Source organism: Oncorhynchus gorbuscha, linkage group LG15, assembly GCF_021184085.1.
Source record: "Oncorhynchus gorbuscha isolate QuinsamMale2020 ecotype Even-year linkage group LG15, OgorEven_v1.0, whole genome shotgun sequence".
Lineage (NCBI taxonomy): Eukaryota > Metazoa > Chordata > Actinopteri > Salmoniformes > Salmonidae > Oncorhynchus > Oncorhynchus gorbuscha.
Window position 1 is genome coordinate 35,887,942 of NC_060187.1, and position 124,620 is coordinate 36,012,561.

General features: G+C 44.7%; 4 protein-coding genes across 9 annotated transcripts in view; 3 read left to right on the top strand and 1 right to left on the bottom strand.

Moving 5' to 3' along the window:
• zgc:92140 (uncharacterized protein LOC447854 homolog) overlaps nucleotides 1-10,697 on the top strand; it is a 65,259-nt gene extending 54,562 nt beyond the window's left edge. For all 4 annotated transcript variants that reach the window (XM_046299671.1, XM_046299672.1, XM_046299673.1 and 1 more), the window contains 4 exons: nucleotides 6,280-6,365; nucleotides 8,140-8,210; nucleotides 9,610-9,670; nucleotides 9,946-10,697. In XM_046299671.1, the coding sequence (XP_046155627.1) occupies nucleotides 6,280-6,365; nucleotides 8,140-8,210; nucleotides 9,610-9,670; nucleotides 9,946-9,993 (266 nt within the window). In that variant the 3' untranslated portion in view covers nucleotides 9,994-10,697. The remainder of the gene's footprint in view (nucleotides 1-6,279; nucleotides 6,366-8,139; nucleotides 8,211-9,609; nucleotides 9,671-9,945) is intronic.
• A 16,085-nt stretch (nucleotides 10,698-26,782) lies between these two features.
• LOC123997549 (procollagen galactosyltransferase 2-like) lies at nucleotides 26,783-70,361 on the top strand. Of its 2 annotated transcripts, none has more exons than XM_046301908.1 (12): nucleotides 26,783-27,135; nucleotides 51,794-51,904; nucleotides 52,076-52,193; nucleotides 52,399-52,533; nucleotides 52,723-52,927; nucleotides 54,268-54,387; nucleotides 58,296-58,369; nucleotides 62,880-62,986; nucleotides 63,228-63,360; nucleotides 63,479-63,606; nucleotides 63,706-63,912; nucleotides 69,958-70,361. In XM_046301908.1, the coding sequence occupies exons 1-12, from the start codon at nucleotides 26,897-26,899 to the stop codon at nucleotides 70,235-70,237; spliced, it is 1,857 nt and encodes a 618-aa protein (XP_046157864.1). In that variant the 5' UTR covers nucleotides 26,783-26,896; the 3' UTR covers nucleotides 70,238-70,361. The 2 variants fall into 2 exon arrangements, with proteins under 2 accessions (XP_046157864.1, XP_046157865.1); XM_046301909.1 differs by lacking the exon at nucleotides 26,783-27,135 and adding an exon at nucleotides 34,298-34,444.
• Nucleotides 70,362-73,442: 3,081 nt separating this feature from the next.
• On the bottom strand, nucleotides 73,443-81,148 carry LOC123997240 (putative C->U-editing enzyme APOBEC-4). The gene is made up of 3 exons (XM_046301399.1): nucleotides 81,137-81,148; nucleotides 76,089-76,333; nucleotides 73,443-76,003 (listed from the first exon to the last, which is right to left on the bottom strand). The coding sequence occupies exons 1-3, from the start codon at nucleotides 81,146-81,148 to the stop codon at nucleotides 75,898-75,900; spliced, it is 363 nt and encodes a 120-aa protein (XP_046157355.1). The 3' UTR covers nucleotides 73,443-75,897.
• On the top strand, nucleotides 80,995-118,048 carry rgl1 (ral guanine nucleotide dissociation stimulator-like 1). Of its 2 annotated transcripts, none has more exons than XM_046300966.1 (17): nucleotides 80,995-81,616; nucleotides 101,430-101,540; nucleotides 104,083-104,291; nucleotides 104,601-104,675; nucleotides 104,868-105,061; nucleotides 111,454-111,587; nucleotides 112,027-112,346; nucleotides 112,460-112,544; nucleotides 112,655-112,744; nucleotides 112,884-112,970; nucleotides 113,184-113,216; nucleotides 113,331-113,452; nucleotides 113,588-113,677; nucleotides 113,906-114,092; nucleotides 114,305-114,553; nucleotides 114,673-114,787; nucleotides 114,873-118,048. In XM_046300966.1, the coding sequence occupies exons 1-17, from the start codon at nucleotides 81,461-81,463 to the stop codon at nucleotides 115,058-115,060; spliced, it is 2,445 nt and encodes an 814-aa protein (XP_046156922.1). In that variant the 5' UTR covers nucleotides 80,995-81,460; the 3' UTR covers nucleotides 115,061-118,048. The 2 variants fall into 2 exon arrangements, with proteins under 2 accessions (XP_046156922.1, XP_046156923.1); XM_046300967.1 differs by lacking the exon at nucleotides 80,995-81,616 and adding an exon at nucleotides 98,963-99,268.
• The last annotated feature ends 6,572 nt before the right edge of the window (nucleotides 118,049-124,620 follow it).

The window sequence follows — 124,620 nt, forward strand, 5'->3', positions numbered from 1 at the left end:
AGAAAAACCTTATTTAAATAAGTATTCAGACCCTTTTCTAGGAGACTAGAAATTGAGATCAGGTTTATCCTCTTTCCATTGATCATCATTGAGTTGTTTCTACACCTTGATTGACCACCTCCTGTGGTAAATTCCATTGATTGGACATGATTTGGAAAGGCACACCCAGTTGACAGTGCATTTCAGAACACAAACCAAGCCATGAGGTCGAAGGAATTGTCTGTAGAGCTCTGAGATAGGATTGTGTTGAGGCACAGATCTGGGGAAGGGTACCAAAACATTTCTGCAACATTGAAGGTCCCCAAGAACACATTTGCCTCTCATTCTTAAATGGAAGAAGTTTGGAACCACCAAAACTCTTCCTAGAGCTGGCTGCCCGGTCAAACTGAGCAATTGGGGGAGAAGGGCCTTGGTCAAGGAGTTGACCAAGAACCCGATGGTCACTTTGACAGAGCTAAGGAGTTCCTCTGTGGGTCTGTGGGTTCCTTCTGGAAGGACAACCATCTCTGCAGCACACCACAAATCAGGCCTTTATGGTAGAGTGGCCAGACAGAAGCCACTCCTCAGTAAAAGGCACATGACAGCCCACTTGGAATTTTCCAAAAGGCACCTAAAGTACTCTGACCATGAGAAACAAGATTCTCTGTTCTGATGAAACCAAGGTCTAATTCTTTGGCCTGAATTCCCAGTGTCAAGTCTGGAGGAAACCTGGCACCATCCCTATGGTGAAGCATGGTGGTGGCAGCATCATGCTGTGGGGATGTTTTTCAGCAGCGGGGACTGGAAGACTAGTCAGGTTTGAGGATAAGATGAACATAGCAAAGTAAAGAGATTCTTGATGATAACCTGCTCAGGACCTCAGACTGGGGTGAAGGTTCACCTTCTAATAGGACAACGACCCTAAGCACACAGCCAAAACGACACAGGAGTGGCTTTGGGACAAGTCTCTGAATGTCCTTCAGTGGCCCAGTCAGAACCCAGACTTGAACCCGATCGAACATCTCTTGAGACCTGAAAATAGCTGTGCTGCAACACTCCCCATCCAACCTGACAGAGCTTGAGAAGATCTGCAGAGAAGGTGTGACAAGCTTGTAGCGTCATAACCAAGCAGACTCGAGGCTGTAATCGATGCCAAAGGTGCTTCAACGCAGTACTTTTTTATTTTTATTATACATTTGCAAAAATGTCTTAACCCGTTTTTGCTTTGTCATTATGGGGTATTGTGTGTAGATTGATGAAGGGGGGGGGGCGATTTATTCCATTTTAGAATAAGGCTGTAACGTAACAAAATGTGGAAAAAGTTCAAGGGTCTGAATACTGTCCGACTGCACGCTACCTTAAAAGGTGTGTGCCTAAAAAAAGTCATTATCTGGTGACCACCATTTGCCCCATGCAGCACAACACATCTCCTTTGCATAGAGTTGATCAGGCTGTTGATTGTTGCCTGTGGAATTTTGTTCCACTCCTCTTCAATGGCTAGGCGAAGTTGCTGGATATTGGCGGGAACTGGAACACGCTGTTGTACTCGTCGCTTCAGAGCTATCTGGCCGGTACAGTTGAAATCGGGATTCATCCGTGAAGAACACACTTCTCCAGCGTGCCAGTGGCCATTGAAGGTGAGCATTTGCCCACTGAAGTCGGTTTCAACGCCGAACTGCAGTCAGGTCAATACCCTGGTGAGGACTACGGGCGTGCAGATGACTTTCTGACCATTTGTGCAGAAATTCTTCAGTTTTGCAAACTCACAGTTTCATCAGATGTCTGGGTCGCTGATCTCGGATGATCCAGCAGGTGAAGAAGCCAGATGCGGAGGTCCTTGGTTGGCGTGGTTACATGTGGTCTGCGGTTGAGGCCAGTTGATTGTACTGTGAAATTCTCTAAAACAATGTTATGGTAGAGAAATGTACATTTTAATTGTCTGGTGGACATTCCTACAGTCGGCATGCCAATTGCACGCTCCCTCAACTTGAGACATCGGTGGCATTGTGTTGTGTGACACAACGGCACATTTTATAGTCAACTTTTATTGTCGTCACACACAAGGTGCACCTGTGTCGTGATCATGCTGTTTAATCAGCTTCTTGATATGCCACACCTATCAGGTGGATGGATTATCTTGGCAAAGAAGAAATGCTCACTAACAGGGACGTAAACAAATGTGTGCAAATTTTGAGCGAAATAATAAGCTTTTGTGGGTATGGAAAATCTCTGGCATCGTTTATTTCAGCCCATGAAACATGGGACCAACAATTTACATGTTGCGTTTACATTTTTTTTCAGTATAGATTACGTGTGCGTAAGAAACATCCTCTTTAGACTTGAGCTGTAAGTAATATGAGAGTAATAGTCTCTCCTAGTATGAGATCACATAAGCCCCTTTCATTTCGAAATGGCTAGGAAAATAGTGGAATATAGTGTTGTTACCTGGCCAGGCGGGCTTGCAGGGCCCGGCGGGCTTGCAGGGCAGTAATAATGACTCCTGGTCTGACATAGTATATTGTTAGGGAACCAACCCAGGCAGTAGAGAACGACCAATAGTTTTTTTTTTTGAGTCGAGGAGGCCGATGGTCGATATTCAATATCATTAAATTGGAAAATGTTGGTGACAATTTTTGGTATAAACAATCTAACTACATAATGGTAATAATTGTATTTATTTGAATGATAAATCTCTTGATAAACTGGGTGAATTTAAGATTGCATTAGACTACTCTCACAATACAGGTGATTGCATATTCAATAGGAGTGTGTGCATTGAGCTTGTTCTGACTGATCAGTGGGGTCCAATGGTGCTACAGATGACAAACAATATGTTTGTCTTCCATGTGGGACTTACACTGAGTGGACACAACTTTAGGGACACCTTTCCATGATGGACTGACTAGGTGAAAGCTATGAACCCTTATTGATGTCACCTGTTCCATCCACTTCAGTCAGTGTAGATGAAGGGGAGGTGACTGGTTGAAGGAGGATTTTTAAGCCTTGAGACATGGCTTGTGTCTGTGCCAGGCAGATTGTTAATGGGCAAGACAAAATATTTAAGTGCCTTTGAACAGGGTATGGTAGTAGGAGCCAGACTCACTGGTTTGAGTGTCAAGAACTGCAACGCTGCTGGGTTGTTCACGCTCAACAGTTTTCTGTGTGTATCTAGAATGGTCCACCACCCAAAGGACATCCAGCCATCTAGACACAACAGTGGTAAGCATTGGAGTCAACATGGTTCATCATCCCTGTGGAGCGTTTTCGACACCTTGAAGTCCGTGCTCCGACGAATATAGGCTGTTCTGAGGGCAAAAGGGGGTGCAACTCAATCTTAGCAAGGTGCTCCTACTGTTTTGTACACTCTTGTGTATATTAGTTTACTGATCAACAACATTTGCATAGAAGCATCACTCCATGTCACAACTGTATGGAAGGACATTGTATAGGCACAGTTAATTTTGACAATCTAAATGAACATCTATTCAGTGCAAGTGGGTCCAATGTCATGATTTGTGATCACAGATGCTTATTTTCAGTCATCTGTGATCTGGAAAAAGTAGCAGCCAGGATGGATTTCAAAACGACTCATCTAGCCAGCTTGCTAGCACAGTAGCGAACACATCAGATGAAAGGGTTAGTTATCTGTAATCTTTGCGAACAGGTCACATAGCTTTCTGCTTAGCTAGCTTGCTTATTGCATGCATGTCCAGGCACGTCAGCGTGAGCCTTATTATTAGTGGATTAAACTAAACTGATACTTGCAACCGGAGTTCGATTTTAGTCTGTTAATCCGTTTATCAGTATTGCACCCTTCTATTGGAGAATGAGCTAGCTTGCTGCTGCTGGTTTTTCCCTCATCAAATCAAAGTTTATTTGTTGCCTGCGCTGAATACAACACCTTACAGTGAAATGCTTACCGGTACTTACAGGCCATAAACCAACAGGCCATAAACCAACAGTGCAATTTTTAAGTTAAAAATAGGTATTAGGTGAACAATGGGTAAGTAAAGAAATAAAGGCAGTGAAAAATAGCAGTAGCGAGGCTATAATACAGGAGAGGGGCTATAATACAGGAGAGGGGCTATAATACAGGAGAGGGGCTATAATACAGGAGAGGGGCTATAATACAGGAGAGGGGCTATAATACAGGAGAGGGGCTATAATACAGGAGAGGGGCTATAATACAGGAGAGGGGCTATAATACAGGAGAGGGGCTATAATACAGGAGAGGGGCTATAATACAGGAGAGGGGCTATAATACGTGTAGCTCAGTTGGTAGAGCATGGCGCTTGTAACGCCAGGGTAGTGGGTTCGATCCCCGGGACCACCCATACGTAGAATGTATGCACACATGACTGTAAGTCAGATAAAAGCTCTGCTAAATGGATAAAATTATTAATACAGGAGAGGGGCTATAATACAGCTAAATGGCATATATTATATATTATTATTATTAATACAGGAGAGGGGCTATAATACAGGAGAGGGGCTATAATACAGGCACCGGTTAGTCAGGCTGATTGAGGTAGTATGTACATGTAGATATGGTTAAAGTGACTATGCGTATATGATAAACAGAGCGCAGCAGTAGTGCAAAAGAGGGGTGGGTGGGACAAAATGTGAATAGTCCGGGTAGCCATTTGATTACCTGTTCAGGGGTCTTATGGCTTGGGGGTAAAAGCTGTTGAGTTGCCTTTTGGTCCTAGACCCAGAGACATTCCACGGCATTGTGCAGTGCTTGTGGCTCAGGCGGTGAGTGGTGACTGGCATAGCAGCAGTTTTGCTATGTAGATGGACGATCGAGAAGGGCTGATAGACAAGAAAAGGCCAATAGCGTCCCGATATATCGTCTCGGACGATAATCGGTGGTTCTCTATCAGACAGGGCAGGGTTAGTGTAAATGTCATGTCTGCTTCAGTCCTATGGAGACAGTTTGAGCTGGCATGACCAGGCAGGGGGCTCTGACTGACAGACTGCAGAAAGGAGAGAGTGACAGCCTGCCCTGACCACTCAGCCTGACTGGGAATGGACACACACTCATGCTCAAACTGACACACACATTAGTTCCAACTGACACAAAGCCACTCAGTCAGCTCTTAAAGGTCGACACAGAGCTCCAGCTCCTAATGAGAAAGATGTCCACATTAGAGAATCAGTTTTTCTCAAAATAGAATCGCTTTCTCTGTCATTGTCCCTAAAATGGCCCTATCATCATCATCAAGATGAAGCAAGCAGCTCTGTCGCCTCTGTTTCACCCCGTCGTCTGTCACAGTCAGTGCCAGTGGAGACGCACACTCACTGATACACATCCACTCCAATATGGACAAATGTAGGCAACCTGGTCCCAGATCTTTGTGCTTTAGCCAACTGCCTGTTGTTGTTATTGTCATGCCATACAAGGACATACCTGGACAGATCTGGGACCAGGCTAAAAGAAGACGGGTGGGAATAGATAAAAACATTATCCATGCAATATAGTCATTTTCCTCCGTCCTTATAGGTTCATTCTTCGTGTATTCATGTGCCTTTAATGTCTGCTCAGTGTTAGCTGTTTTTTCTCCTGTTACCTGTCTCTGTTACTAAGCCACAGTGACTGATGGCTGATTCACTGTGTGTTGTTTGAGGTAGTGTGTGTAGGCGTGTTCAGGCGGGCTGCTTTGCTCTGGCATGTTTACATTCCCCAGGCTGCAGCAGAAGAGAAAACGACGTGTTCTTTATCCTCTCTCTCTCTCTCTCTCTCCATCCCCCGTCTCTCCTCATAGTTAGTCCCGTCTGCCCTCTAGGGTGTCTGATCTGATGTTGATGTCTTTCACACACCGATGACGCACAATGTGACACACACACACACACACAGGTGACACAGGTGTCAGGGAGGATGCTGCGTCTTGAGGCACTGAAGCACAGAGACAGACGACGAGAGGATAGAGTGAGCGAGACCGTGTGAGGAGAGCGTGATGAATAGAGTGTGTGGGACGGTGAGAGGATAAGAAGTAGAACAGCATACAGGCTGCAGAGACTATTCAAATAGACTGACTGCACATCCCACCCCCCCACTCCTTCCTATCAGTCATATGAGTCTATTTCAGAGAAAGGGCCAAATGCACAGAATCCAGCTGATAATACAGGGCTTGTGTTGCTTTCTCAGAAAACTGTGGATATCTCCTCAGGAATACAGTTACCTGTTTTTCTGTCCACTGTTGGGTGGGGTTTCTCTGTGTGTATGTGCAGTGCCACTCGTATGCAGGAGTAGTTTTATTTATCTAACTGTTCTCTCTGGTTTTTTCTCTCTCCATACAGACGAGTACAAGATGAAAGGGGTGGAGGAGGTGAAGTACATGCGTGGAGAGGAGGACCGGGTGAACGCACGCAACCAGGAGAACCTGGTGAGAGAGGAGAGACACACACACGCAGTCTGACTGTTCACCAACACACAGAAACACACAGAAAACAGTCCTCTGACATTCTATCAACACATGCAAACAGACAGTGTTTGTGCTAAATGCACATGTCCACAGAAGCCCACCCAACACACATAGCCATGGTGCCTCCCGAGCAGGTAGAGACAACGTGTTGGAATGTGGCAGTTTCATTAAAGGCTGTTTCAACCCCTTCCTTCATGGCCTATAATATGTGAGCAATTAGCTCCGATTTATTCTTTCCTACAAACACTGTAAAATAACCAGGAAAAAGTGCACACCCTTTTGGATGAGGTAACGATTGAAGGAAAGGAATCAAAACTCGAGAGGAATGAAACTCCTACCCTACTGTTGATTTGTCATTTCAGTGTCTCTTTATTCCACCAGTGTTGTGAGTGTGCTGCCGTCGTCATAGTCGCATTAGTTTTGACATATGCGACAGCTGGCTTAAAACATGCAGCAGAACAAATGTCATTTTCAGAAGTGACTTTTACTATTTTTAGAAAGCTTAATGAGAACTACTCACAGGGGACTGTTTCTCACAGACGCACATTTTAATCCTGCAGAGTCCAAGTGCGCACACACCAACAAATAGATTTATTTGTGACGCTGCATATCCATGAAATGCCTGTAGTGAGCATACGCAGTAGCAGAGTGATCTGAAGGCTGTGGAGAGGGCAGCTCCTAGTTTAAAACGTGTGAAACCCTTGGCATGCCATGCTCCTCCAAAGCACAGCCAGCACCTCCTAAAGATCCAGGCCGGTGAGCTTTTTCCCCTGGTCAGTCCCTTTAAGCATCCCAGCCAGCGTCTGGGTCCAGGCAAGAGATATATACATGGCAGCCTGTCTCTTCCCAGCACCAAGGCTCCAGCACCAGGGGTAGGCCAGCCTGTCTCTTCCCAGCACCAAGGCTCCAGCACCAGGGGTAGGCCAGCCTGTCTCTTCCCAGCACCAAGGCTCCAGCACCAGGGGTAGGCCAGCCTGTCTCTTCCCAGCAGCAGGGGTAGGACAGCCTGTCTCTTGCCAGCACCAGGGGTAGGGCAGCCTGTCTCTTGCCAGCACCAGGGGTAGGGCAGCCTGTCTCTTGCCAGCACCAGTTGTAGGGCAGCCTGTCTCTTGCCAGCACCAGGGGTAGGGCAGCCTGTCTCTTGCCAGCACCAGGGGTAGGGCAGCCTGTCTCTTGCCAGCACCAGGGGTAGGGCAGCCTGTCTCTTGCCAGCACCAGGGGTAGGGCAGCCTGTCTCTTGCCAGCACCAGGGGTAGGGCAGCCTGTCTCTTGCCAGCACCAGGGGTAGGGCAGCCTGTCTCTTGCCAGCACCAGGGGTATGGCAGCCTGTCTCTTGCCAGCACCAGGGGTAGGGCAGCCTGTCTCTTGCCAGCACCAGGGGTAGGGCAGCCTGTCTCTTGCCAGCAGCAGGGGTAGGGCAGCCTGTCTCTTGCCAGCACCAGGGGTAGGGCAGCATGTCTCTTGCCAGCACCAGGGGTAGGGCAGCCTGTCTCTTGCCAGCACCAGGGCCACAGCTGGGCCTGGTAACTCTTAACCTCCAGCCACAGACCTGTCAGTCCCCTAACCATAAGGACACACAACACAGCAGGGTACGGATGTTTCTAACCTTAGGGCCCTGGCTGGTGGGTCAGGTAGATTCTATCCCCCTAGGCCTACTACATGGGCAGATTGGGGTTCGGGGGGCTCTGTGTGCAGTGTCGTGGGTCAGAACTATGAGCTGATCTGTGTGTTTCAGGAGAAGACCTCTTTACAGTACAGGGGGAAACCGCACAAAGAAGGCTCTGGAGCCAACGCCAACAGGACAAAGTGAGTAATAACAACCTGTTTGTTTGACAAAGTGAGTGTAATAATAAAATGTGCACACATACTCAGTGGTATTACACACATGTTATCAGCTAGTCATTGGTGTTACTGCGCTTTTTATATGTTTTCATAAATGGTTTCAGGCGGTGTGATTAAATCAGTGTTATCACTAGTGGAGCTGAGTGGCTAGTGTCTTTCGTTTCCAGACATGTATTGTGGCTCTGTTTATGTTTGGTGACATTGTGATTGGATTAGCATGGGTGCTGGAGCTGTATTTAGTTTGCGTTTGGATTATAGACCTTTGTTGGGAGTACTCCATAAAATGATTATTCAAATTCCTCCACAACCACGAAGGCTCTTGCCGAAGCGGGGGTTTAGAACTGTGTGTGTGTGTGTGGGGAGTGTAATGGAAAATTCTAGTGGTGTGTTTGTTGCCTTGTTGCCTCATGTTTCCTCCCCCTCTAACTTCCTCCTTCATTTTCTTTCTCTGTCCCTCACTCTCTTTCTCTCCGTCCCTCGCTCTCTCTTTCTCTCCGTCCCTCGCTCTCTCTTTCTCTCCGTCCCTCGCTCTCTCTTTCTCTCCGTCCCTCGCTCTCTCTTTCTCTCCGTCCCTCGCTCTCTCTTTCTCTCCGTCCCTCGCTCTCTCTTTCTCTCCGTCCCTCGCTCTCTCTTTCTCTCCGTCCCTCGCTCTCTCTTTCTCTCCGTCCCTCGCTCTCTCTTTCTCTCCGTCCCTCGCTCTCTCTTTCTCTCCGTCCCTCGCTCTCTCTTTCTCTCCGTCCCTCGCTCTCTCTTTTCTCCGTCCCTCGCTCTCTCTTTCTCTCCGTCCCTCGCTCTCTCTTTCTCTCCGTCCCTCGCTCTCTCTTTCTCTCCGTCCCTCGCTCTCTCTTTCTCTCCGTCCCTCGCTCTCTCTTTCTCTCCGTCCCTCGCTCTCTCTTTCTCTCCGTCCCTCGCTCTCTCTTTCTCTCCGTCCTCGCTCTCTCTTTCTCTCCGTCCCTCGCTCTCTCTTTCTCTCCGTCCGTCCCTCTCCGTCCCTCGCTCTCTCTTTCTCTCCGTCCCTCGCTCTCTCTTTCTCTCCGTCCCTCGCTCTCTCTTTCTCTCCGTCCCTCGCTCTCTCTTTCTCTCCGTCCCTCGCTCTCTCTTTCTCTCCGTCCCTCGCTCTCTCTTTCTCTCCGTCCCTCGCTCTCTCTTTCTCTCCGTCCCTCGCTCTCTCTTTCTCTCCGTCCCTCGCTCTCTCTTTCTCTCCGTCCCTCGCTCTCTCTTTCTCTCCGTCCCTCGCTCTCTCTTTCTCTCGCTCTCTCTTTCTCTCGCTCTCTCTTTCTCTCGCTCTCTCTTTCTCTCGCTCTCTCTTTCTCTCGCTCTCTCTTTCTCTCGCTCTCTCGCTCTCACTTTCTCTCGCTCTCAGTATCCACACATCAGAGAGCCAGCAGGAGTTCTTCAGGATGTTGGATGAGAAGATTGAGAAGGTGAGGGGGGCAGCCAGCCAGCCAGCCAGCAGGACCTGGACATTTTAAAGAGACCGTCTCCTGTGAGATTGGGGACTGCTAAAAGCCAACTCTTGACAGGCAGGAAATACTTCAAATTGAGATGCATTCAGATTAGGACTTTAAAAGACTACTTTAGTCCTATCAACTCACCCCTGTCTTATCTAACTTCTCCATTTATCCTACGGAGATGCTATCTGTCCTGCCTCTCATCACTCTCTTCTGTCTCATCTCTCTCATCTGTGGTGTGCCCACAGGGACAGGACTACTGTTCAGAGGAAGAAGAGGCAGAGGATGGGACATAGCAAACTAGGCCTGACTCAACCCCCAACAGAGAGCCTCCCAGAGTGTGTGCGAGTGCATGTTCGTCTGAATCAGTGTGTGTATGTATGTTCCACTGCCTTTGTATGTGATTCTGTATGTGTCTGTGTGAGCATGTAGGTTTTTTGTGTGTGAAAGCGAGATGGATAGCTATTCTCAAAGACTTTTGCCCCCCTCTTGGCTGTCGTCCCATTGGGCCCCTGAGTGGATTACTGGAGGGAGAGACGACGAGGAGACATACAGACAGACATGTGGACTCACTGCCCTGCAGGACTATGGAGAGACAGTCATGCAAACGGACATGTGGACTCACTGCCCTGCAGGACTATGGAGGGACCCTCCCCCCCCAACTACCACCCCAGTGAACTGTACTGTGGTCCCTGGTCCAGCTTTGTATATCCCACCCCATGACTACAACATGGAGAAGGAGGACGAACAGAGGAAGAATGAGCATTATGGGAGTCTGGGAGACACCCTCCTGGTTTCCACCCTCCATGGCCCTGACTATTGTGCTTTGCTTGTGAAGAGCAGAGATGTGGATAGAGAAAGAGAGGTGCTGGGGAGGGGGAAGCACTTCCATAACCCCCATCAGACAACGGAGGCTCGCTGCTGCAGTGGGCCAGAGGACCTGCGAGAGGGTAGGGGGATGGGAGGGGTGTTAAATAAAAACCTAGATATTTTAATAAGAGAAGGAAGAGTCAGTGAGTGGCTTATTTTGAAACTCTGAACTCCTGCCTTTTTGAAGGACTTTTTTATTATGTTGATCCAGTTCATTATTTTTAGTTTTTAAAAATGTTTTTTGTTTGTTTTTGTTTTTGGCTTCTATCCTAGTGCATCACCTCCTGCAGGCTACAGCTCTATAGGTCAGAGTTCCTGTGTCACTACACAACCTGTCCTCTTAAATATACCCTCAATGCGAATATACCAGACCATGGCTATGTGAAACACACTCAACTTCATATGCATAGATGCAGACACAAAGTGCACACTCATACATACAGACACACGCTCATACAGACAGACCAATGCAGATAGACTCGTGTGTATGTGTGTATATATATATACACACAGTGCCTTGCGAAAGTATTCGGCCCCCTTGAACTTTGCGACCTTTTGCCACATTTCAGGCTTCAAACATAAATAATATAAAACTGTATTTTTTTGTGAAGAATCAACAACAAGTCAGACACAATCATGAAGTGGAATGACATTTATTGGATATTTCAAACTTTTTTAACAAATCAAAAACTGAAATATTAGGCGTGCAAAATTATTCAGCCCCTTTACTTTCAGTGCAGCAAACTCTCTCCAGAAGTTCAGTGAGGATCTCTGAATGATCCAATGTTGACCTAAATGACCTAAATACAATCCACCTGTGTGTAATCAAGTTTCCGTATAAATGCACCTGCACTGTGATAGTCTCAGAGGTCCGTTAAAAGCACAGAGAGCATCATGAAGAACAAGGAACACACCAGGCAGGTCCGAGATACTGTTGTGAAGAAGTTTAAAGCCAGATTTGGATACAAAAAGATTTCCCAAGCTTTAAACATCCCAAGGAGCACTGTGCAAGCGATAATATTGAAATGGAAGGAGTATCAGACCACTGCAAATCTACCAAGACCTGGCCGTCCCTCTAAACTTTCAGCTCATACAAGGAGAAGACTGATCAGAGATGCAGCCAAGAGGCCCATGATCACTCTGGATGAACTGCAGAGATCTACAGCTGAGGTGGGAGACTCTGTCCATAGGACAACAATCAGTCGTATATTGCACAAATCTGGCCTTTATGGAAGAGTGGCAAGAAGAAAGCCATTTCTTAAAGATATCCATAAAAAGTGTTGTTTAAAGTTTGCCACAAGCTGCCTGGGAGACACACCAACCATGTGGAAGAAGGTGCTCTGGTCAGATGAAACCAAAATTGAACTTTTTGGCAACAATGCAAAACGTTATGTTTGGCGTAAAAGCAACACAGCTCATCACCCTGAACACACCATCCCCACTGTCAAACATGGTGGTGGCAGCATCATGGTTTGGGCCTGCTTTTCTTCAGCAGGGACAGGGAAGATGGTTAAAATTGATGGGAAGATGGATGGAGCCAAATACAGGACCATTCTGGAAAACCTGATGGAGTCTGCAAAAGACCTGAGACTGGGACGGAGATTTGTCTTCCAACAAGACAATGATCCAAAACATAAAGCAAAATCTACAATGGAATGGTTCAAAAATAAACATATCCAGGTGTTAGAATGGCCAAGTCAAAGTCCAGACCTGAATCCAATCGAGAATCTGTGGAAAGAACTGAAAACTGCTGTTCACAAATGCTCTCCATCCAACCTCACTAAGCTCGAGCTGTTTTGCAAGGAGGAATGGGAAAATATATCAGTCTCTCAATGTGCAAAACTGATAGAGACATACCCCAAGCGACTTACAGCTGTAATTGCAGCAAAAGTTGGCGCTACAAAGTATTAACTTCAGGGGGCTGAATAATTTTGCATGCCCAATTTCTCCGTTTTTGATTTGTTCAAGTTTGAAATATCCAATAAATATCGTTCCACTTCATGATTGTGTCCCACTTGTTGTTGATTCTTCAGAAAAAAATAGTTTTATATCTTTGTTTGAAGCCTGAAATGTGGCAAAAGGTCGCAAAGTTCAAGGGGGCCGATGTTTTGGGTGAATGTTGGAAGCAGCAACTATGGGTTTCTGCTGCTGGACTTATTCATGTGCACTTCTAGTGTTTATTACTCTCGCCACTGCATTGGTAGCCCAGCCTCCACTTCTCTTCAACTCAGCAGTATTGATGCTTACTGGCAGCGTGGAGTCACCCTCTGTTGACACACACACACACACACACCGCCTTTTCATGGAGTGAAAAGTGAGATTTAAAGGGAAAGAGGTGTGGTTGCCTGGGAGACACAGCCCTCAACGTTATTCTGTCATCATTACTCGATCGTTCCTTTTTCATTTGATTCAGTACTTTTTGTTTTTCTATTAAAAATAAAAACACAGGAGCTGTTCATCTGCTGTGTGTATCTATCAGTGGTGGAAAAAGTACCCAATTGTCATACTTGAGTAAAAGTAAAGATAACTTAATAGTAAATTACTACTTGAGTAAAAGTATTTGGTTTTAAACATACTTGGGTATCACAAGTTAAAGTATGGATAATTAACTTATATTAAGCAACCCAGACTGCAGTTTTCATTATTTACAGATAGCCAGGGGCACACTCCCAACAGTCAGACATAATTTGCAAACGATGCATTTGTGTTTAGTGAGTCCGCCAGATCAGAGGCAGTAGGGATGACCAGGGAGGTTCTGTTGATAAGTGTGAATTTGACCATTTTCTGTCCTGCTAAGCATCCCAAATGTAAGAAATACCTTGGTGTCAGGCGAAAATTGTGAGGAGTAAAAAGTACATTATTTCCTTCAGGAATGTAGAGAAGTAAATGTTGTCAAAAATATAAATAGGAAAGTACGGATACCAAAAACCTATGTAAGTAGTACTTTAAAGTATTTCTACTTAAGTACTTTTAACCACTGGTGTCTGTGTGACTTGAAGGTGGTATGTGGTTAACAGGTTAACAGAGTAAGGAAAGTCGTTTCATGCTGACATCACTGTTGGATTGAAGAGTCAGTAGATTTTCCTCGGGTACTGTTCCCAAAGCCATGGTGCATGTAGAATGTAGACACCTTCTGGTCCAGACTGATGCTTTGTGCCATCTGGTGGTTGAATATCAGAATTGCACCTGAGGCGTCATGAATTACAAAGCCTATTCAATAGGGCTGGGGGAACTCACGATAAGATATTATCACAGATACTTATGTATTGTGAATCTATATGTATTGTGATTTTTATTGCGATTTGATGTCCCAAACATATGGCTCATGTCTGCTGCAGAGAGGCGAGAGACCCATGCGCAAACCAGTTTTGATCAGTCATTGTTTTTCAGCACTTTTATTTCATTTGGAGAACAAGCTATGAAGGAAAACTACTGGAATTTTCGTGCAGGTACAGCCAACCAGCGCAAAATGAATGTGATATTGTCAAGACAATACAATATACAGTGGCAAGAAAAAGTATGTGAACCCTTTGGAATTATCTGGATTTCTGCATAAATTGCTCATCAAATTTGATCTGATCTTTATCTAGGTCACAACAATAGACAAAGTGCTTAAGAAAAACAACAATGTGTGTTATTAGTTTGTCTATATTGAATACATAATTTAAACATTTACACTGTAGGTTAGGAAAAGTATGTGAACCCCTAGGCGAATGACTTCTCCAAAAGCTAATTGTCAGGAGTCAGCTAACCTGGAGTCCAATCAATGAGATGAGATTGGAGATGTTGCTTAGAGCTGCCTTGCCCTATAAAAAACACTAACAAAATTAAAGTTTGCTATTCACAAGAAGAATTGCCTGATGTGAACCTTGCCCTGAACAAAAGAAATGGAATTGTTGACTTACATAAAGCTGGAAAGGGTTACAAAAGTATCTCTAAAAGCCTTGATGTTCATTGGTCCACGGTAAGACAAATAGTCTATAAATGGAGAAAGTTCGGCACTGTTGCTACTCTCCCTAGGAGTGTCTGTCCTGAAAAGATGACTGCGAGAACAAAGCGCAGAATGCGCAATGAGTTTAAGAAGAATCCTAGTGTGTCAGCTAATGACTTACAGAAATCTCTGGAACATGTTAATGTCTCTGTTGACAAGTCTATGATACATAAAATACTAAACAAGAATGGTGTTCATGAAGAAGCACAGAAGAAGCCACTGCTGTCAAAAAAAAACATTGCTGCACGTCTGAAGTTTGCCAAAGTGCACCTGGATGTTCCACAGCACTACTGGCAAAATATTCTGTGGACAGATGAAACTAGTTGAGCTGTTTGGAAGGAACACAAAACACTGGAGAAGGAAAGTCACAGCACATCAAAATCTCATCCCAACGGTAAAGTTTGGTGGAGGGAGCATCATGGTTTGGGGCTACTTTGCTGCCTCAGGGCCTGGACTGCTTGCTATCATTAATGGAAAAGTGTATCAAGACATTTTTCAGGAGACTGTTAGGCTGTCTGCCAATTGAAGCTCAACAGAATTTGGGTGATGCAACATGACAACGACCCAAAACGCAAATCAACAACCGAATGGCTTCAACAGAAGAAAATACGCCTTCTGGAGTCCTGACCTCAACCCAATTGAGATGCTGTGGCATGACCTCGAGCAATTCACACCAGACATCCCAAGAATATTGCTGAACTGAAACAGTTTTATAAGGCGGAATGGTCCAGAATTCCTCCTGACCCGTTGTGCAGGTCTGATCCGCAGCTACAGAAAACGTTTGGTTGAGGTTATTGCTGCCAAAGCAGGGTCAACCAGTTATTAAATCCAAGGGTTCACATACTTTTCCCACCCTGCAATCTGAATGTTTACACGTTGTGTTCAATAAATACATGAAAACGTATAATTGTTTTGTTGTTAGTTTAAGCAGACTGTGTTTGTCTATTGTTGTGACCTCGATTATTACATTTTATGACCAATTGATGCAGATATCCAGGTATTGCCAAAGGGTTCACATACTTTTTCTTGCCACTGTATATTGTCAATAATTACCCCCCCCCCCCCATCACCACTGTATCCTCACAACTATCGATAGAGATCTTTCAATTTACCTTGTACCTTGGGTCATTAGTGGGTCACGAATGGATTTGTTTAATTTGGAAACCAGCACAGGTTTTGAGTGTTAGTTTATAGTGCTACTGTTCTTCACAAGGGGCTAGAGCGGATCACTCGCTCTCACACACTCACATTCTCGCTCACAGGGGCACATATAATAATAATAATAATAATAATAATAATAATAATAATAATAATAATAATAATGCAGCCACTGTACAGCAGCACAGGGAGTGTCCCAGTGGGCCTAGTTCCTACAGCCAGCCAAGGAGAGAGAGGGAGCGACAGAGACTGATGTTGCCTGTTAACCTCAGACAGGAATATGGGCAAGACAACGTTATTTCCACAATGAGGTAAGGACCCAATAAACCCCTCCCTTCCTGTGTGAGTGTGCTCTCATTAGGGTACAGCATTTTCTAGCAGTCTGGCTGAGAGGTTTGAGCCCCAGTTTGCAGTGTGTCACACACACGCACACACAGTTACTGGAGGTTTATCTTCTCGAACTGTGTGGTCAAGGGGCTACTGGTACTGTGAGCCACTGTGAGATCCTAGTGGAAGTAAGTGATGGAATGATGCCTGGCTAGGGGAGGGGCTTTATGATGATTGGCAGGCTCTAGCTCTATCCCCATTGGCTAGTCTCTCCCAGTGAGACTGCTGGCTCCGTCTAGTCAACGCTCTGCCAGCCTGACTTCACTCAGCTATTACTCTTAACTCAATCCAGCAGCTTCTAACTCTCTCCATTTCTCTCCTTCAACCCAACTTACACACCCGCAGGCAGCTCTTGGTTCCTGGCTCCATCTCCATTGCAGTAGCTGTCTCTGCCTCTCCAACTGTCTCCCTATTTGTTTGTGAAACTTTGATGCTGATCCATATGATTACCAAGGCCAACACCCTTTCAATCAGAGGAGCCACAGTTACAGATGCACTATAATGGATTGAAATGCATTGTCATTCAAACGGCCTCTCCTAGTATTCAATGCTCTTCACATGGGATGTCGGAGAACTTGCGTCATACACTTCCAGTATGTATCAGTAGCATTCACCTGGGAATAGTCCCTGTCATACAAGTACTGTATCTACTTTACATGATTAGGGAGGGAGCCGTAACATCCACTTTAATATAGTGCACATAGGCCCTACTGTATGTACAGCTGTGAGAGGAGAGGAGGCTGTACGTGACAGGCTACTTGTGTCTGAGTCTCTCCTCTACCCTCTGACCACATGGAGTGTTTTCTTCCACCATCTGTGGCTGAGAGCCCTGGAAGAATGAAAGAATGGGACTTCAGATCCCCCCCCCCATCTCCCTCCCCCCTCCCCCTCTCTCTGTGTGCACCGGCCACACCGAGAGCTCCTTCTGCTGGGCAGCCTGCTCCAGTGATCTTTCATAAAACACACTTGGAAGCCGCAAACAGAGAACAGACATTTTGTCCTGTTTCTGTGGGCATATTTTTCTGTCCAGCTTGTGACCAATGGTTGGGTGTGCATAATTCCTCTCCTCTCCCCCCTGCTCTAGTGGCTCCATCACTCTGATGGACAGGCAGGAAGACGGTTCTCCTCTCAACCACACAGAGAGATTTATATAACCCAGCTCATTGGTACATGCCTGTCTACTGAAATCACTTGGTTTGCACTCAATTGTGTGAGTCATGTTGACTGAATGCTAATTTTTGTAGACTTACAATATTCAGTGCTCTTGTAGAATTGTGCTGTTTTCTTCCAAAGGAAACATGAGATTTATTTTAGGGAAATAAGGCACATTACTCCCATGCCAACATCTAACCATCCATTCATTACATTTACAAAGCTATGAGAACCTACCCTGCTATTTTGAGTGGCTCTGAAATTCTGGTTTTGACCACAGTTTAGAACATCATAAGCTTGGCAGTAGTCAGGATGGAGCATGCAAGTTAGAATTAGTCTCCCTTCCAGACAAAATGGAACTATGCATTTATCCCAAACAGAAGTGAAATGACAGCTGTTAATGCAGCTCTGCATTTACAAAGGTTGAAAAGGACAATGGATTGCATGTAAAGTACTGTGCCTTCGGAAAGTGTTCAGACCCCTTGACTTTTTTCAAATGTTGTTATGTTACAGCCTTATTCTAAAATGGATTCATTTAAAAAATCCCAGCAATCTACATACAATACCCCATAATGACAAAGTAATCTATTTTAGCAAATGTATTAAAAATAATAAATATAAATACTTTATTTACGTAAGTATTCGGACCCTTTGCTATGAGACTGGAAATTGAGCTCAGGTGCATCCTGTTTCCATTGATCATCCTTGATTGGAGTGCACCTGTGGTAAATTCAATTGATTGGACATGATTCGGAAAGGCACACACCTGTCTATAGAAGGTCCCACAGTTGACAGTGCATGTCAGAGCAAAAACCAAGCCATGAAGTCAAAGGAATTCTCCGTAGAGCTCCGAGACCGGATTTTGTTGAGACACATCTACCAAAGAGACACAGGCTACCAAAAAATGTCTGCAGCATTGAAGGTCTCCAAGAACACAGTGGCCTCCATCATTCTTAAATGGAAGAAGTTTGAAACCACAAAGGCTCTTCCTAGAGCTGGCCGCCCGGCCAAACTGAGCAATTGGGGGAGAAGGGCCTTGGTCAGAGAGGTGACCAAGAACCTGATGGTCACTCTGAAAAACTTCCAGAAGGACAACAGAGGTCTATCCCATCTCCACAGAGGAACTCTAATCTCTGTAGCTCTCCACCAATCAGGTCTTCATGGTAGTGGCCAGACGGGAGCCACTATTCAGTAAAGGCACATGACAGCCCGCTTGAAGTTTTCCAAAAGGCACCTAAGACTCTGACCATGAGAAACAAGATTCTCTGGTCTGATGAAACCAAGATTGAACTCTTTGGCCTGAATGCCAAGCATCACGTCTGGAGGAAACCTTCCTATGGGGAAACATGGTGGTGGCAGCATTATGCTATGGGAATGTTTTTCAGCGGCTGGGACTGGGTGACTATTCAGGATCGATGCAAAGATGAACCTAGCAAAGTACAGAGAGATCCTTGATGAAAACCTGCTCAAGACCTCAGACTGGGGCGAAGGTTATCCTTCCAACAGGACAATGACCCGAAGCACACAGTCAAGACAACACAGGAGTGTCTTCGGGACAAGTCTCTGAACATCCTTGAGTGGCCCAGCCAGAGTCCGGACTTGAACCTGATCGAACATCTCTGGAGAGACTTGAAAATAGCTGTGCAGCAATGCTACCCATCCAACCGGACAGAGTTTGAGAGGGTCTGCAGAGAAGAATGGTAGAAACTCCCCAAATATAGCTGCTCCAAGCTTGTAGCGTCATACCCAAGAAGACTCAGCTGTAAGAAGACTCTAGTCTGTAATTGCTGCCAAAGGTGCTTCAACATTGTACTGAGTAAAGGGTCTGAATACTTGAATACTTGTGTAAATGTTATTTCAGCTTTTTATTTGAAATAAATGTGCAACATTTTGTAAACCTGTTTTTGCTTTGACATTATGGGGTAGTGTGTGTAGATTGAAGGTGAAAAAACAATTTAATTAATTTTCGAATAAGGCTGTAATGTAACAAAATGTGGAAAAAGTCAAGGGGTCTGAATTCTTTCCGAAGGCACTGTATGTAAGTAACCACAATTACAAAGGAAATGCTTTGGGGTGAAATTGAGACCATATGGGAACATTTCAGAGTAGGCTGGGAGGTATCCCACTGGGCACAAACTGGTTGTGTCAGTGTTGTTTCAACATCATTTGTCAAAGTATTGTGATGTGGAAAATACATTGGATTTGATATCAACTGTTTTCAGGTTGAAATTTCAACCACAGGATTATGTCCTCATGGTAATCCATTTTCAACATAGATAATAAACCTTGTATAACATACTGTATGTTGAATTTGTACCTTTTGAAACAATGTCAGATCTACAACGCTATATATCCACTATCAGACAAAAAGGGTACGCTGGGCAGCACCTACTTGGGGGGTTCAGTTATCCATTTTGGTCTCCCATCCGTAGCTTTGATATTTGTCACTGACACCTACCCATGTTCTATCGTGAAAGTTATTGAGGAATCTCATAACTAAATAGATTCACCGTTACTATCAAAGTAATTCCAACGGTAGGTTTTAACAGAGCAAATTAAATGTAACCATACTTTATACGTCATATCATCAATGATACTATTTAAGTCTATATAGCAAAGTCATCAACAGCATTTGTTTTAAATTCAACCCAGGGTTCAATGAAAATAGACTACATGTAGGCTTAGGGTTTCAAGCTTAGGTTGATTTCTAATTTAATATTCAGGTTAATAATTAACATGTTGGATTCACCTCTCCATCGCAACCAAAAATCAAAGTGCCATATAAAGTTCCGAAGAAGAAGCCTGAAGGAGGAGAGATTACTAGAAACAAACTTTTACCCTTTTATCTGTGGATTAATTGTTGGAGTAGAGGACCTTGTGCATTTTAGGTAAAATAACAACCCAATGTTTATATCCTAGGACAAATTAGCTAGCAACAGCAAGTAATCTCTTCTTCTTTGGAATTTATATGGCGGTTGGCAACCACCTTTTAAGGTGTATTACCTCTACCAACTGGGAATTGCAGAAGTGTCATTGGAGACAAATAGAACCAAGTTCTATTTTAGTGCCTGGCTACGCAGACGCTCGTTGGGTGCAATGATTGAATAACATATGTAAATTTATTTTGCAACGCTCGCTCACGTGACGTGAGGGGTGTGGTCAGCATGTTAGGCTACTGTGTGAAGGAACATGGATGGATTCAACCTCTGCTACTATCTCTATAGGCACACTAGAGGGAGCTAGGAGATTGACCTTGCTCAGCACAATGGACAGACAGACATTTCTACTTAGTACTCCTGTCTAGACATCTTTCATCAGAAACATCCATCCAACTACAGGGTTAATGGTATTGTACACTCATTAGAACATTTCAATCAGGAATGAAAACATCAACAGGTGGCTTCACACTTATGCAAATAAGTGGAGGGCTGAGTTTAGTCAGAGGGTGAGATTGGCTGGGTGTCTCTGTCTGTCTGCAGCTGGGACTGGAACTGATGTCACTGATGACTTCATGGTACTTAGAGAACCCTGCTGCTGCTGCAGCTGCACCATCCAAGAAGCAGTCAGTCAGAGAGGAGGAATGGGAAAAGAATGGAAATACAGAGGGATGGGGAGAATGAGGAAGTGGGGAATGGAGGCATGAAGACAGGGGCTTGTGCAGAGGAATGATGTACCATACACGAGAGCAGGAGAGGAGGAGTTGAAGAAACAGCAGATGGAGGAAGGATAATGTAGAACACAGCCATGCTGTGGTAAAATTGGTTTGCGTTTCGATATTCGGACATTCAAACTTCAATAGCTCAAAAAAGATTTGAGCTACATACAGTACCAGTCAGAAGTTTGGAAACATCTACTCATTCCAGGGTTTTTCTTTATTTTTACTATTTTCTACATTGTAGAATAATAGTGAAGACATCACAACTATGAAATAACACTTATGGAATCATGTAGTAATCAAGAAATTGTTTAACAAATCAAAATATATTTTAGATTCTTCAAAGTAGCCACCCTTTGCCTTGGCATTCTCTCAACCAACTTCACCTGGGATGGTTTTCCAACAGTCTTGAAGGAGTTCCCACATATACTGAGCACTTGTTGGCTGCTTTTCCTTCACTCTGCGGTCCAACTCAACCATCTCAATTGGGTTGAGGTCGGGTGATTGTGGAGGCCAGGTCTTCTGATGCAGCACTCCATCACTCTACTTCTTGGTAAAATAGCCTTTACACAGCCTGGAGGTGTGTTGCGTCATTGTCCTGGTGAAAAACAAATGATAGTCCCACTAAGTGCAAATCAAATGGGATGATGTATCGCTGCAGAATGCTGTGGTTGCCATGCTGGTTAAGTGTGCCTTGAATTCTAAATAAATCACTGACAGTGTCAACAGCAAAGCACTACCACAACATCACACCTCCTCCTCCATGCTTCAAGGTGGGAACCACACATGCGGATATCATTTGTTCAACTACCCTGCGTCTCACAAAGACACGGCTGTTGGAACCAAAAATCTCAAATTCAGATTCATCAGACCAAAGGACAGATTTCCACCGGTCTAATGTCCATTGCTTGTGTTTCTTGGCCCAAGCAAGTCTCTTCTTCTCATTGGTGTGAACAGTTGTGCCCAATAATGTTTTACCATGTTTTGTGCTGCTACCATGCTGTGTTGTCATGTGTTGCTGCCATGCTATGTTGTCTTAGGTCTCTTTTTATGTAGTGTTGTGTTGTCTTGTTGTGATGTGTGTTTTGTCCTATATTTCTATGTAATTTATTTATATTTTTAATCCCAGACCCTTTTGCCTTTAGGTAGGCCGTCATTGTAAATAAGAATTTGTTCTTAACTGACTTAGAGTTAAATAAAGGTTATATAAAAAAATGAAAAATACATATGTGTTTTTTCATAGTTTTGATGTCTTCACTATTATTCTACAATGTAGAAAAAAGTCTAAATAAATAAAAACCCTTGAATGAGTAGGTGTGTCCAAACTTTTGACTGGTACTGTATATTTTTTAATGAATGTTGGAATGATTTTATGGAAAAAAACAAAGGCTGTGCAAAATAACTCTCCATATAAGGAATAAATTAAAGTTGCAATGAGGTTTCTAAGTCATGTGGGTAAAGAGCTATTGAAATTATATACTTTCAAATATTTATATAAAATGGTGTAAATTGTGTAAAACCAAAGGCTGTGCAATGTGTGTCCCTCCCCTTTTGAAATATACAAAGTTGGTTTGAGGTGCCTAGGTCATGTGATCAAGAAGCTATTGATATTTGAAGTAAAGAAAATTGAACTAATAAACGAAGTTCAAGTAAATATATATATTTTTTCATGTACAAAGTCCATGTGATGTATGTCCCTACCCAGTGAACATTCCAACGTTGGTTTGAGGTGTCTAGGACACATGGTCAGAGCTATTGAATTTTTTATAAATAAATAAATATAGATTTTTAAATGTTGGAATACTTTTATGAGGAAACCAAAGGGTGTGCAATATGCCGCTCTATGTAAGAAATAACGATTGAAATGAGGTGGCTAAGTCACATGGTTGAAGAGCAATTGATGTTTGAATACTGTGTGATCAAGCACTTTGAAGGTCCCTAAAATGTTGCATTGACGGTGCGCGAGGCTTACTACACCGTTGCTGTGTGATTATGAAACTCGGATTGTAATCGGGAAAATAAGACTTGTTCAATGTTTTACACTTTTTTTCCTTCATAGAGAACCTGAGGTATGTAGCTCCACACCGCGTGGCCGCGGCCACCCTAATCTGGTGGTCCCAGCGCGCACGACCCACGTGGAGTTCCAGGTCTCTGGTAGCCTCTGGAACTGCCGATCTGCGGCCAACAAGGCAGAGTTCATCTCAGCCTATGCCTCCCTCCAGGCCCTCGACTTCTTGGCACTGACGGAAACATGGATCACCACAGACAACACTGCTACTCCTACTGCTCTCTCTTCGTCCGCCCACGTGTTCTCGCACACCCCGAGAGCTTCTGGTCAGCGGGGTGGTGGCACCGGGATCCTCATCTCTCCCAAGTGGTCATTCTCTCTTTCTCCCCTTACCCATCTGTCTATCGCCTCCTTTGAATTGCATGCTGTCACAGTTACCAGCCCTTTCAAGCTTAACATCCTTATCATTTATCGCCCTCCAGGTTCCCTCGGAGAGTTCATCAATGAGCTTGATGCCTTGATAAGCTCCTTTCCTGAGGACTGCTCACCTCTCACAGTTCTGGGCGACTTTAACCTCCCCACGTCTACCTTTGACTCATTCCTCTCTGCCTCCTTCTTTCCACTCCTCTCCTCTTTTGACCTCACCCTCTCACCTTCCCCCCTTACTCACAAGGCAGGCAATACGCTCGACCTCATCTTTACTAGATGCTGTTCTTCCACTAACCTCATTGCAACTCCCCTCCAAGTCTCCGACCACTACCTTGTATCCTTTTCCCTCTCGCTCTCATCCAACACCTCCCACACTGCCCCTACTCGGATGGTATCGCGCCGTCCCACCCTTCGCTCTCTCTCCCCCGCTACTCTCTCCTCTTCCATCCTATCATCTCTTCCCTCTGCTCAAACCTTCTCCAACCTATCTTCTGATTCTGCCTCCTCAACCCTCCTCTCCTCCCTTTCTGCATCCTTTGACTCTCTATGTCCCCTATCCTCCAGGCCGGCTCGGTCCTCCCCTCCCGCTCCGTGGCTCGACGACTCATTGCGAGCTCACAGAACAGGGCTCCGGGCAGCCGAGCGGAAATGGAGGAAAACTCACCTCCCTGCGGACCTGGCATCCTTTCACTCCCTCCTCTCTACATTTTCCTCCTCTGTCTCTGCTGCTAAAGCCACTTTCTACCACTCTAAATTCCAAGCATCTGCCTCTAACCCTAGGAAGCTCTTTGCCACCTTCTCCTCCCTCCTGAATCCCCCCTCCCTCTCTGCAGATGACTTCGTCAACCATTTTGAAAAGAAGGTCGACGACATCCGATCCTCGTTTGCTAAATCAAACGACACCGCTGGTTCTGCTCACACTGCCCTACCCTGTGCTCTGACCTCTTTCTCCCCTCTCTCTCCAGATGAAATCTTGCGTCTTGTGACGGCCGGCCGCCCAACAACCTGCCCGCTTGACCCTATCCCCTCCTCTCTTCTCCAGACCATTTCCGGAGACCTTCTCCCTTACCTCACCTCGCTCATCAACTCATCCCTGACTGCTGGCTACGTCCCTTCCGTCTTCAAGAGAGCGAGAGTTGCACCCCTTCTGAAAAAACCTACACTCGATCCCTCCGATGTCAACAACTACAGACCAGTATCCCTTCTTTCTTTTCTCTCCAAAACTCTTGAACGTGCCGTCCTTGGCCAGCTCTCCCGCTATCTCTCTCTGAATGACCTTCTTGATCCAAATCAGTCAGGTTTCAAGACTAGTCATTCAACTGAGACTGCTCTTCTCTGTATCACGGAGGCGCTCCGCACTGCTAAAGCTAACTCTCTCTCCTCTGCTCTCATCCTTCTAGACCTATCGGCTGCCTTCGATACTGTGAACCATCAGATCCTCCTCTCCACCCTCTCCGAGTTGGGCATCTCCGGCGCGGCCCACGCTTGGATTGCATCCTACCTGACAGGTCGCTCCTACCAGGTGGCGTGGCGAGAATCTGTCTCCTCACCACGCGCTCTCACCACTGGTGTCCCCCAGGGCTCTGTTCTAGGCCCTCTCCTATTCTCGCTATACACCAAGTCACTTGGCTCTGTCATAACCTCACATGGTCTCTCCTATCATTGCTATGCAGACGACACACAATTAATCTTCTCCTTTCCCCCTTCTGATGACCAGGTGGCGAATCGCATCTCTGCATGTCTGGCAGACATATCAGTGTGGATGACGGATCACCACCTCAAGCTGAACCTCGGCAAGACGGAGCTGCTCTTCCTCCCGGGGAAGGACTGCCCGTTCCATGATCTCGCCATCACGGTTGACAACTCCATTGTGTCCTCCTCCCAGAGCGCTAAGAACCTTGGCGTGATCCTGGACAACACCCTGTCGTTCTCAACTAACATCAAGGCGGTGGCCCGTTCCTGTAGGTTCATGCTCTACAACATCCGCAGAGTACGACCCTGCCTCACACAGGAAGCGGCGCAGGTCCTAATCCAGGCACTTGTCATCTCCCGTCTGGATTACCAACTCGCTGTTGGCTGGGCTCCCTGCCTGTGCCATTAAACCCCTACAACTCATCCAGAACGCCGCAGCCCATCTGGTGTTCAACCTTCCCAAGTTCTTTCACGTCACCCCGCTCCTCCACTCTCTCCACTGGCTCCCAGTTGAAGCTCGCATCCGCTACAAGACCATGGTGCTTGCCTACGGAGCTGTGAGGGGAACGGCACCTCAGTACCTCCAGGCTCTGATCAGGCCCTACACCCAAACAAGGACACTGCGTTCATCCACCTCTGGCCTGCTCGCCTCCCTACCACTGAGGAAGTACAGTTCCCGCTCAGCCCAGTCAAAACTTTTCGCTGCTCTGGCCCCCCAATGGTGGAACAAACTCCCTCACGATGCCAGGGCAGCGGAGTCAATCACCACCTTCCGGAGACACCTGAAACCCCACCTCTTTAAGGAATACCTAGGATAGGATAAGTAATCCTTCTCACCCCCCCCCTTTAAGATTTAGATGCACTATTGTAAAGTGACTGTTCCACTGGATGTCATAAGGTGAATGCACCAATTTGTAAGTCGCTCTGGATAAGAGCGTCTGCTATAAATGACTTAAATGTAATGTAAATGTAGCTAAAATCGTTCGCTGCAACCACACAATAAGAGTATTTACACATTTATACACATTTCCATCAGAACAGCATACAGTTTATGCATTTTGCATACATAGACTTGAACTGACAAACACAATATTGCGAAATGTACAACCATCTTTTGCACTTCAGGTACAATTTCCGTTCTTCTTTCACCCAACATTATTGAATGATAATTGCCTATTGTGTCTAGGCTATCAGTTTTATAGAACAGGAAGCTTCAAGCTGCTGGATTTGAGTAAGAAAATGTATTATTTACCTACTAAAATAATGTTATTGGCCATGTTTGGAGCCACCTCTTCTATCTGTGCTGTTAGACACCTGTTAGATTCCCCATGATGTTTTATCAGCCCCTGTCCTGCCTCTGTAGCCTAGTCTCCAAGAGAGAGAGGGGGAAAGCTGTAGGAGAGGTATATGAACGTTTTGGGGAGCAGCCAGCGGGGAGGAGGTAGACAAGAGATGTTACCCCTCTCTCCAGTGGAGGCTGCTGATGGGAGGACAGCTCATAATAATGGCTGTAATGGCGCAAATGGAATGGCATTAAACACTTGGAAACCTTGTGTTTGACATACGTAGAATGTATGCACACATGACTGTAAGTCGCTTTGGATAAAAGCGTCTGCTAAATGGCATATATTATTATTATTATTATTATTATGTATTTGAAACCATTCCACTGATTCCGCTCCAGCCATTACCACGAGCCTGTCCTCCCTAATTAAGGTGCCACCAAACTCCTGTGCTCTCCCTCGTCCACACACTCCATCCCATTCCCTTCCTACCTTCTTCGCTCCCTCCCACAATCGCTCACTCTTATATTCAGTCGCGGCAGAGTTCAGGTTGGGATAACGGTGTTATCTGGGAATGATGCCGGCGGTTGGAGCCGTGGGAGTCGGACTGCTCTGCGCGCTGCTTGTCGCCCTCATGCCGGGTGGCATGTCGGACTTGGTGACTCTGGTGCAGGACTCGGTCCGACCCGAATCGTCACTGCTGATGCCAAAAGTCATGATCGCCATTCTGGCTCGCAACGCAGCGCACAGCCTGCCGCACTACCTGGGCTGCATCGACAGGCTAGACTATCCGAAGGAGCGGATAGCTATCTGGTGAGAAACGCAACTAACTTTTTAACAACTTTATTCCGGTCAAATCTTCTCCAATAGCCAACAGCGGGGATCATCAACTAAATTCATCCGCGGGACCATTTTTCTGGAGCGGATGGTCGGGGGTCGGAACATAATTACAAATAATTTCTAGACTGCAACTATTTCACAAAAACATAATTTCAAACCTTGCTTACATTTGTATACGATCACGCCTCTCTATTATGCGTGGGAATAGGCCTTCCAATACGAAAATCAATTGGAGATGATTTCCTGGTAGGGTTTTTTTAAACAGTATTTCATGTCCAGTAATATATATATATATATATATATATATATATATATATATATATATATATACTTGACATGTAATAGTGTGTGTGTTTTAAACAAGATTTGCTCAGAAAACTTGGAGGCAAATAAAATCACCCACGGGCGGAGGGCCGCCTGTTGTGGCACGCCCGCGACAATTCTTGCTTTGCACTTTACTATGGGAAAAAAAGTACACACATATAAGTAACATAGAGCTTATTGTTATCGGTATGGTGTCGGTATTATAATGAGAACCTCCTGTCCTGCCCACGTACAGAACAGAGACGCTGCTGTCAGCGTGAACGAGACTTGTTGCTGCGTTTTACAATGCCCTCTCCACGCGTGTCTGCTGGGTTCCTAATTGCATGTTAGGAGTAGATGAATGGGCAGAGCATGTTGTTGACGGTGTTTTTATTATTATTATGCACACATTGCAGAAATCAGGGGGCTTAAAACAGCAGCCAGGTGTGGGGGGGTGGGGGCCCATATCGCCAAAAGTCTCCATCAATTCTCCATAGGCAGTTACACAGGGGGTGGACTTGGATAACAATTCGGCTCTGGCATTTTATCCACACCCATTGTGCTGGTTGGTTGATTTGTTTCGGCATTTTCTCTGCTGTCACTGTGCATCTTCTTGTTGTCTGTCTGCCTCTCTGCTTAAGCCTTAAACATTATAAAAGCCAAGCTGTCTTAAGGTGTCATCATGCTTCAGTTCTGCTGGCGGCTAGCCAAAGTCGGCTAAGTGAACCAAACGAATATGTTCGTATACTCCGTTAAAAGACATTCGCTTGAAAAACGAGGAACAAAAGCGGCAATAGTACAGTTTGTCCATTTTGAGACGCTGTAGCCAGTATACACTTCCTCTAAGTAATCATAATTAATCTAAGACAACTCAATAATCTGTCATTAATTTAGATGTTTTTTTTGCAGAGGAGATCTTAGTTGCGCTATTTTACATCTAAGGAAGATGTTTGGGGCACTGTTTCGAAATAAAGAAATGTCTCTCATTGAAGGACAACATAGACTTTACTGAAGAATCTATATTGTTGACCAATCACCGACGAATGGGTGTAGACTAAAGCTACCGACTTCGGCTTGCCTCAAGAAAAAATTGAATGTGCCCCAACAACCAAAAACAACCTTACCGAAGTCCAAAACGAACAAAAATGTAACAAAATGTCGTCATAATATATGCACAAACTCTTCCCAACTGTTTCGGCTGGGAAGCATGCAGACGCCTTTGGACTACAGTGCCCTCAGAAAGTATTCAAGCCCCTTAACTTTTTCCACATTTTGTTGTGCTACAGCCTGAATTTAAAATGGTTTAAATCTAGCTTTTTTTGTCACTGGCCTACACACAGAACCCCATAAGGTCAAAATGGAATAATGTTTTTTGATATGTTGGTAAATTAATTAAAAATGAAAAGCTGAAATGTCTGGAGTCAATAAGTATTCAACCCCTTTGTTATGGCAATCCTAAATAAGTTCAGGAGTAAAAATGTGCTTCACAAGTCACATAATAAGTTGCATCACTCTGTGTGCAATAATAGTGTTCAACATGATTTTTCAATGACTCATCTCTCTACCACACACATACAATTATCTATAAGGTCCCTCAGTGAATTTCAAGCACAGATTCAACCACAAAGACCAGTTAGGTTTTATAATGCCTCACAAAGAAGGGCACCTATTGGTAGATGGGTAAAAATACAATTTTAAAAAATACATTCAATATATCCCTTTGAGCATGCTGAAGTTATTAATTACACTTTGGATGCTGTATCAATACACCCAGTCACTACAAAGATACAGGCATCCTTCCTAACTCAGCTGCAGGAGAGGATGAAACCGCTCAGGGATTTTACAATGAGGCCAATGGTGTCATTAAAACAGTTACAGAGTTTAATGGCTGTGATAGGAGAAAACTGAGGATGGATCAACAATACTGTAGTTACTCCACAATACTTACCTAATTGAAAAAGTGAAAATAAGGATGCCTGTACAGAATACAAATATTCCAAAACACTTGACAAAACACTGTTTTGCAATAAGGCACTAAAGTAATACTGCAAAAAAATGTGGCAAAGCAATTCACTTTTTGTTCTGAATACAAAGTGTTATGTTTGGGGCAAATCCAATACAACACATTACTGAGTACCACTCTCCATATTTTTAAACATAGTAGTGGCTGCATCGTGTTAGGGTATTCTTGTAATTGTTAAGGACTGGGGAGTTTTTCAAGATAAAAAATAAACGGAATGGAGCTAAGCATAGGCAAAATCCATGAGGAAAAACTGGTTCAGTCTGCTTTCCACCAGACACTGGGAAATTATTTTACCTTTCAGCAGGACAATAACCTAAAACACAAGGCCAAATCTACGCTGAAGTTGCTTGAGTGGCCGAGTTACAGTTTTGACTTAACTCAACACAACGCCACAGATGTTTCAAGTTTTGAGGGAGCGTACAACTGGCATGCTGACTGCAGGAATGTCCACCAAAGCTTTTGCCAGAGAATTGAATGTTCATTTCTCTACCATAAACCACCTCCAACTTTGCTTTAGAGAATTTGTCAGTACGTCCAACCGGCCTCACAATCACAGATCATCTGTAAACACACCAGCCCAGGAGCTCCACATCTGGCTTTTTCACCTGTTGAATCGTCTGAGACCACCACCCAGAAAGCTGATGAAACTGGGTTCGCACATCCAAAGAATTTCATCACAAACTGTCAGAAACCATCTCAGGGAAGCTCATCTGCGTGCTCGTCGTCCTCACCAGGATCTTGACCTGTCTGCAGTTTGGCGTCTTAACTGACTTCAGTGTACAAATGCTTACCTTCAATGGCCACTGGCATGCTAGAGAAGTCTGTTCTTCACGGATGAATCCCGGTTTCAACTGTACTGGGCAGATGGCAGACAGTGTGTATGGCGTCGAGTATGGTGTCATGTGGTCGAGTGATTTGCTGATGTCAATGTTGTGAACAGAGTGCCCCATGATGGCGTTGGGGTTATGGTATGGGCAGGCATAAGCTAAGGACAATGAACACAATTGCATTTTAGAGATGGCAATTTGAATGTACAGAGATCACATGATGAGATCCTGAGGCCCATTGTTGTGCCATTCATCCGCTGCCATCACCTTCTGTTTCAGCATGATAGTGCATGGTCCCCATGTCCCAAGGATATGTATAGAATTCCTGGAAGCTGAAAATGTCCCAGTTCTTCCATGGCCTGCATACTGACCAGACATGTCACCCATTGAGCATGTTTGTGATTCTCTGGATTGACGAGTACGACAACGTGTTCCAGTTCCCGCCAATATCAAGCAAGTTCGCACAGCCATTTAAGAGGAGTGGGACAACATTCCACAGGCCACAATCACCAGCTTGATCAACTCTATGCCAAGGAGATGTGTCACGCTGCATGATGCACGTGCTGATCACAGCAGATACTGACTGGTTTACTGATCCACACCCTTACCTTTTTTAAGGTACAGTATCTGTGACCAACAGTCATGTGAAATCCATAGATTAGGGCCTAATGATTTTATTTCATTGACAGATTTCCTTATGTGAACTGTAACTCAGGAACATCTTTGAAACTGTTGCATGTTGCGTTTTATATATTTTTGTTCAGTGTAAGATACCTCAAGAAATCTGTCAATAATTTAGACATTTTTGCAGAGGAGATCTTAATTGCGCAAAACAACCTCACAAAATGACATCATAATATATGCACAAACTGTTCCGGACTGTTTCAGATGAGAAGCATGTGGACGCCTTAAGTGTTAACTACTATTACAGGGCTCCAGACTAACATTTTTCCTTAGTGTCACAGGTGCCACTAACCTTAACAGTTGATGGCACCAGCCCATGAGTAATCCTCTTATAAAGTCATTAATTGTGCCTTATTAAGAAGTATAATAAATAGACTGATGTATTCAATAAATAAATTGTTTTATCTAGCACGTTCCAAGCAAGAATGAAAGATATTTTGATGTACAACTTAATCCAGTGATTGGAGATGGGGAGAGAGTAGACACTGAGTGGCTCGGACAGCGGCACAAAAGGTGGGTGCTCAACGCACTGAGGAAGTGATGCATAAAGTGCTGTGGAGAGAATCACGGGAGAGACGAAAGGTCTGGATGACTAGTCTACAGGGACAAAGAAAGTCAGTGCACAAGCATGTGGAGAATGCCCATCACATACCTATTTTGTTGCACATGGAAACTTTTAAAGGGACTTGATAGTTTAATGCGTTTTCTCTGTTTCTCCCAGAATTGAAGTCATCACCAGTTGGATGCTTTTGTCTTTTGTTTTCCACTCATCCTTTCAAGGCTTGCTTTTGTTTGCAGCTTTATGTCTGTCTGTTTCTCATTGAGAACACTTCCCAACGCACACACACACACACGCACAAATATATCTGCCCTGGTGTTTTAATATTTAGGAACAGATTTCCTAAATTCAACTTATTTTTAGCTGAAATACGTTTTTGGCCCGCGGGCCGTCTGTTACCGACCCCTGCCCGGCCCCTGACCTATAGGATGTGCCTGTTGCTGCTGCATTCTACTGTCTGTCTGTATTGTTCTCCTGAATCTGAACCAATGACTGTAAAGGTCTCAGTATATCTCTGCATGCTCTCAATACTAACTGCCAATGAGAAGTTTTTGGCAAAGAGACATTTATTGGGTCGTTGAGCAGCCTAGATGTTCAGTGTTGATAATCACTGTACCATGAAGAAGAGTTTTTTTAAGTATGAGAATCCACGATCAGCTCCTTCGTTTTGAAGAGGTTATTTTCCCGGCACCACTCCGCCAGGGCCCTCACCTCCTCCCTGTAGGCTGTCTCTTCATTGTTGGTAATCAGGCCTACTACTGTTGTGTCACCTGCAAACTTGATGATTGAGTTGGAGGCGTGCGTTTCCACAGTCATGGGTGAACAGGGAGTACAGGAGCGGGCTGAGCATGCACCCTTGTGGGGCCCCTGTGTTGAGGATCAGCGAAGTGGAGGTGTTGTTTCCTACCTTCACCACCTGGGGAAGGCCCGTCAGGAAGTTTAGGACCCAATTGCACAGGGTGGGGTTCAGACCCAGGGCGCCGAGCTTAATTATGAGCTTGGAGGGTACTATGGTGTTGAAGGCTGAGCTATAGTCAATGAACAGCATTCTTACATAGGTATTCCTCTTGTCCAGATGGGATATGGCATTGTGCATTGCAATAGCGATTGCATTGTCTGTGGATCTATTGGGGCGGTAAGCAAATTGAAATGGGTCTAGAGTGTCAGGTAAGGTAGAGGTGATATGATCCTTAACTAGCCTTTCAAAGCACTTCATGATGACAGACATGAGTGCTACGGGGCGATGATCATTTAGTTCCAGACAGCTGGTCTGCGCATGCTCTGAGGATGAGGCTAGGGATGCCGTTTGGGATGGCAGCCTTGCGAGGGTTAACACACTTAAATGTCTTACTCACGTCGGCCACAGAGAATGAGAGCCCACAGTCCTTGGGAGCGGGCCGCGTCGTTGGCAATGTGTTATCCTCAAAGCGGGCGAAGAAGGTGTTTAACTTATCCGTGAGCAAGATGTCGGTGTCCACGTCATGGCTGGTTTTCCCTTTGTAATCCGCAATTATCTGTAGACCGTGGCCACATATGTCTCGTGTCTGTGCTGTTGATTTCTGACTCCACTTTGTCTCTGTACTGACGTTTTGCCTGTTGATTGCCTAATGGAGGGAATAACTACACTTTTTGTATTCAACCATATTTCCAGTCACCTTGCCATAGTTAAATGCGATGGTTCGCACTTTCATTTTGCACGAATGCTGCCATCTATACATGGTTTCTGGTTTGGATAGGTTTTAATAGTCACCATGGGAGCAACATCCTCTATACACTTCCTAATGAACTCAGTCACCGTGTCCGTGTATACGTCAATGTTGTTCTCAGAGGCTACCCAGAACATATCCCAGTCTGCATGATCAAAACAATCTTGATGCATTGATTCCGATTGGTCAGACCAGCGCTGAATAGACCTTACTGGTCTTACTTCCTGTTAACACATGGACTGTAGTACTCGCCCTGGAAAAACACTTGACCACTGCTACTCCCCCTTCCGGGATAACTACAAGGCCCTCCCCTGCCCTCCCTTCAGCAAATCAGATCACAAATTCAATTTTGCTCCTCCCTTTCTATATGCACAGATTTGTGATCTGATTTGCCGAAGCGAGTGCGGGGGATGGCCTTGTAGTTATCCCGGAAGGGGGAGTAGCAGTGGTCGAGTATTTTTACAGATCGAGTACTACAGTGAATGTGTTGTTAGAACTTTGGTAGCATTTTCCTCAAATTTGCTTTGTTAAAACCCCCAGCTACAATAAATGCCGCCTCAGGATATGTGGTTTTTCAATTTGCATAAAGTTCAGTGTAGTTCCTTGAGGGCCGTTGTGGTATCGGCTTGAGAGGGAATATACACGACTGTGACTATGACCGAAGAGATTTCACTTGGGAGCTAATACGGTCGGCATTTGATTTTAAGGTATTCTACGTCGGGTGAACAAAAGGACTTGAGTTTTTGTACATTAACACAATCACACCGTGAGTAGTTAATCATGAAACATACACCACCACCCTTCTTCTTCCCGTAGACTTCTTTATTCCTGTCTGCGCGATGTACTGAGAACCCAGCTGGCTGTATGGACGGGACAGTATATCCGGAGAGAGCCATGATTCTGTGAAACAGAGTATGTTACAGTCCCTGATGTCTTTCTGGAAGGAGATCCTCACCCTGAGCTCATCTACTTTATTGTCCATAGACTGAACATTAGCGAGTAATATACTCGGAAGAGCTGGATGGTGTGCACGCCTCCTGAGTCGGACTAGAAGTCCATTCTGAATACCTCTTCTCCGCCGTCGGCGTCTTGGAGCAGCCAATGGGATAAGTTCAATTGCACTGGGAGGTACGAACAAAGGATCCAATTTGGGAATGATGTTTTCCTGGTCATAATGCTGGTGAGTTACCGCCGCTCTGATATCCGAAAGTTATTTCCGGCTGTATGTAATAACACAAAAAAACGTTCTGGGCTAATAATGTAAGAAATATCACACAAAAAAAACGAAATACTGCAAAGTTGCTTAAGAGCTAGAAGCAGAGCTGTCATGTCTGTCGGCACCCTCTACAATACATATACAGTATATGTATTGTATAAACAAAAACAGTGGTTATACAACCTAAATAAAGCGAGGCAGTGAAAGCAACAGAATGGTAGAATTATGATTTGTGAAATAAAAGCTGATTGTGTGATTAAATGTGTGCTGGCCACAGACCCAGTGCTAGTGGCTAATTACTGTGTTGGGGCTGACGGGTAGAGCTTGTACCCTGCTCACCTTTCAGTTCTCCCTGCCCTTCCTCTGCGACAAGGAGACTGTCGCTGTTCATGTGTGTATGTAGAGTCACATGAGAGTTTCAACTGGGTCATGGCTGGAGGAAGGGCAGTCTGTGTGTATGATAGAGACGCAGAACAGATGGGATAACACACTCTCCACAGAAAGCTTCAGTAGTCTGAAAAGCAAATGGATGTGTCTGTCTGACAGAGAGGACTGAGAGAGAGGTGAGAAAGACTCACACTGTGCTGTGAAAGAATGCAGGGAATGGTTTTTAGGAAAGAGGTAGACAGGGGGCGGAGGCAGGGTGGTTGGCAGGCTTGTGTTGAGAATTACACAGGGGCACTGAGCAGGTTAGTAAAGTGAACTCACATTCCATCCATGCTCAAACAGTGTACCCTCCCCTCCCTCCTCTGCCCCCAGGACAACATTGAGCTGGCTGCAGGCCAACAACTGGACCTGGGCCTGGACCCAGGCCAGTGATTAGTTGATAGAATGTAACTCAGCCCCGTGATTGGTCACCAGGTCATGACTACGTGTTGTGACTGGAGGGAAAGGCTGAGCTCATCTTTGGGGCAGCGTTCAGGAGTAACTCAGTAGTCTGGAGCTAGGTCTGTGGGCCGTTTATTGTAAGTGCTTAACCAGGTGGTGAACTGGAGGGAGAGATGGTTTGTCGATGTGTTTCGACATAGATCATGTCAGGACTATGAAAAGACAACGGTTCCCAGAATGATCTGTATTGATGTGAAATAGCCTAATAACAGAGAATTCCTTGTGGTTTCTATACTCGTATCCCCATGTTAGAGTATCATATGACATAACCCACTGCACAATGCACACACCAAGAAATCTGAACCACAAAGAAAAAATCTGAACCACAAATCATGCAGATGAAAGAGAGTACCATCCAAACCATGTGTGCCCTTAGGCATTATAGTGTTGTTAGCACAGATGTCAGAGAGAGAGAGACACAGCTACATGTGAGCTCTCACATTTTTCAACATTTATACAAAAGGATAGATTTGGAGTTAGATAAACTTGGATTTTTCAGTAGGTACATATGCAGGATGCTACCCTCCACAGCATGGCCTTCGCTTCAGATCAAAACTCCAAACCTACAACCTCATTTTGAACCAAAATTAACCAGAGAGATTACTGCTTCCAAGATTTCCCTGTTCCAAGCTATATGGAGGGTGCTCTAGCAAACAAACAGCAGAGACCTGAGGACACCATCCAACCTGGAACTGAGTGAGTAGTGTTTGGTCTGATGCTATTTTGCCAGCCAAGAAGAAAAAGAAAAATGGAAAAAAAATGAAAAAAGTACATTGCAATGATATATTTTACTTTATAGAGACTGAATGCTGAGGTAATGCTCAATTAGCACTTAGGTGGGAATAAAGGGTGTCGAGGCCTTTGGGCCCAACAAGTGGCCGGAGTCTTTGAAGCGTCCTCCCTTTGAAGCCCCCTCCCGCTGTTCAAAGACCATTCACTGGCATTTTCTACAAGAAATCTTCCTACAGAAATAAAAGCATCTCCCAAGTGGGTGTGACACCTACTCATGTTGCCTGCTGCACTGCTGCTTGGATTCCATCTGGCAATCTGTTCACCATCTGCCCTTGCCTGTCTCCCCCTCTGGTACAGGTACCCCCACCACACTCCCGAGCTTTCGCTCACCTCCAGCACACACACACTGTTGAGGCAAGTTATTCTGAACAAACGATGGCTAGCCCAAAGACATTATATATATTTTTTTTTATTGTGCATTTTTCTATTTTACTTTTTGCCTCATAACTCCTGCACACTTTGTTGACTCCAAACTTTCTTTACCCAACTGCGGGACAGACTATGTTCATTCCCACACTCGGGACACTGGCTCTCTAGTGGTTACACAGACTTTTGGTCTCCCATCTTATTCTAACCACCTCTCGCTTTGTATTCATGTTACCTGATGAAATCGCTGTACAATATGATCTTGTTGCCATCTGATGCACATTCAGATGTCATAAATCAGCACTGTAAGAGCTCTTCCTGTCCTATGCCGTGCCTTGATTGTATTACTGTTGATGATATCAGGAAATGTGCATTTACACCCTGGCTCACCTACTGTTGCAAGCCCCAATTCAGACATGTGCTCTGATATCTGCTTCATTGATTTCTGCTCTCATAAAAGCCTGGGCTTTCTGCACAATAACACTAGAAACCTGTTGTGGTTGTTACTGACAAGAAACACATGACTGAGCTCTTTAATCACCACTTCATTAAGTCAGGATTCCTATTTGACTAAGCCATGCCTCCTTGCCCGTCCAACATTTCCTCATCTCCCACCCCTTCTAATGTGACTATCCCCTTTCTTCCTTAAGGTTGCTGCCCATATCATCGCCAAGCCTATATCCAATCTTTTTAACCTGTCTCTCCTTTCTGGGGAGGTTCCCATTGCTTGGAAGGCAGCCACGGTTCATCCTTTATTTAAAGGGTAGATCAAGCTGATCCTAACTGTTATAGGCCTATTTTTATTTTGCCCTGTTTATCAAAAGTGTTGGAAAAACCTGTCAATAATCAACTGACTGGCTTTCTTGATCTCTATAGTATACTCTCTGGTATGCAATCTGGTTTCCGCTCAGGTTATGGATGTGTCACTGCAACCTTAAAGGCCCTCAATGATGTCACTATTGACTTGGCCGAAGCTTTTGATACGGTAGACCATTCTTGTGGGCCGGCTAAGGAGTATTGGTGTCTCTGATGGGTCTTTGGCCTGATTTGCTAACTACCTCTCTCAAAGAGTGCAGTGTATAAAGTCAGAAAATCTGCTGTCTCAGCCACTGCCTGTCACCAAGGGAGTACCCCAAGGCCCGATCCTAGGCCCCACGCTCTTCTCAATAAACATCAACAACATCTGCTCAGGCAGTAGGAAGCTCTCTCATCCATTTATATGCAGATGATACAGTCTTAGACTCAGCTGGCCCCTCCCCAGATGTTGTGTTACATGCTCTACAACAAAGCTTTCTTCGTATCCAACAATTTCTCTACCCTTAACCTTGTTCTGAATACCTCCAAAACAAAGGCTTATGTGGCTTGGTAAGAAGAATGCCCCTCTTCCCACAGGTGTTATTACTACCTCTGAGGGTTTAGAGCTTGAGGTAGTCACCTCATACAAGTACTTGGGAGTATGGCTAGACGGTGCACCATCCTTCTCTCAGCACATATCAAAGCTACAGGCTAAAGTTAAATCTAGACTTGGTTTCCTCTATCGTAATCACTTCTCTTTCACCCCAGCTGCCAAACTTATCCTGATTCAGATGACCATCCTATCCATGCTAGATTACGGAGACATAATTCATGGTTCATCAGGTAAGGGTGCTCTCGAGCAGCTAGATGTGCTTCACCATTCGGCCATCAGATTTCCCACCAATGCTCCTTATAGGACACATCAATGCACTCTATACTCCTCTGTAAACTGGCCATCTCTGTATACCTGTCGCAAGACCCACTGGTTTATGTTTATTTATAAAACCCTCTTTGGCCTCACTCCCCCTATCTGAGATATCTACTGCAGCCCTCATCCTCCATATACAACACCCATTCAGCCAGTCACATTCTGTTAAACGTCCCCAAAGCACACACATCCCTGGGTCGCTCCTCTTTTCAGTTCGCTGCAACTTGTGACTGGAACGAGCTGCAACAAACATTCAAACTGGAAAGTTTTACCCTTGCTTCCAAAGAGCTCCCTTTCTACTGGATTACAACATTGAAAGCTAAGTAGCAGTCCAATAACCAACTATTTCCTCTGATCTACACTATATTCCGTCTCCTAGAATTCCATCGTGCTGCGTAGAATCTTTCTGGGAGTTTAGAACCTTGATCCACCTCCGAGTGCAACTGTGTCACCTCAGGTCTGATAGCAGTGTGGGTTCTGGAGGGGTATCTCACGGTTCTATTACTTCTGTCAGGCCTGATAGCAGTGTGGTTTCTGGAGGGGTATATCATGGTTTTAATTCTTCTGTCAGGCCTGATAGCAGTGTGGGTTCTGGAGGGGTATCTCATGGTTTAATTCTTCTGTCAGGCCTGATAGTAGTGTGGGTTCTGGAGGGGTATATCATGGTTTTAATTCTTCTGTCAGGCCTGGGGATGAGGGCCTTGGTTTGTGTCTTTCTGACCATGTCAGGAGACCCTTTGACATTTTTGGGAGTGTTTTTTTTCACAGAAGGGAAAGGGGGAAGAAGACAGGATAAGATTTTGTTGAATTTGTTGAAGCAGACAATTTGGGCTTTTGTGAATGTAAATTATTACATCAGATTTTCTCTCTCTCTCTCTCTCTCTCTCTCTCTCTCTCTCTCTGCATTAGATCATATCACTGGCACATGGCTGGTATGTGAGTGTGTGTTTAATTATCCTCAGTGCTCTGGCCCAGTGTCAGTCCGTTGGGGTCTGCATGTGGTGGTGTGTGTCTGTTTCTACTCAGCTGGCCAGTACCCTGCCTCTCCTTCTGATTCCCATTACCAATCCCATACCAAATTTCCCATCGCCTTGGGCTAGACTAATGCTTAGGGAGTAGCTCCGTGTCACAGGAACTACATGATTCACACAACATAATCCATACCACCTTCTAACTCACTCAACATAATATGAACACACACACTCCTGATGTGATTTACACACACCATTCTTACCCGAGGAGTGTTAATACCAGTTGCTCCCTCATAAAACCTGAGAGGATATGGGACTGTTCCCAGACCTATGTCTGACATCAGAGAAAACAGCTCCATGTCCCCTGCCAGGAGTTGTGGCTGTACTCAGAACATCCCGGGCCATGTGGTAGTGTCAGTGGATCCCCAAAGGGGAGCTGAAACAGAGCAGAGTGCTCAGTTAGAAGGGCCTGTTAGCATTGAAGTGATTGTCTCTTACCCAATAGTTCTGGAGGCAGCCCAGCAACAATGGATCTGGCAAATGCTGAAATAATCTGCTATCCAGACAAAGTATTCGATTTCTCTTCAGAAAGACAGGAAAATACCCGAGAGAGAGAGAGAGGTGTTTTGAGGGACGTAATGATGACAGGACAGTTGTGTATTCAACAGTGGCCAGAGGAGCATACCATTTTAGCCCAGTCAGTCAGTCTGCTTGTCTGTGTGTCATCATCCTGTCTTAAACACCGAGACACACTTTACTACCGCTGTTCATGCTCTCTCATTCTCTATCCATCCCTCTTCTATCCTACCCGTCTCTCTCCCCTACCTCTTCGCTCTCTCTCTCTCTCTCTCTCTCTCTCTCTCTCTCTCTCTCTCTCTCTCTCTCTCTCTCTCTCTCTCTCTCTCTCTCTCTCTCTCTCTCTCTCTCTCTCTCTCTCTCTCTCTCTCTCTCTCTCTCTCTCTCTCTCTCTCTCTCTCTCTCTCTCTCTCTCATTCTCTATCCATCCCTCTCTCTCTCTCTCTCTCATTCTCTATCCATCTCTCTCTCTCTCTCTCTCTTCTCTATCCATCTCTCTCTCTCTCTCTCTCTCTCATTCTCTATCCATCCCTCTTCTATCCCGTCTCTCTCCCCTACCTCTTCGCTCTCTCTCTCTCTCTCCCTCTCTCTCATTCTCTATCCATCCCTCTTCTATCCTACCCGTCTCTCTCCCCTACCTCTTCGCTCTCTCTCTCGCTCTCTCTCTCTCTCTCTCTCTCTCTCTCTCTCTCTCTCTCTCTCTCTCTCTCTCTCATTCTCTATCCATCCCTCTTCTATCCCTCCCCTACCTCTGCTCTCTCTCTCTCTCTCTCTTTTTCTCTATCCATCCCTCTTCTATCCTCCCGTCTCTCTCCCCCTACCTCTTCGCTCTCTCTTTTTCTCTATCCATCCCTCTTCTATCCTACCAGTCTCTCTCCCCCTACCTCTTCGCTCTCTCTCTCTCATTCTCTATCCATCCCTCTTCTATCCCTCCCCCTACCTCTGCTCTCTCTCTCTCTTTTTCTCTATCCATCCCTCTTCTATCCCTCCCGTCTCTCTCTCCCTACCTCTTCGCTCTCTCTCTTTTTCTCTATCCATCCCTCTTCTATCCTACCCGTCTCTCTCCCCCTACCTCTTCGCTCTCTCTCTCTCTCTCTTTTTCTCTATCCATCCCTCTTCTATCCTACCAGTCTCTCTCCCCCTACCTCTCCTCTCTCTCTCTCTCTCTCTCTCTCTCTCTCTCTCTCTCTCTCTCTCTCTCTCTCTCTCTCTCTCTCTCTCTCTCTCATTCTCTATCTATCCCTCCCGGTCTCTCTCCCCCTACCTCTTCGCTCTCTCTTTTTCTCTATCCATCCCTCTTCTATCTCTCCCGTCTCTCTCCCCCTACCTCTTCGCTCTCTCTCTCTCATTCTCTATCCATCCCTCTTCTATCCTACCCGTCTCTCTCCCCCTACCTCTTCGCTCTCATTCTCTATCCATCCCTCTTCTATCCCTCCCGTCTCTCCCCCTACCTCTTCGCTCTCTCTCGCTCTCATTCTCCATCCCTCTTCTATCCCTCCCGTCTCTCTCCCCCTACCTCTTCGCTCTCTCTCTCTCTTTTCTCTATCCCTCCCGTCTCTCTCCCCCTACCTCTTCGCTCTTTCTCTCTCTTTTTCTCTCAGTCGATCGGTCTTTCTTATTGTCCCTTATAAACAAAGTGATAGTAAATTATACAATCAGTTTGAAATGATCTACACATGACTGAGTAGGTTATTCATCTAGATGTGCAGTAAGACAGCGGTTAGGGTTTTCAGAGAGCATATTAAGATCAATGAGAGAACACCTGCTCTTTCCATGACATAGACTGACCAAGTGAATCCAGGTGAAAGCTATATGGTCCCTTATTGATGTCACGTATTAAATCCACTTCAATCGGTGCATATGAAGGGGAGGAGACAGGTTAAAGAAGGATGTTTAAGCCTTGAGAGAATTGAGACATGGATTCAGAGGGTGAATGGACAAGACAAAAGAGTGCCTTTGAACAGGGTATGGTAGTAGGTGCCAGGTGCACCGGTTTGTGTCAATAACTGCAACGCTGCTGGGTTTTTCACACTCAACAGTTCCCATTGTGTATCAAGAATGGTCCACCACCCAAAGAACATCCAGCCAACTTAACACAACTGTGGGAGGCATTGGAGTCAACATGGGCCAGCATCCCTGTGGAACGCTTTTGAATCTTTGTTTAGTCCATACCCTGATGAATGGAGGCTGTTCTGAGGGTAAAAGGGGAGGGTGCAACTCAATATCAGGAAGGTGCTCCTAATGTTTTGTACACTCAGTGTATATTTCAAAGCTGTCTGTGTATTTCATGTGGGTGACTAAATGTGAGAAATTGCATGTTAGGGAGCAAGGTATTCAATGTGTGTAGAAATCGACAGTGTGAATTTATGGATGAAAGTGTGTAAAAAGTATGCGTGGGTTGCCCAGAGGGCAAGAACACAGAGATTCTTCTGACAGATTATATTGGCAAGTTACCTTGTTTGGCCTGACTGAGAGTGTGTATGGATAAGTCATGTGTGTGAGGATGAGGTGCTGTATAGGCTCTAAGGGGGAGGAGCATGGGCCATTCTGCCGTGTGTTGACTGTGAATGTTCTGAGTAATTCGGCTAGTAGGTCTCACCCACTTCCCTGCCAGGCCAGCATGCATTGCCTCAGCCACGTCAGCCTGGGGAGGGGGGGGGCTACTTCAGACTTAACACACACACACACACATACACAATTTAGACAGAGTGATGCATATCTGTTAACACTAGTTACAGTACGAGGTCATGTCCAATCCAGATACATTAGAAGGATTTTAGGCCTCGTTACTTTCACTGAAGTGTTTGTTGAGTGTTTTTGGACCAGGTGTGACCCTTCTGACCCCTCCCATTGATCACTCTCAGCTAAACACACCTTCCTCACTGATGATGGCATAGCCAGTCCAAGTAGCCAGTCCCATAGATAAAGGAGAGAGGGATGGAGAGAGAGAAAGAGAGGGGAAGGATGTGTAGGTGAAACCTAGGAGCATGTGTTGTCCAGATGCATACCATAAAGAAAGAAAGCAGAGATGCAGTGCTCCAGGCCTGAAGATAATGAGCTGGAGAGTTACTGGAAACTTCCAAGAGGGCAGCGTGAATGAATAAAGTGAGAGATGAGTGAAAAGAAGGAGGGGGGGACCAGTGTTCAGCCCAAACCCTCAAAGCCTGAATTGTTAACACTTTACACTCATACGGGTTGAAAATGGCAGATTTGGGCACTGAGAAGCTTCACAGTAAAATGCTATAAATGGCTCTGCGCTTCACAGCTCTGTATGGGTTTTGACTGACGGATGTTTTGAACTTGATCACTCCATGCGACAAGAAGTTAATTGGGCAACTTTTGCAAATGTTTTGTTGTCTGGGTGAGAAAAATGCTCCAAGTTAAGAGGACTTCACATTTCCATATCATACAACTCATGTCATATACAGTGTCAATGTTTATGATCAATATGTGTGATGACATGGCGTCATACCCTGGGTTGTTCTGAACAGAATGAGTCTATGCTTGATGTTCAGCTACAAGGCGACATGGCGTCATACCCTGGGTTGTTCTGAACAGAATGAGTCTATGCTTGATGTTCAGCTACAAGGCGACATGGCGTCATACCCTGGGTTGTTCTGAACAGAATGAGTCTATGCTTGATGTTCAGCTACAAGGCGACATGGCGTCATACCCTGGGTTGTTCTGAACAGAATGAGTCTATGCTCGATGTTCAGCTACAAGGCGACATGGCGTCATACCCTGGGTTGTTCTGAACAGAATGAGTCTATGCTCGATGTTCAGCTACAAGGCGACATGGCGTCATACCCTGGGTTGTTCTGAACAGAATGAGTCTATGCTCGATGTTCAGCTACAAGGCGACATGGCGTCATACCCTGGGTTGTTCTGAACAGAATGAGTCTATGCTTGATGTTCAGCTACAAGGCGACATGGCGTCATACCCTGGGTTGTTCTGGACAGAATGAGTCTATGCTTGATGTTCAGCTACAAGGCGACATGGCGTCATACCCTGGGTTGTTCTGTACAGAATTAGCCTATGTTTATCTATTGTGAAGAACATTTTCCGTGGAATGATCTCGTGACTCCATTTCATGCGCACCAAAATTACCATCTGCTTCTTTGAATTGCCCTGTGAAAGCCTAAAACTGTAAGATCGTATTTAAAACGTAACTGGTCATGTTGGCAATATAACAAGCTTTGAAATTATGCCCACCTGACCCAGACTGAGATTTAAAATGGCCGGTTTTGGATTGCATAAACAGCAACCATAATTGTGTGATGGCGGGGATGGGGTTGTGTTCAACACAACTACAAGTGTTCTTGCTCTAGTTCCTCAAAGTCACAGCTAGGAGAGCTCATAAAAGCACCTTATAGTTGAAGACTCTTCTTTGAGTCATAAAAGTGCAGTGAAATGACGTAGGAACTGTGCACACTATGGAGAGGTTTGTGACCACTTGGAGACACCCGTTAGACCTCTCACTCAAACCCTTGTCATTTCCTCCCCCTTACTTTTCACCTACCTCACATTTTCCAGGAATATTCTTATCGTGTTACTGAATGTATCCAGACTATTTTCAGATTTCGTTATCAACAAATACGGTGAAATATACAGTAAATGTAAAATGCACATATAAATCAACAGTGTAATGTTTGTATTCAGTCTTGTGTCAGGTGAACTATCCTCAACTTTGGTCTAATAATTTTCCTATAATCTCCAAACTGTTCTCTTGTCATTTCTACCATGCTTCTGCATATGCTTTTCATATTTCTTCTGTCAGAAACATGTATATTTAGCCCTATCCATATACAGTAGGCCAATTGCCACTAGCGTAAAGGGTTAAACACAGTACACACACATTCACAGGAGCGCTAAGACACGGGCACTATGTGCACTTATGAATACACTTTAAGATATACACAGTATCCCACAAGCACATTCATTTTTTCCTTTCACACATCGTTGCTATTGACTTCCAGGCTTGGCTGCAGTGCATGTGAGTGTGGTTAGGGGGATGTGGGGATGAAGAACAGTCAGAAACCTTCAACTGCTACATGGTTGAATAGGCTCCACCTAGAATTGTGTTAACATTTTAGTGGGGAATGTGGAAACCAAACCTTAGTGTGGTGATCTGTTTGTTTGTGTTTTGTTTTAATAAGCGTGGTACTTTTTCCTAAGGTATGAGATACAATCCTTCTGACATATTTGTCAGTGTGACCTCACAGACTCGTATAAGGAAGGGAACAACGTAATGAAATTCAAACACATGCTCCAGAATGCTCACTCGCAAAACACACACACACCTGCACATACACGCATCCTCATATACAGAACATATCGAAGCTCCTCTGTTTTGGACTTTTTCACAAATCCACGCCTATTCAAATCCCAGGGCAGCAATTTTGTGGTTGAAAAAACATGTGCACATGCATTACCTCCAAGTCAGGTGTTTTTACCTTAACCTCTCTGGTACAAGTGGGACGCTAGTGTCCCACCTCGACAACAGCCAGTGAAATTGCAGGGCACCAAATTCAAAACAACAGAAATCACATTATTAAAATTCCTCACACATACAAGTATTTTACACCATTTTAAAGATGCACCTGTTGTAAATCCAGCCACAGTGTCCGATTTAAAATAGGCTTTACGGCGAAAGCACACCAAATGATTATGTTAGGTCAGCAACTAGTCGCAGAAAACCATACAGCCATTTTCCAGCCAAGAAAAGGGCTCATCAAAGTCAAAAATAGTGATTAAATTAATCACATCAGATCTTCATCAGATGGCACTCACTGGACTTAATGTTACACAATAAATGCGTTTTTTGTTCGATGAAGTTAATCTTTATGTCCAAAAACCTCATTTGAAATTGGTGTGTTGTGTTCAGAAATGCATTGTTTCAAACATCCAGTGAAAGTGCAGAGAGCCACATCAAATTACAGAAATACTCATTATAAACATTGATAAATGATACAAGTAATAAACATACGAATATAGATATACTTCTCCTTAGTGCAACCGCTGTGTCAGATTTCAAAAAGGCTTTACAGCGAAAGCACACTTTGCGATTATGTTAGGTCAGCTCCTAGCCACAGAAACCCATACAGCCATTTTCCAACCACAAAAGTCAGAAATAGCATTAAAATTAATCACTTACCTTTGATCTTCATCTGGTGGCACTCCCAGGTCTCCATGTTAGACAAATGTTCATTTTGTTCGATAAAGTTCATCTTTATGTCAAAATACCTCCGTTTTGTTCAGAAATCCAAAGGCACAATGCGCGCTCTCAAAACCAAGACAAAGTCAAAAAAGTACAATAAGAGAGAAACATGTCAAACCATGTTTAAAATCAATTCTTAGGTTGTTTTTGTCATAAATAATATTTCAACCGGACAAAAGCTTTGTCAATGGAAAAGGTAAACAAGAAATGCACACTCCCAATCACGTGCTTGGTTCATGGATGGAAATTTCCACTGTCCTCTCATTGAAAGCGCTGGATCTATATTTTTCAGAGTAAAAGCCTGAAACAATGCCTAAAGACTGGTCACATTTTGAGGAAGCCATAGAGATCATGAACTGGGTCCTAAGTCTTTGTATGGTGGATAGGCTATCAATGGACAAACAGCCTTTCAAAATAATAGTACTTCCTGGTTGGATTTTCCTCGGGTTTTCGCCTGCCGTATCAGTTCTGTTATACAGACATTATTTGAACAGTTTGAAACTTGAGTGTTTTCCTATCCAAATCTACTAATTATATGCATATCCTAGCTTATGGACCTGAGGAGCAGGCAGTTTAATTTGGGCACGCTTTTCATCAAATTCCAAATGCTGCTCCTACCCTAATGAAGTTCTTAACAGCTTACACCCACATACCCATTCATGTGCAAACACACACACTCGGTAATTTCTTTAGACCTCTCTTTCCATGTGTTACGCACGCCTCTATGAAGAGGGAACGGGACACCCTGCTACAACTAAACTCTCCGTGAAGTGAAAAAGGTATGGACTGTAGGTGCGAGTAAGGATGACAACAGACAGAATGTGGTACAGTTTACAAGGACTTTATTCCTTTACACGGTAATATGGGGAAAAGGGGCTGGACGGAACCAAAGCAAGTAAATCTCAAAGCCCCCTCTATCTTACCTGCCTACCCACTACTTACCTAATTTAGCACCACCTGGTGCCCTAACCAAAATACAGGGGGTGGTCCGCCCAGGTCTTACCTAGTGTGCCTAGACAGTGAATATGCTACGGGTATATGTATGCCCGCGGGCCTCTTGCCTAAGCACTCCCTAGGTGCCTTCCCCTTCCCCCCTGGGAACAAATGAAACAGAATATTAAACAATTTCACAAACAAACTAAGAAACAAAGGACATCAAATAAGCTCTATCTGAGCAACAAACTCACAAAACATACCAACTCTCAGCAATGAACTCCCAGCAAAATCTCTTTCCTACAAAATTCTACCTCCAGCAAAATTTTCTAGCAAATCTACTTCCAGCAACAACAAAAAAAGTATCCTTCCTGAACAGAACACTGGCATTTATATATCTTCAGATGGAATGGGTAATTGGAGACAGCAGTCTTGACGAGGGGGCGGGATCAGCTTTCCAATTTGCCATGGAGTCAACCAATCAGCTGCTTGAGGGATTTCAGGAAGCCATTTTCCTGAAATAAACACATGCAAATACACAAACTACAACACAAACTGGGGAACGTAACACCATGTTTCTGCAACAACACACACACACACACACACACACACACACACGTAAACCACTGCTGACATTACCATAAAGCATTTCTGAAAGTATTCAGACCCATTGACGTTTGACACTTTTACATTACATCCTTATTCTAAAATGTATTTAAATCATGTTTTTCCCCTCATCAATCTACATACCCCATAATGACAAAGCAAAAACACACACAATCCTGTCTCAGAGCTCTACGGACAATTCCTTCAACCTCTTGGCTTGGTTTTTGCTCTGACATGCACTGTCAACTGTGGGACCTTATATAGACAGGTGTGTACCTTTCAAAAATCATGTCCAATCTTTTGAATTTATCACAGGTGGACTCCAATCAAGTTGTAGAAACAATAGACCAATGGAAACAAGATGCACCTGAGCTCAATTTTGAGTTTCAGAGCAAAGGGTCTGAATGCCTTCAGAAAGTATTCATGCACCTTGACTTTTTCCACATTGTGTTATGTTGTACAGCCTGGATTCATTTGTCCCAGGCCTTCACACAATAATGTCAAAGTGGAATTATTATTTTTATTAAATTTTTACAAATTAATAAAAATTAAAAGCTGAATGAAGAGTCAATAAGTATACAACCCCTTTGTTATGGCAAGCCTAAATAAGTACAGGAGTATAAATGTGCTTAACAAGTCACATAAGTTGCATGGACTCACTCTGTGTGCAATAATAGTGTTTAACATGATTTTTGAATGACTACCTCATCTCTGTACCCCACACATACAAGTATCTGTAAGGTCCTTCAGTTGAGCAGTGAATTTCAAACACAGATTCAACCACACAGACCAGGGAGGCTTCGAAAAGAAGGGCACCTATTGGTAGATCAGTAAAAATAAAAAAGCAAACATTGAATATCCCTTTGAGCATGGTGAAGATATTTTTATCACACTTTGGATGGTATATCAATACACCCAGTCACTACAAAGATACAGGCGTCCTTCCTAACTCAGTTGCCGGAGAGGAAGGAAAACGCTCAGGGATTTCAATATGAGGCCAATTGTAACACTCTGGGCGTAGTGGGTGCGAAGTCAGGCGCAGGAAGCAGAGAGTACAGGGTAGTGCTTTTAATTGCACACAAGGCGAATATAAGCCTCCCCACGAAACACGGGGTGCACAACAAAACAAATGCCCCAAACACGGGGACTCAAACAGTCTGGAGAAAAGCCCAAGAACGACAAACACGTCAACCTCAAATGTGCACAGTAGCAACACAAAACAATCCCTCACAAAGAGCAGGCTGGCCTACTGGCTAACATAGCCCGACTAATCAGCCTACACACAAAACAATCCCTCACAAAGAGCAGGCGAGCCTACTGGCTAACATAGCCCGACTAATCAGCCTACACACAAAACAATCCCTCACAAAGAGCAGGCGAGCCTACTGGCTAACATAGCCCGACTAATCAGCCTACACACAAAACAATCCCTCACAAAGAGCAGGCGAGCCTACTGGCTAACATAGCCCGACTAATCAGCCTACACACAAAACAATCCCTCACAAAGAGCAGGCGAGCCTACTGGCTAACATAGCCCGACTAATCAGCCTACACACAAAACAATCCCTCACAAAGAGCAGGCGAGCCTACTGGCTAACATAGCCCGACTAATCAGCCTACACACAAAACAATCCCTCACAAAGAGCAGGCGAGCCTACTGGCTAACATAGCCCGACTAATCAGCCTACACACAAAACAATCCCTCACAAAGAGCAGGCGGGCCTACTGGCTAACATAGCCCGACTAATCAGCCTACACACAAAACAATCCCTCACAAAGAGCAGGCGGGCCTACTGGCTAACATAGCCCGACTAATCAGCCTACACACAAAACAGGTGAAACCAATAAACAGAAAGAGGAAAAGGGATCAGTGGCAGCTAGTAGGCCCGGTGACGACGACCGCCGAGCGCCACCTTCGGTAGGAGTCGTGACACAAATGGAGACATTAAAACAGTTACAGAGTTTAATGGCTGTGATTGGAGAAAACTGAGGATGGATCAACAACATGTAGTTACTCCACAATACTAACAATACTAACAATACTAACCTAATAGACAGAGTGAAAAGAAGGAAGCCTGTACAGAATAAAAATATTCCAATACATGCATCCTGTTTGCAATAAGGCACTAAAGTAAAACTGCAACAAATGTGGAAAAGCAATTCACTATATTTCCTGAATACAAAGCATTATGTTTGGGGCACATTTCAACACAACACATCACTGAATACCACTTTTCATATTTTCAATCGTGGTGGCTGCATCATGTTATGCGTATGTTTCTCATCGGCAAGGACTAGGGAGTTTATAGGATGAAAAATACATGGATTAGAGCTAAGCACAGGCAAAATCCTAGAAGAAAACATGTTCCACTTTGCTTTCCAACAGACACTGGGAGATAAATTCACATTTCAGCAGGACAATAACCTAAAACACAAGGTCAAGTATACACTGGAGTTGTTTACCAAGACGGCATTGAATGTTTCTGAGTGGCCTAGTTACAGTTAAATCTTCTTAAAAATCTATGACAAGACTTGAAAATGACTGTATAGCAATGGTTAACAACCAAATTTTTTTTTAAAGTATAATATGCAAATATTGTACAATCCAGGTGTGCAATGCTCTTAGAGACTTACCCAGAAAGACTCACAGCAATAATCACTGCCAAAGGAGATTCTAACATGTATTGAGTACTTTTCTAATCAAGATATAGTAGTGTTTTATTTGTAATAATTTTTGTACAAATATTTACATTTTTCTAGCGATTTTAATCCCACTTTGTAACAATGTGGAAATGAATACTTTCTGAAGGCACTGTATACCTCCTTACACAGGCTCAAACATGAATGAACACACACACTGGGACACACATTGTGAAAGGGCTGTTATTAACCCCATGATTGCCCCTGTGGTCCTTAAGGCCTACGTTCTCTCTCCAGTTGGACTAGCGCTGTCTGCCTGGAAATCTGTTAGTGTCTAGCTGTTAATATGAAGTCACAACAAATCTCTCTGCTGAGAGATCTCTCTCTCTCTCTCTCTCTCTCTCTCTCTGGAGCTGTGTGTGTGTGTGTGTCACAGATGTCAATATTGTTATCTCTGAACTGGGTGTGTATAATGAATTCTGTCTACAGTGTTATCTCACGGTGGACAGTGTTAGCAGCGGTTTTGTAAAATGTGTGTTTATACACTGCTATCTCTGGTCTGTCTGCACTCCAACATAGTAGGCAATGAGTTTGTCTGGAGAGGTTATGGTCGGGAATATTTACAGCAAGCAGTGGAAAACTCCAGTGTGTGTGTGTGAGTGTGTGTGCCAGCAGTGGCACTGCGACCTCTACAGATACACTGGCCCCGCTCTCTCTCTCTATTGACCTTTCCTCCATTAAGCACATACTCTATTAGGTGCAGAGAGAGAGGGAAGCAGGTTAGATTTACTTGATTATGTTGAAGTTGTACTATAGATATCCTCTCAAGGTCATAGGCTATTACTGTGAGGCCACAACTCTGTAGAAGTGATAGTGTGATAGCATGGGTGAGAAAGACAGGGTGAATGTGTGACTGGATGAGTCTAAGGACAGAGTTGGGGTAGGTGTGTGTAAGGACAGGCAAACGGTGTGCAGACAGTGGCAGCAGTGTCAGTGAGGAGGGTTGAGGTGTTCCAGCTACTGTACTGTACACTCTCTGGCCTGTTTGTTTGTTGGTCTTTTTACTCTCTGTGGTTTGTACTTACAGCCTTTCCACCTTATAGCTTTCCAAACTGTCTGCCAGACCTGATTTACACAGGACACTGTGTGCGTGTGCGTGTGCGTGCGCGTGTTCTGATCCTACACACAGTGGATCAGCTATGTTGCTGTATCATGTCGACACATTACCTTGATGTGTTATGTTGACACTCTCATCGTGTTTTTTTTTAAAATACTGCAGTGGGCTAAATCGAGGTCAAAGTGTTTCTTGGTCTTAAATAAATCTACTTTCAAACAAACGTATATGCCTCATGGTTATGAGCTTAAAAAAAGAAGACGCCTGTATCATGTCAGATATAGAGTTGAAATGTATTCAATTTCTAGTTTGCATCACAATATTACACTTTATATCACACAAGCCTGAAATATAACAAAACTGTTTGACATAGAAACACCACATTTTCTGCAGTTTTTTTAAATAATGAAATATATTAGGGCTACAGTGAGTTGGTACTGCATTACGTTGTGTTAATATAGTGTCCCATAATATGTTGTGTGTCAGGGCAGCGACAGACCACAGTGTGGACAACAGCACAGCCATGCTGAGGGAGTGGCTGAAGCAGGCTCAGGACCAGTACCACTATGTGGAGTGGAGACCTATGGAGGAGCCCAAGTAAGTCTACGTTACCCCCTCCCAGCCAACCTCCCCTCAGACTCAGGGCATCTCACCACTCCATCTAGTCTGGTTCACATTCTTACATTTTACACATCTTTGAAGTTCACTGCTCATCAGTGCATGGTGAATATGAGACACTGAAAGTAAAGCTCTTTGTCATGTCCTCAGGTCCTATACTGATGAGTGGGGGCCCAAGCACTGGCCTCCGTCCCGCTTCAACCATGTGATGAAACTGAGGCAGGCTGCTCTTAAGGCAGCACGGGAACGCTGGGCAGATTACATACTGGTGAGACTGAGTTCATAACATACCTATGAGATTACATGTGTTACATTTCAGTGTAACATTAGTTATCTGCATTATTGTATGTGAATGATGATACCTGCTTTCTGTCTCTGGTTTCATGAGACTGTATACCTGCAATACTAGATGTTTGTTAGATTACATTCTGTGTGTTTATGCGGTATCCTGCTCTGTCTCTCTCCGTATCTAGTTTGCAGACGGTGATAACCTGCTGACCAACCCAAAGATTCTCAACCTGCTCATGGCTGAGAACCTGACTCTGGTAGCTCCCATGCTAGAGTCACGCTCTCTCTACTCTAACTTCTGGTGTGGCATCACCCCACAGGTAAACAGCCTAATAGAGACCACATCATTACTCTCCTTGTCACCTCTTCCCCGTGGCAATTAAAGTCATTCCAATTGCCTACCATTTGGGACCTCATAGCACTCGGTACCCCTTAGCCCTTCACATTTTAAATTCTCTCTCTGTCTCCTTCTATCTTCATCTTTCTCCCTCTCCATTTCTCTCCCCCAGGGTTACTACAAACGTACCCCTGACTACCAGCCAATCAGGGAGTGGAAGCGTCTGGGTTGCTTCGCTGTACCCATGGTGCACTCTACCTTCCTGCTGGACCTGAGGCGTGGCGCCAGTAGGGAGCTGGCCTTCTACCCCCCTCACCCTGACTACAGCTGGGCCTTCGATGACATCATGGTATTCTCCTTCTCTGCCCGGCAGGCAGGTCAGAGTTCAACACACACCCCCAACCCCAATCGCCCCACATCCCTTCAACCCCGCCACGTGTGGTCACCATGAGCCTTTCCAGAAACAAAATCCTCGTCCATGTTATTGGATGTTGTAAAACACAGCCCTCACACTATAGCTACCCCTCCCACGTACCAGATGTGTAAGCTTACAGTCATATAGCCTGGTTCAGAAACAACCGCTAGTACTATGTCTTGTGCTAAAGGCATGTTTTACAAAATAACCGATCAGGTGTTTAAATGAGGGAAACAAGGCAGGCTGGGTAATTGATGTTGACCAGATGTGTGACTTAATTACTTGACTGAATGTGTGTAATTATACAATAATTTCGCTACACCCGCATACACGTGTATGTGACCAATAACATTTGATTTGATTTAATTGTTGTGGCTAATGATCGGTAGAGTACCAGCAGAAATATTACACACATAACAGGAATGCACAAACGCGTGCTAAAAACACAGTAATGTCACACACTTACTCACATCTCACTGTCTCTCTCTCTCTCTCTCATACACACGCACATAACTCTCACACACATTGACACGCACGGCCATGTTCTTTAAGTGTTTCTTCCATTGGTTAGGGCATTAAACAATTCAATACAACCATTGACGTGCTCTAAGCATAGATAATAACCGAGACAATACTAACTAAATCCATCTGAAATGCTACAGGAATATGATGATGACCAGTGACCACAGAATGATACTGATCATGAGTGATTGAACCCGTCAGACATCGAGTTCTTAGTTACCTTTCAGAAGAGGCCCTAATACCCACAAATGGTACATGTTATTGAATGAATATGTAGACATGGTATGTATAGACATGGTATGTATGTACACTAAAGTGCCTAAGTTACTTATACACAAAACCATAGGTGTCCAATAGGCCTGCGGAAGCCAAAGTAAACCCAATTGAACTCGCCAAAACCATACAACTACTCCTGTCTACACAAAAACAAATACCATCCTTCAAAACATTACAACAGAGCGCGTGATTCGGCCACAGAGGATCACCAGCCTCTCTCAAAAAATTGCTCCGGATTGCTTCAAGTCACAAGGCCAAGACATTGTTATATATTCCGTCAGTTGTATACCCTTGTGCTTATTGTATCTTCCTTTTAAATACTGTGGTTATATGAGACATTGTGTATGCTTAGCTGTGCGAGTCTGTAGGCTGTCTACCAGCATGTACTTCGCTGATACAATCATGGTAGTGTTTGTGTATAGCAGTGTTTGTTTCCAGATGTCCAGCTGTATGTGTGTATCAGTGTGTTATTGATGAACTCTGTGTGACTGTGTTTGTTTCCAGATGTGCAGATGTACGTGTGTAACAGAGAGCACTATGGCTTCCTACCGGTTCCTCTGAAGGCCTCGCAGAATGTTGATGACGAGAAGGAGAGCTTCACACACACCATCGCTGAGGCCATGAGTAAGCACACACACCTATGACAAACACACACATACCTCTCTAAATAACACAGTCCCCTACAGATGGTCCCCTAACACTGACCCAAGCCTTAACCCTGAACTTAACCCTAACCCTTAAGCAAAAACCTAACCTTAACCATGATGCTTATCACCGGAATAGCAGTTAATAGTTTAAGCATCTATAGCCCATCACTACTTCTTTCTGTCTCAGGCCTGCTGCAGTGCTTTACTAACTCCAAAGATTATATATTATTATATTGACAAGATAGTCAAGTGACTACTCTAACAATGGAAATACATGTCCTCAAAGATGACAGGAAGAGGCGAGACCATTCTAGTCTATTAGAGAGCAGATACACTTGTAAACAGCCACAACTCCAATATGAAGTTGTTTTTTCAAGTTGACAAAATGCCACTTGCGTCCATTTATATCAGTGCAATCGTTATAACGACACAGGGCGAGACCCAGATACAGACACAGGAGGCAGATTGTTTGAGTCTCTGATATTTATTGAGCAAGAAGGGGCAGGCAAGAGGTAGGTCGAGGACAGACAAGAGTTCATAACCAGGTCAGAGTGCAAACGGTAAAGGGTGGCAGGCAGGCTTGAGGTCAGAGGCAGGCAGAATGGTCAAGCAGGCGAGCTCAGTGTCAGGGCTGGCAAGAGGTCAAAACCAGGAGGACTAGAAAAAAACAGACTAGGAAAAACAGGTACTCGGAAAACACGCTGGTTGACTTGACAAGGCAAGACGAACTGGCAACAGACAAACAGAGAACACAGGTATAAAATACACTGAGGGTAATAGGGAAGATGGTGACACATGGAGGGGGATGGAGACAATCACAAGGACAGGTGAACCCGATCAGGGTGTGACAGTACCCCCACCCCCCCCCCCCCAGGGGCACCACCACATCTGGTTGACCAGGGTGACCTTAGCGGGAACCAGCACCCTCTCCTCCGGGCCATAGCCCTCCTAGTCAACCAGGTACTGGAAACCCCTGCCCCGTGGTCGAACACTCAGGAGGCTTCTCACCGTGTACGCCAGATGGCCATCGATGACACGGGGAGGGGGGGTGGGCATGGAAACAGAAGATAAAGGGCTGTGAGACAAGGGCTTAATCCTGAACATATGAAAAGTAGGGTGTATATGGAGAAAACAAACAGCAGTGGGGCTAAGGACTCTAAAGATGGGGAAGGGACCAATGAAACGGGGGGACAGTTTGTGGGACTCCACCCAGAGGGGCAAGTCCCATGTTGATAGCCATACCCTCTGCCCAAGACGATAACGGGGAGCCGGAGTCCAGCAGCTGTCCGCTTGTCGACAATACCTGGAGTTGGTCTTGAAGAGCGGCCCAAGCTCTTTTCCAGCGGACAAACACCTGAGTATGTTGACTTCCTGTTCTTGCTCCAGGAAGAACGGGGACTGATTCCCCTGTCGAGTGCTCCATGGGGTGAGTCCACTGGCCAAGCAGGGAAGAGTGTTCCCGGCATACTCCACCTAGACCAGTTGTTGGCTCCAGGTAGTGGGGTTGGTTGAGACGAGGCACCGTAGTGTCGTTTCCAGGTCATGATTCGCTCGCTCCGACTGGCCGTTGGACTGGGGATGAAATCTGGAGGACAGGCTGGCTGACAATCCAATAAGGGTCCAGAACCGGGAAGAGAACTGAAGACCCCGGTTGGAGACCATGTTCACTGGGAGTCCATAGATCCGGAAGATGTGCTGCACCATGAGGTGATGGTAGTTTGGGGAGAGGTGTTAGGATAATGGTGTTGCCATCAGACGGAGGAAGCCCAGTGACAAAATCCAGAGAAAAATGGAACGAGGGGCAATAAGCAACGGGCAGTGGTTGAAGAAGGCCCAGCGGAGCTTTCTGCGGAGTCTTATTCTGGGCACATACCGTGCATGCAGTGACGAAACCATAGTGGGCCACTAGAAGCGTTGCCAGAGGAAGGCCAGGGTTTTACAAGAGCCAGGAGGACAGGTAAGCCTGGAGGAATGAGCCCATTCCAGGACCTGGTACCTTGCGGACCTGGGTCTCAATACCCCCAGACAAATGAAGCCGCAAGGCATGAGGTAGGAAGGATGGTCTCAGAGTCAGAGGGTGTGGCAGCAGAACTGTACAGGCGAGAGAGAGCATCTGGCTTCACATTCTTAGACCATTGGCGGTAGGAGATGGTGAAGTTGAACCTGGTGAATAACAGAGCACAACAGGCCTGCCTAGAGTTAAGGCGCTTGTCTGTGCGGAGATATTCCAAATTCTTATGGTCGGTCCAAACCAAAATGGTTTGTGCCTCCACTCCTCCAGCTCCTTGACCGCCAGAAGTTCGTGGTTACCTACGTTGTAGTTTCTCTCAGCGGAGTTGAGACGATGGGACAGGAAAGCACAGGTATGGAGCTTTTGGTCCAGGGAAGATTGCTGGGACAGGAGGGCCCCCACTCCAACATCAGAAGCATCGACCTCAACCACAAACTGACGGGACAGGTCCGGATGGATGGGGGATGGGGCAGTAGTGAACCAATGCTTAAGATCCACAAAAGCCCTGTCAACCGCTGGGGACCATGTGAACGGTACCTTGGGAGAAGTGAGTGTAGAGAGGGGAGTCGCCAGTGTGCCGTAGAGCCGGATGAAGCAGCGGTAGAAATGAGCAAACCCCAGGAAATGTTGCAGTTGCACTCTGGACGTGGGTTGGGGCCAATACACCACCACTCTCACTTTTTCAGGATCCATCTGGACATTTCCTTCAGCGATGACGTATCCCAGAAAAAAGATAGTAGAGCAGTGGAACTCACACTTCTCAGCCTTCACAAACAACTGGTTCTCCAGGAAGCGCTGAAGGACTTGTCAGACGTGTTCTTGGGCAGACCGGGAGAAAACAAGGATGTCAACGAGGTAGACAAACACAAAATGATTCAGCATGGCATGTCATGGATCACATTGTTGACCAGGGCCTGGAAAACAGTGAGCCCAAACGGCATGACCAGATACTCAGTGTCCACTGGCCGTGTTGAAAGGCATCTTCAACTCGTCCCCCTCACGTATCCGGACGAGATGGTTGATATTCCAAAGGTCCAACTTGGAAAGATGGTATCCCCCTGGAGAGGTTCGAAAGCAGAGAGGAGTGGCAGGGGGTAACGATTCTTAATCGTGATGCCATTGAGGCCCCGGTAGTTGATGCATGGACGTAGGGTCTTGTCCTTTTTCACAAAGAAAAATCCTGCGCTGGCAGGTGATGCAGAAGGACGAATGCTCCCAGCAGCCAGAGAGTCCTCAATGTACTCATCCATGGCCTTGGTCTCGGGGCCGGATAGGGATTATAGCCGAACTCAAGGCGGTGTGGTGTCCGGGAGGAGGTCAATGGCACAATCATAGGGACGATGTGAAGAGGTAGCACGAGCCTTGTTGAATACCTCCAGGAGATCATGGTACTTATTGAGCAACAAGGGGCAGGTCGAGCACATGCAAGAGGTCATAACCAGGTCAGAGTCCAGAAGGTACAGGGTGGCAGGCAGGCTTGTGGTCAGAGGCAGGCGGGCTCAGTGTCAGGACAGGCATGAGGTCAAAACCGGGTGGACTAGGAAAAACAGGAACTCGGAAAACACGCTGGTAAGCTTGACAAGACGAACTGGCAACAGACAAACAGAACATTCATAACCTAACCATCACGAAACATCTAATCAATCAAATAAGCCCCAAGTAGGAAATTAGCAATTGCATTTTTTGTTGACGAAATTTGTCACTAAACCCTCTCGCTTCGCCTCTTCCTCTCTGCTAACTCTAGTTTTCTTTCTTTCCTCCCTCGGCATTTCTCTCTGCTCATGAGAATGGTAAATAAACCAGTTTGACCCTAGAGGACATACTCTATCTGATCCCACTCGGCTGTATTAACTCTAACTCCTCTGTTTCTACAGTTGATCACAACATAGCACCCTCAGAGTACCTGTACAATCCCGAGATACCGCAGGACAAGATGGGCTTTGATGAGGTACAGTAAGACACTGGCCCTGACTGTTTAGAGCAGGGGTGGGCAATATACAGACCCGGCCCCCCGAGATCATTCAATCTGGCCCGGGGGAGGTTTAAAACCTGTTTGGGATAGGGGGCAGCATTGGGAAGTTTGGATGAAAAGCTTGCCCAGAGTAAACTGCCTGTTACTCAGACCCAGAAGTTAGGATGTGCATGTAATTAGTAGATTTGGATAGAAAACACTCTAAAGTTCCCAAAACTGTTAAAATAAGGTCTATGAGTATAACAGAACTCATATGGTAGGTGAAAACCTGAGAAATCAAACCAGGAATTCTGAGGTTTGTAGTTTTCAGGTGAATGCCTATCCAGTGTCTGTGGGGTCAGATTGCACTTCCTAAGACTTCCAGAAGATGTCAACAGTCTTTAGAAGTTGTTTCAGGCTTCTATTGTGAAAGGGGAGAGAATAAGAGCACTCTGAGTAAGTGGCTTAGCTGAAAGCCATGAGTTGTTTATCGCGTGTGGCCGTGAGCGCGTTGTTGGTTATCTTTCTTTTCTATTGTCAACGCTGTTGTCCGGTTGAAATAATATTGAATATTTATGATTAAAAGATCATGAGGAGTGATTATAGACATCGTTTGACATGTTTCTACAAACTTTAATGGAACTTTTTTGACTTTTTGTATGGAAGTTGTGCCCGCGCTAAACGTGCGAACAAAAATTAGGTTTTTGGACATAAAGATGAACTTTATCGAACAAAACAAACATTTGTGTAACATGGAGTCCTGGGAGTGCCTCCAGATGAAGATCAAAGGTAAGTGATTCATTTTAACGTTATTTCTGACTTTTGTCACCTCTCCTTGGCTGGAAAATGTCTGTATGGTTTTTATGGCTAGGCGCTGTCCTAACATAATCACATGGTGTGCTTTCGCCGTAAATCCTTTTTGAAATCTGACACAGCGGCTGGATTAACAAGAAGTTTATCTTTAATGTATAACACTTGTATCTTTCATCAATGTTTGAGTATTTCTGTAATTTAATTTGGCTCTCTGCAATTTCACCAGATGTTTGTTTGAGACGATGCATTACTGGACATAAAGCGACAATTTAAACTGAGGTTTTTGGACAAAGATGAACTTTATCGAACAAAACAAACATTTATTGCGTAACATGGCGTCCTGGGAGTGCCACCAGATGAAGATCAAAGGTTAGTGATTAATTTTAACTCAATTTCGGACTTTTATGACACTGGAAAATGTCTATGTTTTTTTTTGTGGCAAGGCACTGTCCTAACATAATTACATGGTGTGCTTTCGCCGTAAAGCCTTTTTGAAATCTGACACAGTGGCTGGATTTTACAAGTTTAGCTTTAAAATGGTGTATAATACTTGTATGTTTGAGGAATTTTAATTGTGAGATTTCTGTTGTTTGAATTTGGCGCCCTGCAATTTCACTGGCTGTAGGCCAGGTGTTCTGCTAGCGGAACTCCCTTCCCAGAAAGGTTAAGTATATATAGACATACATTTGTGGGGGAATTATTATTTGGGGTTAAAAAAAAACTTCTTGAAGGGCCGGGTGATAACCCAGGATACACTGGAAGGGAGTCAGCCCGGTGGAGTAGTCGGGCCGACTCCCTCAGCCAGTCCTGTCAGAGACTCCTCATCAACCTCCCCAGCTCCTGGTTCATCCTCTCCACCTGCCCGTTGGACTGAGGTCAGTACCCAGAAGTGAGGCTGACTGAACCCCAGTTACTCCATTAAAAACCCTCCATACCCGTGATGGGAATTGTGGTCCACGGTCAGAGACGATGTCCTCTGGAAGGCCATAGTGCTGGAAGGCCATAGTGCCAGAAGACCTGCTGGAACATTTGCCTCAGCACCTGGAGAGCTGTAGGGAGACCAGAGCGTGGAATAAACTGGCATGATTTAGAAAATCTATCCACAACCACCAGAATCGTGGTGAAACCATCAGAGGGAAAATCGGTAACAAAGTCAATGGACATATGAGACTAGGGAAGGAGTTCCCCTGCTGGAGCGTGCCAGGGACTTAGTTTGGGCACACACAGAACATTAGTTGACGTAACAAACAACATCCTACGCCATGGTGGGCCACCAATACATCTCGGAGAGAGATTGAATAGTAAGGGTGACCCCAGGATGTCCAGCAACGACAGCTGTGTGTGCCCAGGTCAACAGCCGCTCCCTTATCACCTGTGGGAATGTAGATGTGCCCAGGTCAACAGCCGCTCCCTTATCCCCTGTGGGAATGTAGATGTGCCCAGGTCAACAGCCGCTCCCTTATCCCCTGTGGGAATGTAGATATGTCCAGGTCAACAGCCACTCCCTTATCCCCTGTGGGAATGTAGATGTGCTCAGGAGGATAGGTAGTGGCTGCGGGTTCCCTCTCCAGAGCCTGGTAAATGTCCGTATCTACTTCCCAGACCACAGGGGATATGATTCAAGAGACATGGCAGGTCCTCCGCATTCGGGTGCCCAGTCCGTGATTTTCATTCTCGACCATGAGATGGTGGGGTTATGGCATTGGAGCCATGGGAGGCCGAGGATGATCTTGTGAACTGGAGCACTAATTGTTAGAAAGGAATGTTTTCCTGATGAGTGGACTCCACAATGAGGGTGAGTGGTGTGGTGATGTGTGTAATGGTTCCGGATCATAGTGATCAGTTATCCAGGGCTTGAACAAGAAACAGATAGGAGAGTGGGTGTGAGGTGATGTTGAGAGAGGAGGCAAGGGTCTGGTCAATAAAGTTCCCCACAGCACTGGAATCCACTAGCACTGTAGATTGACACAAGGGTCTGGCAGAAAATGATGCAGATGGGTATACACACAGCTGCCCCAGGAGGTAGAAGATCACATGACCGTCTCTACTCTCCTGGATCCCGAGTTCGGACATAACGGACACTGCTGAAGCTGCTGCCCTCCTTGACCACAATAGGGACATAGCCACAGCTGTTTCCATCTACTTCGTTCAGCCACAGAGAGGCGTGTGACCCCTACTTCCATGGGTTCAGAATCTGATACAGAATGGTCACTGAGGGAGGGAGAGAACTGACGAGGGTACCGATGCTCCCAATGTAGGTTGTCCAGACAGATGGCCATCGCAATGAGTACGTCCAAGGAGAGGTTGTCGTCTTCACATGCCAGTTCCGTCTGGACCTCCTCTCGCAGTCCTCCTCTGAATAGCGTACAGAGCGCCGGCTCATTCCATCCGTTGGCTGCTGCTACAGTCCGGAAGGTGAAGGCGTACTCTGCAGCGGTCTGGTCATCCTGACATAGTTGGAATAGGCGCTCACTCCCCTCTCCACCCTCCGGTGGATGATCGAAGATGCCTCTGAACAGAGCCATGAACCCTTTATAGGAATCCAGCTCCTCCTCTCCTCGACAGCCGTAGCTCACTCCAACGCCCGCCCAGTCAGCAGAGAAATAACCTTGGCATCTTTGGACCTTTCAGTGGTTGGGGTTCCCATCTGTTGCGCAAAATAGAGGGAGCACTAGAATAGGGAGCCACTGCATTTAGATGGGGGTTCCGTCTTATCTATCTGGGAGGGACAGAAGGGCATCGCTGACCTGGGCGGACTGTTACATGGACTGGTGTGCTGTGTCGACTGGTGGCAGAGTATCCTCCACTAATTGAAGGCAATGCGTCTCTGGTATGTTCGAGAAATTGAAGACTGAAGCACATCTTCCATAACCTTCCCCAGTTGCACCAGCTGGTCGTGGTGTTGACGAAGTAGGTATCCCTGTTCATCAACCATTTGGGAGATGTCCTGATTTCCTGCTGCTTCCATTTGTTGAGGCAGTATTCTGTATCGTAGACGCTGGTACTCGGGAAGCAAGTGCAGGTGGTGAGTTTAATAATAAACGGAACATGGCACAATACAAGAAACAAGAGTAGCGTACAGACATGAAACACATAGGTTCATTCCCCAGGCAGTATTGACTAAGGGAGTGCCAGATAAAGGGGAGGTAATGAGTGAGGTAATGGAATCCAGGTGTGCCTCATGATGAAGCACAGGTATGCATAATGATTGATGCCAGGTGTGCGTAATGATGGTTGCCAGGACCGGTGGTTAGTAAACCAGTGACGTTGAGCGCCGGAGGGGAGGAGTGGGTGTAGACGTGACACCAGGCCACTCTTGAACGTCTGAAAGTATGTAGAAATGATAATGGAACTACACATTTTCAAATAACTGCCCCTTTTTCTGGCCCAAAAATTGCTTTTGAAAAACAAATCGTTCTGAAAAAATTCTCTGCATCCCTTCACTTCATTCTGAGATCCCAATGTGGCCCTCGAGCCTAATTTATTGCCCACCGCTGGTTTAGAGGAACTATTCATATTGATGTGACATTTATTTCTCACCCTCCTTTTCCTGCTCTTACTTCCTGTTCCTTCATCCATTAACCCCGTGTCTCTCCCCTTTTTTCCAACTCTACTTTCCTACTCTGATTACTCCCCCTCTTCCTCCTGATTGCTCACTCCTTCTCTCCCCCTTCCTTCCCTCCTTTCGTTTCAGATATTCCTGATTAATCTGAAACGTCGTCTGGACAGGAGACAGAGGATGTTGAGCACCATGACCTCTTTGGGTCTGCAGGCCACCATCACTGACGCAGTGGACGGCAAGTAGGTCTCTCTCTCACACACACACACACACACACACACACACACACACACACACACACACACACACACACACACACACACACACACACACACACACACACACACACACACACACACACACACACACACACACACACACACAGGGCTGCTGCATGGGACACTATGGTTTAAATTAGTTCTCTGTTCATCGATCACAAACCCTCTGTTTCTCTCTATCTCACTCTCCTTCTCTCTCTCTCAGGGCTCTGAACTCTTCTCAACTGCAGGCATTAGGTATAGAGATGATTCCAGGTTATCAGGACCCGTACTCTGGCCGTGTTCTAACCAGAGGAGAGATAGGCTGCTTCCTCAGCCACCACTCCACCTGGATACAGGTACGCTGAACTAACCATACTGTCCTTACGATAGATGGATGCAGATCCCCTATCCTCTCAGTGGTTGTGTCCTCTTGCGGATTTGTGACCTCAGACCTATTCTCTGTGCTGTTGTCAGATGGCGGAGCGTGGTCTTTCCAAGGTGCTAGTGCTCGAGGATGACGTGCGCTTTGAGCCCAGGTTTAAGAGGCGAATGATGACCATCATAGAGGAAGTAGAGAAGGCCCAGCTAGACTGGGATCTCATGTAAGAAATAAGTCTACAAGTAGCATTGTTATGATGTGTAATTCTACATTTTGGGCTTATGTATAATTCATTCCATCTATCGTTCTCTCTCTCCTGCAGTTATGTTGGGCGTAAGCGTATGCAGGTGCACCAACCGGAGCGTTCGGTGGAAGGGGTTAATAACCTGGTGGAGGCTGACTACTCTTATTGGACGCTGGGATATGCCCTGTCAGCGCAGGGTGCCAGGAAGCTGCTGGCTGCTCAGGCCTTCAGCAAGATGCTACCTGTCGATGAGTTCCTCCCTGTCATGTTCAACAAACACCCCAAGTAAGTGACTGGCTGACTGCACTGACACAGACTGAGACAGATAGGGGGTCAGACAGGGGGGCGGACAGACAGGGAACGGACAGGAGAACCGACGGGGACAGACAGAGGGACAGGGTAGTGCATAGAAAGACTGCTAGAGACAGAAAGACAGACTCGTATTGAGATACCATCTGCATGAAGGACAGACTTATTTTAGCATCTACATTTATAACAGCATTTACAGTGCCTTGCGAAAGTATTCGGCCCCCTTGAACTTTGCGACCTTTTGCCACATTTCCGGCTTCAAACATAAAGATATAAAACTGTATTTTTTGGGGAAGAATCAACAACAAGTGGGACACAATCATGAAGTGGAACGACATTTATTGAATATTTCAAACTTTTTTAACAAATCAAAAACTGAAAAATTGGGCGTGCAAAATTATTCAGCCCCCTTAAGTTAATACTTTGTAGCGCCACCTTTTGCTGCGATTACAGCTATAAGTCGTCTCTATCAGTTTTTTACACATCGAGAGACTGAATTTTTTTCCCATTCCTTCTTGCAAAACAGCTCGAGCTCAGTGAGGTTGGATGGAGAGCATTTGTGAACAGCAGTTTTCAGTTCTTTCCACATATTCTCGATTGGATTCAGGTCTGGACTTTGACTTTGCCATTCTAACACCTGGATATGTTTATTTTTGAACCATTCCATTGTAGAGTTTGCTTTATGTTTTGGATCATTGTCTTGTTGGAAGACAAATCTCCGTCCCAGTCTCAGGTCTTTTGCAGACTCCATCAGGTTTTCTTCCAGAATGGTCCTGTATTTGGCTCCATCCATCTTCCCATCAATTTTAACCATCTTCCCTGTCCCTGCTGAAGAAAAGCAGTCCCAAACCATGATGCTGCCACCACCATGTTTGACAGTGGGGATGGTGTGTTCAGGGTGATGAGCTGTGTTGCTTTTACACCAAACATAACGTTTTGCATTGTTGCCAAAAAGTTCAATTTTGGTTTCATCTGACCAGAGCACCTTCTTCCACATGTTTGGTGTGTCTCCCAGGTGGCTTGTGGCAAACTTTAAACGACACTTTTTATGGATATCTTTAAGAAATGGCTTTCTTCTTGCCACTCTTCCATAAAGGCCAGATTTGTGCAATATACGACTGATTGTTGTCCTATGGACAGAGTCTCCCACCTCAGCTGTAGATCTCTGCAGTTCATCCAGAGTGATCATGGGCCTCTTGGCTGCATCTCTGATCAGTCTTCTCCTTGTATGAGCTGAAAGTTTAGAGGGACGGCCAGGTCTTGGTAGATTTGCAGTGGTCTGATACTCCTTCCATTTCAATATTATCGCTTGCACAGTGCTCCTTGGGATGTTTAAAGCTTGGGAAATCTTTTTGTATCCAAATCCGGCTTTAAACTTCTTCACAACAGTATCTCGGACCTGCCTGGTGTGTTCCTTGTTCTTCATGATGCTCTCTGCGCTTTTAACGGACCTCTGAGACTATCACAGTGCAGGTGCATTTATACGGAGACTTGATTACACACAGGTGGATTGTATTTATCATCATTAGTCATTTAGGTCAACATTGGATCATTCAGAGATCCTCACTGAACTTCTGGAGAGTTTGCTGCACTGAAAGTAAAGGGGCTGAATAATTTTGCATGCCCAATTTTTTTCAGTTTTTGATTTGTTAAAAAAGTTTGAAATATCCAATAAATGTCATTCCACTTCATGATTCTGTCCCACTTGTTGTTGATTCTTCACAAAAAAATACAGTTTTATATCTTTATGTTTGAAGCCTGATATGTGGCAAAAGGTCGCAAAGTTCAAGGGGGCCGAATACTTTCGCAAGGCACTGTATATTGTATGCAGAGGAGTGCAGAAACAAACACTGAGAGGATGCAGACAGACTTACGTTTTGACAGTCAGTCAGACAGACAAACACAGAGACTAGAAACAGACTAGACGACCAATCAGAACAAAAATGAAATGTGACGAACAGTAATGCATACATAGGCAAAAATAAATGTGTCTATATAGCCTGCTGTTTTAGAGGTACACCAGCATGCCCCCGTCTTCCTCTTCTTTCTCCCTCATTCATTCTCTTCAACACCTTTCCCCACGCCATCTCTCTCTTGCCTCCTCCTTTTCTCTTCCTCTCTCTCGCTCTCTATTCATCTCTGTCTCCCCCTCTCTCTCTCCTGTATGGAGTGGGTCCCTTACCCTCGTAGGACACACAATGGTTCCCTATCTGTCTGCTTCCTCCTGGGGAAATCCTGCTCTACCCCTCTCTCCACCTCTTAGCCCCATCTCTGTCTCTGACACCCTGTCCTCTGCCTCTCCTTGCTCCCCTGCCCCTTTTCTCTCTCACCTCTCTCCCAACCCTCTCCACCCTTCCCACTCCCCCTCTTTTTCCCTCAGTCTTCCTACCCCTCTTTGCATTTTCCCCTCTGTCCTCCCCTCTCTTCCCCTCTCTCTTCCCGTCTCTCTTCCTCTCCCTCTCTCTTTCCCTCAGTCTTCCTACCCCTCTTTGCATTTTCCCCTCTGTCCTCCCCTCTCTTCCCGTCTCTCTTCCTCTCCCTCTCTCTTTCCCTCACTCCGGCTCTCGGAGGAATGTGGGTCCGGAATGGTTCTTCCTGCTACTGGTGAGAGGGACAGGATTCCCATTGATCCAGAGCTGAGCATGGGGGTGGGGAGAGATGGACAGGGAGAGAGTGTGTGTGTGTGTGTGTGTGTGTGTGTGTGTGTGTGTGTGTGTGTGTGTGTGTGTGTGTGTGTGTGTGTGTGTGTGTGTGTGTGTGTGTGTGTGTGTGTGTGTGTGTGTGTGTGTGTGTGTGTGTGTGTGTGTGTGTGTGTGTGAAATAAAATTCAATTCAATAAAATCTACTTTTATTTGTCACATGCTTCGTAAACAGGGCCCATCCCAACAATGTAGAGAAAGATATATAAAAAATAATAACACAACAAATAAATACACAATGAGCAATGAATGATAACTTGGCTATGTACACAAGGTACCAGTACCGAGTCGATGTGCAGTGGTATGAGGTAATTGAGGTAGCTATGTACTGTACATATACAGTGGGGACTCAAATCCTGCAGTGCCAGACGTGTCCCCCTGCTTAAGCTCTCTGCTTAAGCTAGAGAGCATTTGGATGATCCAGAAGAAGATTGGGAGAATGTCATATGGTCAGATGAAACCAAAATATAACTTTTTGGTAAAAACTCAACTCGTCGTGTTTGGAGGACAAAGAATGCTGAGTTGCATCCAAAGAACACTATACCTACTGTGAAGCATGGGGGTGGAAACATCATGCTTTGGGGCTGTTTTTCTGCAAAGGGACCAGGACGACTGATCCGTGTAAAGGAAAGAATGAATGGGGCCATGTATCGTGAGATTTTGATTTAAAACCTCCTTCCATCAGCAAGGGCATTGAAAATGAAACGTGGCTGGGTCTTTCAGCATGACAATGATCCCAAACACACCGCCTGGGCATCGAAGGAGTGGCTTTGTAAGAAGCATTTCAAGGTCCTGGAGTGGCCTAGCCAGTCTCCAGATCTCAACCCCATAGAAAATATTTGGAGGGAGTTGAAAGTCCGTGTTGCCCAGGAACAGCCCCAAAACATCACTGCTCTAGAGGAGATCTGCATGGAGGAATGGGCCAAAATACCAGCAACAGTGTGTGAAAACCTTGTGAAGACTTACAGAAAATGTTTGACCTCTGTCATTGCCAACAAAGGGTATATAACAAAGTATTGAGATAAACTTTTGTTATTGACCAAATTCTTATTTTCCACCATAATTTGCAAATACATTCATTAAAAATCCTACAATGTGATTTTCTGGATTTTCTTTTCTCATTTTGTCTGGTCATAGTTGAAGTGTACCTATGATGAAAATTACAGGCCCCTCTCATCTTTTTAAGTGGGAGAACTTGCACAATTGGTGGCTGACTAAATACTTTTTTGCCCCACTGTAGGTATGGGTAAAGTGATTAGGCAATAGAACAGATAATAAACAGTAGCATCAGTGTATGTGATGAATAAAAAGGGTCATCACATATGTCAATGCAGATTGTACGGGTAGCAATTTGGTTAACTTATGTCTTGGGGATAGAAGCTGTTCAGGGTCCTGTTGGTTCCAGACTTGGTGCATCGGTACCGCTTGCCGTGAGGTAGCAGAGAGAACAGTCTGTGTCTTGGGTGGCTGGAGTCTTTGACAATTGCGAGGGCCTTCCTCTGACACTGCCTGATATAGAGGTCCTGAATGGCAGGGAGTTAGGCCCCAGTGATGTACTGGACCATACGCACTACCCTCTGTAACGCCTTGCGGTCGGATGCCATTGTCATACCAAGTGGTGATGCAGCCAGTCAAGATGCTCTTAATGGTGCAGCTAATTAATCTCTCAGCACTACTGACCTCTCTATATGGTGTGTGTGTGTGTGTATCCGTCTGTGTGTCTGTGTATCCGTGTGTGTGCGTGTCTGAGTGTGAGTATGAATTACTATGTAAATACAGACCACAGCGTGTGTTTGTGTGTGTGTGAGAGAGCACAAGAGAGGGAAAGAGAAGGAGTGCTATGTAAACACACAGTCAGCAATGTGTGTAGTTGGTAAACATAGGTTGTGTAATATGTGTGGGAAATTTCAATATGTGAGTATCTGAGAGAGAGAGAGAGAGAGAGCGAGAAAGAGAGAGCTAAGTCTGGAGAGAGTGAATGAGCGTGAAAGTGGGTTAGGGATGCCCTGCAGTTTCTCCTCTCCTCTGCCTGCTCTGTGCTGACGCTGGGAGAATTAAACACTCAGACTAAGTCTCTCTCAGGGTTCACCTCCCTGGGCAGAAATTCAGGCATTAGGTTACACTCTCTTTGAGTGCTAACACTCAAATGGCCACGGGGGGAGGGGGGCTGACCTCCACCAGCTGACCTCTGCCTGACAGGGCCTGACTGATTGAAGTGGACGTGTCACTCCTCTCCCCTCTCTGCACTCCTACCACTCTCTGACTCACTTAGATATATTTAAAAAAAATGTTTTTATGTACCTTTATTTAACCAGGTAGGCCAGTTGAGAACAAGTTCTCATTTACAACTGTGGCACCCCCATAGAGACTGCCAGAGGTCTGGACAACAAGCCCTCTGATTTGACACACTGAACTCTATCTGAGAAGTAGTTTGTGAACCAGGCAAGGCAGTCATTTGAGAAACCAAGGCTGTTGAGTCTGCCGATAAGAATACGGTGATTGACAGAGTCGAAAGCCTTGGCCAGGTCGATGAAGACGGCTGCACAGTACTGTCTTTTATCAATGGCGGTTATGATATCGTTTAGGACCTTGAGCGTGGCTGAGGTGCACCCGTGACCAGCTCGGAAACCAGTTGCTGCCGGGAGTGCAGAGCTGGTGCAGAGCTGTTGGCCGGGTTTGGGGTAGCCAGGTGGAAAGCATGGCCAGCCGTAGAGAAATGCTTATTGAAATTCTCGATAATCATGGATTTATCAGTGGTGACAGTGTTTCCTAGTCTCAGTGCAGTGGGCAGCTGGGAGGAGAGGCTCTTATTCTCCATGGACTTTAGTGTCCCAAAACCTTTGGGAATTAGTGCTGCAGGATGCAAACTTCTGTTTGAAAAAGCGAGCCGCTGCTTCCCTGTATGATTGTGTGTATTGGTTCCGGACTTCCCTGAAAAGTTGCATATCACGGGGACTATTCGAGGCTATTGCAGTCCACCACAGAGTGTTCTTGTGCTGGTCAAGGGCAGTCAGGTCTGGAGTGAACCAAGGGCTATGTCTGTTCTTAGTTCTATATTTTGATGATGACATGTTAAAGTGTTTTTTCAAGATACTGGAATAATCCGTCTATCACTCTGTGTCTCTGCCAGCTTCCATGATCAACTTTGACCAGGTGGTGCTGAATTACCATATATAAGCCTCACCTTTCTGTACCCCTGTATCATTCTGCATGGTGCACGAAATGCACTTTGATGACAGATTACTATGTCTTCCTCCCTCCTTCTATGTGTGATACTCTCTGTGTCAATGAACCCTCCTGTCTTTCCCCTTCTCTCCGTCAGTTCTGACTTCATGTCTCACTTTGAGCCTCGGGACCTGAAGGCCTTCTCTGTGGAGCCCCTCCTCCTGTACCCCACCCACTACACGGGCGAGCCGGGCTACGTGAGTGACACGGAGACCTCCACCATCTGGGACGACGAGGCCACCGCCACCGACTGGGACCGCCTGCACCAGCACGCCAGGAAGACAGAGCAGCAAGGCCGCATCCACACCGTGGCTCAGAACAGTGTGACGGGAGACTCACCTCCGCCTGCCGCCCGCTCCACACGTGATGAACTCTGAGAAGGAAGAGAGAGAGACTTGTAGATGTGCTTTTGCACGGACACACACATGGACATACACACGGACACACACAAGGACATACACATTCACACACTCATGTGCATGCACGCACGCACTCTCTCTCTCTCTCTCTCCCTATTCACACACACATGTGCATGCACGCACGCATGCACTCTCTCTCTCTCACACACACACACACACACACACACACACACACACACACACACACACACACACACACACACACACACACACACACACACACACACACACACACACACACACACACACACACACACACACACACACACACAACTGGATACACAGTCAACTACTCTGCTCAGTGTGTTTTCTCATTGGCTATCTGCTGTCTACTAGCATATTAGCAGGCTAAGATGTGAATCCCATTGGATGCCTGATGAGGGGTGGAGTGGTCTGTGCACTGAGAAAGTGGGCCCAGGACCTCAGATGTATTTATTCCCCTTGTGCTCTACAGTCTCTCTCTCACACACACACACACACCCCAAACACATACACACACACACAAACACACACACACACACCCCAAACACATACACACACAGTCAGAGAGAGACCTTGAAGAGGCTCAGAGAGAAGGACTGGGGGGACCTGAACACCCACACCATGCAGGGATGATGTGAGAGAGACAGAGACTGGACGACCTGAGACTGCAACATGTGGAAGACAGATATTGCTGTTTGCAGTACAGAGATAAAACTCACAAACCAATGTTTATTGTATTGTTAAAAAAGGATGATTATTGTAATTTAAAAATATAATGTGGTTTATGGGCAAGCCCAGGGAATAAAGGAATCTTACAGCTGTCTGAAATGACGTTGTGTGTGTGTGTGTGTGTGTGCATGCAGGCTGGTGTTTGTGTTTTTCCATGATCGCAAGTATACCCAGGAGTGCTGTCAGTTGCTATGATGTCATATCACTGTCACTACCAGACACACTCAACACATGTACATACACACTCATACACACATGCAAGAGCGCACACGCACACTGTCACAATCATTTGCCATTTGATTCTTTGTAAGAAGCAGGTCAGGACAGAGATGATGGAGGACAATGTTCCCCTGAGACAGTCAGCCTGTGAACCTGTAGATACTGTTGTAGCACTTAGCAGACTGGCCCTGTTACACACAGATCAGACGACACTCATCTGGCTTTACACTGAGCTGAGCTCAACCTGGCCTTTCATCTAACTGGAATGGTGGTGCTACAAATCTGTGTTTTCATTCACTCTGCAGTTTGTTTGTTTGATTCGGCCATATCTCCTGCTATCATCTCTGTTATGGCTACAGGGTTTGAAACGACTCTGGTGTAAGGTTTTGGCCGTGTATTGCTGTTATTTCAATTGTATCACTAACCTAAACTACTGCACTGTTCCCACGACCTTGTCATGTCGACCTTACTGTCTGTAGCATAGACACAGCTTTGGTCGACGGCAACATTTCACTCAAGAACACGACTCATGTACAGTAAATCCCATTGAGCTGCTGGCCACAGTTTTTCGGCCCCCAGTCATAGTCAAAGCATGTGCACTGTATGCATGTACAGGTAGACACTCCGCTCAGTATTCAGTACACTGTGTTCTATCCCATGGTGTGCACCGTGGTCAGGTTATAGGAAATTCCTCTCTGGGTTTTACTGTTCCCGTCCGTAGAATCAGTCATTGAGGCTCAGACCTGCATGGGGAACAGAGGAAGGGAGAGAAAGAAGAGGAGAAACTGTCCAGAACGGAGGATTTTACGAGACACATGAGTTCCATAAAGAGACAGGCAGGTTGGATATGGAGCAGTCTGCCTCTGAGCCCTGAATACCTCTACTGCTGGACAGGAGGATGATAAGGAGGAGGCCACAGTAACCTACAGCACCAAATCAGAACCACACCTCTAACCATACACGAACAGTAGCTAGCTATTATAAGAGCCCAGTGTGGTGTTTGTTTGCCTGAGTGATTTAACTAACTGCGATAATACCTGTGAACATGGTGATATTCTGTCTTGTCTGTGTTGACATAGTCCCTGAGTCTCAATCTCCTTCTGTTGAAATAGAAAGAGAGGCAATGTCGCCACCTGCTGGTCATGAGCAGGTGTTGAATTTGGAATTCAGAGGTGGAGGAGGAGCCCCATTTGACAGGTTAGAGTTAGGGTTGAGCCATGTTGACTGTTATCCGCCATGTCTCTCCACACTTTCCTCTTGTCCTATGTCCACACCCTGGCTCAACTCTAACCCCAACCCTGGTTTATAAGGCCAGAGGGGGTGTAGCATATGGCCAATATACAACGGCAAAGGGCTGTTCTTATGGATACTGTTAGCTGTGGTATATCGCCCATATACCACAAACCTCTGAGGTGCCTTATTGCTATTATTAACTGGTTACCAACATAATTAGAGCAGTAAAAACGTTTTTTTTTTGTCATACCCATGGTATACGGTCTGATATACTACGTCTTTCAGCCAATCAGCATTCAAGGCTGGAAACACCCAGTTTATAATGTACTTTTGATCCTACTTTTTATCTGGCTGTGAGTGATAATGCAAATTTAATTGATTAGAGTTATTACCTGAACGCAAAGGACAACCAGCCAGGGGATACTGATGGTACAGAAGGGGAATGTCTGACTAAATCAACAACGGCTTGGCTCATTTAGTAGGAGTTCCCTTTTCATTCAATGACCAATGACCATAGAGTACAAGGTTGAATTCTGTTTCTTAAAATAATTTGGTTCACTCTCAAGCTGTAGTAATAAAGTGCTGTCAGGCAGCACACGTGAAGATACTCATCCCAAAGACACAGGAACACAGGCACACACACACACATTTTTTATTTTTAGCTTTATTTTACTAGGCAAGTCAGTTAAGAACAAATTCATATTTCCAATGGCAGCCTAGGAACAATGGGTTAACTGCCTGTTCAGGGGCAGAACGACAGCTTTATACCTTGTCAGCTTGGGGATTCAAACTTGAAACCTTTCGGTTACTAGTCCAACGCTCTAACCACTAGGCTACCCTGCCGCCCCACACGCACGCACGCACGCACGCACGCACACAAACACATACACACATACACACACGCGCACACACACGCACACACACGCACACACATGCACATACACAAACACAAACACACACACACACACACACACATACACATACACATACACACATACACATACACATACACACATACACATACACGTAGATAGACGGCCACGTAAGATAGAGAGGTGCAGAACGGCACTGCAGCTGTAACTGTGAGTCAGTAGTTCAGCACTGCAGCTGTTAGTGTGAGTCAGTAGTTCAGCACTGCAGCTGTTAGTGTGAGTCAGTAGTTCAGCACTGCAGCTGTTAGTGTGAGTCAGTAGTTCAGCACTGCAGCTGTTAGTGTGAGTCAGTAGTTCAGCACTGCAGCTGTTAGTGTGGGTCAGTAGTTCAGCACTGCAGCTGTTAGTGTGAGTCAGTAGTTCAGCACTGCAGCTGTTAGTGTGAGTCAGTAGTTCAGCACTGCAGCTGTTAGTGTGAGTCAGTAGTTCAGCACTGCAGCTGTTAGTGTGAGTCAGTAGTTCAGCACTGCAGCTGTTAGTGTGAGTCAGTAGTTCAGCACTGCAGCTGTTAGTGTGAGTCAGTAGTTCAGCACTGCAGCTGTTAGTGTGAGTCAGTAGTTCAGCACTGCAGCTGTTAGTGTGAGTCAGTAGTTCAGCACTGCAGCTGGAGAGGGAGCACGACGGGAGAGATAGTGTGTGATTGCTGTACTGTGTGTTAGTGTGTACGTATGTGAGTGTGAAAGCAAGAGATAAAGCTGGGGCCGAGTGGTTCTGATTTGCTGCTGCTGCTGGACAGAGGCTGAGGCATCGTGGAGATGAATGTGTCAAACGACAGTAGACGACAGAACAGACACATGACGGAGAGCGAGAAAATGAAGAGAGCATATCTTTAAGAGATTTCCCTCCATCTTTCTCTCTCTTTTTCTGTCCTCCTCTATGCAGCAGAGCAGACGATGCTAGTGTCTCTCTAATGGAGGGATTCTGCACCCGCACTCAGGTAGGAAATACTGCTGACCTCACACACTGAGTTATTACCTTTCTCTGTGCATCACTTCATTCCTATTTTGTTTAATATCCCCACCAAATGACTTCATAGTTTAGTTTGGAGTGGGCAGGGTATGGTTGTAATGAGATTGGTAGATTTGAAATATTAATGTGTTCAGCTTTATAAATAATATGTTTGTATGGGGAGTTGGAGAACTGGCCTGTCTGCTTTTCTACATACTTGAGCTGCATTTGTTTGTACATATATGAGGGTGTGTGTGCAGTATGCGCACATGTACAGTACTTTAGGGGGGTGGCAGGGGGAGTGCAGAGAGTGATAAAGTACACCTAACATCAATTTGCTCAGATGAAGTCTGCAATATTCATCAGTCCCAGTCTGTTCTGGCACATGCTTTCCCCTGTTCTCCTCGTTTCCCCCTTTCCACTTCTCTCTACTCTGTCACTTCCCTTCCTTTCTTTCTCCCTCTTTCTATTTGTTTCCCCTGTGCTGCATCCCACCCGTCTCTCTCTCTCTCTCTCTCTCTCTCTCTCTCTCTCTCTCTCTCTCTCTCTCTCTCTCTCTCTCTCTCTCTCTCTCTCTCTCTCTCTCTCTCTTTCTTTGTTTGTCCGGCTATAGGCTGCAGTGCTGAGCTAGGCTGGGTAGGGATGGGTCTGTGTAGTATTCTCCAGTGTGCTCCAGGACCCTGTGCCCCTCTGAGCATCAGACTCACGCACACATGCAGAGTCCTCCCACCTCTCACCATCCTGTCCTCTAGCCTCTAGCGCAGTGCCAAAACAGGGTGCATCTACATGGGTAGGCAGACAGGTATTCAGGCAAGTGCACACTCACAGCAAACACAAACAGAGTATACGGAGCACACAATGCAAAACACAGCTGGCATCAACTCCATTCATTGTTGTTGGTTAAATATTACACACGCGACAGTTTCATTTTTGTGTTGTGACCCCTGCACTATTTTCCTCTGGATCTTCCTCTTTTCGAGTCTCCGTGCTGGGACTGACTGATTGCTTTTGGCACTTCCTTCTCTACCTCCCGCACTATCTCCACCAGATGCCCAGGCAGCCACAGAGAGAGCAGGGGGGAGAAGAACCCAGAGGAAGAGGGAGGAGATTGGGGTTGACCCCTCCAAGGTGGAGGCATCCTGACATGTCTGACCACATTGATAGGGGTTGGGGTGTGGAGATGTGCATGGATGTGTTCAGGTGTGGGGGAGAGAGCAGGGTGAGCGCTTGGGGAGTGTGGGTTCTCTCCACAGGCTCTGTGTATGTCCTCAGTGGGAGGTCCAAAAAGGCAGGGCCTATACCTGTAATAGCTGTTATGTGAATTGCATTAACCCTGTCCGCCTCTATTCTCTCAGGCAGCAGGGGGAGCTGTAGGGCCGACGGTGGGACATCTCTAACAAAACACCTTAGCAGATGCCCCCAAGCAGCTCCAGATATGGGGCTGAGGGTGAGTCGAGGCCAGAGGGCAGCCAGGCTGCGGAGGCCTGTTTGGTTGTCCAGACTGTGTGTCTGGCTGGGGGCTGTGTGGTAGAGCTGGGAGAAGAGCAGATCCAGGCGCACCCATGGATAGTGCAGCTAGAAGGAGATCAGGGTCTGGGAACACTCCTGGCACGGCGTGTAGTTACAGTACAGTATGATGTAGCTCACTTCCTCACACACTTCTAGTACTGAGGACAAGTAGCTGGGGAGGGACACAGTAAATGCATACAATATCGACATTGCTACACAGTTTGCATTGAGAGTATGAGTGACGAACTCTGACTCACCCCTGATGGTCAAACAGCAGGGGCTCAGGGTGTTGACCTTGTGCAAGACAGTTGCTAGCCTGGCCCCTCTGAAATAAGGTCCCACTGGGGCCCCATAGCTCATAGAACAGCCGCAGGGCCCTGGCCCCCGGGGGCCCCATGGGAAAGGCAAATGCTTCACAGAACTGGGAGTAGGACACGGCTGCCTCTGCCTCTGTCAGGATGTGTTGGGGACACTGAGGGCAGTCAGGAGAGCTGGACGCTGCCTAATGGTCACTCATCACACTGACCTGCAGGGGGCAGTACACACAGACACAGTGAAAATATTCCAGGTAAACAAGTGTTGTACACGGGAACATCATGTTCACCACTTTACCAAAATATATGCACAACTAAATGTGTGGGAACAGCAGGGCATATCTATTGCAGTGTGTCTGTTGAGAGACAAATGTATTCTATGTAAATGGTCATTGTTATTCACCAAAGGGAAAAAATATTTTTCTTTAAGATGTATTGAGCTGCTGAGAGTCATATAGCTGATTATTATTACGTAAGATGTGATATTCTTGTGTAACGGGGTGAAATGAGTCAGTTATGCCAGAGGAGAGGAGAGACTGGGCTCTTGATGAGTAACAGCTTCACTGGAAGGAAAGTAGAGATGTCTCTACAGAGCAAACATGACCCCATTGGCCCCATGTGGGTATTTGGTGGGCACGGTGGACACAGACTAGCCCACATAAGCCCAAAAAAGACCAGCCTACAACAGCCCAATACGGTCCACACCAATCTCAACACAGGCTAGCCCAAAACAAGCCCACACCAGCCCAACACAGGCCAGCCCACGCCAAGCCCAACACAGGCTAGCCCACACCAAGCCCACACCAGCCCAACACAGGCCAGCCCACGCCAAGCATAACACAGGATAGCCCACATCAATCACACATCAGCAAAACACAGGCTAGCCGACACTAGCCCAACAGGGGCTAGACCACACTAAGCCCAGCATGAGCTAGCCACCACCAAACCCAGCTAGAAGAGGGGGCTCATTAGAACATTTGGGGGTATGGTGTGCACACAGGCCTTTTTCTGCAACCGTTACTGAGAGTATCGTTCCAGTTTAAGTGTTCTGTTGTGTGGTGCCCATGTTTTTATCTTGAACACCAGGAATGATGAAGTCTTTAAAAAAGGTGCGTGTGACATACAGTACCAAACATTTGGACACACCTACTTATTCAAGAGTTTTTCTATATTTGTACTATCTTCTACATTGTAGAATAATAGTGAAGACACATTAGTGAAGACATCAAAACTATGAAATAACACATCATGTAGTAACCAAAAAGTGTTACGCAAAACAAAATATAGTTTATATTTCAGAAAACTTCAAAGTAGCCACCCTTGGCATTCTCTCAACCAGCTTCACCTGGAATGTTTTTCCAACCGTCTTGAAGGAGTTCCCACATATGCTGAGCACTTGTTGTTTTCCTTCACTCTGCGGTCCAACTCATCCCAAACTATCTCATTTGGGTTGAGGGCGGGTGATTGTGGAGGACAGGTAATCTGATGCAGCACTTCATCACTCTCCTTCTTGGTCTAAAAGGCCTTACACAACCTGGAGGTGTGTTGGGTCATTGTCCTGTTGAAAAACAAATGATAGTCCCACTAAGCCCAAACCAGATGGGATGGCATGTTGCTGCAGAAAGCTGTGGTAGCCATGCTGTATGCCTTGAATTCTAAATAAATAACTGACAGTGTCACCAGCAAAGCACCCCTTGCCATCATACATCCTCCTCCATGCTTCATGGTGGGAACCACACATGCGGAGATCATCCATTCACCTACATGGCAGTTGGAACAAAAAATCTGAAATTTGGACTCATCAGACCGAAGGACAGATTTCCACCAGTCTAATGTTCATTGCTTGTGTATCTCGGCCCAAGCAAGTCTCTTCTTCTTAACAGTTTCTCTTGTAAAAATAGCAGAGTGGTGTTTTGCTGAGCTTGGTGGAGGATAAGTGTACCTGGCCTTACTTGGGAACCCTGTGGTGCAGATCTGTTATTTACAAAACAAAATGGCAGGAAAGCAGTGGGTAGAGTAAAAGATAAGAGAAATGAAATGGAGAAAAGGAAATACTATTGGTTTCTAAGAAACACAGTGCTTCTTCTCTTACTGTCTTTCTGTCTGCCTCCATCCTTTTTTCTCCTCTTCTTCCGTCACTGATCCAGAGATAGTGTAGGCTCTGTGTCGCACTGTCCCCCCTGTGTGTCTGGTAATGTGCAACACTTCCTTCAGTCTTTGTCATCCACAGCTCTTCAGACAGTCACTGTGTAGTCATGTCAAGAAGTGTTTTGTTTTCTGCACGGCCCTGGCCGTACCACGCACCATGGTAACAATCACGGTGGCCACTCAAGGGCACTGGAGTGTGTTGTGTAAAGAGTTACTGTTGGGAAGGACACCCTAAATACTGTATTTGTCTCTGCTTATACAAAGCTGAATAAGTAATATGATTTTGGCATGGCAAAGACTGAATAATGACATCAGATGAGGAAATTTGAGATGTTTTTGCTCTCTGTCGCACAAGATACATGTTATTATTATTATTATTATTATAGATACATGTTATTATTATTATTATTATTATAGATACATGTTATTATTATTATTATTATTATAGATACAAGTTATTATTATTATTATTATTATAGATACATGTGAAATGGTAATATGATACAACAACAAAAAGTGTTTATTTGACTTCTCTGGTATTTAATTTGGGTTGTATACTCATAAGATACACTGCTGTGAGTTGTGTCAGCAATATCTGCTGTGTGTACTGCGTGTGAGTTGTGTTGCGAGACTTGTGGGTCTCGCTTTCCCTCAGCTGTGTAAAATTGTGTAGGCGAGAGAGAGAGAGAGAGAGAGAGAGAGAGAGAGAGAGAGAGAGAGAGAGAGAGAGAGAGAGAGAGAGAGAGAGAGAGAGAAGGAGAGAGAGAGAAGGAGACAGCGGGAAAGGGAGTAAGTATTGGAGTGTTCTACTTTTTCTGGGGGGAAAGAGTGGAAGAGTGGACTGAACAACAGAAAAAGGAAACGAGGGAGGGGAGAGGAAGAGAGGGGGTTGCCAGTTCACTAGAAGTCCAGAAGAAATCTGACTTTAGGAGCGACCAGGCTGACACTGCATTCTGTTCACTCACTATTCCTTCCTTTGTCATCTCATTCATACAAAAACACATTGAACTCTGGCAACACTTGGGTTGATTCACTCTCATTGGGTGTGTCAACGTGTGTTCGGTAGAATGTACAACCCCTGAAGTGGACCAAAGTGCAGCGTGTTGAGCATACATTTTCCTTTTATTTAAAATGTCCCCCACAAAACAACAAACGAAGAAACAACAGTGAAGCTGTTGTAAGTCAGCTTACATTCCAATTTGTAAGTCGCTCTGGATAAGAGCGCCTGCTAAATGACTTAAATGTAAATGTAAGCTTACAGGGCTATAGTGCCACTAACAAAAGTCAACTATCCACACTGAAAGGAGGGAAAAATGTCTACCTAAGTATGATTCCCAATCAGACAACGATAGACAGCTGTCCCTGATTGAGAACCATACCCGGCCAAAACATAGAAATAAAGAAACATAGAAAACAAAACATAGAATGCCCACCCCACATCACACCCTGACCTAACTACATAAAGAAATAAAACTTCTCTCTAAGGTCAGGGCGTGACAATAACACTACAAGGACAGTTCAACTTCTATTATCCAGAGGTTACTGTTACTGTGCTTCAGTAAAGTTGATGTTTTAGGGGATGAGGTTAAACTAGCTAGCCAGGCCTTACCTCCACTACATGGTAGCACAGAGTGAATGGATATGTCAGATTTCACCAGATTGCATGTGAGTGTGTATGTGGTTGAGTTAGGAAACCGTTACTAACTAGGTCAGTGAGTGAATTAGTGACTGGTGTGTGTACAGGAGTATTTAGAGGGCTGCTCCGGATGTATTGATGTTTCTACAGTGGCTGCTGATTCACCTGAGGACAGGATGTTAGGCTTGAATCCAAAGCTTTGGTAACAATCGGAAGCAACTTTCCTCACCCTGTGGCCTATTCACTGTTGCAACCAGGCATGGCGGTCTGAGTGTAGGCCTACGTGTGTGTGTGTGTGTGTGTGTGTGTGTGTGTGTGTGTGTGTGTGTGTGTGTGTGTGTGTGTGTGTGTGTGTGTGTGTGTGTGTGTGTGTGTGTGTGTGTGTGTGTGTGTGTGTGTGTGTGTGTGTGTGTGTGAGTGGTGCCTGGTCCCAGATAATCCTCCTCAGCAACGGCTGCGTTTTACACATGACTGACTCTCTTCCCTACTGCACTCTCTCTCTCTCACACACACGCACACGCGCAGACACACACTCTTCTCTCTTTCTCTCTCAGTCCCTATTAAATCCTATTCTCCAACGTTATCCATTTATGACCATTTGAACCTTGCTTCCAGTCTCAAAGGGCATCATCTGCCACTTTTTGTTGGGTGTTGGTTAACAAACCAGTAGAATTAGTAACTGCTGAAGCACATAGCAGTTAGGTGTTGTACTGTTACTCTCAGATCTCTGGGACAACCCAGACCTCTATCATACTTTAACATGATCTGTGTTACTTTTCTCATAATGGCTGTGGCTATGGAGCTTAGTGGTTTGAGTGGTGTATTAATTTTGGCTCAGGTACCACATAAATTAGGCCATCCAAGTTAACATCATGGAAAACATCCATTAGAATATATTGGAAATCCTGACATCCTCGTTCCATAACATCAACCTCCCTTCTCTCTTTTCCCGTCTTTCATCCACATTTTTAGTCACTGGATAGTTAAGGGGCTTATCCTAAGCTCCTCCCACTCTTGGCTGAGACAGAGTGAGCGAGGGAGAGAAGGAGAGATAGACAATAGAATTTAATCACTCATTTGGTCAGAGCTGGTAGGTTTACAACCAAGCTCCACACACACCGAGAGGGGAAAAGAGAGAGAAGGAGTGAGTTTAAAGGAGAAGAGAAAGAGGAAACGGTGTCTGTTGGAGAGGAAGCCTCACTCACACCTCCAGGAACATAGCGAAGAGGGAATTCCAAGACCAGAGACACAGCAACCTAGCCTGGGAGCAGGAGGACTGACCAGCCTACTGAACCACACAGGTAGAGAATATAACAGAGAATAAAACCTGAGCCCTTGGGGTACAGAAGACCAGTGACAACAGCCACTCTGAGCCAGTGGTTCCACAACATTCTACCACCCTGATCCAGACACTGAGGAACCAGAGATCCAGAGATCCAGAGGAACCCCCAACAGCACCCTCGCGCTGCCTTCCAGAGTAGAATATGTCCTGCCAGCCCAGCCAACCCTGCCGCTGAGCCGCTGGGGCACCATGATATCCCACTACCCCCTGGCCATCCTGCTGCCCTGGCCCCCCGGTCCCCACGGACACTGCTCCGACATGGAGGCCTCTCTGCTAGATGGGGAGGGAGGGGTGGCCCTGCAGAGGTACCAGGCTCGATCACCAGAGAGCAGCCCCCGACACTGGGTCAGTCACTACCGGTGTGTGTGTGTGTGTGTGTGTGTGTGTGTGTGTGTGTGTGTGTGTGTGTGTGTGTGTGTGTGTGTGTGTGTGTGTGTGTGTGTGTGTGTGTGTGTGTGTGTGTGTGTGTGTGTGTGTGTGTGTGTGGCTGTCTTTCATGTACCCTTCTCTGTGTATCTCTGTCTATGGTGGATAGTCTTTAATGTTAGGGAAACATTGTTTCACACTTTCTGCTGTGTCCTTCCAGTACGATGGACTGGTCTTCTCATCTGATGTGAGTCTATACACTTTCCTGCTCTGTCTCTCTGTCTGAGTTGTCTCTGTGTTCAATCTCTCAGTGATGCTGTGATCAGGTCTGCAGGGCCAAATTCAAGGAGATATGTTTTGGTAGTTTCATTGTTGGGCTGAGGTGTGAGAGAGACACTGCACAAAGGGATTCAGGAAATTGACAGAAAAGTAGACGATGGCAGACCATTCAATGTCCAAAGTCTTTAGTGTACTAGAAGGAACAGTCCAATGTGATTGTGTACAGTAGTGAAGGCAGATGGCAGACAGACAGGGGACAGCTCTACCTTCATAGAGAAGTGTGACCTGTACTTCTGCTGAGCTCTGTTTATTCCTCAAAGATCAATCTGTGTGGTTGTGGTGATTCTGAGGAAACGGAGGAGGGAAAGAGGGGAGGAGAAGGAGGGGGTTGTTGTTGAGCGGGAAGTGAAGCCTCGTCTCTAGCCCCTGTCAGCAGTTCTGCTGCACAGAAGCATGTAGGTAGTGCTGACCACTGGTAACACACGGTCGCTCTCTCTGACCACTCCTGACCGCTACTGACCTGCTGGTCATCCATCCATTCAGGGAACCTGCATCACTGCTGCCTTCCACACAGTTTAAGTTCCAACTACCAAGAAGTGGTTACATCAGAGTCTATCAGCAATGTAGCTGGAACATGAGCCATGGTTGTGTTTACATATGATGTACTATCAGTGTGTGTTTATAGAGAGGTAATAACAGTTTATTAACCAAGTCACTTTGAGTGTTTGCATGAGAGAGATGTTTTGTGTACCTTTTTGAGCCCTGAATCTTTTGAATCTGGCATTCACCTAAACATTGTTGATGTGGTATCTAAGAATAGAGGTGTTTGGGTGGTCTGTGTATGTTTAACCAATCGAAATGTAGATACGACAACTATTAGTAGGTCTGTGGCTCAGTACTAAAGTACATGGTGTTGATATGGTGAATATGGATATAATCTGAATGGAGGTCCGTGTGTGCTCAGTGGATATAAAGTGTGACATTGTGAATGTTTATGATGGTCCTCCCCTGGTCCTCTTATCTGACATCCTGGCTGACGTCTCTTTCCGACTCGCTGGACAGTTTCCGCCCATTGTTTCCCGGACAGAAAGGCCAGGCCGGACGGCAGACCTCTCCCACTGACCACTGCTCACACAGATTCCAAACATACATATTCCAAACATACATATTCCAAACACACAGATTTGTGATTTCACACGAAATAATAATACACACAAACAGATTTTGTGTACATACGCACATGTACACAATCACAGTGTGTAGGCTAATAGGTCTAAGCCCGTTTTGGCATTGACACACCAAACAACGAGTCTGTGTGTGTGTTAAATGTGGTCTGAATCGTGTTTGTTTGATTGTTTGTCAGAGAATGACCAACCTCACTGTACTCTGATAGCACACTATGTTTCCCTATATTAGACTCTCTCCTCCCTATCTATTCACACTATGTTTCCCTATATTAGACTCTCTCCTCCCTATCTATTCACACTATGTTTCCCTATATTAGACTCTCCTCTCTACCTATACACACTATGTTTCCCTATATTAGACTCTCTCCTCCCTATCTATTCACACTATGTTTCCCTATATTAGACTCTCTCCTCTCTATCTATTCACACTATGTTTCCCTATATTAGACTCTCTCCTCCCTATCTATTCACACTATGTTTCCCTATTAGACTATTTCCTCCCTATCTATTCACACTATGTTTCCCTATATTAGACTCTCCTCTCTACCTATACACACTATGTTTCCCTATATTAGACTATTTCCTCCCTATCTATTCACACTATGTTTCCCTATATTAGACTCTCCTCTCTACCTATACACACTATGTTTCCCTATATTAGACTCTCTCCTCCCTATCTATTCACACTATGTTTCCCTATATTAGACTCTCTCCTCCCTACCTATACACACTATGTTTCCCTATATTAGACTCTCTCCTCCCTATCTATTCACACTATGTTTCCCTATATTAGACTATTTCCTCCCTATCTATTCACACTATGTTTCCCTATATTAGACTCTCTCCTCCCTATCTATTCACACTATGTTTCCCTATATTAGACTCTCTCCTCCCTATCTATTCACACTATGTTTCCCTATATTAGACTATTTCCTCCCTATCTATTCACACTATGTTTCCCTATATTAGACTCTCTCCTCCCTACCTATACACACTATGTTTCCCTATATTAGACTCTCTCCTCCCTACCTATACACACTATGTTTCCCTATATTAGACTCTCTCCTCCCTATCTATTCACACTATGTTTCCCTATATTAGACTCTCTCCTCCCTATCTATTCACACTATGTTTCCCTATATTAGACTCTCCTCTCTACCTATACACACTATGTTTCCTTATATTAGACTCTCTCCTCCCTATCTATTCACACTATGTTTCCCTATATTAGACTCTCCTCTCTATCTATTCACACTATGTTTCCCTATATTAGACTCTCTCCTCCCTATCTATTCACACTATGTTTCCCTATATTAGACTCTCCTCTCTATCTATTCACACTATGTTTCCCTATATTAGACTCTCCTCTCTACCTATACACACTATGTTTCCCTATATTAGACTCTCTCCTCCCTATCTATTCACACTATGTTTCCCTATATTAGGCTCTCTCCTCTCTATCTATTCACACTCTGTTTCCCTATATTAGGCTCTCTCCTCCCTATCTATTCACACTATGTTTCCCTATATTAGACTCTCCTCTCTACCTATACACACTATGTTTCCCTATATTAGACTCTCTCCTCCCTATCTATTCACACTATGTTTCCCTATATTAGACTCTCTCCTCCCTATCTATTCACACTATGTTTCCCTATATTAGACTCTCTCCTCCTTATCTATTCACACTATGTTTCCCTATATTAGACTCTCCTCTCTACCTATACACACTATGTTTCCCTATATTAGACTCTCTCCTCTCTATCTATTCACACTATGTTTCCCTATATTAGACTCTCTCCTCTCTATCTATTCACACTATGTTTCCCTATATTAGACTCTCTCCTCTCTATCTATTCACACTATGTTTCCCTATATTAGGCTCTCTCCTCCCTATCTATTCACACTATGTTTCCCTATATTAGGCTCTCTCCTCTCTATCTATTCACACTCTGTTTCCCTATATTAGACTCTCCTCTCTACCTATACACACTATGTTTCCCTATATTAGACTCTCTCCTCCCTATCTATTCACACTATGTTTCCCTATATTAGACTCTCTCCTCCCTATCTATTCACACTATGTTTCCCTATATTAGACTCTCTCCTCCCTATCTATTCACACTATGTTTCCCTATATTAGACTCTCCTCTCTACCTATACACACTATGTTTCCCTATATTAGACTCTCTCCTCTCTATCTATTCACACTATGTTTCCCTATATTAGACTCTCTCCTCCCTATCTATTCACACTATGTTTCCCTATATTAGACTCTCTCCTCCCTATCTATTCACACTATGTTTCCCTATATTAGACTCTCCTCTCTACCTATACACACTATGTTTCCCTATATTAGACTCTCTCCTCCCTATCTATTCACACTATGTTTCCCTATATTAGACTCTCTCCTCCCTATCTATTCACACTATGTTTCCCTATATTAGACTCTCCTCTCTACCTATACACACTATGTTTCCCTATATTAGACTCTCTCCTCCCTATCTATTCACACTATGTTTCCCTATATTAGACTCTCTCCTCTCTATCTATTCACACTATGTTTCCCTATATTAGACTCTCCTCTCTACCTATACACACTATGTTTCCCTATATTAGACTCTCCTCTCTACCTATTCACACTATGTTTCCCTATATTAGACTCTCCTCTCTACCTATACACACTATGTTTCCCTATATTAGACTCTCTCCTCCCTATCTATTCACACTATGTTTCCCTATATTAGACTCTCCTCTCTACCTATACACACTATGTTTCCCTATATTAGACTCTCTCCTCCCTATCTATTCACACTATGTTTCCCTATATTAGACTCTCTCCTCTCTATCTATTCACACTATGTTTCCCTATATTAGACTATTTCCTCCCTATCTATTCACACTATGTTTCCCTATATTAGACTCTCTCCTCCCTATCTATTCACACTATGTTTCCCTATATTAGACTCTCTCCTCCCTATCTATTCACACTATGTTTCCCTATATTAGACTCTCTCCTCCCTATGTTTCCCTATATTAGACTCTCTCCTCCCTATCTATTCACACTATGTTTCCCTATATTAGACTCTCTCCTCCCTATCTATTCACACTATGTTTCCCTATATTAGACTCTCTCCTCTCTATCTATTCACACTATGTTTCCCTATATTAGACTCTCTCCTCCTTATCTATTCACACTATGTTTCCCTATATTTGTAAGGGTTTTCTGGTGAAAGAGAAGCGGACCAAAAAGCAGCATGGTGGTTATTCATGTTCTTTAATATATAAAGAAACTACACATGAGATAACTAACAAAAACAACAAACGTGAGAAAACCTAAAACAGTCCTATCTGGTGCAAACACAGAGACAGAAACAATCACCCACCAACACACAGTGAAACCCAGGCTACCTAAGTATGATTCTCAATCAGAGACAACTAATGACACCTGCCTCTGATTGAGAACCATTTTAGGCCGAAACATAGAAATTCCCAAAACCTAGAAAAACAAACAAAGACTGCCCACCCAACTCACGCCCTGACCATACTAACTAAATACAAAACAGGAAATAAAGGTCAGAACGTGACAATATTAGACTCTCTCCTCCTTATCTATTTGAATGTCACAGGTGCATATAGTATTACATTTTTTTCCTCCTGTTAGTGGTTACAAGAGAAAAATTGCTCCAATTTTACAGACTACAGTTACATAACTGTTATGCCTGTTATGCTTTTACGTCCAGTGGAACTTTGATACTTTGACAGTTCTGCTCCCTTTGCTTGTGAAGCATTGTTGTAATCCATTTTTTCCCTCCCTCCCCCTCCTCCTTTCTTCTCCTTTTCTTAATGATCGGTTACAAAACCAGGCCAGCCATAAAGTAAAGCAGTGATTGAACTAATGTGTTTTAATGGCGCTGTTATGTGGTCCTGTGGTCTGTGGATGATGGCCGCCAGGTTCAAAGTGCAGGTCAGAAAGAGAGAATGCTGAGGTGTCCCTATTCAGTGTTACTGGGGACTTAGAGCCTCATAAAGACAGATAGAGCTGCCTCCTAGATCCTGGCTCCTGGCTCCTGGCTCCTGGAAGATGATACTGTGATCTGTTTTTCCACTCACAGCCACAGAGAGTGTAGCAGAGCAGTTTGGTGATAAAGCACACAGCTCAATAAACTAGAATGCAGGCAATATTCAGCAAAACCCAATGACTGGTAATAAACCAAGCAGGGCCATTCGATAGTGGGCCATTGAAATAGCAGAAGCAATAGCAGACCACGAGAGTAAATCCACAATGATGATGTGGTTTCCAAGGAAAAATAGAAAAGCTGACCAAGCAGTCCTCCTTCCCGTTTTTGTCTCATTTTCTTTTCTTTTCTTTTTATGTGACGTCCAAATGTTTCCTTTCCAGCTAACCTTTCATTTCTTGACAGTCATGTGCCATTATGACACGACAATGGAGTCGGGCTTGTTATGGAGTGATTTATTATGACACAGGGGAGAACTGAGGTTGTCTGTAAAAACACTGCCATTCAACAAACCTCCCATTGCGACAGTCTGGGGAAGGAAACTGACACTTGATTGTCCTAAATAGAACTGTGTTTCTGTGTTGACCCAAAAGTACAGAAAAAGGCTGACTACTCCAGTCACATCATTTACGTGGGCCTAACCAATTGTTCTATTATGTTTTTTTTTTTTTGTAACTTATTTTGTGCATAATGTTTCTGCCACCGTATGTTACGGGCAAAAAAGAGCTTCTGGATATCAGGACAGCGATCACTCACCTTGGATTAGACAAAGATCTTTTCCTCAACGAGCAGGACATACAGGATGTACTTCAGACACCCGACAAGGCCGAAATCCCTGTCATTGGCAAGAGGGAGACAGCAGGTACAGAGCAGGTACAGACACATGGCGGGGTGCCTTGTAAGGATACGGTGGCGGTGAGTGGGAAATCTGCCTTCACCATCAGTATTACTTGCCAACGTACAATCATTGGTCAATAAATTAGACGAGGTACGATCACGAATATCCTACCAACGGGACATCAAAAACGGTCATATTTTATGTTTCACCGAATTATTGCTGAATAACCTCGCTACTGTTATATCCTCGCTACTCTATATAGCCTCGCTACTGTATTTAACCTCGCTACTGTTATAGCCTCGCAACTGTATTTAATCTCGCTACTGTTATATCCTCGCTACTCTATATAGTCTCGCTACTGTTATATCCTCGCTACTCTATATAGCCTCGCTACTGTATTTAACCTCGCTACTGTTATAGCCTCGCTAATGTATTTAACCTCGCTACTGTTATATCCTCGCTACTCTATATAGCCTCGCTACTGTATTTAACCTCGCTACTGTTATAGCCTCGCTAATGTATTTAACCTCACTACTGTTATATCCTCGCTACTCTATATAGCCTCGCTACTGTTATAGCCTTGCTAATGTATTTAACCTCACTACTGTTATAGCCTCGCTAATGTATTTAACCTCGCTACTGTTATATCCTCGCTAATGTATTTAACCTCGCTACTGTTATAGCCTCGCTAATGTATTTAACCTCGCTACTGTTATATCCTCGCTAATGTATTTAACCTCGCTACTGTTATAGCCTCGCTAATGTATTTAACCTCGCTACTGTTATATCCTCGCTAATGTATTTAACCTCGCTACTGTTATATCCTCGCTAATGTATTTAACCTCGCTACTGTTATAGCCTCGCTAATGTATTTAACCTCACTACTGTTATAGCCTCGCTAATGTATTTAACCTCGCTACTGTTATATCCTCGCTACTCTATATAGCCTCGCTACTGTATTTAACCTCGCTACTGTTATAGCCTCGCTACTGTATTTAACCTCGCTTCTGTTATAGCCTCGCTACTGTATATAGTCTCGCTACTGTTATATCCTCGCTACTCTATATAGCCTCGCTACTGTATTTAATCTCGCTACTCTATATAGCCTCGCTACTGTATTTAACCTCACTACTGTTATAGCCTCGCTAATGTATTTAACCTCGCTACTGTTATATCCTCGCTACTGTATTTAACCTCGCTACTGTTATAGCCGCGCTACTGTATTTAACCTCACTACTGTTATAGCTTCGCTACTGTATTTAACCTCACTACTGTTATAGCCTCGCTACTGTGTATAGCCTCGCTACTGTTATAGCCTCGCTACTGTATTTAACCTCGCTACTGTATTTAACCTCGCTACTGTTATAGCCTCGCTACTGTATTTAACCTCGCTACTGTTATAGCCTCGCTACTGTATTTAACCTCGCTACTGTATATAGCCTCGCTACTGTATTTAACCTCGCTACTGTATTTAACCTCGCTACTGTTATAGCCTCGCTACTGTATTTAACCTCGCTACTGTTATAGCCTCGCTACTGTATTTAACCTCGCTACTGTTATATCCTCGCTAATGTATTTAACCTCGCTACTGTTATATCCTCGCTAATGTATTTAACCTCGCTACTCTATATAGCCTCGCTACTGTATTTAACCTCGCTACTGTTATAGCCTCGCTAATGTATTTAACCTCGCTACTGTTATATCCTCGCTACTCTATATAGCCTCGCTACTGTTATAGCCTCGCTACTGTATTTAACCTCGCTACTGTTATACCTCGCTACTGTATTTAACATTGCTACTGTATTTAACCTCGCTACTGTATATACCCTCGCTACTGTATATAACCTCGCTACTGTATTTAACATCGCTACTGTATATACCCTCGCTACTGTATATAACCTCACTACTGTATATACCCTCACTACTGTATATAACCTCGCTACTGTATATACCCTCGCTACTGTATTTAACCTCGCTACTGTATTTAACATCGCTACTGTATATACCCTCACTACTGCATATAACCTCCCTACTGTATTTAACATCGCTACTGTATTTAACATCGCTACTGTATATAACCTCGCTACTGTATTTAACCTCGCTACTGTATTTAACATCGCTACTGTATATACCCTCGCTACTGTATATAACCTCGCTACTGTATTTAACATCGCTACTGTATTTAACATCGCTACTGTATATAACCTCGCTACTGTATTTAACATCGCTACTGTATTTAACATCGCTACTGTATATAACCTCGCTACTGTATTTAACATCGCTACTGTATATACCCTCGCTACTGTATATAACCTCGCTACTGTATTTAACATCGCTAGTGTATATACCCTCGCTACTGTATATAACCTCACTACTGTTATTTTTCACTGTCTTTTTACTGTTTTTATTTCTTTACTTATCTATTGTTTACCTAATACCTTTTTTTAACTTAAAAAATGCACTGTTGGTTAGGGCTTGTAAGTAAGCATTTCACCTGTTGTATTCGGCGCACGTGACAAATATACTTTGATTTGATTTGGTATATTGCAGACTCATTTACCAAATAAATGGGTCTGCAATATTTTCTTCAAAGTACACCTCTTTGTTGGCATCCTATTAATTTCACACTCTTGGGTAGCATCTTGCAAGTTTAGCTAGCTGCTCCATGGTTCATACTGTATTATGGGTCCTGGATTAATTGTGGCATAGAGAAGTTGTGAAGAGTCAATTGTCAGGCTATTGTCCCTGTCATTCTCCAGTCCAGGCCTGGGCATCACACATCACACCAGAGGATCAGATCACTCAACTGGGGCAGAAACTCATCAGACCATAGGGGCACACGGCAATATGGTGCCCCCCTACTGGGTAACACAATTCTGAGTGGTTTTGATAGTGTAGCAGCTGTGTGTGCATGTGTGTGTGGGGGGGGGGTCGATGTTGATCACACATTTGGATGGGCTTCAGGCTGAGGATGATAGTGGTACAGTGGCTGTTGGCTATGTAAGCACACTAACCTTTTTAAATCAAATAGATGCACTAAATCATGCACACGCACACAAAACCTGGACTGCACACCACAAAAACCCCAGCCCCTGGCAGCTTGTGCAATAGGACTGTGGTAAACAATGTGAGCCCCCTCCCCTCCCCACAACAGCCCGGCCTGATCCCAGTCATGTGTCCCAGCTTACTGCGTGTTCTGCCTGAGCAGGCAGAGTGTGTGTGTGTGTGTGTGTGTGTGTGTGTGTGTGTGTGTGTGTGTGTGTGTGTGTGTGTGTGTGTGTGTGTGTGTGTGTGTGTGTGTGTGTGTGTGTGTGTGTGTGTGTGTGTGTGTGTGTGTGTGTGTGTGTGTGTGCGTGTGTGTGTGTGGAGGAGAGGGTAGAGAGGGGGACGATGTCCAAGTGGGCTGTGCAGGGTGGTGTACTCAGGACAGTTATTAATATGAATGGTCAGGCAATCCGGCATGTCAGCATCTCACCCACTTGTAGTCTGAACCCTCAGGCCATAAAATGTTTGTAGATCTAGTGTGTCCATTTCTAGGTTTTCAATATAGAACGGAGTCAGTGGTTCAAAGCATCCGTGGGTGTTTATCTCAGCAGAATTGTAGTGCTACAGAGGCTGTGAGAAACAGATGGCTCTGACTGTAACAGGAGGCCAGACAGGCAGACCCACACTTCTTAATTGGGGCTTATAGGCAGGGGGTCAGGGGTGGGGATGGAGGGCGACTGGGGATACCCCAAGTTACCGTAATGTCTATAAGACATGGCAGTACAGTGTGAGTCATCATAAAACACAGCCTAGAACTGAGGATTATCCTTGTTTTGGTGCCGAGGGCGGCTCAAGCCTATTGACCCCAGATGAACACTCCGGATCAGCCTGTAATATTGCCTCTCGGAAAGCTTTAGATAGGCCTATAAGTTGCCTTTAGGCACATATCTAGGATCAGCTTAGGTGGGGGGAAATGTAAAACTGACCTCAGTATCTAGGAGCAATTTCATCTTACTCTTTTCTGAGGCAGTTCTAGGATCAGTCTGTATAAGCCATGGTGTAATGTTGTCTGTGCTCCCAAAGACCTCTGTAAGACACTGCAGCCCCAGCTGGTGGCCATCCAGAGGGAGGGGAGGGGCTCTCAGTGTCTTAGTGGGGTTTACTGGCAGTGGTGATGATGTCATTCCTCTGGAGTCTGGCCTGTTGTATGAATCACTATGCTAATGAGGCCACATCGACCCCCCCCCCCCCTCACACAGGGCCTCACAGGGTAACAATGGATCAGAGTCCTCTCCCTGACCGAGTCTGTAATACCTACTAGCTTCAAACAGACCACCATAGTCCCTGAGCCCAAGAAAGCAAAGGTAACCTGCCTAAATGATTACCCCCCCCCCCATAGCACTCACGTCAGTAGCTATTAAGTGCTTTGAAAGGCTGGTCATGGCTCACATCAACACCATCATGCCGGAAACCCTAGACCCAGTCCAATTCGCATACCGCCCCAACAGCGTAGCCTAGTGGTTAGAGCGTTGGACTAGTAACCGGAAGGTTGCGAATTCAAACCCCCGAGCTGACTAGGTACAAATCTGTCATTCTGCCCCTGAACAGGCAGTTAACCCACTGTTCCCAGGCCGTCATTGAAAATAAGAATGTGTTCTTAACTGACTTGCCTGGTTAAATAAAGGTAAAAAAAAAAAAAAGATCCACAGATGACACAATCTCAATTGCACTCCACACTGCCCTTTCCCACCTGGACAAAAGGAATGCTGTTAATTGACTACAGCTCAGCGTACAACACCATAGTGCCCACAAAGCTCATCACTAAGCAAAGGACCCTGGGACTAAACACCTCCCTCTGCAACTGGATCCTGGACTTCCTGATGGGAATGTAACGACACATCTGCCACGCTGATCCTCAACACAGGGGTCCCTCAGGGGTGCATACTTAGTCCCCTCCTGTACTCCCTGTTCACCCACGACTTCATGGCCAAGCACAACTCCAACACCATCATTAAGTTTGCTGACTCAACAGTGATAGGCCTGATCACTGACAATGATGAGACAGCCTATAGGGAGGAGGTCAGAGACCTGGCAGTATGGTACCAGGACAACAACCTCTCCCTCAACGTGAGAAAGACAAAGGAGCTGATCGTGGACTATAGGGGGGCCAAGCTTCTTGCCATCCAGGACCTATATACTAGGCGGTGTCAGAGGAAGGCCCAAAAAAATGGAATCATCGACTGTTCTCTCTGCTACCGCACGGCAAGCGGTACCGGAGCGCCAAGTCTACATTTACCCCCCTGGGAAGTAGCCTAATTTTTAGTACATTATATTTAGTACATATTTTCTTAACTCTATTCATTGAACTGCATTGGTGGTTAAGTGCTTGTAAGTAAACATTTCATGGTAAGGTCTAGACCTGTTGTATTCAGAGCATGTGACATACAATTTGATTTGATTTTGAGGAGGAAAGAGGAGGAGAGAAGAAGACGGGAGAGAAAGAGGGGAGAGAAAAATGAGAGGTGAGGTGAGAAACATGCACTACAGGGAGAGTGGGGGAGACGAGAAGAGGGGGGAAACATGGGAAAGGGGGACAACTTAAGAAGATAGGAAAATAGTGGAGAAACATGAGGGAGAGAGCGAAGGAGAGGGTAGAAACATGGAGGAGAGACATGAAGAGAGAGGAGGAACATGAGCAAGAGAGTGGAAACTGTAATCTGCATGATTGAGAGGTCACAACTGACTGTGCCCTTTTTAATTTAAAAAATGTATTTCATCTTAATTTAACCACATAAGATAGTTGAGAACAAGTTCTCATTTAGAACTGTGACCTGGCCAAGATAATGCAAAGCAGTGTGACACAAACAACAACACAGAGTTACACATGGAGTAAACAAACGTACAGTCAATAACACAATAGAAAAAAAAAGAAAGTCTATATACAGTGTGTGCAAATGGTGTGAGGAGGTAAGGCAATAAATAGGCCATAGTAGCGAAGTTATTACAATGTAGCAAATTAACACTGGAGTGATAGATGAGCAGATGATGATGTGCAAGTAGAGATACTGGTGTGAAAAAGAGCAGAAAAGTAAATAAAAACCATATGGGGATGAGGTAGGTAGATTGGGTGGGCTATTTACAGATGGGCTATGTACAGCTGCAGCGATCGGTTAGCTGCTCAGACAGCTGATGTTTAAAGTTAGTGAGGGAAATATAAGTCTTTCACTTTCAGCTTTGTACACCAGCTTCAAACAGCTGAAAATACAATATTTTTGGTTATAGAAAATATATTTCACAGCATTTTGGTGGTACAATGCTTCTCTACACTATGCAATGCTTGTTTTGTCACAAAAACTGAAATTAGACGAACTATTCTAATTTTAGCAACCAGGAAATGACGGAGCTGTCACACACTGACCATAGTTTGCTTTGTATGTTTCTATGTTTTGTTTGGTCAGGGTGAGATCTGAGTGGGCATTCTATGTTGTGTCTAGTTTGTCTGTTTCTGTGTTTGGCCTTTCTGTGTTTGGTTCTCAATCAGAGGCAGGTGTTAGTCATTGTCTCTGATTGGGAACCATATTTAGGTAGCCTGTTTGGTGTTGGGGTTTTGTGGGTGATTGTCTCCAGTGTCAGTGCTACGCGGGACTGGTTTGGGTTTACACTGTTGGTTTTTTGTTGTAGTATATTCATGTATAGTTTTCTTATTAAAAACAAACATGAATTTCAACCATGCTGCATTTTGGTCCTCCTCTCCTTCGACAGAAGAATCCTGTTACAGGAGCATTTTACAAAGCTAGAAGATCATAAAGTCCTAAAAACAACCTACTCCTCTGGCGTTGTGGCTCCTGCACTTTGCATTGGCAAACCCAGTGCTGATTCTGGATAAATTCACCATCTTACATACAGTATATACCACTCCCTACTGGATAGTGTGGTTAAAACACAAACACACACAAACACACACACACACACTGATCTGCATGCGCAGACAGTGTAAATTACACACAGACACATATAGCAGGACACATGGCCCACCCACACACAGGCACAAAGTGTACCTGACATAACGTAGTCACAATAGTGGCAGTAGTAGTGGGAGTAGAGGCTTCGGGGAAGTGATCCCTCCCTGTGTCTCACAGACAGACAGACAGACAGACAGACAGACTGGCATTGGACGCTGACAGGACCTTCCTAGTACTGCTTGTTATGCAATGATGCAATGACAGAGTTTCCACTGGAGTCTCTGGCTCTAACAGCTGCCAATACTTTAATAGTGAGGATGAATCTTATTTTTTGCTCATATCAGGCTAATGAAAGGCCATCATTGTAAATAAGAATTTGTTCCTAATTAACAGTCAGTAAATGCCTAGTTAAATAAAGGTTCAACTTAAAATGTCCATCCAGCTTGATGTACAAAATATAATTATTATTCCTAAATTCCCTCTGAATTCCACTAATGACTCTGTTATTGTTTTGGCTTGATCTCTTCTGGCTTAAATGGCCTCTCCATGAGCTCCTGACCTTGCTGTGAACTCTTTATGACACGAGCACATGTGCGCGCGCGCACACACACACACACACACACACACACACACACACACACACACACACACACACACACACACACACACACACACACACACACACACACACACACACACACACACACACACACACACACACACACACACACACAGCTCTGGCAACACCCACTAAACAGTACAGTACACTTTCTCTGACAATGACCTCTTGATCCTCTTCACTTAAACAGAGCAGCTTCAAACCATCCTGAATGGTCTGGCTGTCTTATCTGCAAAACTCTCTTGGCTCTGAGATGGATAGTTAGATCCCTATAGTGCTCTACTGAGTGTCTCCTCTCTTCTCTTCTCTCTGTAAGTGAGTGTTCTGATGCAATCCTGTCCCCTTGATGTAGAATTTTATGGTTCCTCTACTTTTTTTTTTTTCATCTCCTGTCCTCTCCTGTCCCGTCCTCTCCTGTCCTGTCCTCTCCTGTCCGATCCTCTCCCGTCCTGTCCTGTCCTGTCCTGTCCTGTCCTGTCCTCCTCTCCCTCTCCTCTCCTCTCCTCTCCTCTCCTCTCCTCTCCTCTCCTCTCCTCTCCTCTCCTCTCCTCTCTCCTCTCCTGTCCCTCTGTAGCAGTAGTAGTGTTTTATGGCTCTAGCCCTGCCAGCCCCACCCGTCATGTATGAAGACAGCAGGCTTTGTGGAGTCGGGACGCTGCAGGCAGGAAGTGGGAGATTTCCTGGAATGTGCCTTTTTCCCCACAGTGGTGCAACAACAGCACCGTGCGCCTCCTGTTTTTGTCCGGCTCCACTCTGCGCTGCAGGGGGGGGGGTAGATAGTGGTCCCCCAGAGGGAAGGCTGGCGGCCGGGGGTCCAGGGGTTCCAGCCAGGGGAGAGCTGACCCTTCTGTGCAGTCTCCCAGTCTGTGCTGTGATATTGGAGATATATTTTATTCCAGATCTCAGGATGAACAGCACCCCTCCTCCGGCCCCCCAGACAAACAAACCTCCTTTTCCATAGAGACTTGCTCCAGACTATAAGATCTGTTGGAGCAGCAGTAGGATCTTAGTACTGTAAATCAACCAGATATATGGCTTTATTTATTATCCCCAGCAGCTGGGCCAATACAAACAGTCTCTTATTTAATCTGAACAGTGCAGCGCCAGACTCCGTAGATTGCACCAAAGATCTTAGCCCTCTCTCTCTGCATCCCAAACCAAGTCCTTGTGAAATGGGAGATGTGTGCTCATCGGTCCAGTAGAGTTGAGCTGTGCCTGTCACATTTGTCAGAAGGAGTATTGTCGCACAGAAGGATGACATCACTCACCTCTGAGAGCAGCACAACAGTCCCCGGGGGAGAGCCAGGGGTCACAACCTTTCCCACTGCCTGTCGATGCTTCCCAGAGCCCTGGAGACTGATGTGGATGGTGGGGCAAGCCAGCCTGGGAACTGGCCTCCAGCCAGGCTACACAGGGCTTCCCTGGACCCCTGGCCCTCCAGGCAGGCAGCCTCTGGCCTCTGGCCCGGCCTGCAGCCAACCTGGACTGGGCTGTTTGGGGAGCAGTGACACCCTGGCCGGCCTGTACGTCTGTGGGCACCGACTGACACTGTGTGTGACGTTTGGTGTGATGCTGTGTGACGTTGTGTGTTACATGGGCCAGTGTATGAGAGTCAGAGGACACGGGTCACGGCATAGCCAGCCTACTCTCCTACAGAGGGCTCCCATTGTCCACTGGAAGTCTAGTCCTACTACTGGTGCAGTACATTACTCACAGTGCATTGTGTGGGTCTTGGTGGCTGAAGTTATTATATGAGACATACCTTTACTGATCATCCTAATGGCTTCAAAATAACTCTCTAAATGTTTGACCACCTGCTGATGTCTATCTCTCCACTGACTCAAGTAAGTGGTTGACAGTGGTGGAAAAAGTACTCACTTGTCATACTTGAGTAAAAGTAAAGAAAATGACTCAAGTAAAAGTGAAAGTCACCCAGTAAAATACAACTTGAGTAAAAGTCTAAAAGTATTTGGTTTTAAATATACTTAAGTATCAAATGTAAATGTAATTGCTAAAATATACTTAAGTATCAAAAGTCAAAGTAAAAAAGTATAAATCATTTCAAATTATTATTATTTTTGACAATTTATGAATAGCCAGGGGCATACTCCAACACTCAGACATAATTCACAAACAAAGCATTTGTGTTTAGTGAGTCCTCCAGATCAGAGGCAGGGGATGACCAGGGATGTTCTCTGTTTAGTGAGTCCTCCAGATCAGAGGCAGTAGGGAGGACCAGGGATGTTCTCTGTTTAGTGAGTCCTCCAGATCAGAGGCAGGGGATGACCAGGGATGTTCTCTGTTTAGTGAGTCCTCCAGATCAGAGGCAGTAGGGAGGACCAGGGATGTTCTCTGTTTAGTGAGTCCTCCAGATCAGAGGCAGTAGGGAGGACCAGGGATGTTCTCTGTTTAGTGAGTCCTCCAGATCAGAGGCAGTAGGGAGGACCAGGGATGTTCTCTGTTTAGTGAGTCCTCCAGATCAGAGGCAGTAGGGAGGACCAGGGATGTTCTCTGTTTAGTGAGTCCTCCAGATCAGAGGCAGTAGGGAGGACCAGGGATGTTCTCTTGATGTGCATGAATTGGACCATTTTCCTGTCCTGCTAAGCATTCAAAATGTAACGAGTTCTTTTGATTGTCTCGGAAAATGTATGGAGTAAAAAGTACATTATTTTCTTTAGGAATGTAGTGGAGTAAAAGTAAAAATTGTCAAAAATATAAATAGTAAAGTACAGATATCCAAAAAAACGACTTAAGTAGCACTTTAAAGTGTTTTTACTTTACTTTTTTTAACTTTTTTACAGTGGTACTTTTACACCACTGGTGGTTGACTATGTGTACAAATACATAAACAGTGGAACAGGTGTTGACTATTCTCACACACATACCCTATTCACATAAACAATACACAATCGTGACTGCAGCTCCAGCCTTCTTGTAGTATTGTTTCACTGGAACAAGGACTATCTGGCTTAAAGGGCCAATCCTTAGTTGAAACAATAACAAAGCGTTACCCCACCTCTGTTTTGGTTAAAAGCTAAAGGGTGGGCCTGGAGAAATGTAACCACTCATATTCATGGACAGAGCTAGGACTTGACCATCCAAGATATAAAAATGATAGTTTCAAGCATTTACAATGTTTACAAACACTGGAGTAAAACAAGCTTATATTTGGGGTTCTGATGGGGTTTGACAGTTGAACTAAGCTCATGAGGCAATTATAAATTATATTATTCAATAATCAATATGTATATATTATTAATGAACGTCCAAAAATGGATGAAGGAACGCAGATTGACCCTTTAAGCTTTACACACAAGCATGCATGCGTAATATCAACGAAAATCTCGACGGGCACTAAAATACTATCTTAAATTTACTGTCAGATTGTATCTTTCACATAATTTTCTCCCTGAAAATTAAAAATCTAAAGAAAATGGTAACTGGAAGGGTTATTGTGAGGACCGAGAGTGCGGTGGGCGGAGCTCAGCCATTCAACAGGGGACTGAGGAAGAAGGGAGATTGAAAGAGAGGAGGAGGATTTGAGAGAGGGGGACAACACAGACAAGAGAGCTGTGACGGATTGTGTAGTGAAGAATATATTTTACAGAGCAGGACCGCACCGTATGTCGCTGGGGATTGGAAACATTTATTGCCTGGGTTGACTGTTTATACCGTGTTCTGATGCAGTCCCCGGATCATGAGAGAAGCGCTGACCATGAGATTCGCCTGGAAAGCTAAGATGGTAAAAAAAAAAGTTCCACTGTTTCCGTGCTGCAGACTGTTGCTTTTGTGGTTTGAGAGTCAGCTTTCAGAGCGGCTGGAGAGGGAGGGGGTATGCTTGGGAAAGTAGCGAATAAAGGAAAGAAAGGGGGGGGGGCGGCGGGCGATGAATTTGAACATTGAGTTTTAATTGTTTTCTCTCCCTCAACGCTCTCGTGGTGCACTTTAAATGGTCTGTATCGCCTGCGCGTAAACGTTTTGCGTAAAGACGCGGACGCTATGGAAATGTAACTAGTGCCCGAATATATATATGATACCATTCGTTTTTCCCCATAGAAATGAAAAACTTTTGTCTCTGAGCGGAGAGTGAAATGGTAGAACAATTGCCTTGGCCCTGGGGCGTGAGCTCCTTTCACCGGTCCCTGCAGCTGCGTCTGGAGCAAGCACAAAGCCTACGGATCAGCCCAAAGACTTGACACCGTTGTTGTTATCATGAGCGTATTGTTTTCACTTGGCTCAACATCCGTGTTCTGTGATGTCAGCAGACGCGGGTGGGAGACAGACTACTGTTATTTGCCCGAGCAAATAGTCTATTCTGTAGTCGGCGTCCTTCTCCGCTGAATTGGAGCATCCTTCCAAACTGAAGGCTGTCCAGCAATTATGAAATTGGAGTTAGTAAACAAGCCATCTTCTGTTTATATCCTGGGGTCATTTATATGCCATGTAGTCTCTAAACTCATTCCTATTCACAACCATGTTTATCTCAGCTTTTGTATTATAGGCATATTAGATGACACAGAGTTTAAATGTCCCCTGTGACAGAATAACTTTTTTGATCGCTCTCTTTATAACTCCCGCCCGGGGCCTTTGGTACACCATAAGCCCCAACTTGGTCCACAAAGCAGGCAGGCCTTTAAACCCCAGTCTGAAAAACATTTATGCCTGGCACAAAGAGCAGGCTCTGTGCAGACTGTGGACTCAGCAGGCTGGGCCACAGAGCAGAAATACCTCCTGCTATTGTTTTGGAGTGGACTGGACTGCATAACTCACTGAGTGAAGTATTTATCTCGCAGGCAGAGAGGCAGCACTGTACAGGAAACGGATGGAAAATACAGACCTTCTGGCCTGTTTTATCTCCTGCACTCGGTTACTCCTCTGTGGCACACTTTCTCTCTCTTCACCAGAGCCCATTGCCACCACACACTGTTTATTAGTGCCTGACTGTGATTGTTTGGGGTGGGTTCCCCGCATGGCCCTCTGTGCTGTGTTTTTGTTAGAACCCAAACATCTACCCACAACAGTCCCGGGCTAAGTGCCACTGGCCTTAAGAGCTGGCATTTTAAGCCTGCTAATGGCTAGCTGTAACCTTTGACTCTAGCTGCCACCACTCTGTCTGGGGAGGGAGTGGACTTTGCCATTGTCCTGTTATGGCAGTGGTGGAAAGTGAGAGTTTGGACTTACTGGAGTGCTTCTGTCCTCTAAACAGCTCCTCTTTATGGGATTGAAATTAGCTCTGGTCACTGATACACTGCATGTGGCTGCCTTCCTTCTTGACTGGGCAGATTTTTGATTTGAGTGAACTGCAGTTCTGTGTGTGTGCTCTGCATAGCTGAGAGGCAATATGTCGCCGATATGGATTCAGAGACAGAGAGTAGACTATATTTTGTGTGTGTGTGTGTGTGTGTGTGTGTGTGTGTGTGTGTGTGTGTGTGTGTGTGTGTGTGTGTGTGTGTGTGTGTGTGTGTGGAGCAGTACATGTACTGTATTTCCACCAGTTCCAGGCTCTGGGAGGGAGGTTTCAGGTTGAGCCAGGCTCTGGGAGGGAGGGGATTTTTGATTGTCTTTAGTCTACAGACAGTTCTCAGCTTTAGCTCTCATCTCCTGCGCTCCAGTGGCCCTCTCCAGCTCTGACCTCAGCTCTCAGAGATGGTGAAAGGTATGGTCGTGAGGGAGACAGGCTCTCCTACTCAGTGGCACTCTGCTCAGTATGGGTTTCATTCTCTATCTCTTTCACGCTGTCCTTGAGTCATAACAAAAGTACTCTTTTGTTTCTAGACACACATCACTTATTTTTAAATGTGATACATTTTGCTACAGTTTTGGTTTGTTCAGCTTTGTTGTGGTCCTGTGTTCTAGAAGATGGTTTGTCTGTGTGTCAACAGCTCATTATGTCTCTCCCACAGAGCTCGGTGCAGGACTGGGGGGAGGAAGTGGAGGAGGGAGCAATATATAACGTGACACTGAAGAGGGTCCAGATTCAGCAGGCTGCCAACAAGGGAGCAAGATGGCTGGGGGTGAGTGGACCACTGCTCTTTCACTACAACACACTGGTTGAAAGCACGCAAACTTGTGAGAGACTTTATCAGGCTCAAACAATAACCCTGATCAATGCATTATATCTATAGACAGATTGAATCTTTCCATTGGAGAATTGATGATATAATCACTAGTTAACATGGCAACATTGGACAGATTGAATCACATTGCAATTAGATAAGTCTATAGTTCTTTGAAAGGAGAGGGGTACAAGAAGTAGTTTTGTGGATAGAGCTGGTCTGTTTCATTGTAAGAGATGCAGTAATGTCAATTTGCAATCACAGGGCGTTTTAACATTTAAACTGTTGAATTCTCCCATTTTTGCCAACACCCTGCGCAGGCCATATAAAAACTTTTACACAAATAGCCTACTCAACTGTTTGTCAAAGTCATGTGATTTCCTGATTTGCCAGTTCTATAGAGAGAGAGTACTCTAGTGCCCAAAAGCCTGTTTTAGCACTGGCAGCGCCATTGAGGACTTTTACAATTTTGAAGTACAGTAGTCAACTGGGAGGGACTTCCTATGGGTTAAGGAAGAATCACAAAATTCCATCCATATTGTCAAGAGGGATCAGCCAATGAATTATACTCATGAATTATAGTCAATTATACTCACATTCCATGACTGCAGGTGGCAGTCAAATGCCAGACCTTGGCTTTATACCTGTTCAAACAGTACATTCCAGGTGGCAGTATGCACCCTTTCAGTTTGTTTACCAACTCATAGAAGTAGCAGAATAAGAAAATGTACCACTTCAAAATGGAGATGGCCACTATGGCACTGCCCATGCTCATACAGATGCCATAATGAGACGGGTGCAATGGAGCGTCCTCTAATGATCTCTGTCTGGTTCTAGGTCATTCCATGTCATTTCAGCAAGCCTTGACACCCACCGTCTGATTTATTCTGAAATTGTTTCTGTAGTTCGAAATCGATAAGAAAAGCATTCCGGAAACATTATTTTGTTGAAATATGATTTGATCTCTGATAAATTTAAGCTAATTGATTGCACCTAAATTGTACATTTTAATTTATAGGATTAATGTAATATTCAATAATTATAGTACCTAACATCTGATTTGGACCAAACCTTTTTTCTAACAATGACTAAGACATGAGGAATCCAAAGAAGTGTGCCCCAAATGCCAAAAAGCATTTGAAATTGTGGCCAGGTAAACAAACCCAAAGCATGGGTCATACCTGGAACATAGACTGCTTACAGGGTAAGAAAAAGAAAAAAAATGAATATGTTGTGATTTGGGTGAACTATCCCTTTAACAATGGGGGGGGGGATGTTTTAAAGAACATGTCTAATGGCAAGAACAGCACCATCTAGTGGTCAGAACCTGGTATTATCAGGATGTAGGATGGGACATCCACCCAACAACTTCAATTACTAATTTCTCTAAACAGGGGAAAGAAACCATCACCAAATTCACTGAGAAATCATGACATAGGATTAAGAAACAATACTCTGAGCAGCAGCGGCATACTACTTGTCAAACATAGAGAATTGATCCAATATACTCGTTGTGTCTGTGGATGGTTATTGACCACTTCTTTGGAGTCCTCATGTCTTACACATTGTTAGAAAAAAGTTATGTCCAAATAGGATGCTGGGTATTATAATAGTTGAATATTGAATGTTATATGAATCCTAGAAGGAATGCTAATCTTATCTGTTTCTAACAAACGAAACGATTTCAGAACCATCTGAGATGGTGGGTGTTGAAATCCTCTTTCTTGTGCTTTTTGAAGTGGAACGACCCAACTGCCACCACAATTCTTCTTTCCCTGCATGTTGCATCCTGTTAAAGCAAAGCATATGGATGAGAACAACTACCCCACATTATCATATGGCAGTATACATTTGGAGTGCTTGTTTATTGTAGCCCCTGAGTGGGAGGGAGTGGGAGTTCTGTATATGTGAATGTATGAGTAAGCTAGTGAAAACAAGACCATTGTCTGTTCTGTATTTGTCTCTTGGTTGTTGGTGATTGTAATCCCTTCATTTCTTTAGTGGAAAAGCAAGATCATGTAAACAACGAGCCACAGTGCCACACCGGTGCTTTGTTTACTGTTGTGGCACTGCCCATAGAGTGCTATCTGAAGAAATGATATACAAATGTCAATGTATGTGTTTGGTACTTGACAGTCAGTACATTTGTGGCGAGGTTTTCACCAGAGAGCAGTATGGACTTTGAGAGTGGAGAGCTACTGTGAGTTGGACTGAGTCTGCCGTCCTCTTTGCCTCCCTCTCAGCCAGAGGACAGGGTGGAGGAGGGGTGCTCCACTCCGTGATTAGAAGCAGATTGGAGAGTTTCCTGTTTTAGTGTGCTAGCAGCACCAAATATCTCTCTCCTCCTAATTGTTCTCCCAGCAGACACAATACTCGGACACATCTGCTTAAGAATGAAATATAGGGTACCTTTTGTCTCAACACTTCTCTCTCTCCCTCCACTTCTCTCCTCGTTCTCATCGTTCTAATCCTTGGTTCTTTCAATCTTGTCTGATGACAGGCTGATGGGGACCGGCTGCCCCCTGGCCACACAGTGAGCCAGCTGGAAACCTGTAAGATCCGGAGTATCCGTGCGGGAACGCTGGAACGGCTGGTGGAGACCCTGCTGACGGCGTTCGGGGACAATGACCTCACTTACACCAGCATCTTCCTGTCCACCTACCGCGCCTTCGCCAGCACACACACCGTGCTGCAGCTGCTGTTGGACAAGTACGTCTGGGTCTGGGGGCTGTAGTGTACAGCAGAGGCTGGCAACTCCTGGTTCTAGTGGGCCCACGTGTGTTCAGGCTTTTCTCCCAGCCATAGTGCTATAAGACCTGGTTCAAATAATTTAGCTAATCAACATGATTTTTATGAGGTCAATTTGATGTAAAAGTGTTGGGCTGTGATACACTGTGACTGAAGAACACTGCCGCTCTACATTGAGAGGCTAAGGAAACCTATTGGTCTCACTTCTTTTACAGACTGATGGTAGACATTGATGCTGAAATGTTATTTTAATCTTGTTCTTTTTCTCAGATATGGAATTCCAGAGGATAGTGAAGGACAGATGGAGCGATGTAGACCCTCTGAAACCAAAGGAGCCGTTCGAACGTAAGATTTCTCAACATCTCCTACTTTCTTAGTCTGTTTGTCTTTAATTGCTTTCCATATGGATTCAAGCCGAGTTGCTGCTGGGTTGTTACTGTGTAGCTCCTCAGTCTGCCTTTCCCTCTGTCAGCAGCAGCTTGCTCCCAGCAGGCTTCCTTGACTTTATCTCTGCCCCCCTTCCCTCATCACCCTCAGTGCCCTGGCCTCCATCCTTCGAGTCTGGCTGGACCAGTGTCCAGAGGACTTCCAGGAGCCTCCATCTTACCCCTGCCTCCACAGAGTCATGGCCTATCTACAGAGGGCCCTGCCTGGATCGGAGCCCATTCGTAGAGCCCAGAGTCTACTGGGGCAGCTACAAGCTGAGGCCAGTCTGGATCCAGACTCCGAGGGTGGGTGAACAGTCTAAGATATCTAGTTAATTAGTACTCTATCCTCCCTCAATTCTTTAGTCTTTTTATCTGTCTCTAACCCCCTACCCATCTCTTTCTCTCCATTGGGCGTGTGTGAGCCACATTTGACCCTCTTCACATGCCACACCTCATTTCTTATGCATTTAAAAAAGTAGGCCTGCTGCTTTCATTTTCTGATTAATACAGTGTCTGTTCCCCGTTAACTTTTCAATTGTGCCACCAAATTTGCATATGCGCCTGCAATTCTACAGTTGAAGTCTGAAGTTTACACACAACTTAGACAAATATATTTAAACTGTTTTTTCACAATTCCTGACATTTAATCCTAGTAAAAATTCCCTGTCTTAGGTCATTTAGGATCACCACTTTATTTTTAGAATGTGAAATATCAGAATAATAGTAGAGTGATTTATTTCAGCTATTATTTCTTTCATCACATTCCCAGTGGGTCAGAAGTTTACATGCACTCAATTTGGTAGCATTGCCTTTAAATTGTTTAACATGGGTCAAACGTTTCAGGTAGGATTCCACAAGCTTCCCACAATAATTTGGGTGAATTTTGGCCCATTCCTCCTGACAGAGTTGGTGGAACTGAGTGAGGTTTGTAGGCCTCCTTGCTCGCACACGCTTTTTCAGTTCTGCCCACAAATTTTCCATAGGTTTGAGGTCAGGGCTTTGTGATGGCCACTCCAATACCTTGACTTTGTTGTCAAGCACCCCCACAACATCATGCTGCTTGCAAGCCTCCCCCTTTTTCCTCCAAACATAACGATGGTCATTATGGCCAAACAGTTTTATTTTTGTTTCATCAGACCAGAGGACATTTCTCCAAAAAGTACGATCTTTGTCCTCATGTGCAGTTGCAATCAGTAGTCTGGCTTTTTTTATGGCGGTTTTGGAGTTGCTTCTTCCTTGCCAAGCGGCCTTTCAGGTTATGTCGATATAGGACTCGTTTTACTGTGGATATAGATACTTTTGTACCTGTTTCCTCCAGCATCTTCACAAGGTCCTTTGCTGTTGTTCTGGGATTGATTTGAACTTTTCGCACCAAAGTACGTTCATCTCTAGGAGACAGAACACGTCTCCTTCCTGAGCGGTATGATGGCTGCGTGGTCCCAAGTTGTTTATACTTGCGTACTATTGTTTGTACAGATGAACGTGGTGCCTTCAGGCGTTTGGAAATTGCTCCCAAGGATGAACCAGACTTGTGGAGGTCTACACATTTTTTTCATGAGGTCATTGCTGGTTTCTTTTGATTTTCCCATGATGCCAAGCAAAGAGGCACTGAGTTTGAAGGTAGGCCCTGAAATACATCCACAGGTACAGTGCCTACTCACCCTGAACACACCATCCCCACTGTCAAACATGGTGGTGGCAGCATCATGGTTTGGGCCTGCTTTTCTTCAGCAGGAACAGGGAAGATGGTTAAAATTGATGGGAAGATGGATGGAGCCAAATACAGGACCATTCTGGAAAACCTGATGGATTCTGCAAAAGACCTGAGACTGGGACGGAGATTTGGATCATTGTCTTGTTGGAAGACAAAACATAAAGCAAAATCTACAATGGAATGGTTCAAAATAAACATATCCAGGTGTTAGAATGGCCAAGTCAAAGTCCAGACCTGAATCCAATCGAGAATCTGTGGAAAGAACTGAAAACTGCTGTTCACAAATGCTCTCCATCCAACCTCACTGAGCTCGAGCTGTTTTGCAAGAAGGAATGGGAAGAAATTTCAGTCTCTCGATGTGCAAAACTGATAGAGACATACCCCAAGCGACTTACAGCTGTAATCGCAGCAAAAGGTGGCACTACAAAGTATTAACTTAAGGGGGCTGAATAATTTTGCACGCCCAATTTTTCAGTTTTTGATTTGTTAAAAAAGTTTGAAATATCCAATAAATGTCGTTCCACTTCATGATTGTGTCCCACTTGTTGTTGATTCTTCACAAAAAAATACAGTTTTATATCTTTATGTTTGAAGCCTGAAATGTGGCAAAAGGTCGCAAAGTTCAAGGGGCCGAATACTTTCGCAAGGCACTGTACATCTCCAATTGACTCAAATGATGTCAATTAGCCCATCAGAAGCTTCTAAAGCCATGACATAATTTTTGGGAATTTTCCAAGCTGTTTAAAGGCACAGTGAACTTCGTGTATGTCAACTTCTGACCCACTGGAATTGTGATAGTGAATTATACGTGAAATAATCTGTCTGTAAACAATTGTTGTAAAAATGACTTGTGTCATGCAGAAAGTAGATGTTCTAACCAACTTGCCAGAACTATAGTTTGTTAACAAGAAATGTGTGGAGTTGTATGTAAACGTCCGACTTCAACTGTATATCATAAGTGTTGTAACTGCAGCACTTTCACCCGGGAGATCCATAATTTTCCTACCTCCACATTGTGAACCGCAGCAGATTGACGCCTGTGATTAGTTTAGTGAGGGTCCAGGACCAAGGCGATTGGATGCCTGTTGGTAAAAAAAAATGTCCCTCACGATTAGCGTGGAGCAGCTTTTCTATGGGAGCACCACGGCACACTGGACTGGCACTTTGGTTCTCCGCTGATCAAAGTTTGTGACCAACATTTTCAGAAGAGCAGCACGGCAACTTGTAGCGCTGTTTTCTACGCATTATTGTCAACAAGTGAATTTACGTTTGGTGTAGGGGCAGATTTAAGCTGTCCTCTTGTCTTTAGGATATTTTAATCTCTGTTTTAATTTATTTTGTATTTTACAATGGCTGCTGTAAGTCAGAATAATTGCCATCCCCTACAATGGGCTAAAAAAGGAAAATGTGCTATGTTGAAATGCCCCTTGCCTCAAATATTCTGTTTTGTAATTTTAGTATTGTGCCCAAGATGGTAGACAAAAATGGAAAATATCTTGCCTATGTAGAGTAAGATGATGTCAAGGTTTTGCAAACCAGCCTCAAAACACCTGAAGATTGATATTCATGAGATTTTTCTTGAATGTGGGCTACTGTGCAGAAATCAAATGAAGTCACATTAATATATTGAAACCCCCAGATCAGGGGTGGCCAACCCCCTTGGAGTGCTACTTCTAGGCAGGATTTTCTACGGTCCTATTTTAAAGGGATAGTTCACGCAAATGAATTACATATTTGTTTCTTAGGGAGAAGGAGAGTCTGCAATCCATCCTATGGTTAGCCACTGCCGCCAACCATTAATATTAGCTATTTTTCTTTGTATTTCCAACCCTTTTTTTCTCCCCAATTTCATGGTATCCAATTGGTAGTTAGTCATGTCTCATCGCTGCAACTCCCATACGGACTCGGGAGAGGCGAAGGTCGAGAGCCATCCTCCAAAACACAACCCAAACACGCCGCACTGCTTCTTGACACAATGCCATCCAACCCGGAAGCCAGCCACACCAATGTGTCGGAGGAAACGCACTACACCTGGCGACTGTGTCAGTGTGCACGGAGCCTGGCCCGCCACAGGAGTCACTAGTGCGTGATGAGACAAGGATAACCCTGCCGTCCAAACCCTCCCTAACCCGGACGACGCTGGGCCAATTGTGCGCCACCCCATGGGACTCCCGGTTGTGGCTGGCTGCGACAGAGCCTGGACTTGAACCCAGAATCTCTAGTGGCACAGCTGGCACTGCGATGCCTTAGACCACTGCGCCACTCAGGAGGCCAATATTAGCATTTTCTAACCAAAAACCAATGAAATTCAATGTTACCTAGCTAGCATACTCTAAATTTCATGCCCAAATAATTTCAGAGTAACTTCAAACCAAGTCATTTTGAGTGTGTATTTGTGGACTACAGGAAAAGGAGGGCCAAGCATGCCCCCATTCTCATTGACGGGGCTGTAGTGAAGGTCTAGACAAACTACAAACTATCATGGTGCAAACACGCCAAGAAAGTCTTGAAGAGAGCACGACAACCCCTATTCCCCCTCAGGACACAGAAAATATTTGGCATGGCTCCTCAAGACACTCAAAGTTCTACAGCTGCACCATCGAGAGCATTCTGACTGGTTGCATCACCGCCTGGTATGGCAACTGCTCAACATCTGACCGGAAGGCGCTACAGAAGGTATTGCTTACGTCTCAGTACATCACCGGGGCCAAGCTTCCTGCCATCCAGGACCTCTATACCAGGCGGTGTCAGAGGAAGGCACTAAAAATTGCCAAAGACTCCAACCACACTAGTCATAGACTGTTCTCTCTGCTACTGCATGGCAAGCAGTACCGGAGTGCCAAGTCTAGGGCCAAAAGGCCCCTTAACAGTTTCTACTCCCAAGCCATAAGACTACTTGACAGCTAATCAAATGGTTACCTGGGACTATTTGCCTTTATAAAAAATATTTATTTTTATTTTTATGCTGCTGCTACTTGCTGTTTATTATCTATCCATTGTTATTTTACCTCTACCGACATGTACATAAACTCGGCAAAAAATAAACGTCCCTTTTTCAGGACCCTGTCTTTCAAAGATAATTTGTAAAAATCCAAATAACTTCACAGATCTTCATTGCAAAGGGTTTAAACACTGTTTCCCATGCTTGTTCAATGAACCATAAACAATGAACATGCACCTGTGGAACGGTCATTAAGACATTAACAGCTAACAGCTTAAGCAATTACGGTCACAGTTATGAAAACTTAGGACACTAAAGAGGCCTTTCTACTGACTCTGGAAAAATATCAAAAGAAAGAAGCCCAGGGTCCCTGCTCATCTGTGTGAATTTGCCTTAGGCATGCTGCAAGGAGGCATGAGGACTGCAGATGTGGCCAGGGCAATAAATTGCGTTGTCCGTACTGTGAGACGCCTAAGACAGCGCTACAGGGAGACAGGATGGACAACTAATTGTCCTCACAGTGGCAGACCACATGTAACACCTGCACAGGATCGGTATATCCGAACATCACACCTGCGGGACTGTACAAGGATGGCAACAACAACTGCCTGAGTTACACCAGGTGAACAATCCCTCCATCAGTGCTCAGACTGTCTGCAATAGGCTGAGCGAGGCTGGACTGAGTGGTGGAGGCCTGTTGTAAGGCAGGTCCTCACCAGACATCACTGGCAATAACGTCGCTTATGGGCACAAACTCACCGTAACTGGACCAGACAGGACTGGCAAAAAGTGCTCTTCGCTGATGAGTCGAGGTTTTGTCTCACCAGGGGTGATGGACAGAATCGCCTTTATCGTGGAAGGAATGAGCGCTACACCGAGGCCTGTACTCTGGAGCAGGATTGATTTGGAGGTGGAGGGTCCGTCGTGGTCTGGGGCGGTGTGTCACAGCATCATCGGACTGAGCTTGTTGTCATTGCAGGCAATCTCATCGCTGTATGTTACAGAGAAGACGACATGTGGTACCCTTCCTGCAGGCTCATCCTGACATGACCCTCCAGCATTGCAATGCCACCAGCCATACTGCTCGTTCTGTGCGTGATTTCAAGACAGGAATGTCAGATTTCTGCCATGGCCAGCAAAGAGCCCGGATTTCAATATCATTGAGCATGCCTGGGACCTGTTGGATCGGAGGGTGAGGGCTAGGGCCATTCACCCCCCCAGAAATGCCCGGGAACTTGCAGGTGCCTTGGTGGAAGAGTGGGGTAATATCTCACAGCAAGAGCTGCCAAATCTGGTGCAGTCCATGAGAAGGAGATGCACTGCGATACTTAATGCAGCTGGTGACCACACCAGGTACTGAATGTTACTTTTGATTTTGACCCTTTGTTCAGGGACTCATTATTCCACTTCTGTTAGTCACATGTCTGTGGAAATTGTTCAGTTTATGTCTCAGCTGTTGAATCTTGTTATGTTCATACAAATATTTACAAATGTTAAGTTTGCTGAAAAATAAACGCAGTTGACAACGAGAGGACGTTTTCTTTTTTTGCTGAGTTTATTACCTCAATGACCTCGACTAACCTGTACCCCCGCACATTGACTCGGTACCCCCTGTGTGTATGTATGTGTGTATATGCCTTGTTATTTTGTTACTTTTTTTTTCTTTATTTAGTAAATATCTTCTTATCTTATGTTTCTTAATTGCATTGTTGGTTTAAGTACTTTGCTAGTAAGCATTTCACAGTCAGTTCTACACCTGTTGTATTTGGTACATGTGACAATGATTTTGTTTAGATTTGTTTTTTTGCAAACTGTAAGAGAATCTTGAATAATAATAAAAACGATATATATATTCCACTCTGGTCATGGGCCTAAGCATATGAAAATATGTAGAAATGCAGAAAATGAACTTTAACCCAGGCTAGGGGTTTGAGCCAATGACATTCACGAAAGGAGATAGCTTGGAGTGCGATCTTCAGAAGTTGGCAACCCTGCCATCATGAATGAAATCATTAATCTGATCGTTTCTCCTCCTCGTAGGTTTCTCTGGCGGTTTCCATGGCAACAGCTCCTTCTGCCTGGGTGAGGATGAGGAAGTGGAGATCGAGGTCCAGGAAGACTTCCTGTCATTTGATGCAGATTTGGTGGCCGAGCAGCTAACCTATATGGATGCGGTAAGAGAGGCTGAGGGAGGCTGGGTGGGAGTATGGGTTTCCAATGTATTTGAACAATATAGGATAAATATACATTATAAAGTAACTGTCCAGTATTACCATATTTCTATGAAATACGACCTATAAATAATTATAATACGAGTGGAGTAGTTTTCCCTTCTAAAAATGATAATTAAGTAGGTTATAAATCAGCTTTTCTGTGTTATGGTGTGTGCGGACCCCAGCCAATGAGCCAACATGACTTCATGTTCTATGAGGAAATAGCAAGCATTTTTATGATACAAGTTTTTGAGGTGTGTCTATGCAATTTATGCTTTGGCCACATACAATATTTTGGTATGCGTTAACAGAATATTCACTTTTTTTAAAGTAATATTTTCACTGGACAGTTACTTCAAAAGATTGAATACTAATAGTGTCATTGTTTGTCTGTTTCCAGTTGTTGTTCAAGAAGGTGGTTCCTCACCACTGTCTGGGTTCCATCTGGTCCCAGAGGGATAAGAAGCAAAACAAGCACAGTGCTTCCACCATCCGTGCCACCATCACACAGTTCAATGCTGTGGCAGCATGCGTGGTCAGCACCATACTGCACCGACGCCAGATCCGCCCGCACCTCAGGGCACGGGTCATCCAGCGCTGGATAGACGTCGCTCAGGAGTGTCGCATGCGTAAGAACTTCTCCTCGTTGCACGCCATCGTATCTGCACTGCAGTCCAACCCACTCTACAGACTGAAGAGGGCCTGGTCCTGCGTGCACAAGTGGGTCTTTCACAAGCTGAATGCATATGAACTGATCAGTCACTCACAACTCATGTGATAGAGTTCTTATGCATTCCAGATTTAATTCTAACCTTTCTCTGTCATTTCCACAGAGACGGCATCTCTACGTTCGAGGAACTATCAGACATCTTCTCAGATCACAACAACTACCTGACCAGCCGAGAGCTGCTGATGAGGGTGAGACTGCTTTGGGAATGCCTGCATACCAGACATTGTGGATTTTGAGGAAGTGGTTAATTGATGATGAATTGATTGATTTTAGTAGTGATTTGATATTTCCCCTACAGGAGGGCACCTCTAAGTTTGCCAATCTGGAAGGCTGTGCTAAGGAGCACCAGAAACGCATTCACAAACGACTCCAGCTGCAGAAGGAAATGGTGAGCGATGGAGCAAGCTACAAGCCACTATGGGTTCGCGGGCCTGTTTGTTTCTTTTTCGGGAAGGGGATAAAAGTGAGTAGCTTAGCTGTGCTTTCTGATTGGTATGTTTTAACCTATGCTTTGTCTCTCCTCCCAGGGTGCCATGCAGGGGACGATACCTTACCTGGGCACCTTCCTGACAGACCTGACCATGTTAGATACTGCTCTACCAGACCTAGTAGAGGTGAGCCTTACTGTCATCCTACTCACTCCTTCTGTTTGAGTGTAGAGACTCTGGTTGTAGAGACTTGTGTGTTGTGACCACTGTTTGCAACTAGAGCATGAGTTTCCATGAGTATGTGAGGAATTAGTTTGGCAGTTTTTGGAGAAGTCCACTGCTGTTTGTCTAGCCAGCCCAGCGTGGGATGAGAGTTCAGTCTTTCTGTGTCTTCTGCAGGGTGGGCTCATCAACTTTGAGAAGAGACGGAGGGTGAGTGTCATTTTCAACCTGTTTCTAAACCACTAATTAGGTGATTAGGAAAAGTCATTAATGTTGGTAGTGTCAGCTCAATTGACATGATTGACATTGACCTCTCTCTTGCAGGAGTTTGAGGTGATTGCTCAGATCAAGCTGCTGCAGTCTGCATGTAACAGCTACTGTCTGAGTGCTGACGTTGCCTTCCTGCGCTGGTTCAAGAGCCAGCCACAGCACAGTGAGGAGGAAAGGTACAAACATCATCAATCATTCACACTATATATACATCACTAGATCAGCTCTTGCTATCCTCTCTTTCTGATTGTTTCTTAGGCTATGTGGACTGATAGCAGTGATGTCATGATTCTTTTCGGTTTCTCTTGCAGCTATGCTATGTCTTGTGACATTGAAGGAGTGGGAGACAGCAGTCCTACTTCACCCAAACCCCGCAAGAGCATGGTCAAGAGACTTAGCCTGTAAGCACACTCTAGAGGAATTATAACATATGCTGTACTTAATATTTTGATTTACAATAAATCTACCCTGAATAATATAGACATTATTGTAATGGTGTAGAATTCTACAATCAGTTGTGGAGCCTTTGCCATAATGTTGATGTTTTAACAGAATTCCATTAAATCATTTTGTATATTAGATCTATCTGACACATTTTTTGTTGTTTTTTTGACTTTCTTCTCTGTCAGACTGTTCCTGGGTGTAGACTCCTCTGCAGCGAGTTCCCCGCTGAGGGAAACACCTCGGTCGCCCCCTACTGGTAGCTCTGGGGAGAGCATGGACTCAGTAAGTGTGTCGTCTAGTGACTCCAGCCCTTCAGAAAGCGATGGCATGGCCCTGACCCCTATACACACCTCCGACACTCAGCAGAACAAGGTATGGCACTAAGATACAGCACTTTTTTTGCCTTGATACATTTTTGTTGTATTTAGTTGGTGGGGGTTTTGCACAAGCCCTATTGTTTTATTTGATTTCTATTCTGTGTTTTGTTTACCAATGTGTTCAAATAAAGTTATAATTCTTTCCAAAAGGCTGGCAATATGAAGGTCGTATATGTGCTAATTACTGTGCTTCATCTGTCTCTCCAGTTGTCCGAGTCTTCTTCCTGTACTTCTCTCCACTCCATGGACACCACCTCATCATCAGCTAGTGTTCCAGTGACCCCAGCCTCTCCCTCTCTCCCCGGGCCACCCTGCATGCACCGTCGCTCTGTCTCCCTGACACCCATGTCCCCCTCCTCCCCCCTGCCTCCGGCCTACAACACCCAGGCCCAGGACGCCTGCATCATCAGAGTCAGCCTGGAGCAGGGCAATGGCAACCTCTACAAGAGCATCCTGGTACGTCTCATGTTAAGATGTGAGATTGTGAAAAATGTGTTCTAAAGCTGTTTCAGAAGTGACGATTCATCCTGATTTTGATTTAATTTTAATATTAAAATATGTTGTTTCCTCCCCAGTTGACAAGTCAGGATAAGACTCCAGCAGTGATTTCTAGAGCTGTGGCCAAACACAACCTGGAGAGTGAGCCTGGGGAGGGATATGAGCTGGTGCAGGTCATCTCTGACGAGAGAGGTACAACATTCTCCCTGACACTCTTTTTAGCTTTTGAGTTGAGATGATGTGAAAAAGTCACTTTAAAAAAAACTTCCCTTTTCAGAGCTGGTGATTCCAGACAACGCCAACGTCTTTTACGCCATGAACACCTCAGCCAATTTTGACTTCCTGCTGCGTGTGCGAGGCACTGCGGGGAGGCCGGTCCAGCTGAGAAGTCGCTGCGCCTCCACACTCCCCCGCGCCCAGCAGCGCTCCAGCCTGTCTCTGCGCCTCAGCAAGGTCACACTGTGACTCCTAGGACAGGGGCACAATGACTGGAGGGACCACAGACTGGAGGGGGTGGGAGACTGAGACGGAAGCATGGGGGAGTGAGTTGAAGTCAATGAGACTCTGAATACCCTATTCCCAAAACACCTGTCCCCAATTGGACCCCCACCTCTCAGTGCCCACATACATCCCCCAACTCCAGAAGCAGCCTGTGACCTTCCAATCCCTGTCCCTACCACCCCCCAAACCCTATGGACTATTATGGATGTGTAGTGGGACTTCAGTGCCATATAGAATATAGATGCCTTTGGCAGAGCGAGACAGTGCCCCCCTCCCCGCAACCTTCCGCTCTCCACATGAAGAGGTTTTGCACATGCAGGAGGAGTGACTCCTGCCCTCCATCAGTATTCAGCTTTTTTTTAATCAACTCTCTTCTTTCCTGTGATGCCTGTTATGTTTCCCATTCAGAGGGAGATGGGAAGGAGAGTGAGACTGCGATGTCCAGTCCTGTTGCCTTTATTAATGATGATGAACTCCTGTGTCAGTATTAATCTGGGTGATTGATTGACAGGAGCTGTGTGATGTCACCATCTTTCTTTTTGTTTCCTTCACCTCATTGTGTGCACTGTGTGTAACACACCGGACTGCGCTTCTAATATTCTGAGCTGTGTGACGAATACCATTATAGAGGCATTCTGATAGGTTCCTACTTGGTTTTAACAAGTCCTTTCCTTTTGAAATTGCTTAGCTGTCCTATCTCATCTGTAGGGTGTAGTGACACGTAGGATGGGTCTCTATGTGAGGCCCGGATTGAGTGGCCTGCCGCGCTGATTAGCAGTCCTGATAGAGATGCACTTGTTGGTGGCTAGGTGACGTCAGGAGGTGGGAAATGGGTGGAATGAGTGACCTGCTCTTCTTCTTTTCACCTCTGCACAAAATGAAGTATAGTTTTGTTTTCCTCTGATGTTTTTTACAGGGCAGAAGAAAAAAGTATATGTATCAAACTTGGAGAGGGTTCCAATGGATGATGTTCTTAAATGATATGTGAGTTCAGATTGTCAGAGAGAAGACGGTGCCAGATTTGCTGTGCTTCATTTGGAATCGTGACAGAGGGACAGACTCCCACTCCAGTGCTCAGTGGGTGCACATTACATTAATGAGCACTGGGGCTTATTCAGGGGGGGTGTAGGGTTAAGGTCTATCTGCTGAACACTCCGTCACTTATCATGTGCACTTGGGTGGAGTCCATTTTTTTTTTAGAGCAGCACCGTTTGGCAACATGATACCCTCGCCGGTCCATGTGTTCCTAGATTTATAAACATTCACAAGGCTGCAATAGCAGAGATTTTCTTCACATTTGTGAAAAAACGAAGAACCACATTGAAAACTACCACTGTTGGCTAATTTAAAAGAGAACCAACTGCATTTTTGAATAATAGCTAAATCTAATGAAAGTTTCGGTTTGTTTTACATTACCTCATTTTGTGCCTGCCAGTTGGCTGTAGGCTAAAAACAGCAAGCTAGCCTTTCCATCTTCCCAATTTATAATTAAATAAATGCCCTGGCAAATATTCTTATACTTGCCAGTGTAACCTACAACATTATTCCAGTTTAATCTGCTGCTTGAATGTATTCGCTCCCATATCAGCTAAAAATAGAATGTTGTCATTTTTGCTCATGGAGAAAAAGCACATGGCTAGCAGCTGTTTTACCATTTAGAAGTAGCCTAAAATCAAGTAATTACTTCTAAACAAAATATGGTTTATGGGGAGATTCTAATAAGGCTATAATGTTTATGGTTTGAACAGTCGCTGAGATTACATCTAGTTATCAATGCAAAATAGGCTACTTTAGTTCTTAGCATCAGATCACTTTTGTTTTCACGGATTTATAGCAACCCTGGTGCTTATTTTTTTTTAGAGCAAATTGATAGATGTAGAGTTAATTATTTAGTGAAACCAGTGGTGTAGTGAAGGGTAAATGTTTTGCGGGAAAATTAATTCAACGTATAAGGAGCTTGACTTTTTTCACCGCAACCCCACTTTTTTTCTACCACTACATCAGTGTGTGAAACAGCTTTGTGCCAAAAGAGATGGGAACAAAATCACATTTTTGGGGTTCAATTTCAACCAAGTAAATTTGGTGGTAAAATACAGCCTCATTATCTACACAACAGTGCCCCCACCCTCACAAAAGGAATAATATGCTGCATTTCAACGTTTTTGTGGAGAGAATCTGCGTAGCAAGCGACTAGGTAGGCTTACGTACATTTTGAGGTGAAAAATGACATTCAAGTACTGCGTTGCGCTCTGTTTGCATAAACGTTCAGATGGAAATTGTCATTCGGAATAGGCAGTCATGTCTGCTCTTACAACAGTCTCAACATTACAGCCCCCTGTGCACCGAGCCTCAGCCAACCACTCACTACCAATAGTTTGAGTCACAGACTATATGAAGAAAATAAATCACACCAGCCCACACTATGACACTAACTCAGTTCCCCCTGTGCCCAGGCCTCTACACACACACACACACACACACACACACACACACACACACACACACACACACACACACACACACACACACACACACACACACACACACACACACACACACACACACACACACACACACACACCTCCCACTTTAACAGAAACCCTTACTGGCTCCCACACACTGCATAACCAGCATTACCACCACCCCATCGGTCACACACACACACACACTGAATGCTGCCCCTCCTGTGCCATAAATACCTATTCTCTCCTTGCACACTGTGGTTATGGTTATAACACTCGTTCTCTAATACTGACATTCTGGCCATCTCACTGAACACAGTGTACTGATCTGTTATTGGTCATACTAAAGGCTGGGCAAGGTTTACTCTGTGGTCGATTTCCTCCTATCTTGATTCTCATTCAGCACTTGTGATTTTTCTCTCATGAACTTTGTGTACTTCTTCACTGCCAAAGAATTCTCTACCTAAATAAATTATTATCATTACTATGATTTTGTCTTTTTGTTTGACCTTGAACAAAAAAAGATTTCCAGAGTTGAACGACAGTTCAAATTATTACTCTGTAATTACCATTTAACAATATACTTGGTCATTTCTTCACCATAATATGTTACAATGAGATGACAAGTAACTATGAAGTCCTGTAAAGCTAGTGCACCATATCATTTGTGGGCTTTGTAAATTGTTTAAGGCATTTCTACTGACTTAAATGCAGTCATGACCTCTCCTCTCGAAGCTACATCCTGTTCATGTGCAATTTCATAGAAATTCATTGACAAATGTGTTTTAAAGCATTTTGAGTTATTTATTTAACCCTAAGAAAATATACATGTCCTAGAGCCAAGTCGATAAAGAATATACATGGAAATCTAATACGCAATATTTTTGTCATCAGCTAATAAGACAATTTGGTGAACATATCTTCATTGTTGAGGTCAGTTTGATATGTTCAGAAATACACATGTATGGACACACCTAATGATTTCCAGGTTTCTTCTTTATTTTGACTATTTTCTACATTGTAAAATAAGTGAAGATATCAAAACTATGTAATAACACATGGAATCACGTAGTAACCAAAAAATATATATTTTTCATCTATATTTTATAGTGTGTGCAAAGCTGTCAAGGCAAAGGGGGGCTACTTAGAATCTAAAATATATTTTGATTTAACACTTTTACTACATGATTCCATATGTGTTAATTCATGGTTTTGCAACAGTAAAGTGAGAAATTTGCCGATGTGCCCTTGAGCAAGGCACTTAACCCTAAATGCTACTGTATGTCACCCTGGATTAGAGTGTCTGATAAATGACTCAAATGTAAATAATTTTGATCTGCAAAACAAATGTTAGAGGTTCATGCTGCCACCTAGTGTACTGGGGTTTGTGGTCAATCACAGCTTGTAGACTTTCGAAGAAAAGAAAACAAACATTTTTAAACTCTTACCTAATCATGTGCTACTAAGATGATAAAAAATATCCCTACTAACTTATAACATTTGGCCTCACCTCTACCCAATGGGGCACGAATATAAATTGTATCTTGTTTTAAAGCCCTCTTGGCTACTTGGTCTTCAATTAAATGTCCTCCCACACCTGAATGGGCTGGAACCCAGTAGAAATGCACTACACCCAGTCTCTCAATTCTCCATAGCAGAAGAGCTACTGCCCCCTTACCCGGGAAGCACCGAACAACAGAGGGGGACATTGGACCATCGAAGAGGTGCAAATATGAGAACTACATTGATTTGGGGTTCACATTGATTTAGGGTTCATTGGGAGTAGTGCCTTTCCTCAGCCACAGTGTTATATGTGCAAAAAGTAGTATCTCACAACTTGATGAAACCTTCACTCGTGCGCAGACATTTAGAAACTTAACATGGCAATTTGACAAATAAGCCACAGGAGTTTTTTGAGTGAGATTTAAGACGACTTTCAAGTAGTAAGACATATAAAAGCAACAGATACCATTAATAAGAAGGGGTTAGAAGTGTATTATATGGCGAGCTACCGAGTGGCTAGGACAGGCAAACCCCCTACAATTGTGGAGGACTTAATTATTCCTGCTGCCACTGATTTGGCTGGGAAAAGGCCCCAAAAACTATACAGATAATTCCTTCACCAAACAACACTGTTTCACGACGCTTCAGTGCCATGGCAGGGACTCTCCGCAACTAAATTCAGTGAGGCTATGATTAAGAAGTTGGAGCTCTTCTCTGTTTGCATTTACAAGGACAACACACAGGTCTTTCCATCATTGTATGATTTTTTTGTGTGCAAATGAACTCAAGCTTACGGACAATGTCAAATGTGATATAGCGAAGCACCTGAGTGAGTTGGGTGCGCAATTACGCAGGTGCTTTCCCGAAACGGATGACACAAACAACTGGATTCGTTATCCCTTTCATGCTCTGCCTCCAGTCCACTTACCGATATCTTAACAGGAGAGATGCATCGAAATTGCAACAAGTGGTTCTGTGAAAATTGAATTTAATCAGAAGTCACTGACAGATTTCTGGATTGGGCTGCGCTCAGAGTATCCTGCCTTGGCAAATCGCTCTGTTAAGACACTGATGTCCTGTGCAACCATGTACCTATGTAAGTGTGGATTCTCGGCACTCAGTAGCATGAAAACTAAATACAGGCACAGACTGTGTCTGGAAAACGATTTAAGACTGAGACTTACGCCAATACAACCCAACATTTCAGAGTTATGTGCATCCTTTCAAGCACACCCTTCTCATTCACCTGTGGTGAGTTATTCACAATTTTTGATTAACAAATAAGGTTTTATATGTAAGATGGTTAAATAATGAGCAAAATTATTGATTATATTATTATTTGTGCCCTGGTCCTATAAGAGCTCTTTGTCACTTCCCATGAGCCGGGTTGTGACGACAACTCACACTCCTTATGTTTAAGAAATGTATCGTATAGTGTGTGTGTGTGGCAGGATTACAATGATGGCAAAAAAACAACATTTGAGAGTATGCTGACCCTGGTGCTAGAGGGGGTACACAGCTGGAGGTTGAATGTTTGAAGGGGTACAGGACTATTAAAAGTTTGGTCAGAAATCAGTGGTTCCCTATCTTTTCTCTTTTCCACCAAGGTTAAATCAATGAAAGGTGCCAGGAGTAACCACAGAGGGACATTCCCTATAACCACAGACGGCCCCACCTCCAACTCCCTCATTCCACTCTCCTCAACAAGCTTTATCCAACCAAATCCACTGCCTTGTCAACTAGCATACTCCTAACGTTTGTCTAGAACAGTGGTATTCATTCGGGATTGCGGGGTAACAGCAGTGGGATCGTCCAAAAATAAATAAGAGTAAGATTCTTGTATGGGACAATATACAAATGTTTTTTAGAAAGATAATTGAAAATATCATTTTATTGAGTAAATATATTTATTGGTTTCTTTTCATTTTGAAAACGTAATGAATTGGTTATTTGTTGATGTAAAAATCGAAATGCACCGATTTTAAGGTTGTGTTGTTAGATTTGGGGAGGGGTCACGAGATATTCTTGTGAGAAAATGGGGTCCCCAGAAATTCTGGTGAAAAACATGGTGTCCCTGCTGAAAAAGTTGGAATAGCACTGATCTAGAACAATAGCAGTGGGATGGCCAATCTCACAGCCTTTCAGTCTTGGGTGATTCTGCAACTTCAAGCACTTTGTCTTTCAGAAATTAAAACTTATGCAAACACCATTTTACCAGTATTGTACTTGTCTTTGATTTGTCTAGAAACTAAATCTGATAATGGCTGCTATCGTACTATTCAGGAATTTATATATTTTTGTCATTTTTCCTAGACAGCCATAGACAAATGTAATTTCCATCACGTCATTAAACATCCATTTTAGTTCAATCAAATATCATACAATTGATTTATAATAGTTTTCTTATACATTTGTACATGAACGTGTATTGAATATTATTTTAAGTGATTTTTAAGGTTTTCCGAATATTCACAATTCAACACAACGCCTGAATGTATAATCTTGCCTTGGTGACAGCTGAAAACATTTATTTATCATGAAAAATAATATATTTCCATCCAACTTTTTTGTGAGATTATGATAACTGTATGATTTCCATATCTAAGACAAATACATGTATTTAAATTCTACATAATATACAAATTTACTTCAAAAATATGGGTTGTGATGGAAATGACATCATCTATGTGAAAAAATAAAAAACATGGAAACAAAGTGAACTGCCTGGAATTCACTGGTGTATTTACACATGTAGTTCTCTGCAAAGTCAATATGCACAATGATCTCCTCTTTCCCCAGATCCTCTTTTAATTCTCTCAGTTTGGAGTATTGGTGTTGAATGTTGTACACGTGTTTCCCCAACTTCTCTTTCAATCCTTTGGAGAAGTCCTCCAATAGAATCTGCAGTGACACACCTTTTCTTTTACTGTCAAATGTACAGTGAACTTCTCCATGTTTCCCTCTTTGTTTTTCTTCTCTCTCTTCAGCTTTGTTTTAGGGAGAACTCTGTCTACATGCACTCTTTCTTCAGGTTCTCATAGCACAAAGACTCAATAAGGTTGTCATTGTTGCTGCAGCTGATCACTTTGTGATGCTGTAGTTTGTCCTCCATGAACTGGAGTTTGGAGTGGGTTTTGCAGAGCCATGTGTCCCTATCCTGAACTGTTGGCTTGACAACCTAAAAGGACGTCTTTTGCAGAATTCCCAGTAGGACATTTAATTTCTGAATATTCCTTCTTAAACTTCTGATAAAGGTTCTGAATTGTGCCATTCGAGAAGAGCTTCTGCTTTTCTTTCTTGTTCCTCGTTAGTGTGTCCTTTTTCCCTGTTTGCTCTACTGTTGACATCCCGTTCATAGAATCTAGTGATTTTCTCTTCTGTGGCAGTAGTTCTGTTCTGTAGTTCTGTAATTATGTTACACTGATTTTTCCTGGAGTATTGAAGACTTGTTGGCCTGTTTTCATTTGCCCTCATTGCTTTTGCTGAAAATCCAAATTCTCTGTTTGCGGCTTTGACCAGGCCATACTTTCTCAGGATGTTGCATCTGAGCATTTTTGAAGCCACTTGTTTGTCCTTGTCACTGCAAATTGTTTTATACTTTTGTTTTAACTCTGCAATGATGACATTTTGAAACAATAAAATCCTTCTCAAGTTCTTTGGATTTCCCTTCATTTGGTGTTTTGTCTTTGTCTTTGGGGAATCTTGTCTCTCCATTTTATTCATCCGTCGATCATACCTTCTTTTGTATTTCTCAGCTTTCCGTAAAGCATTATCAAGTTTGACATTTGTCATACTAAGATCTCTATATGCTTTTGAGCGACCTCTTCCAACCTTTTTCCTTCCAGCAAGTATTCGACTTCTCCTTCCTGTTGCAGACGACGAGGAAGGGGTATCAGGGTCTGCATCAGGGGCAGGTAAGTTAGGGGCAGGTATGTTGGCCTCATGTTCTGGCTGCAGGTCATCTGGTGACTGAGGTGATGTGTTGGCTGATAGGTAGGTCTCATGTTCTGGCTGCAGGTCATCTGGTGACTGAGGTGATGTGTTGGCTGATAGGTAGGTCTCATGTTCTGGCTGCAGGTCATCTGGTGACTGAGGTGATGTGTTGCCTGATAGGTAGGTCTCATGTTCTGGCTGCAGGTCATCTGGTGACTGAGGTGATGTGTTGGCTGATAGGTAGGCCTCATGTTCTGGCTGCAGGTCATCTGGTGACTGAGGTGATGTGTTGGCTGATAGGTAGGTCTCATGTTCTGGCTGCAGGTCATCTGGTGACTGAGGTGATGTGTTGGCTGATAGGTAGGTCTCATGTTCTGGCTGCAGGTCATCTGGTGACTGAGGTGATGTGTTGGCTGATAGGTAGGTCTCATGTTCTGGCTGCAGGTCATCTGGTGACTGAGGTGATGTGTTGGCTGATAGGTAGGTCTCATGTTCTGGCTGCAGGTCATCTGGTGACTGAGGTGATGTGTTGGCTGATAGGTAGGTCTCATGTTCTGGCTGCAGGTCATCTGGTGACTGAGGTGATGTGTTGCCTGATAGGTAGGTCTCATGTTCTGGCTGCAGGTCATCTGGTGACTGAGGTGATGTGTTGCCTGATAGGTAGGTCTCATGTTCTGGCTGCAGGTCATCTGGTGACTGAGGTGATGTGTTGCCTGATAGGTAGGCCTCATGTTCTGGCTGCAGGTCATCTGGTGACTGAGGTGATGTGTTGCCTGATAGGTAGGTCTCATGTTCTGGCTGCAGGTCATCTGGTGACTGAGGTGATGTGTTGCCTGATAGGTAGGTCTCATGTTCTGGCTGCAGGTCATCTGGTGACTGAGGTGGTGTGTTGGCTGATGGTCTCCATTGCAACTGTTCTCTTTAAAGTCTGTCTTCTATTCCGTTAGTTGCATTTCCATTTCCATCTCTTGCTTCTTTGTTCTCACTGTAAGCTCAGAGATAGATTTCACTTCTCCCTTCTCTTTTTTCTTCATATCTCTCCCTGTCTTTTTGCAGATGTTCCTGGTATCGTATGGGATCTTTTTTTAAATGTTGTACATATATACACTGCTCAAAAAAATAAAGGGAACACTTAAACAACACAATGTAACTCCAAGTCAATCACACTTCTGTGAAATCAAACTGTCCACTGAGGAAGCAACACTGATTGACAATACATTTCACATGCTGGAATAGACAACCGGTGGACATTATAGGCAATTAGCAAGACACCCCCAATAAAGGAGTGGTTCTGCAGGTGGGGACCACAGACCACTTCTTAGTTCCTATGCTTCCTGGCTGATGTTTTGGTCACTTTTGAATGCTGGCGGTGCTTTCACTCTAGTGGTAGCATGAGACAGAGTCTACAACCCACACAAGTGGCCCAGGTAGTGCAGCTCATCCAGGATGGCACATCAATGCGAGCTGTGGCAAGAAGGTTTTCTGTATCTGTCAGCGTAGTGTCCAGAGCATGGAGGCGCTACCAGGAGAAAGGCTAGTACATCAGGAGACGTGGAGGAGGCCGTAGGAGGGCAACAACCCAGCAGCAGGACCGCTACCTCCACCTTTGTGCAAGGAAGAACACTG

Coding starts and splice junctions, on each gene's coding strand:
- LOC123997549 (XM_046301908.1), top strand. CDS start 26,897: ATGATGCCGGCGGTTGGAGCCGTGGGAGTCGGACTGCTCTGCGCGCTG. Junction 58,370..62,879: donor ACAAGATGGGCTTTGATGAG/GTACAGTAAGAC, acceptor CTTTCGTTTCAG/ATATTCCTGATTAATCTGAA. Junction 62,987..63,227: donor ACTGACGCAGTGGACGGCAA/GTAGGTCTCTCT, acceptor TCTCTCTCTCAG/GGCTCTGAACTCTTCTCAAC.
- LOC123997240 (XM_046301399.1), bottom strand. Junction 76,004..76,088: donor CTGCTGTTTGACCATCAGGG/GTGAGTCAGAGT, acceptor GTCCCTCCCCAG/CTACTTGTCCTCAGTACTAG.
- rgl1 (XM_046300966.1), top strand. CDS start 81,461: ATGATATCCCACTACCCCCTGGCCATCCTGCTGCCCTGGCCCCCCGGT. Junction 81,617..101,429: donor AGAGCAGCCCCCGACACTGG/GTCAGTCACTAC, acceptor TCTCTCCCACAG/AGCTCGGTGCAGGACTGGGG. Junction 111,588..112,026: donor AGCTAACCTATATGGATGCG/GTAAGAGAGGCT, acceptor GTCTGTTTCCAG/TTGTTGTTCAAGAAGGTGGT.